General features: G+C 39.5%; 1 protein-coding gene and 1 pseudogene across 1 annotated transcript; both read left to right on the top strand.

Annotated features, from left to right (window-relative positions):
* The first annotated feature begins 35,706 nt into the window (after positions 1-35,706).
* On the top strand, positions 35,707-111,822 carry Otc (ornithine transcarbamylase). Its single transcript, NM_013078.2, has 10 exons — positions 35,707-35,883; positions 49,076-49,214; positions 50,967-51,048; positions 66,282-66,369; positions 93,373-93,526; positions 96,297-96,419; positions 101,566-101,619; positions 101,705-101,854; positions 104,787-104,924; positions 111,408-111,822. The coding sequence occupies exons 1-10, from the start codon at positions 35,807-35,809 to the stop codon at positions 111,465-111,467; spliced, it is 1,065 nt and encodes a 354-aa protein (NP_037210.1). The 5' UTR covers positions 35,707-35,806; the 3' UTR covers positions 111,468-111,822.
* A 2,748-nt stretch (positions 111,823-114,570) lies between these two features.
* On the top strand, positions 114,571-120,898 carry Psip1-ps1 (PC4 and SFRS1 interacting protein 1, pseudogene 1; annotated as a pseudogene).
* Positions 120,899-124,597: the final 3,699 nt, after the last annotated feature.

The raw sequence follows: 124,597 nt of genomic DNA, 5'->3' as shown, positions 1-124,597 counted from the left end.
CCTGTTATGCATGTTCTTAAAGTGATTCTGCCTTTACTGGCTGCTTTTCTGACAGGCAATCTGAGCAGTGAGAGGCAATTCAAAGGCTATTTATGTACAAAAGTGGTCAGGGTGCCTAAGTCCAGTGTTTTGGCACACAGAAAATGGTATCCTGGAAAATGCTGGACTATTAAATAACTTACATCAGCAGAAAGGATCTAAAAAGGTAGCTTAACATATGTGGAGCCGGATTTGATACTCATGTTTAAAGGCTCATAATAATCATGATGAGAAAAATCAGAATATTTAAATATTTTCTTTGCTTATACTGTTATTTCATTGACTTTTAAAAATAAATATCAGAGTTTAAGTAGGTACTCAGCACTTCCACGCCGGTTTCTCACATAAGTAACTAGGAAAGAGTGGTGCCTTTTACAGAGATGAGAAGCGTTATGCAAGGAACAGAGGTTAGAGTTAGGTCAGTGAGGAAATGGAGGAGACAGTGACGTCAGCCCTTGAACACATAAGAAGGTCAGTGGAGTTGCTGAGCAGAGCAAGCAATTGCTGAGCAGAAGTTCCAGATGGATCCAGACATTTCTGGAATGCCTGGATTGACACAATCGCGACAGTCTAGGGAACAAATGAAAGAAGGAAAGGGAAAGACAAAGGAAACTAAGGTGGACCATGAAGAATGCCAAAGTATAATATCCTAGCAAAAGTTATAAGCCTAAAGGTGATGAGAGAGAGAGAGAGAGAGAGAGAGAGAGAGAGAGAGAGAGCGCAAAATACTGCACCAAACAAGAGCGTAGTCAAATTCTCCACAGAATGTGGACAAACTGAGACCTAATTATCTTCTGAAGTCAGAAACATGGCGATTATTCTCTGTGTTAAGAAAAGAACAGTTTGATGGGGGACTGGAAGAAGAAATAATATTGGAGAAGGAAGTTGGAGACACTGAGGGAAAGGAATCCAATAGGGCAACAGCGTTTGAGATAGTAAGTGCAGAGGGACAGAGGAAGAGGGGAAACATCATTTGAGCAGGGAAGAGAGGTAGAAGGAGGGCTTCTGTGAAACTAAGGAAACACGATAGCACTGGGAGGTCAAACTGAATAGATGGGGGAGAATACTTCTTCAGAAAAGTAATAGAATAGAAATTCTGGAAGACACCAAGCCCTTACATCCAGAGACTGTGGTGGAGGAACTAGCATTAGCTCAGAGACACAGCTTTCTAGCAGATAGGAAGAAAGAAAGAAAGAGAGAGAGAGAGAGAGAGAGAGAGAGAGAGAGAGAGAGAGGAAGGAAAAAAGAGAGCTTTCCATTTTAATATAATATTGGTACTTGTGATTCATCTAATATTTATAATCTAGGGGTGCCACACACATATGGCTATGATGGTACCTTAGATCATTCACATTATATAATATCTGTTAATAATGCTCTATCTCAGAAAATTTCTTAGCGATCCGAGGTAAGAATGTCAAACTCCTATCTCAACGCCCAGAATAAAGTAGCATTTAGTACTGTTAGGTATTAGTAACAAGGCAAAGTTGGCTATGGTCACTGTACTGGAAGGCAAACCCGAGGCTGTCTGGGCCACAATGGAAACAACACTCACATCTTGCAATAGCACAAAAGTTTTCTCTTCCTACAACAGGCCTAGCAAGGCTCAATGGCTTCACTGGGTCACATAGCTGCCTGGGTTACTGATGGAGGTGTTTTAGCTGCCTTTTAAGCATGGCTACCTTGGTTACCACAGGAGGGCAAGAGAATGGGGCTAGAAATTCAAGGTTGTAGATCAGAAGAGACAGAGTTTTCCAGTTTTGTGTGCATTCCAAGGGGACTGGAAAACAAGGGAAAGGCCCTGGCCCTTTAGAAACAATAAGGGCCTCTTCCACTATCCCAATAGTAACATTCTTTCAACCCATGACATCGCGTTTCTTATGTAGAAGAGTTAAGTGTGTGAGTCCCAGCTTTTCAAACTGTGCTTTGTACTATCCTACGAGGTCATGAAACTGAATAGAGGGCACAAAATGTTTGCCAATGGTGAAAGGTTTCAGAACTCATAATGACCAAAAGATAAATTTAGAATCAAATGTGTAATGAGCTGAGGGTTGTCGCTCATCAATCACCCGTTATCGTCTGTGACTTTACTACAGTCTCCCTCCGTAACATAAGACCTGTGTGTGCACTTTGAACTGTGTGTGCTCTCCTGCCATGCAGTGCCAACAAACTGCTGCCATTCTTCAGCTTAGAGGTATTGTGATATGATATGATATGATATGATATGATATGATATGTATATTTGTAATACATAAGAAACATGATTCTTTAATTCTTTAAAAAAACTATGTAGTTCCTCATTGTCATTTCTTAGCTAGTAAGCATCAAATTGTTAAATATTTGGATTATGTTGCCTTAGAATATTTTGCTTTTAAAAATCACTCTTTTAGTTGCAAACTAAAATTTCATTTTTAAAAGTCATCAAATGAATTTTGGTGTGGGATTAGGATAGATTTTTCCAAGAATTTTTCAAATGGTCTTAAGATATTTCTACCATTTTGAATTGTACATTTATGCAAAATAGAATTCCTGACATTAGTGATTCTTAAATCAAAATGTTGATTAATTTTGAAAAAAAAATGAAGGTGCCATGTCCTGAAGTATGAACTATTAGGTCAAAAAGGAATTCTTTATGTAAAAGTAAATGAGCATGACTATTTTACTAGGATGGAAATTTGTATGCTTCTTTAATAAATGGTAAGAACAATCTCTACTCTAAGCTATATTCATGTCACTCTCAAATGAATTCATCGTCACATATCTGAAAAAAAGTAGAAGTCTTGGCTGTTTAATGTATTACATCTAGCTGTGAGTAATTTCTGAGGATGTTTGTGTCCACTAAAAATAGAAGCATGTATAACAAGGAAGACATTTGATGGACTGTGTTTTCTTCCTGAATTTCATTTCTTACTTGCCAGCATTGAAGAAAAACTTGCAGGGTTTGCATGTTGAGTTACATTCCAATGCAGCGGCCTTCACTGTTTCTCAGGTTGCAGGTGTGTCCATACTTTGAAAACTCCATTGTGAGATTCCTAAGCAGCCCAACTCACTGAGAGCTTCTCATAATATATTTGACTTCTGAATGTTTTAATAATTAAATATAAACTATTCTAAGATACAACAAAAACAAACACACTGGAATTGGGGAAAACCAAGAAACAAAAGGAAAGGAGCCCAAGAGCAGGCACAAGAAACAGAGACCCAGTTGTTCACACACTCAAGAATCCCATAGAAACACTAACCTGGAAGCCATAATGTATATAAAAAGGTCCTGTGCAGGCCCCGTACATGCTACTTCAACCTCTGTATACTCTTATATGATACCTCCAGCAGTTCTTTTATTATTCGGGATAGTTTTAGTTATCATAGGTTTTCTGTGGTTTTTCTGAAGCTAAAAATTGCTGTTTTAAAATCTGTGAAGAATTGTGGGGATTGCATTGACTCTGTATGTTGGTCATTTTTCCTATATTGGTCCTATCCATCCATGGGCAGGGGAGATCTTTCCATCTTCTGAGATCTTTAATTTTTTTCAATGTCTTAACTTTCTATCAAATACATCTTTCACTTCCTTAGTCAGAGCTACTCCAGGATAGGTTATATCATTTGAGGCTATTTTGAAAGATGTTGTTTGCTGATTTCATTCTCAGTCTGTTTGTCATTTATGTATACGATGGCTACTGAATTTTGTGAATTGATTTTGTTTCCAGCTACTTTGCTGAAAGTGTTTATCAGCCATAGGCATTTTCATGTAGAACATTTAGAGTCACTTATGTAAGCAATCATATCATTTACAAATAAAGGTTGTTTGACTTCATCATTTCCAATTTGTAACTCCTTGATATCTTTCAGGTGCCTTATTGCTTTAAGTAAGACTTCAAGTACTATATTGAATAGGTGTGAAGAGAGAGGACAACCTTGTCTTGTTCCTGATTTTAGTGAATTGCTTTGAGTTTCTCTTCTTTTATGTTGGCTATGGGCTTAATGTAAACCGCCTTTATTGTATTGAAGCATTTCTCTCGTATTCCTAGTCTCTCCAGGACTTTCATCATGAAGTGTTGTTGGATTTTATTAAAGGCCTTTTCTGCATCTAATGAGATGAAAATGTGCTTTTGTCTTTCAGGCTCTTTATATGATGAATTACATTAATAGATTTGCATATGCTGAACCAATCCTCTTCTCCTCCTTGTTAATTCTTGTTATTTTGATGTTAATGGTGTTTTTGTTTTGGCTGTGTGTGTGTGTGTGTGTGTGTGTGTGTGTGTGTACTTGTATCATACTGTGGAAAGCTGCAATAACATTCGCCATCACAAGATGGCGCTGGCTTCCGCTGCGCCCCACGTGAAAAGCCGGGATAGCATTCGCCATTACAAGATGGCGCTGGCTTCCGCTGCACCAGCCCGACTTCCTTTCAGGAAACTAGCTGTGTGCGCATGTGCAAGAGTGTGTTCGCGCCAAGTCTTTGCCCACCCCGGGGCGTGCCAGTGAGATCATGGGTAAGCGACCAATCAGGCGTGGACGTGCCGTGCTAGGGTTTTTTTTATTTATTTATTTATTTATTTATTTATTTACTTTTTTTCGGAGCTGGGGACCGAACCCGGGGCCTTGCGGTTGCTAGGCAAGCGCCCTACCACTGAGCCAAATCCCCAACCCCCGTGCTAGGGTTTTATAAGCAGCGCCTTTCTGGGCCCCGGTCTCTCCTCTTCAAGATGTAATAAACGCTTTGCTGCAGAAGGATCCTGGTGTCCACACGTGTTCTTGCTGGCGAGACGATAGCACGGGACATCATACAAAATCTAAAAATCACTAATGAGATAAGGAATTTCTGCAGAAAACATTTCCAAATTTCGTTGGGCACATACCTTTTTTTTTTTTTTTTAGAAAATTTTTTCCATCTTTATTAACTTGAGTATTTCTTCTTTACATTTTGATTGTTATTCCGCTTCCCGGTTTCCGGGCCAACATCCCCTAACCCCTCCCAATCCCCTTCTGTATGGGTGTTCCCCTCCCCACCCTCCCCCCATTACCACCCTCCCCCCAACAATCAGGTTCACTGGGGGTTCAGTCTTGGCAGGACCAAGGGCTTCCCCTTCCACTGGTGCTCTTACTAGGCTATTCATTGCTACCTATGAGGTTGGAGCCCAGGGTCAGTCCATGTATAGTCTTTGGATAGTAGCTTAGTCCTGGAAACTCTGGTTGGTTGGCACTGTTGTTCATATGCGGTCTCGAGCCCCTTCAAGCTCTTCCAGTCCTTCCTCTGATTCCTCCAACAGGGGTCCCGTTCTTAGTTCAGGGGTTTGCTGCTGGCTTTCGCCTATGTATTTGCTGTATTCTGGCTGTATCTCTCAGGAGATATCTACATCCGGTTCCTGTCAGCCTGCTCTTCTTTGCTTCATCCATCATATCTAGTTTGGTGGCTGTATATGTATGAGCCACATGTGGGGCAGGCTCTGAATGGGTGTTCCTTCTGCTCTGTTCTACACTTTGCCTCCCTATCCCCTCCCAAGGGTATTCTTGTTCCCCTTTTAAAGAAGGAATTTTGGTCATCCTTCTTGAGTTTCATGTGTTCTGTGCATTTAGGGTAATTCGAGCATTTGGGCTAATAGCCACTTATCAATGAGTGCATACCATGTGTGTTTTTCTGTGATTGGGTTACCTCTCTTGGGATGATATTTTCCAGTTCCATCCATTTGCCTATGAATTTCATAAAGTCATTGTTTTTGCTAGCTGAGTAGTATTCCATTGTGTAGATGTACCACATTTTCTGTATCCATTCCTCTGTTGAAGGGCATCTGGGTTCTTTCCAGCTTCTGGCTATTATAAATAAGGCTGCTATGAACATAGTGGAGCACATGTCTTTGTTATATGTTGGGGCATCTTTTGGGTATATGCCCAAGAGAGGTATAGCTGGGTCCTCAGGTAGTTCAATGTCCAATTTTCTGAGGAACCTCCAGATTGGTGCTGGTTCAACTGGAGGTCAGCATGTAGAAGAATGCAGATCAATCTATGCTTATCACCCTGCACAAAGCTTAAGTGCAAATGGATCAAGGACCTCCACATCAAACCAGATACATTCAAACTAATAGAAGAAAAATGGGGAAGAATCTCGAACACATGGGCACTGGAGAAAATTTCCTGAATAAAAGACCAATGGCTTATGCTCTAAGATCAAGAATTTACAAATGGACACAACAAAGAAAGAGAACTTCAGACCAATTTCCCTTATGAATATCGACGCAAAAATACTCAACAAAATTCTGGCAAACCGAATCCAAGAGCACATCAAAACAATCATCCACCATGACCAAGTAGGCTTCATCCCAGGCATGCAGGGATGGTTTAATATACGGAAAACCATCAACGTGATCCATTATATAAACAAACTGAAAGAACAGAACCACATGATCATTTCATTAGATGCTGAGAAAGCATTTGACAAAATTCAACACCCCTTCATGATAAAAGTCCTGGAAAGAATAGGAATTCAAGGCCCATACCTAAACATAGTAAAAGCCATATACAGCAAACCAGTTGCTAACATTAAACTAAATGGAGAGAAACTTGAAGCAATCCCACTAAAATCCGGGACTAGACAAGGCTGCCCACTCTCTCCCTACTTATTCAATATAGTTCTTGAAGTTCTAGCCAGAGCAATCAGACAACAAAAGGAGATCAAGGGGATACAGATCAGAAAAGAAGAGGTCAAAATATCACTATTTGCAGATGACATGATAGTATATTTAAGTGATCCCAAAAGTTCCACCAGAGAACTACTAAAGCTGATAAACAACTTCAGCAAAGTGGCTGGGTATAAAATTAACTCAAATAAATCAGTTGCCTTCCTCTATACAAAAGAGAAACAAGCCGAGAAAGAAATTAGGGAAACGACACCCTTCATAATAGACCCAAATAATATAAAGTACCTCGGTGTGACTTTAACCAAGCAAGTAAAAGATCTGTACAATAAGAACTTCAAGACACTGAGTAAAGAAATTGAAGAAGACCTCAGAAGATGGAAAGATCTCCCATGCTCATGGATTGGCAGGATTAATTTAGTAAAAATGGCCATTTTACCAAAAGCAATCTACAGATTCAATGCAATCCCCATCAAAATACCAATCCAATTCTTCAAAGAGTTAGACAGAACAATTTGCAAATTCATCTGGAATAACAAAAAACCCAGGATAGCTAAAGCTATCCTCAACAATAAAAGGACTTCAGGGGGAATCACTATCCCTGAACTCAAGCAGTATTACAGAGCAATAGTGATAAAAACTGCATGGTATTGGTACAGAGACAGACAGATAGACCAATGGAATAGAATTGAAGACCCAGAAATGAACCCACACACCTATGGTCACTTGATTTTTGACAAAGGAGCCAAAACCATCCAATGGAAAAAAGATAGCATTTTCAGCAAATGGTGCTGGTTCAACTGGAGGGCAACATGTAGAAGAATGCAGATCGATCCATGCTTATCACCCTGTACAAAGCTTAAGTCCAAGTGGATCAAGGACCTCCACATCAAACCAGACACACTCAAACTAATAGAAGAAAAACTAGGGAAGCATCTGGAACACATGGGCACTGGAAAAAATTTCCTGAACAAAACACCAATGGCTTATGCTCTAAGATCAAGAATCGACAAATGGGATCTCATAAAACTGCAAAGCTTCTGTAAGGCAAAGGACACTGTGGTTAGGACAAAACGGCAACCAACAGATTGGGAAAAGATCTTTACCAATCCTACAACAGATAGAGGCCTTATATCCAAAATATACAAAGAACTCAAGAAGTTAGACCGCAGGGAAACAAATAACCCTATTAAAAAATGGGGTTAAGAGCTAAACAAAGAATTCACAGCTGAGGAATGCCGAATGGCTGAGAAGCACCTAAAGAAATGTTCAACATACTTAGTCATCAGGGAGTTGGAAATCAAAACAACCCTGAGATTCCACCTCACACCAGTGAGAATGGCTAAGATCAAAAACTCAGGTGACAGCAAATGCTGGCGAGGATGTGAAGAAAGAGGAACACTCCTCCATTGTTGGTGGGATTGCAGACTGGTACAACCATTCTGGGCGCATACCTTTAGGTCCAGCACTTGGGAAGCAGAGATAGGTGAATCTGTGGGTTTGAGGTCAGCCCGGTCTACATAGTGAATTCCAGGATAACCAGGGCTATGTAGAGACAGAGAGAGAGAGAGAGAGAGAGAGAGAGAGAGAGAGAGAGAGAGAGAGAGAGAGAGAAGAGAGAAGAGAGAGAGAAGAGAGAGAGGGGGGAGAGAGAAAGAGAGAGAGACAGAGAAAGAGGGGGGAGAGAGATGAAAAAAATTCAAGCATGTAAAATCCTATTTACTATTAAAAATGTTACCCAAGCTGCACATCTGCTACATATGAGTGGGGAGGCCTAGGTCCGGCCTATGTTAGTTCTTTGGTTGATGGCTCAGTCTCTTAGAGCCCCAAGGGTCCAGGTTAGTCGACACTGTTGGTCTTCCTGTGGAGTTCCTATCCCCTTCAGAGACTACAATCCTTCCTCCTATTCTTTCATAAGTGTCCCCAGGCTCCATCCACTGTTTGACTTGGTGTACAGAGTGTCATTAATAGTGTCAGGGCTTGGTGCTTGCCCATGGAATGGGTCTCGAGTTGGGTTGGTTATTGGTTGACCGTTCCCTCAGTCTCTGCTCCATACCCCTTGCCTGCATTTCTCATAGAGAGGCTAAAATTTAGGTTGTAAGTGTTGTGGGTGGTTTGGTGTCTCTTTCATTCCACAGTGGTTCCAACCTGGCTACAGGAGGTGGCCATTTCAGGTTCCATATCCCCAATGCTGTGAGTCACAGCTAAGGTCACCCCCATTGATTCTTGGTCATCACCCTTTTCCCAGGTCTCTGTCACATCCTGGAGATGCCCCCCACCTCTCCACCTCAGTCAGTTGTAGGTTCCCATTCATTTTCATGGCCATCTGGGTTTCTCTGCTGTCCCTCCCCACACCTTATCCAGAACCCCCCATTTCCTTTCCCCTCCCTCCCTTTTTCCTCCCTCCATCTGCCTCTTATGATCATTTTATTCCCCCTTCTAAGTAAGATTCAAGCATCCTTGCTTGTGCTCTCCTTCTCGTTTAGCTTCTTTGAGTCTGTGGCGTGTAGCCTCCCTGCTCATATGTAGCAGATGTGCAGCTTGGTCTTCATGTGGGTCCCGAACAACTGGAATGGGAACTATCCCAAAATCTGTTACCTGTACATGGGATATGTTCTTCTAGCTGGACTGCCTTGTGTGGCATCAGTATGAGAGGAAGCGCCTAGCTTCACAAAGACTTGAAGTGCCTGGGTGGAGAGATACCTGAGGGCCCTACCTGCTCAGAGGAGGAGGAGGCATGGGAGGAGGAATGTGGGAGGAGGTGACTGAGAGGGGGGCAGTGAGCAGGATGTGAAATGAATAAGTAAAAAAATAATAATATCTACATAAACAAAAATTATGAACCAGTAAAAAAGTAAAATTTGGATTATTGCAGTTCCTTTTTAAATCATTTTCTTGCAAATTCATATTCCTTTATGATTTACAGAGAAGCCAGACTGATTTTTTTTTCCGAGTTGGGGAACAAACCCAGGGCCTTGCGGTTGCTAGGCAAGCGCTCTACCACTGAGCCAAATCCCCAATCCCCTGATTTTTTAAAATAAAAAGTAAGTCATGTCATTTCCTTGCCTAACAGTCTTTAAGAGCCTCCCATCTCATATTTTAAAATTTCTAAACACTTTTATTTTGTATACCCATACCCACAGCCAGTCTTATCACTAGGGAGGCATCAGCAGGTCGACCTGTGAGGTGGAGGCCAGCCTGAGCTACAGAGAGTTACAGGACAGCCAGGGTTACACAGAGAAACCTTGTCTCAAAAACAAAACAAACATACAAAAAGGTAAACAAAACCAAACGATGAAGTTGATTGTTTGGAGGGGGGTTGTTTGGTTTTGTTTTTGTTTTTTTTGGGGGGGGGTTGATTGTTGTTGTTTTGTGGGGATGCCTGTTAAGTCGGTATGGTGATATTTGCCTTTCAAGGGTAACCTGGTCTATACAATGAGTTACAGGCCAGCCAGGGCTACAACAGTGAGATTCTGTTGTAAAAATCAAAGGAAAAAAAAGATTCTCTGCCTCAGGATTAGGTCTAGTGAATCTAACTTTTTTGACATTTCCAAAACACAATTTGACAATAAAATTATGGTTATTTTTAAATCTATATAATTCTTACTAAGCATAATTATGTCTTTAGTATAACTCCCTCCAAATTGTGTGTGTGTGTGTGTGTGTGTGTGTGTGTGTGTGTGTGTGTGTGTGTGTGTGAAATGAAACTAGTCTAGGTGTGGCTTGACAGTGGAATTTTACTCAATTGTCAAGAAAAACGAAATTATGACATTTTCAGGCAAATTAAACTAATTGTAATGTATTGTATTGTGTGAGGTGACCCAATGTCAAAAGAACAAACGTCTTACATTTTCTCTCAGATGGAGATGCTAACTTTTAATGTGTGCGTGTATTTAAATGAGGAGTGGTGAGAAGGGCATAGAATATAAAAGGAAATAAGAGACCAAGCGGGGGCAAAAAGTATTGAGAATGAGGGGCAAGGTGGCAAAAGGTCACATGAGACAAGAAAGTGGAAAGGAGGCGGCTGGGCACAGGGGACACAAAGAGGAGGATGGGAAAGAAGAGCATGGAGTGGAGAAATAACAATTTTTTTAACAAAATGCCTTTGTTAGCAAATGATGTTTTTAATGATATGTATTTAAAAGTATATCATTGGTACAATAAAATTACAGATGTCTAAAAGAAAACCAAAGCAGTTCAAGTTCTTTTTCTTTTCCCTTTCTTCCTTCCTTCCTTCCTTCCTTCCTTCCTTCCTTCCTTCCTTCCTTCCTTCTTTCCTTCCTTCCTTCCTGTCTTTCTGTCTTTCTTCTTTTTGGAGGAGGATGCTGTGGTCCCCGGAATGAAACCTAGGGCCTGGCACAGACTAGGAGAGCACTCTGTCTCTGAGCTGCTCCACAGCCTTCACTTTCCCTTTCATGTGGGGGGCAAGGTCTAACTAGATCAGCCAAGAAACCTTGCAGTTGCAATCTTTCTTCCTACCTCAGCCTCCCCAGTCACTGAGATTATAGGCTTGCACCACCTGGCGTGACTTAATAAATATGTCCTAGGAACTATTAAATCACTTCCTAGAGGTTAGTGATCTGTAAGTGATTCTATTAGAAAATATTGGCCCATGATTCAGTCCTGGTTTTATTAGACATGGATGGCTGAACTTCTTCCATTACACCATGCTCTAATAAAGCACCGCAATTTTTGCAGTACCTGGAGCATTATTTTCTTACAGGCAGAACTTATGCATCCAAATGAGACATTCGCTGTCTTTTAGTAGGTTGCGCAGCCTAGCATTGCTCCGATTGCTAAGAATTTTTTTGACTCTTTATTTTAAACAGGTGCTAGAACATAAGAAATGTTCTTAAGCAGCATAGGTATATACCAGCGGTTCTCGACCTGTGGGTTGTGACCATCTTAGTGGGAGTGGGAGGTGTCAAATAGCCCTTTCACAGGGGTCACCTAAGACCATTGGAGAACACAATGCAATTCATAACACTAACAGTTAGCAACAAAAATTAACGTGTGGTTGGAGGTCACCACAACATGAGGAACTGTATTAAAGGGTCGCAGCATTAGGAAGGTTGGAAGCACTAAGCTAGGGAACACTTAGTCTGCCCATTTAAACACTATTTTGAAGATGGATTTCTTTTATTTGAAGTTCAGAAAACAAGGTCACACTGAAGAATAATTTGAAGCTGAAGCTGATGGATACTTTAAGATACTGTCAAGAAGAAACAAATAAACAATTGTCGTTGTGCTGCTTAGTCTTTCTTGTCAACTGGACACAAGCTTGGGTCATCCAAGAAGGAGGAATCACAACTGGGAAAATACATCCATCACATTAAACTAGAGGCTAGCTTGTGGGACATTTTTTTTATTAGTAATTGATATGGGAGGCCCTATTCTAGTATGGAGAGCACCACTCCTGGGTACGTAGTCCTGCGTATATAAAAAAGCAAGCTGAGCAAGCTAGGGGAGGCAAGCAGGTAAACATAGGTGCTCTGTGGCCTCTCCTTCAGTTCCTGCCTCCAAGTTCTTGCCATGAGTTCTATCAGTGATGAAATGTTATTAGCATTGGTAAGCCAAATCAACCCTTTCCTCTCCACACAGTTTTTGAGCATGGTATTTATCACAGCAATGGACAGAAAACTAGGACAGGAGGCATAGCTAAAAGTTCCGTCATTTGCTTTTTTCGACTGTAGACTGACTTCAGCACTGCCAGGAGAGTCATCTCTCCCTGCAATGCTCGCATGAGAGAAGAAGCCTGACATAAGCCAGGCTTTACGTTCATGTTTTGTTATTTTCTGCGTTAGTATCCCAGGCAAGTTGTTTTTTTCCCTACCTCTTATTCTTCATCTGTTTAACCAGGATCCAAACTTCTTTTTTTTTTTTTTTTTCGGAGCTGGGGACCGAACCCAGGGCCTTGCGCTTGCTAGGCAAGCGCTCTACCACTGAGCTAAATCCCCAACCAGGATCCAAACTTCTAACGTGCAAGATTGTGTGCTTTCAAATGAGAGGGTGTGACCAAATCGTACAGTGCCTGGCTTTCAGCAAGCTCTTTTACTGTATGCCTTTCATCCCCATTACTTGTGCCTGAGTTTCTAAAATCGAGTGGCTTGTACAAGCTTCCATAATCAAATGGAGGCAGCCCTGCAGTTAAACTTGGTGCATCTAGATGGAGCTAGATTAATAGCTTTCTCATGCTGCTCCATTCCAAATACAGCACAGCTTTTCTTTTTGACAGCAAAGAACACTGGAGAGGAAGCATCTGGAAAAACCTATGTGCATTTTGAGCAGCACCACAGCATCAAGGAGGGGGAACTTAATGACTGTCAGACATTTCAAAATGAATGTCTCAACTGTTGACCAACTGTATGTTTGTGAACACAAACCCCCTCTTGTATAAGCTATTAGTCATTGTCATTTGTGACTGGAAATTAGGCTTTTAAACTTTCAAAGTGTCAATTGAACTCTTTTTTTTCTTAGTATTGAATAGAGTTTATTCAGGGCGTGGAGAGGGGAGTTAAGAGAGTAGTAGAGGCAGAGAAAGACAGAGAGTGAGTAGAGGAGTAAAGAAGTAGAGGCCCACCATGAGCATGTGGAGAGAGAGAGGGGAAGGGAATGGGGAGAGAGTCGGGGGAAGAAGGCAAGAACAAGAGAGGAGCAAGAGAGCAAGAAAGAACAAGAGCAATTGATCTCTTTTCATCTGTGCTTTTGTTTGGGTGACATTTTTATTAGCATATATTCAGTGAAATGATGTTTTCATCCAAGTACATGATATACTTTGAGCATATTCACACCTCATTACTCTTTCTGGTCCCCTTCCTCTCCTATTGGCCATTGACAGCTTTTACCCAACAGCGTCCCTCAGATACATTCAGTTTCATTAATTGTTTTTTCTACTTTTTTCTTTTTTTCCCATCTTTATTAAATTGGATATTTCTTATTTCCATTTCAAATGTTATTCCCTTTCTTGGTTTCCAGACCAACATCCCCCTAACCCCTCTCCCTCCCCTTCTATATGGGTGCTCCCCTCCCCACCCTCCCCCCATTACCACCCTCCCCCCAACAATCAGGTTCACTGGGGGGTTCAGTCTTGGCAGGACCAAGGGCTTCCCCTTCCACTGGTGCTCTTTCTAGGCTATTCATTGCTACCTGTGCAGTTGGAGCTCAGGGTCAGTCCATGTATAGTCTTTGGGTAGTGGCTTAGTCCCTGGAAGCTCTTGTTGGTTGGCATTGTTGTTCATATGGGGTCTCGAGCCCCTTCAAGCTCTTCCAGTCCTTTCTCTGATTCCTCCAACAGGGGTCCCATTCTTAGTTCAGGGGTTTGCTGCTGGCTTTCGCCTATGTATTTGCTGTATTCTGGCTGTATCTCTCAGGAGATATCTACATCCGGTTCCTGTCAGCCTGCTCTTCTTTGCTTCATCCATCATATCTAGTTTGGTGGCTGTATATGTATGGGCCACATGTGGGGCAGGCTCTGAATGGGTATTCCTTCTGCTCTGTTCTACACTTTGCCTCCCTATCCCCTCCCAAGGGTATTCTTGTTCCCCTTTTAAAGAAGGAATGAAGCATCCACATTTTGGTCATCCTTCTTGAGTTTCATGTGTTCTGTGCATTTAAGGTAATTCGAGCATTTGGGCTAATAGCCACTTATCAATGAGTACATACCATGTGTGTTTTTCTGTGATTGGGTTACCTCTCTTGGGATGATATTTTCCAGTTCCATCCATTTGCCTATGAATTTCATAAAGTCATTGTTTTTGCTAGCTGAGTAGTATTCCATTGTGTAGATGTACCACATTTTCTGTATCCATTCCTCTGTTGAAGGGCATCTGGGTTCTTTCCAGCTTCTGGCTATTATAAATAAGGCTGCTATGAACATAGTGGAGCACGTGTCTTTGTTATATGTTGGGGCATCTTTTGGGTATATGCCCAAGAGAGGTATAGCTGGGTCCTCAGGTAGTTCAATGTCCAATTTTCTGAGGAACCTTCAGACTAATTTCCAAAATGGTTGTACCAGTTTGCAATCCCACCAACAATGGAGGAGTGTTCCTCTTTCTCCACATCCTCGCATCCTCGCCAGCATCTGCTGTCACCAGAGTTTTTGATCTTAGCCATTCTGACTGGTGTGAAGGGGAATCTTAGGGTTGTTTTGATTTGCATTTCCCTTATGGCTAAAGATGTTGAACATTTCTTTAGGTGCTTCTCAGCCATTCGGCATTCCTCAGCTGTGAATTCTTTGTTTAGCTCTTAACCCCATTTTAATAGGGTTATTTGTCTCCCTGCAGACTACCTTCGTGAGTTCTTTGTATATTTTGGATATGAGCCCTCTATCAGATGTAGGATTGGTAAAGATCTTTTCCCAATCTGTTGGTTGCCGTTTTGTCCCAACAACCGTGTCCTTTGCCTTACAGAAGCTTTGCAGTTTTATGAGATTCCATTTGTCGATTCTTGATCTTAGAGCAAAAGCCATTGGTGTTTTGTTCAGGAAATTTTCTCTAGTGCCCATGTGTTCGAGATGCTTCCCCACTTTTTCTTCTATTAGTTTGAGTGTATCTGGTTTGATGTGGAGGTCCTTGATTCACTTGGACTTAAGCTTTGTACAAGGTGATAAGCAAGGATCGATCTGCATTCTTCTACATATTGACCTCCAGTTGAACCAACACCATTTGCTGAAAAAGCTATCTTTTTTCCATTGGATGGTTTTGGATCCTTTCTCAAAAATCAAGTGACCATAGGTGTGTGGGTTCATTTCTCGGTCTTCAATTCTATTCCACTGGTCTATCTGCCTGTCTCTGTACCAATAACATACAGTTTTTATCACTATTGTTCTGTAATACTGCTTGAGTTCAGGGATAGTGATTCCCCCAGAAGTCCTTTTATTGTTGAGGATAGTTTTAGCTATCCTGGGTTTTTTGTTATTCCAGATGAATTTGCAAATTGTTCTGTCTAACTCTCTGAAGAATTGGATTGGAATTTTGATGGGGATTGTACTGATTCTATAGATTGCTTTTGGTAAAATGGCCATTTTTACTATATTAATCCTGCCAATCCATGAGCATGGGACATCTTTCCATCTTCTGAGGTCTTCAATTTCTTTCTTCAGAGGCTTGAAGTTCTTATCATACAGATCTTTTACTTGCTTGGTTAAAGTCACACCAAGGTATTTTATATTATTTGGGACTATTATGAAGGGTGTCGTTTCCCTAATTTCTTTCTCAGCTTGTTTCTCTTTTGTGTAGAGGAAGGCTACTGATTTATTTGAGTTAATTTTATACCCAGTCACTTTGCTGAAGGTGTTTGTCAGGTTTAGTAGTTCTCTGGTGGAACTTTTGGGATCACTTAAATATACTATCATATCATCTGCAAATAGTGATATTTTGACTCCTTTCCAATCTGCATCCCTTTGATCTCCTTTTGTTGTCTGATTGCTCTGGCTAGGACTTCAAGAGCTATATTGAATAAGTAGGGAGAGAGTGGGCAGCCTTGTCTAGTCCCTGATTTTAGTGGTATTGCTTCAAGTTTCTCTCCATTTAGTTTAATATTAGCTACTGGTTTGCTGTATATGGCTTTTACTATGTTTAGGTATGGGCCTTGAATTCCTATTCTTTCCAGGACTTTTATCATGAAGGGGTGTTGAATTTTGTCAAATGCTTTCTCAGCATCTAATGAAATGACCATGTGGTTTTGTTCTTTCAGTTTGTTTATATAATGGATCACGTTAATGGTTTTCCGTATATTAAACCATCCCTGCGTGCCTGGGATGAAGCCTACTTGGTCATGGTGGATGATTGTTTTGATGTGCTCTTGAATTCGGTTTGCCAGAATTTTATTGAGTATTTTTGCGTCGATATTCATAAGGGAAATTGGTCTGAAGTTCTCTTTCTTTGTTGGGTCTTTGTGTGGTTTAGGTATAAGAGTAATTGTGGCTTCATAGAAGGAATTCGGTAGTGATCCATCTGTTTCAATTTTGTGGAATAGTTTGGATAGTATTGGTATGAAGTCTTCTATGAAGGTCTGATAGAATTCTGCACTAAACCCATGTGGACCTGGGATCTTTTTGGTTGGGAGACTTTTAATGACTGCTTCTATTTCCTTAGGAGTTATGGGGTTGTTTAACTGGTTTATCTGTTCCTATTTTAACTTCGGTGCCTGGTATCTGTCTAGGAAATTGTCCATTTCTTCCAGACTTTCAAGTTTTGTTGAATATAGGCTTTTGTAATAGAATGTGATGATTTTTTGAATTTCCTCTGATTCTGTTGTTATGTCTCCATTTTCATTTCTGATTTTGTTAATTTGGACACACTCTCTGTGTCCTCTGGTTAGTCTGGCTAAGGGTTTATCTCTCTTGTTGTCAGTTTCATTTATAATGATTTACTTGAAATTTCACCTTTCATGTGAATTCTAAGATTTTGTTCCTTCTTGTTCTTCTTCTTAGGATGCTAAGTCTGTTGTATTTCTTTATGATAGTACTAGTGAGAAAAGGATGCACTTCCACGAATAATTTTAGAAAAATTACTTAGAAGTAATTCATTTTGAAGGTGGTTAAAACAAATAGAAGGCAATGGTGCTTAGACTCAGAGCCTACATCAGTAGGTCTGTTACTGCTGCATGGCCCAAAGCAATAAGGAAGAAAGCATTTGTTAGAACCCAAATGGAGAGAGCCAGGGTGGGGCAACCTTGAGGAAAACAGTGCAATTGTATTAAGACTAGGCCAAACCAATGTGTCAACATGAGAGTGGAAGAACCTGAATGTATAGCTCAACTTCACTCTTTCAATGTACTGCTAATGTCTCTGTACCTTTATATTTTGCTCAAGAGCAAAGTCCTAAGTGAATACATCCACTTGGGTGAGGTCATTACCCCTGCCTCTATGTTTGTTGAGAAATAGAGAGACAATATCAATCACTATAGACTGCTCTAGTGGGAACCCATTTAAATATTCATATTTTTAATAAAAAGCCCATATAACTGATTTTTTCTAGATATTAAAAAATGAGTTCAGGGATAGGGCTACAACTTAGTATGTTTAGTATGGGTGCCAGGTTCAATCCTCAGTACATGTAAATAAATGAAATTCAGAAAGAAGGTTCTGTTCCTTCTTTAAAAAGTTGCGTCACTACTAAATGACCTCTGAAGTTTTTATTAATCTATGGTAGCAAAACAATTGAGAATGCAGTGGGCTGGGGTTTGTATTTGCAGTTTCATATCGTCTCTCTCATTTCCTTCCTTCCTTCATTTCCTGTGCTCAAGAATGCCCCTTCTACTTTTATCGTTCTAGATCTTTATACAATAAGGCAGGGAGGGCTAAGTTACACATCTAGGTTAAGAGTTCAAACAGTGGGCAGTTGAAATACATATACAAGCCTACTTAGAACCCTTGGGACTGCTGATTTCTAATGGTCAATGATCATGGCATTCAATATAATGTTAAGGCTCTTATTTTTTTAACCATCCTTTATACATGAGACATTTATAAAATGTTTACATAGTTAAAATGCAGTGTGACATTTGTAAATGTCAGAGTGGTTTATTTCAGAAGTATTGAGGAGTAATAGATAAGACCGAATTGAGATTCCTCCACATGGTGTGTCTTCCAGTGTACCTCCACAGGACCATCAACAGTCTTAACTTAGGAAAAGTCTATATACATTCTTCTCAAAAGCTTCTTGCAACCAGCCCTAAAACTTTTTTATTGGGTATTTTTTATTTACATTTCAAATGTTATCCCAGTTTCCCCTTCATAAACCCCCTATTCCATCCCCTTCCCCCATCTTCTATGAGGGTGTTCCCTCACCCATCCACCCACCCCTTTCTGCCTTCCTGCCCTGACATTCTCCTACACTAGGGGGTCCAGCCTTCACAGGACCAAGGGCTTCTCCTCCCATTGGTACCCAACAAGGCCATCCTCTACATATGCAGCTAGAGCCATGGGTCTGTCCATGTGTAGTCTTTGGATGGTGGTTTAGTCCCTCGGAGTTCTGTATGGTTGGTATTGTTCTTATGGGGTTGCAAGCCCCTTCAGTTCCTTCAGTCCTTTCTCTAACTCCTCCAATGCGGACCCCATTCTCAGTCAATGGGTGGCTGCAAGCATCTCCATCTGTATTTGTCATGCTCTGGCAGAGCCTCTCAGGAGACAGCCATATCAGGCTTCTGTCAGCATGCACTTCTTGGCATCAGCAATATTGTCTGGGTGTGGTGGCTGTATGTATATGGGATGGATCCCCAGGTAGGGCAGGCTCTGAATGGCCATTCCTTCAGTCTCTGCTCCAAACTTTATCTCCATATCTCCTCCTCTGAATATTTTTGTTCCCCCTTCTGAGAAGAACTGAAGCATCTGCACTTTGGTCATCCTTCTTCTTGAGCTTCGTGTGGTCTGTGGATTGTATCTTGGGTAATCCAAGCTTTTGGGATAATATCCACTTATCAGTGAGTGCATACCATGTGTGTTTTTCTGTGATTGGGTTACCTCACTCAGGATGATATTTTCCAGTTCCATCCATTTGCCTATGAATTTCATGAAGTCATTGTTTTAATAGCTGAGTAGTATTCCATTGTGTAGATGTACCACATTTTCTGTATCCATTCCTCTGTTGAAGGGCATCTGGGTTCTTTCCAGCTTCTGGCTAGTATAAATAAGGCTGCTATGAACATAGTGGAGCACGTGTCTTTGTTATATGTTGGGGCATCTTTTGGGTATATGCCCAAGAGAGGTATAGCTGGGTCCTCAGGTAGTGCAATGTCCAATTATCAGAGGAACCTCCAGACTGATTTCCAGAATGGTTGTACCAGTCTGCAATCCCACCAACAATGGAGGAGTGTTTCTCTTTCTCCGCATCCTTGCCAGCATCTGCTGTCACCTGAGTTTTTGATCTTAGTCATAGTGCAACCCTTAAACTTATTCCCCTTTTCACACTTCTCTGGAACCATTAGCCACTACACATGACAAAGCATGGATAAGTGCCTCAGTTCTTCTCTCCAGCTAAGAAGAATGCCCCATTGGAAGCTTTGCTCACCAGATTCCTTGCCTTATGTACACCTGGATTTGGGATAGCTGCCCAACCTACAAGGAATTTCAAGGTGTTAGCTCCACACTGCTCTAAAATTGCATTTCTCAGTCTTGACTAAGCCTCCTTATATTCTCCGTGTACACTTATCACCGTGCACACTTCTGTGCACACATACTTTCCCGCATACAGTTCCTAAGGTTTCTTTTCTTTTTCAAAATAAAGTAGAAATCTAGAAATGTGTTGGCTTTCCCTGGCTTTTGACTTTGTTAGTACCACTTCCTCTCCGGATCATGTTAAATCTGACAACTGATAGGGAGGTGAGGTGGAGAGAAAGAAATAGCTTCATATTGCAGGGCAACTCCTCCAGTGAAAGACTAGCTCCAGGCAAGGTAACAACAGTTTCATCAGGCAAGATAGGAGAGATTTCTTAATTTGCCAAGGGAGATTGAATGAGAATTAAGGATTCAGCCTTCACAGGGCCTACTAAAATCCTCTCATATATTTCTGTGTCAATTTCTCAGCTTTGAAATTAAATCAGATAATATCACAAAATGCACCTCTAAAACCTGTCAGGGCTGTAATGTCACCAATATTATAGTTCATCAGCACACTGATCAAAGTCTGAATTATGTCTGACCATCTCGGTTCTACTGAGGCAAATGTCTTTTTTTACACTATAAAGCTATTTATTATAAAGAGCAGCTACCTTATTACCTATCAGTGAACTCGTCAGGCCCTTCATACCATTCTCTAAATCGGATACGGGTGGGCATGGCAGGTGATATTGGCAATTGATAAGTTAGTTTGTTGCTGTGTTTCTGAAGAGGGCTGTTAGTGTCTGTCATCCAATTCTGATTTTTATCAAGGTTTTCTGCAGCTTAGTTTATGATAGCAATTTCTGAATCAGAGCTCTTGGAAGAAAACAAGATTTAGTAAGAAAACATAAGGTAAGGCAGAGTATCAGAAATTCTGAAGAGAAGTGCCTGAGTGAGAGTAATAAACTGGGAAGGAAGGCAGCAACAGAAGAGCAGGTCCGAATACAATTGATGCCTTTAGCACAGTCTTTAGTGTTAGCATTTTGTCTAGGCTCCACCCCACAGTCACCTGGCAACATCCAGGTGTGCTGACTCACTATAAAAAAAGAGCTTGCTTGGCCCCTCCTCTCTCTTGCCTTCCTGCTCTGTCCTCCCGTCCCTCCTGTCCTGCTCCCCATCTCTCCCCATTCCCCTCCCCCTCTCTCTCCTTGTTCTTCTGGCCAGCCTCTACTCCTCTACCCTCTCCCTCTCCCTCCCCACTCCCCTCCCCCTTCCCCTCCCTCTTCCTCTCTACTACCCTCTCAACTGCCCTTCCTATGCCCCGAATAAACTCTATTCTATACTATACCTTGTGGCTGGACCCTCCTGGAGGAGGGATGCCTCAACATGGACCCACAGAGGCAACCCCTTTCCACACACCTTACCACATCTCCACCAAACATATTCCTTCTCTCCATATCTTTTTATAAAACACAACAACAGGTACCATTGGTCTTGACTGCCAAGGCAAGATCAGGCTGAGAACATGACAAAATCAGCACAGCTCATTGTTTACAGTACTTCTCATCTCAACAGATCAGTTTCAGTGATCCAAGTTTCAGAGCCCTAAGTGGGAGCATCCACTGGGTCCGCTGTATGTAACTTGGCTGTTTTTCCTTTCGGGATATAGAGAAGCACTAAGATTATACAGTAAGACCCATGAGGGGACCTGGGTGTGAGAGTCTGCTGCTATAAAGGAGAGGGGTTAGGGGGATGTTGGCCCAGAAACCCGGAAGGGGAATAGCAATCAAAATGTAAATAAGAAATACTCAAGTTAATAAAGATGGAAAAAAATTTTTAAAAAAAGACAACTATCTGTGGTTCTGAGTGAAAAAAAAAACCCTCCTTTCTCAGTCCATGGTGGAAGAGCTTTTATTAGGAACCCCAGAGTTATTTTTGATTTCTCAATTTCTCCTCACCTTTTCTACTTTGGAGAATGTCACTGTGCTTTTCTAGTGTTCCTGGAGACCAGAATTGGATAAAGATATTCAGAATCCATCTGTCTAAAACACTATGATTGCAGAAATTCCCTGACTGCACTTTGGAAGGTACTATGCTCATATGAAGAATATAAGACATACACCAAGTAAGAGTCCCCCCTTTTTATACAATAGATTGTTTTAAAGGATCATGTTAAGCCAACTCCTCTTTAAATATGAGACTTTTATATATACTAGATTCTATGTATTTACTGAATCTATAATATTAAGAAGCATTTTCCTTACTTGCTTCTTGACACTTTCTTATTGATTTTAGTAGTTTCCTTAATAACCTCCCTCCTTTCTATGTATATAAAACGCATATAAAAATCAAGATGAATCTAACGGAGGTCAATGATAAAAGAAGTTGGCATTTCACGAGGCCTTAAGGTCTTATCAAGGTTGAGCAATCAGTTTTACTTTAAATCTCTTATCTATCTAATTATTTCACCGCTTTGATTAACTAAAGGCAAAATTGGTATTGACGAAAAGAGAGAGCACAATCAGACAAGCAGATAAGCAAATAATTGAACACAAATAACTTTTAATTATACTTACTTAATAGAGTTAAGGAACAATGGCAGATGCCAGCTTTACTTTAGTATAACACAAGGCATTGGCAGGATGAACAGCCGAGTGTTTAGAAGATTTTTGGTTAGTTTCAAATTTGTGAAATACTTTTATTTCAATTTGGTTCCTGAGTAGCCTTAAAATATGAATGAAGGACATGTTCAAGCCCTTCAGTGAAAACACAGGGTTCTTTTCTTTTTTTTTATCCTTTCATACTGTGATCATTTGTAGACTCATATGAAAGTCCCCAGGTTCCTTCAAACCCAGAACTAGATGGGCTTCCAGGCAGTTTCATCTGGCAAGATAAAAGTGCTGTTACACTTCAAATGAGAGCAGGACAACTAGCAGATAGCTTTCATTTACCTATATCATATGGTTTCCTCTAAACTAAATAATGTACTTACCCTTTTGTCCCTTTTTTAAACCAAGATTTCCTGGATTAGTTATCTTATCTGTCCAGGGTACATATAAGGAAAAAAATACATGGTAGTGAGATATGCCTTAGCTTATGATTTATAACTTTACGGTGATATGAAACAATACACATTTCACAGAAAATGAACATGCAATCTAATTTGAAAACCTTTTTCATTTTAATATCACAAGTCTGATAAGCCCTGTGTTAGACATTAAGATCAAGCTACCATGCCCACTCAATGGTGTGATCTCATAGGGAAACAACTAGCAGTTTACTGTGTGCTATGTTGCTAAGCTATGACTTCCCTTAGAGTAGGCATATTGAATGCATGCGTTTTTATGGACACAGCCCCATTACAGTGGAGGAACATTTGAAAGCTAACATGCAAAATACATGCAAAAGAGATGTGCACAACACATTCATTGATTACAGAAAGGGACTCTGGGTTAGGTGATTTGGTGACATTATCAGAAATTAAAGGTGATCTTAATAAATTACTGTCCTCTGATCTTGATTGGGGGACACCTATTTTAGAAAATGACTGAAATGCCTTCATGTTCTTATTGCTTTGAATAAACAGGATTTAATTGCAAATTTTAAGTGGAAAAATAGTGTTATGGGCACAGTAGTGAAGCAATTTTGTGATCCATGTTTAATATACTTCTACTTTGCACTGGAGGGCAAGAAAACAATGCTCTAGGCATTATAGAGTCCTTTGTATTTTTGAAGCACTTCACAATCATTAATTACATTATCTCCTTCCTATCTCATTTGAGATAGGTTGATTAGCATGGCAGGGCTACTATGGAAGAACAATAAGATTAGAAACTTGCAATGTTAGGCAGTTGATGGACTAAGTGGGAACAAAGGTCTTTGTTTTCATATCATTTATGGAAAAAAAGGATTGCTGAGAACACACCACTTCTCACTGAGAAATGTTGAATTTGTATCTTTTTCATTTTTAATTACTTTATAGGATGGAAATTTGATTTAAAAGTGACCTTTTTAGGGAAGCAACTGAGACTTTAGAGAGACTGAATGATTCATGCATAATGAGACTCTCTCCAACCTATAACTGGCTCTAAAATTTTTGGGTCAATTCTCTTTATAGTGATTCCCATGTGACCTGATCTTAATATTACTTTATGCAGTACACTTGGTAACAATCCAGGGTGACTAAATATCCATGAACTGTTTGATTCCCTAGAAGAATATTTCCAGCGGAGCGCCACTGAATAACTGTGAATGATTAAAATCAATGACGGTGAATATCTAAATCCAATAAGCAAACCTTGACAAAGTTTATGCAAACTTTGATATTGGATATAAAAAGGTGTTCATAAAATTTATCTTCAAGTTATGTCTAGGTCCCATTTTACATACAGCAGAGTTAATAGTGGAACCACCTTAAAAAAAGATGGCTGCACCAAACCAATAGCTTAAGGCAAGGCAATACCTTTGTTTGTTTAGCAAATATTGACCCAAGACAACCAGAGCAGAGGAAGAAGAGTTCACAAGTAGGCTTTAGTATCAAGTAGAAAGGTGACTACAGGATTATCAAGAACTAGAATTGGGAAAGGGGGCACTCACCAAGCAAGGCCCTTGAGGGTATTCAAAGACGTGTGACCGGCTAGCTCTCCAAGAGTGAATATTGTCATGGAAATTATTACCCTCCCCCCCCCCCAGTGCTTTTATACTAAGCACTTGTCAACAGGAAGCAACACCAGAGTTCTCACAGGACCTCCATTAGCCTGGCCCTGAAAGTGTCCGTTAGTCACTTAGCTGTTAGATGAACTTTAAACCTTTGTGATTTCCTTGTTTGCTTAAAGCCTGATAGCCTTTGGTGTGCTAATAAAGCTCCTTTATGCACAGCTTAACCTCTGAACTTCTAAGGGGTGGGATAGGAATCAGCCTATGGGAAAAGAGATGGCTCTAGAATTCTCAGTGGGATCATGAGCAAACAAAAGATATCCTTGGAAGAGAATTGGCCCTTTTCATCTCGTCTGCCTCAGATACAAATTTGGATCACTGACATACTTATCTGCCTTTTTCCAATCTCATTAATTGTGCTGTGCATTTCATAATCTTGTTTGCTTTACCAGCTCATAAAATAAAAAGGCATCCAGAAATAGTTGAGACTTTTTTCTATTGCTATCTAAATGCAGAAAAATTCATAGCTCTGCTCAAAATCAAGAACTGCCAGGGTAAGTGGTAAAGAGAGATTGACTTCAGTGGTTAATGTGCTCTAGTAGAAATATTAGAACTAAATTCCTTGATCAGCATTTCACATTGTTGAGAACTTTGGTGTTCCAATGTCTCAGTTGAAAGTGTATAGTGAGGAAGAGGGGTGGAGAAAATCTTTACTGATTTCACAGTTTTCCCTAAGGCCTGCCTATTTGAACAAATATTTAGCAATGACGCAGAAAGAAAACATCTCTGAGTCAATATTTTTTGTCAAAGTCCCATTACCATCTGTTAATTGAGCAGTAATTTTCAGATTTTCTATAAATCCTGAGCTTCTTGGATGGCATATTTATACTTGAGAAGAAAAATATAGCCAGATGATAGGTAATTTGGTTTTTCACTATCTTGATTCAATTTCATTTCCTATTGCCAGTTCTCATGCACATCCAAACTATACACAGTTTATGAAGCACCGCCAAGATACTAAGAATTACTGGATTCTCCAGTATGTGGTTATAACTTAGGACACAGAACTTGAACAAATTTTATTTAGTCTTTTATTTATTTATGATTGAGTGATTGATGAGCTCTCCTGAGAATTTCGAAAAGCTATATCTAATAAAGGTCTTGTTCCAAGAACATTCACGCACACATACACACACACACACACACACACACACACACACACATGCACGCATGTGCACAAAATGATGAAAGTGTATACATGTACACAAGCATTAGGTGTGCATGCTAAGAGAACAAACAAGTCAATTTTCTTAGCAGGCAAAAGATTTAACCTATATTTCACGAATGGAGATATAACAAATGACAACTAATCACAGAAAAACCTTCTTGACATTATGAGTTTTTAGAGAAATGCAAAATATTACCATTTAGAATGACAACCATGAAAAACTAATACAATACCACATCCTGACAAGACTGTATAGCAACTAGACCTTTGCTATATTCCTTATGATGCTACAAAATCATACAGTTATCTTAGAAATCACTGACAGTTTCTTCAAAAGATAAGTCTATATCTACTGTGTAGTGAAGGCATTATTTGTTAAGTGTTTACTTTAGACAAAAATATTTATATTCTTTGCAAAATCTATATATAGATGCTTGCAAAATAGCTATCGATAAGCTCCTTAAACAAGAGATAAATGAAATGTTCCTTAATGGAAGAAACTGGAGAATAAATTGATATATCTACACAATGAGATACTACTTAACAATATAAAGAAGCACGGTAGTGACAATACAATAATATAGAAAAATGATAAATCTCTAAGATGTTACGCTGCGTGAAAGAAGCCAGTCTCAAAAGATTATATAGTGTACAGTTCTGTTTGCATTATGTCAAGGAAAACAGCCAAACTGTAGGGAAGAGAGAAAAGCTTAGTATGTCATGTCTTATGAGGAAGAGAATATGATGGTATTCTGTTGCATATGATTACATGTTCATTTTAAAAGGTAGTTTTCTCCTTTTAGAACTGTTCTGTGCCCAATTGTAGTGGTGATTACCCAATCTGTACTATTCACACAATAATAGTGGGGTGCTTCAATAGTCTGCTGTCAAATTTAGATAGGTCTTAAAACACTGAACACAGTTAAGTTTGTTATAACTTAATTTATAACTTTAAACAATAAAACTCACTAAGCTGAAGAGATGGTTCAGTGGTTAAGAGTACATGCTGCTCTTAAAAGGGACCCAAATTTGGTTCCCAGAACCCAACCCAGTAGGTTTGCAGTCTGCATCTCCAGCTCCAGAAGATCTAAGGCTACCACCTTCTACCCTTCATGGGTACCTGCATTCCTACACACACACACACACACACACACACACACACACACACACACACACACACATTAGTGGCAGATATTAAGTTCCATAGAAGGGAGAAGGGAGGGTGAATGAATGAACGAACAAATGCTTAAAGATATTTAAAAGGTCTTGCAAGGGCAAATTTTTGGGATTTTTGAATGTGGTCTACATGGGATTTCTGGCATTGTGAGCCTGGTATGACAGAAATTAGAGCCTAGAAATAGGTTTATACAATAAGTAGAAGGGAATTTAATTAAAGTTAATTACATAGATTATAAAATATTGAGGCATTTGATCTTCAATTATAGGTTGAAAAACAGGAGGTGGTGAAGAAGCACTGTCTCAATGGTTAATATTTGTTGAGATTGATTTAGTTGCTTTGAATTGTTTTAATTATCAAAATGCATGTGTTTATGAGTTTGGTGGTTATATTAAAATTCCTCTGGGTGAGAGGTCAAGATATACCTTTAATGATTTCTGGTTATTGGACCAAGGACATTCTATTTTGGAAGAAAGATTCTGTATTTGTGTTGACAGCAAAGGAAAAAGGGCTCTGGACCCTTTCAGAATGATATGGATCTGATATGACAGGGGAAGACCTCCTGAGGATCTTGAAAACATTGAGAAAAATCTAACAAGACAGGTAAAGTGATCTGCTGATTCCTAGACATGGGAACAGCCCAGTAACTGGCTTAGACAAAATGTCTCTAGCCAAAACTTCAGCTAAAATGAGACAATAAATCTTGTTGGTTATGGAATCCTTAAGATTCTTCATGCCCCCTTCATATGGCATTAATGAAGATTTATTACAATTGGTTATTGATCAAGTTAACTCATAAAAAGACAGTTGTCTTCACCTGCTCCAACAAGGAGCAAAATTTTATCCTTAAGTGATCTGTGTACCCTGCACAATCCGTAAAAATATCTTTTTTTAATTTGTGCAGCTTTTTTTATTGGATATTTTTTCTTTACATTTCAAATGTTACTCCCTTTCCTGGTTTCCATCCATAAGCCCCCCTCCCCCTCCCCCTCTTCTATGAGGATCCATATGAATATCTTAATGGTACTAAAATTTTGGTTGTGAGATTCATATATGACAGAATGTACATCTTTGTTCAGAGATGCTGAATGACTGATCTGCTGTTACAGCCCCCTGCTTCCTGATGCTGTCCAGAGACATGCTTCCAGAACAGTTTCAGGAATTGTCACTGATGACAAATGATATTGCCTCGTGCAGTTTTTCAGACAGATCCAGTCAGAACTTCAGTCAAGCCCTGAGCCTTGAAAGCATATAGAGACTGGATAACAGATGCTAAAGCTAGCTTTCTTAGTCTAAACAATTTTCCAATTTACCTACCCCTCCACATCCTTTTAAATAATTTTTCATTGCCCCTATTTAGCAGGAAGAAGCCATGGAGAGGCATCAGCCCAATTGTTTGGGTTTGGGTGCCTGGTTATGGTTATTTTACAAATCATAGATATGTTGTCATTTTAAGGGACAATTTGGACATGGTCATAGTTTTTAATAGCTAGGAAATAGATGGGGGGATTACTAAATTTATTCTTGAACAAAAGCATTGTGTAGCCATAATCTTACATTAGTAGAAATCTTTGTAATTGATTTAACATTGAAGTTATAATGTCTTACACTGGTACAGAATTTATATATTTATATAGAATTAAGGTTTTAATTGGTATAAATCTATATGTTGATACATTATTTGAAATTAATATTGTTACTTTTAGATAGGCATTGTGGCTACGCAACTCATTTAGGAACACAAAACTTTGACACAGTTGTAATAGTTGCTATTACAAACTGTTTAAGAATTATTAAGTGGGGTTGGGGATTTAGCTCAGTGGTAGAGCACTTGCCTAGGAAGCGCAAGGCCCTGGGTTCAGTCCCCAGCTCCGAAAAAAAGAACCAAAAAAAAAAAAAGAATTATAAAGTAACACAAGTTAAGGGTCAGAGAGTAAAGTCATGGTTAGGTTAGACTGTAGTTTAATTATAATAAAGTGGTTCCAGTTTACTCAAATAGAAATGGTTAAGAATGGCTAAGGTTTAAAAGTTCAAATATATTTTACACAGTCTTCAAAAATATCAGAAGTCCACAGAATCTGACATGTAATCATTTTATTATGATTAGACATTTTGGACCAGAGACATGTTGCTCCTGAGAGGACCCCTTTACAGTTCAGAGAAGATATTGAGTGTCTTTACTTTCAGGCAAGGTAGTCATGGGGCAGAAATTGCCTATTTCATCTGCAAACAAAATATTGTCCAAAAGGACAAACAGATGTGGGAGAGTTGATTACTAATCTTTGTCTAGCTAGGGTAAGCTAGTCGTTTATATTCCTACTTCGTTGCTGGCTCAGCGAGATGGCTCTGGGCCCAAAAGCTGAAGACAGATGCCCCAAAGTTATAAGAAATTAGGGGACTGTCCAGGTAGTCATCTGTTTCTATAATTGTTTAAGTTTTAGAAGCTATGTTTTGTGCATTCTACATACTCAGGTAATATTTAATTCATTCTCAGATTTCTGATGGGGTTGAAGACTAATTATAGTCCCATAAGCAAACTTAAGTTGTTTAACAGTAAAAGATGTGATATGGAATTAAAAACATGGTTTTCAGATGAAATTACAGGCTAAAAGCAAAACATAATTCAGGCATAGAATTGAAAACTCTTTTAAGTTAGGAATAATAGTAGAATACTTTATCTAAATTGACAAAATTGATGGACTGGACACTTTTAGTGTATATCATGGCTCATAGTTTACATGACTGTTATATTTATGTTCAATATATATTGAAAAGTATCTTAATTTGGGTTTTACTGCTGTGAACAGACACCATGACCAAGGCAAGTCTTATAAAGGACAACATTTAATTGGGGCTGGCTTACAGGTTCAGAGGTTCAGTCCATTATCATCAAGGCAGGAACATGGCAGCATCCAGGCAGGCATGGTGCAGGAGGAGCTGAGTTCTACATCTTCATCTGAAGGCGGCTAGTGGAAGACTGACTTCCAGGCAGCTAGGATGAGAGTCTTAAAGCCCACGCCCACAGTGACACACCTACTGCAACAAGGCCACACCTCCAACTAGTGCCTCTCCCTGGGCCAAGAATATACAAACCACCACAGAAAGAAAGGACATTTTTAGTGGACAAAAAGGAGGGAAATGGTGTTCTCTTGCTAATTGTGTTATCCAAAACCCTGCTCGCAGTGTCCTGCACGCAGGCTAAAGGAAACCTGCCCTCAGCTGGATTTGATTGGAAATAATGAATTGCCATACAGCCAATGGCTGGGCAAAGGAAGACAGGGCGGGACCCTTAGGGTTTCAAGGACTAAGACACAGGAGGAGGAAGGGAGACAATCGCCATGACATAGGAGAGACAGACTGGACAGATTTCGGAGCTGCAGAGGGGAGATCATCTGAAATGTAAGACGAAAGGGAAAATAGCCCCTGGAAGGGCTGCCCAAAATCATCTTGGACAGAAAAGACCAATGGGCTTCACAGAAGGTTCCAGGGCATCAAAGTTCAAATTAGATTTAGAAGGTGTTGAGCCAGGAGTACCAGTGGGAAGGGTATGCTAGCAGCGGGAGTCTTAGAAGTGCCCAGTTACTGAGCTAGTAAGGTATGTTCAAAATAAGCTAATGTTTGTGTCTTTCATTCGCGGATCCAAAAACAGCTCCTGGGTGGGTGCATGTGTGTGATCCGCCAGGAGTCAAAGTGATGTAGCAAAAACTTACCACTATAATCGTCGTCCTTTTTAGCTATACCAGCTTATTAGATATTGTCTCATGCATGGCTACCATGCTACACCTTCCTAAAGCATTATAAGTGCGTTCTCTCTCTCTCTCTCTCTCTCTCTCTCTCTCTCTCACACACACACACACACACACACACACACACAGAGAGAGAGAGAGAGAGAGAGAGAGAGAGAGAGAGAGAGAGAGAGGAGTGAGAGAGACTTTAGAAACTTTAGAGACTTTAGATTGGGATTCTGAGAGTTTCATGTGACTAGGCCAAACTCCTCTTCCCCAATAACTCAGACAGAGGTCACATTCTATTTTCAACATCATTCTCTTCATATGTTTTTTATCACATTGGTTCTCTTTTCAGTGCCTGGATTAAACTAGGAAACACAATGACAATTTCACATAAATACTTCAGGTTCATACCTAAGGCTCATAAGCTGAAAATGCCAGCAAAGTGAGATGCTTGACATTATTATCTGGGTGTCTGGAACTTGAGACTCAAACATCATAGTACAAATTTGAAAACTTGGCATCTTACAAACTTCTCAATATGCCTACACTTAATAGCTGATAGATTTTCCTCAAAGATGAGTTCTATTCTCGAAATCTATGTTTCACCAATCCTCTTGTTTTCTATTTTTTTAACAGCCTCTCCATATGTTCAGCTCCTTCTTATCCCACAATATCCTCTTTAATTTTTGCCTCCACTTTTCTCCTTACTGCATGTCTCAAAGGACAGTACCAGACTCAAGACACAATGAAGATGATATATGTCCCCTTGTATACCCAGCTTTAAAATCTTTACCATCATTTCTTAACTACATTCAATCCTAAACTCCCTCACGTGGTTTTCGAGGCCTTTGAAAATGTGGCTTTAGTAATATCTTCCAAGCCCTGAGGCAAAGGACAGGGATTGGATGTAGGCAGCAGTGGGCCACTGATGCCTGATCAAAACAGCTTGCAGGAACAATTTTTTTTTTGCTTCATTTTCCCAAACTCTGTAATTATTGAAGTCACACCCATAGCTTCCAGTTGACTGTTTTAGGAATATCCATAGGACTCATATTAAAGAACTAGTTATTAAGCATTTCTCAGTGGTTTCAAGTCAACTTGTATTAAATATAAGAAAGAGTACAGTAGGTCCAGGAGTCGAAGATGGTGTCACTGACAGCCTCAAAGTCAACGATAGGATAGTCTAAACTCTGAACTTTAATGGAAGGCAATAGAATCAGGGTGCTGAAATGTTGGGATTATTGGACTTGGGATAAAGTTGAATTGCCCAAAAAGCAGACATCAAGAAAGAGATTTGCCTCGGTTTGGGTTTCTATTCCTATGATGAAACACCATGACCAAAAGCAAATTGCAGGGGTGGGAGTGGGGATTTTTTTTTTTTTGGTTCTTTTTTTTTTTTCCGGAGCTGGGGACCGAACCCAGGGCCTTGCGCTTCCTAGGCAAGCGCTCTACCACTGAGCTAAATCCCCAACCCCGGGAGTGGGGATTATTTAGTTTATATTATCACATCACTGCTCATCATTGAAGAAGTCAGGACAGGAACTCAAGCAGGGCAGGCATCTGGACATTGGAGGTGATACAGAAGCTAATGAGAGGTGCTGCTTACTGGCTTGCTCAGACTTCTTTCTTATAGAACACATAACCACCAGGCCAAGGATTGTACGTCCACAATAGTCTGCGTTCTCCCCCCTCAAAACCTAATTAAGAATTACTCTACCAGTGTTTGTAAACACTCCTAATGCTGTTGTCCTTTAATAGAGTTCCTCAGGTTGTGATGACCCCCCCCAACCATAAAATTATTTTCATGGCAACTTCGTAATGATAAGTTTACTACTGTTAGGAATTGTAATTTGGAGTTAGAGGCTTGTAAAGGAGTTGCAATGCACAGGCGAAGAACCACTGCTCTACAAGCTTGCCTACAGTCTGATCTTATGGAGGTAATTTTTAAATCGAGGTTTCTACCTCTTGGCTGGCTTTAGTGTGGGTTGAGTTGCCATAAGTTTAGCCAGCACATGATCTTAGAAAGCAGAAGCAGGATAGAAAGTTAAATGAGACAGGAAAGCCACTGACACTGGGTATACTGATAGACAACTTACTAGGCACTATGAAGGAAATTAGATGAATTCCAGTGGAGGCTGTTAAGAAGCCTGTGGTGGGGATCCTTTATAGCTGTTCATACGAGGAGCAGGGAGGTAAAAGTGGGAAATTGAATCTCAAGCAGAAAATTTGAATTATAAAGCGGGGCATATTTGTGAGTGTGGTGAATGGGACACCAGGGAAAACAGGATCCACACATCATGGTTTGGTATGCTTAGTATTGGTAGAGCTCCATTTACACAGTCAGTGTGTAGAGTATGTCCACCCTTCCTGATGTGGCTGGGATTACATTTCATGTGCTAACTATTTCTTCCTTTGAGTCTTCACTGGGATCTCTTGATTTGCAGTAAGATCTTCTCTAGTTCTCTGAAGTTTTGGGAAGCCACCAGTTCTTGTTATTCACCAAAGATCAATAACAGCTCCTTTAGGAAACCCAGCTATTACCACACCGTAGTCAGGCCAAGCTAGAGAAATGGGCATCTTATGTGCCCTGAAGTGAAAGGATAAGTGACAAGCCACCTAGACTCAGTTAGAATATATGTCCATAGACAGAAGCTGGTGTTCTTAGGTCATTTCAAATCATGAAGATTACATAGACAGTGACTCATTTACACTATATTTCTCAAAGCCCACCCAGAACAGGGATTTAGCATGATTGTTTCTCTCTCTCTCTCTCTCTCTCTCTCTCTCTCTCTCTCTCTCTCTCTCTCTCTGTGTGTGTGTGTGTGTGTGTGTGTGTGTATGTGTGCATGCACGAGTAGTAGTGGTGGTGGTGGTGGTGGTGGTGGTGGCAGTGGTGACAAATGAATGAGTGTCAGAAAACCAAGGGTAGAGAGCCAACGAAGGCAGCTGATGCTAAATCCGAGACGTGGAGGGATTGATCAGTGCACATGGATGAGTTCTGAGGATGAACTCTGCGATGATAAATCTTGATTATCAACTTGATGTGACTCTGAACCACCATGGGAACAAATGTCTGGGTCTGTCAGTTGCCCTGTCTAAATTAGGTTATCTGAGGCAGAAAGTCCATCCTGCATATGAGCAATACAATGTCAAGGACTTGAGACCTCACCTAAATGAAAAGGAGAAGATCAACTAAGCACTGCCTTCATCTCTCGCTCTGCTTCCCCACCTTGGATACAATGGGGCCAGCTACTTCAGGCTCTCCTTGGTACATTCACCCTCTATCTTCTTGGGGCTTTTACAAACAATTGCTTCAGCCTGGACTGCTCTTTCCAGACAATATGTTATTTTCACCATAATGAAGGTTTCTCTATTGAATTGTAAGAGAAAGTAACCTTTTTATTCCTTAAATTGCCCTTTTTTTGGTGTTTCCTGGCAACAGGGAGACAAGTAACTAATACAAACACAAAAAATCCTGCAAGGTAAAGAACTCCATGTATGGTTGTATCAGCAGAAGTGGGCTACTTGAGATGTACTTCGCCATTCCACTGAAATAGCTTACCTTTTGAGATTCAGTGAAATAGCCATGTGCACCCTCCCAAGTGCAGCTCTTCTCTCCCAGTCTTTGTGCTAGCTTCAGTTTCTCTTAGCCCCTCTGATGTTGATCTTCTACTTCCTCAGTATTAGAAGGGCTGGCAAGTTCCTTTCTAAAATGCTGCCCACATTTTCTAGCATAAAACGACAGACAAACCTTGCCCTTTTGCCCAAACATTGCTTCTATGCATTGTTTGGTAAGCACAGCTTACTAGCAATATGGTGGTGAACCTGGGAGCTTTCTCTTAGTGTGTGCTCTTCAGACTCCATAAAAGCAAATGCTTTCCCTCCTTATAGTATGAGAATAGTTTCAATCCCTGAGACCTTACAGCTGGCCGACCTCTCCACTTCAAAGGAGCTTTACTATCCTTTCCAACAAGCAGCTATCTATTCTCCTACTTGGCACGTTCACCCTCTACCTCCTTTCTTGTGGATTTCACAAACATTGCTTCTGCCTGGAGTGCTCTCTCCAGAACATATATATGATTTAGGAGAAGTTTGGAAATTCGATTTTCTTTCTGTTCATCCAAAATCATTCTCCACAAGTAGAAGGCAAGTGTGTCGAGATTTATTTCCCTGGCCATATCAATGATGATCTCATAACCATTTCTGCTCCTGACTTTCAAATGACATTTACTGGTGGTAGTCTATAAACTTCTAGCAAGTACACATCAGGGTTTGCTAAGACATATGAATTGACAGTAGGAGGCGCCTGCCTCCCCTCTCCCTCCTCCCCTGTCTTCCACCCTTCTTGTTTTAAAGGTTTCCCTCTTCTGTGTTCTGCAGGACAACGTTATCTGGATCTTTCATATGGTCTTGGACTAGGACTATTGTTTACAAATGCAATCACTTTTGTTGAAATCTTAAGCTCTACAAAGATGAGATCATATCCTCTTTAGAAATTCTAGTCTCCCTGATGTCTGACAAAGATGAGAATTTAAAGCCAGCTCATTTCAAGCTGTAGCTAAATGAATGAATGTGAAACATTGGCCCTTGATGACCTGAGGAGTTGCTGAGGTGCTTGGGGGCGGGGGGGGGGGTTCACTGGTACTTGGAAACTCACACCGGAATCAGTAAGTGCCCACCTACTTACTAAACACCTATTATGTGGAAGACATAAAGGGGCCCCCTGGACTGAGTTCTTTTTATTATACCTCTACACCTCTTGAACTTGCTGCCATGGAAACCCAACTTTGAGTCTATCCCTTTCTATTTGTTGTGGAACGGATGGGAGTGCTAGGTAGGAAAGTGAAATCAACAGGAATACACAGGGCTGTCATAGCTCCATCTGGGGTTTTGTACTGTCAATTTACATTTTCTGAATGAGTTATTTCAGTGTACCTTCAGAGCAGCCCCAGCACGGCAGTGCCTTGCATATATTACACGCTCAATGGGTACTTGTCAACTGATTTTTATCCAAGCAAGTGACAGCATAAATACATTATGAAAAATGAAGGGTCTGGGCTCTGAAAGCATTAGGACTCTTTCTTTAAACAACAACCCCAGAGTTAGGCTTAAAGTTCAAGTGCCCCTGCACCCTGCCCTGCTCTATCTCTAACCAGGTTGATCTGATAAGGTTGTGGAAAGGTGGTAGGACCTTTGATCCCCTCTGCAACTGAAAGCATTCTTAGCTTGCCAGTGGCCCCCACTGCCTGCCTGCCTGCGGAACTCTCTAGACCATAGATTCCTCCTCCACTCTAGCAAGAGAAGATGCTGTCTAATTTGAGGATCCTGCTCAACAAGGCAGCTCTTAGAAAGGCTCACACTTCCATGGTTCGAAATTTTCGGTAAGTGACAGAAACTGGGATCTGGTCAACGGTGAAAATTGGAATTATGTTCTGCAAGGGAATGCCTCTTTCAGCAAAGTAAGTGAAGTGCTACAGTTAGCAATTACATGAGAACAGTTGTCTCTGATCCTAGCGAGGTTCGTATCTCTCACTCATTCTGCAGTTGAATTTTACCACGCTAACCAAGGCAGCTACAACAGACTAAATGCTCTTGACATCTTTCATTTGTGTGCATTCTAAATGAGCTACTGGTGAAACCAACCTGCAAAACCACCTCCCTGGATTACTAAGGGAAGGTTCTCACTTTGAAGAAATGTATCTGTGATGGTGGTCCTGGGCTTACTTGTTCTCAACGACTGATAGACCTAAGTTCCCTGGACCTAGATGGAGTCTTTATCACCCCTACTTTGGTGAGTATAAGGCTCTCAGAGGCAAGCATAATTCATGATATTGTAATTTAATAACCCACGTTATCAGGCGTAGCTGAGAGCTCGTCATCTAATCATGCATCCTCTTGTTTTATAGGTAGGATAGCCAGAGCCCAGAGAGACTGCAGGGTCTATCCATTAGCAGCAGTCACAACATACAAATAAACTTAAAAGAACGCCTGAAAAAACCTCAGGCTTAACAGACAATAGAAATGATTCTTACGGTATAGTCTCACCCTGAGGTTTTCCAATCTACAAACATGGGCTCTAGTTATCCTACCTATAAAACAAGAGAATGCATGAGTATTTGTTGAGTACCTATCTTCTTTCATTCACTATGCATTATGTTAAAATGCAATGGTAGATAAGGCACACTGGCTAGTTTTATATCAACTTGAGAAAAGGTAGAGTCCTTGGAGAGGAGAGAGTCTCAATTGAGAAAATGCCTCCAGAAAATTGGGCTATAGGCAAGCCTGGAGGGTGTTTTCTTAATTAGTGATTGATGAGAAGGCCCCACCCCATTGTGGTGGTGCCACCCTTGGGCTTGTTGTCCTGGGTATTATAACAAAACAGGTTGAACAAGCCATTGGGAACAAGCCAAGTAAGTAGCACTCTTCCATGGTCTTTACATCAACTCCTGCCTCCAGGTTCCTGCCATGTTTGAGTTCTAGTCCTGACTTCCTTCAATGATGAAAAACAGTGTGGAAGCATGATCCAAATAAAGCCTATCTCATCCATGTTGCTTTGGCCATAGTGTTTTATTACAGCAATAGAAGCCATAACTAGGACATAAGATACTCCAGCCACATGAAGTCACACTCCAGTGATAATCAATGAGATAATTTGTGCAAAACCTGGAAAATAACAGATTTTTCTCTGGTTTTCATTCCAGCTCACTGAGTAACATGGAATAAAAGGGTGACTCCAATGTAACCCACAGTTTTTAATAAAGAAAAACCATTGAATTGAAGATACTATGGTGAATCAATGACCAATTTTAAAGCTTAGCCATATATCCCTTTAGAATACACACATGCATACACACACACACACACACACACACACACACACACACACAAAAATCTGTTTTATTTTTTGTAATCATAATATATTAAATTTTATGAGTAAAACCTCTGTCAAATAGTTGCTACCTTTGATCAGTACTAATAATATTCTCTTGGTGTGTACACAACCTCAGCACTGATATTCTCTTCTTGATAGCTGCTACCCGGATTGCATTTCTAAAAGCCCAGTTAGACATTTCTAAAACGAAATAGGATCTGGAGAAAAATCCAGCTAAACTAACTCAAATCTGTATCTAACTTTTTGAAAATATGAAATCGTCCTAGACTTTTGAGAAACTCAATAATATTTGTCCAATTACAGCTGACATTATAGCATGCAATGGTCCAATCTCTTTAACTTGAGGGAGTTGAGCACCAGCTAGAAGGATGTTACTAAAGCACAGCTTGAAATGTGTCAGAATTGTCACATTAGGAACCCTTGCCAGCTCTCTCTGCTTTCTGGCCACCATGATGTGAGCTATTCTTGTTTGATACATCTTTTCCAACAGAATGAACTGAAATTTGTGAAAGTCTGAAGAAAACGATTTTCTCTCTTAAGTTGCTTACATTGTTTATTTCATTGCAATGATGTAGAAGCTATGAATAGACACTGAAATAGTTTCTGTAAGGTATTCTCATATAGTGTGTGTATTTGACATCCCTACTGCATTATTTAGGCATATTGTCTGCCATATAGATTTACTCCAAAATGCTGGTCCCGATCATGACCTTCAGACTTTGACAGGGCTCCTTCATAACAGAGCAAAGCTCCTTGTCAACACTGCCACACTTTTGCTTTACTCAAATTGGACTTTTCTCTCCTTTCCATCTCTGGAGGAAAGTGGAGGATCCCTGTCACACAGCAAACCATCTGAATTTACCATTAGAGCTGAACAAGAAATGTGTGGTCAGGACTTGGCAGTGCCACAAAAGCTGAGATTGAAGAGTTTTGAAGTGAATAGTTATGTATCATAATGTGTATAAGTAACAGCTGAAATGAGGCCGAAGCCATCCACACAGACACTTGGATCAATCCGTTTTAGTCAATTATTTTTTCTTTCTCCTCTTTTTCTTTTTCTGCAAAATCAATAAGATCAGAGATCAGGGATGGTGAAAAGAGCGAATCAGCAAGCACACCATCTCAGGCGTGCGGGTGTGGAGCCCAGCTGGGTTGGGATAGTAGCGTTCTATGATTTGTTGCCTGTTAGGAAAACCACTTATAGCTTTTAAAGAAACCACTAAAAATCTCTTTCTTTGTCAGAGAAGACCAATTTATAAGTTCACTTCAATTTCATCTTCCAAATAGAAATTTCTTCAGAGAATATTGAACTAAGCCAGCCAATTCTGTGGAGGTTATAGATTGGAGCCGGAGGTGACTGGTTTTCAGGTATTTCATTCCAGACCTCCATAAAGGCTCACATAACTCATTATGCTTCCTTCGTCCCCAACTCTCCACATCCACCCCCAAACATGGACACTTAGGTGAAATGATTGCAGACTGTGCAGAGAGACAAGACTCAATGATCTTTGTGTTTTAATGTCAAAATTAAAATGCCTAAAATGTTTTTCTTATTCTGACCTTAGAAAACCATACAAGGCATGGGGAAAAACTGGAATGGAGTTACAGGATCTCCTTTAGCAAACTGTTTTTTTTTTTGTTGTTGTTGTTTGTTTGTTTGTTTCTAGCCTACCATTTAGCAATTATCTAAAATAATGGACACTATATATTTTCAGCACTCTTGTGTTTTAGTTAAGAGAAGTCATCAGGCTTTTAATAATAGGTCCCCCGAAGCTAGTCCTGGTCTACATTCTGCAGTTCTCAAAGACTTTTCACAACCTGGCAACAATAGATGTTCTAAAATGTTTCAGAAATAGTCATTGAGTTATTAACAATAATTTATAGTACATGTGGGTATAAAGCACCAATAAGGAAGGTTTCAAATAATTTTTGTTAAAAATTAATACAGCTGCTAGTAAAAAAAAGTTTATAAATTCAAAATAGGACTTGTGGATTTCTGTTCACACCAATGGAATCCATTCGAGGGTTTTGTGAAAATAAAGTCTCTAGACTTCTTTCTAATGTGCCTTTTAAAGGAAGTGAATGGGATTTAAAGTAGATACTGCAAACTCATGTTTATTAGCTTCATGGCTGTTTTGGAAGACAAAAGCATAAAAAAAAATTGACTTAGTTCCCTGGTCCAGCTTTTCATTTAAGCAAGTGAGGTCAGACCTGGCAAATGACTTTCTCAAGGTCATAGTTTACTGCTGTGTCTGGGCTAAACTGCAACTGCGACTCAAACACTTAAAGAAGTCGTTCTTCCTACTTTGGCCCTTTGATCCCTCCAAATTGATGAGAGTGGCCAACTTACAAAGGTCTGATATCCATTTGTAGATAGAGCCAAAATATGTAAATGTAAACAAAAGAGGGAAATACACCCTAACTTTCACATTAGTGCAACAGAAGGAAGCATCAGGATCTTAGCCATGAGACACGCTGGCTCTCTTTAAGGTCTGCGGAAGCTAAAGTCTTTATTGCCAATTCTCTGTGGGGACCAGGGGACCACTTACCACTCAAGTTTTTCCTGCTCTGGAAAAGTCAGTTTCTAAGTGCACACATTTTACTCAAATCATGCAGTTCCTCTTCCAGTGAAATACAACGATACCATTGAACACATCCAAATGTTCCCCACCTCCTAAATAACTTGTCGGAAGTGGGGAATGCAGATTGTAGTGAAAGGCTTTATTGTGCCAGCAGTCCATGCTCTTCCACTTCTGGTTAGAGATCTAGGTAAAACTAACCCGCAATCTTCGCTCAGCATCTTAGTACTTAGGGATGTGAGGGGTAAGAAGCCTCTGCATTTGTTTTTTCAGATGGTGCAACGTAAGGAAGTAATTGTGCTTTTCTCAAAGGCGGTGGCTCTAATTAGACTGCAAATTGGCTTTTAAATCTTATTTGATTTTTCACTTTGTATTTGGCACATACTATTTGTATATATTTACAAGGTATAATATATTTAGATTCATGTATATATCGAGTAAATCCCAACTATAGGTAATTAGTACACACATCACCTTGATATGATTGATGGGAGAGCGGTACGTGATTCTCATTGGCCCCAGGATTGTATTGTTTCTGTTATGTGTAAACACAATGTTAGTATGTTACTGTAGAAGTAACTCACCAGTAGGGACTTTTCCAGCATACAAAAAGCCATGGGCTCCCCAGTACTTCAACAAGAGAAAATAAAATAAGATAAAATGTATTTCTAAGAAAGACAGAATGATAAGGTAGCTCGGATCTGATTTGAGAGGTGACCTTCTTGTTTAATTTTAGTTTCTCTCTTATATAATTTAGAACAAGAAAGGTAAATACTTCATAGGAAAAATAAAAAATGGTTTGTGTGAGGCTGGAGGATGACTCAATAGTTAAGTGCCTATACTGCTCTTGCAGAAGATCTGGAGTTTGGATCCTAGCACCCACATCTGGCAGTGTTCAAACTTCTGTAACTCCAGCTCCAGGGCGTTCCAGGGCCCCAAGCCCAATCAGGCACCTGCACTTCCATGGACATATTCCTCTCACACAAACAAAAATAAAAGAAATCTCCTTTTTAAAAATGTGATTTTGCCTTGGTTTTGTTTTCATGAACTAAAGTAGGCTGGGTCTGATTGGAAATGGGACTTAGTAACTTTGTGCCAATGTCTTTAACTGGCTAATTTGAATGGGGCTTTATTTTCCCCAAACAGGCCAATGTTTAATAAGGACCACGAGAAAAGGGTTTGTGTCATAGATATCTTAGTATGGCCCAGTCGTGGAGCTCTTGTGCTTCTCTGTAATTCTTATGAGCTTAGGAAAGAGGCGTGGCAGTTTCATTTTGTAGCCAAGGCAAGTTCTATGAGTTGATAATGAACATGATAGGCGTTAAACTGAAGCCATTGTGTTTGCTTTCCTTCCAATGATACATTTTCCTGGTTAGTTCTTGATATCTATGAAAAACAACATTTTCCCAAGCTACCATTTCCTGCCCTACCTCCTGGATAGAATTCAGAAATGTAATGACTACTCTAATGAATTTTGAATGGTATAAACAGTAGACCTCTTTATCAGTTGACAACATTTAATCTTTTTCTAATCAGTAAGTCAAGCCCTCATATAATGGTGTCTTAAAGTATAACATATCTACTTATCTACCCTTTTGGCACTGAGAACTATGGCAACTTACTCTGTCGAAAAGGGGCTTGTGGGCCTCTATAACCATGCTAAAAATCAGCCATCTTGGCGCTGTGGCCATACATAGATCCCATCTGTTTCTCCCATCGGGTTTTCCTAGGTCTAGGCACTTAAAGAGATATGCGTAGGATGTACAATTATAGTGCTCTCATTTCTGAATCCATGCCCATTCATTGTTCTCAGTAGAACAAATGCTGTCCCAGAGTAGCAGAGTCCTAGGAGGGTTTTAGCTTTAGCAATATTCTAGGCCACAATTAATTATTCTGCATGCCTCAAGACTTTGAGTTGAATCTACCTGAAACTGTAGAACAAAAAATTGGCAACGGGATTGGTGATTGAGCCTCTGTGTGAAAGACACTAATTATACAGCCAGAGAGCAGCTCAGGGAAGAATAATGTATTGCTATAAACGCAGAAAACAGTTGAAAGCAAAGTACAAACGACTATGAGGAAGTGGTCCTGACTACGTACTTGATTTTAAGGGAATTCTGAGAGATAATATACAACCTTGAATGTACCAAGGACAAACCATTAGAAGTTAACCGTCTTTAAAAGGAACATGAGACAGGAACCGGATGTAGATCTCTCCTGAGAGACACAGCCAGAATACAGCAAATACAGAGGCGAATGCCAGCAGCAAACCACTGAACTGAGAATAGGACCCCCGTTGAAGGAATCAGAGAAAGAACTGGAAGAGCTTGAAGGGGCTCGAGACCCCATATGTACAACAATGCCAAGCAACCAGAGCTTCCAGGGACTAAGCCACTACCTAAAGACTATACATGGACTGACCCTGGACTCTGACCTCATAGATAGCAGTGAGTATCCTAGTAAGAGCACCAGTGGAAGGGGAAGCCCTGGGTCCTGCTAAGACTGAACCCCCAGTGAACTAGATTGTTGAGGGGAGGGCAGCAATGGGGGGAGGATGGGGAGGGGAACACCCATAAAGTAGGGGAGGGGGAGGGATTAGGGGGATGTTTGCCCGGAAACCGGGAAAGGGAATAACACTCGAAATGTAAATAAGAAATACCCAAGTTAATAAAAAAAATGAATCAAAAAAAGGAACATGAGAATTCACCAAGTAATAGAAAACATACTTGCTCTGCTTCGAAAGACGAATGAACAAAACACCAAGCACAGTGTAAACTACCCCTCTTTGTAGATGTTACAAAGAAATGAAGCAGACAAAGTATTGCAAGTTTCGATATATATTTAATCCCAGTATACTAAAGATACAGCTGCTGTGCTGCTTGTGGGATTCTCCACACATCTATAGTGGAAAACAAAAGCCTATCTAATGCTGCTTTGGCAATGATTTTTTTAGGACTCAGAGCACAATGCTGATTTTTCCACTAATTATTAAGGTTAGTTTTGTCTTGTTTCAGACTTAACGGTTACTTGTTATCTAACACTACCATGCTGAGGCAGAAAATGCCTTTCATGTTTTAGAAAGCTCTGGAGGATCTTATGCTGAGTTAAATCAGCCAGCCACAGGAGATCAGGTACTACATAATTTCACACACACATTACATTTGAAATAGTCCCTGCTTGGTGAATCAGAGACTGCTGCCATGGTTATGAGAGGCTGAAGAATGCGGCATATGAACATAAAGTTTTAGTTATTGTGATGATTTGTATATGCTTGACACTATTAGAAGGTTTGGGCTTGTTGGAGTAGGTGTGCCACTGTGAGTGTGGGCTTAAGACCCTCACCCTAGCAGCCTGAAATTCGGTCTTCCACTATCATCCTTCAGATGAAGATGTAGAACTCAGCTCCTCCTGCACCATGCCTGCCTGGATGCTGCCATGCTTCCCTCCTTGATGATAATGGACTGAACCTCTGAACCCTTAAGCCAGCCCCAATTAAATGCTGTCCTTTATAAGACTTGCCTTGGTCATGGTGTCTGTTCACAGCAGCAAAACCCTAACTAAGACAGTTAAGCTACACAAACAAATTCTGAAGGTTCTTTATGGTGCAGTAGTTGTAATTACTAAGATGGTATTTCCCACTGCAACATTTGTGGAGACTTGATTTTCTTACTGCAAAACAAAGCTAAAAAATGACACAAAGAGCCTTCAGTGGGGAAAGCGTATCAGCTCCTGTTCTTGCTAGTACATTCTCTGGGCAATGAGTCAGGGCAACATTATCAACCGCCGCTGTTGAGAATCTAGCATGTGTTGTAGAGAGAATCTTTTTCCTTCACACTCCATGGGAAGAACTAATACTTTCTGTCATACATAAATTAAACATTAAAGGTTTTGACCAAAAGAGAGTCAAACATGATGTTTGTCTGCCACTTGTACTTTTGTACTTGTACTTTTCATATTGATGCTGAGAAACATCCATATCAGCATCTTACAAGGAAGCTCAGTGGCAGGACCCTGACCCTAAGCCATAACATGAGATTTTGACTTTTGGCATATATGGGAATAAATATGAGGAAGATCTGGAGGATCTGCAAACTCTCTCTCTCTCTCTCTCTCTCTCTCTCTCTCTCTCTTAAAAAGGAGGAATAAGATCTAGAAGTTAGAAGTTTTTAACTCCTAAAAAGCATTGGTCCTTAGGGTTTTGTTTTATTGTTTTTGTTATTTTGTCACAGAAATTAGGAATAAAATTTAAGGTCTTTGAAAAGATTATCTTTTTCATATCATGAAACTCAACCAGAACAATACAATTCAATGGTATGTTGTTGTTGTTGTTGTTGTTGTTGTTGTTGTTGTTGTTGTTGTTGATGATGATGATGATGCTGATGATGATGATGATGCTGATGTTCCTGGAGGCTAGAAGAGGGTGCCAGATGCCCTGGAAGTGGGGTTACAGATGTTTGTGAGGTACCATGTTGGTGCTAGGAATTGAATCTGGGTCTTCTGGAAGATCATCCAGCTGAGCCACCACTGCAGCCCTGCTCTATGGCTTTGGTGTTGTTTGTTTTAGTGAAACTATAAATTCAGTGAATGCTCAGAGGTTGGAGAATCCTTCAGAGGATGGTAGGAAGAGCAAGGGTAGTGAATCCTTTAAGGACACAGGTTTGAAAACCCAGCTTCTGCAGATTCCAAAAATAACCAGAATCCTGATCTTGAACGCCAGGCCAAAACTGAGGCCTTGAATGAACCCCCGAAGTTACGTTTCCTGTTGTTGATGGATGTGATTCCAGCAGCTATAGTGTTCTTTCCTACACTCCCTGAGACACAGGGCGTGCAGTTTTCCAACCCAACATTTCTTCCTTTAAAAATAATGTGGGAGGAAGTCTCAGGCCATATGACAGTAATGTGTTGTCACAACACACGGAGTCTAAGGAGTTTATCACCTGCAATCATACATTGTTTAGACTATATTCCAGGAGAAAATGCATTTTCAAAATTTCCCTAACTGTGAAGTGGTAAAGATTAAGCTGCCACGCCTCTATTCAAAGACAGATTTAGAAAACTTATTTTACAAAGCCCCATAAGAAAGCTTGACCTTGGAAATACACAATTAGTCCGACTTACTTTTCAACAGCAGCGGTGCATATATATGCCAAGTGTTTCTCAATGTGACCGTTAATTAGTATTATCAGAGCCAAACTGGCCATCCACTGTAACTAAACAGGGCCTCAAGTGGAGGGACTGGGACACCAACCCAGCCACGAATCCTCTGACCTACACTTTGTCCAGCCAGCAGAGTATACTGGTACTGGAGCCTAATATAAGCCGTCATCAGAGAGACTTTATCCAGAAACTGATGGGAATAGGTGCAGAGTCCCACAGCCATATAATAGGCAGGCCTTGTGGAGTCCTGCAGAGGAAAGGGAGGAAGGATTAGGAGCCAGAGAGGTCAGGGACACCACAAGAACATGGCCCACAGAATCAACTGACAGGACTGGAGTAGGCTCACAGAGATCAGGGAGCCTGCCCTAGGTATTTGCAGAATATTTGCCTGATCTTATTGTAGTTTGTTATGCCATATTTGGTTGATGCCTGGGAGGGAGTTGATGCCTCTTTTTTGAGGGCAGGGACAAGAAGCATGGATCTGAAGGGAAGGGGAGGTGGGGAGAGAAAATGGGGGAGGGCAGAAAGAGGGAAATTGGATTTGGAATGTAATATATGAAAGAAGGAGACCCATGGCTCCAGCCTCATATATATCAGAGGACGGCCTTATTGGGCATCAGTGGGAGGAGAAGCCCTTGGTCCTGTGAAGGCTCGATGTCCCAGTGTAGGGGAATGCCAGGGTGGAGAGGTGGGAGGGAGTAGGTAGGTGAGGGGAGCACCCTCATGGAGACAGGGGGTGCGAGGATGGGATGGGAGCTTTCTGGAGGGGAAACTGGGAAAGGAGATAACATTTGAAATGCAAATAAGTAAAATATTCAATACAAGAAAAGAAAAAAGGAAAAATACAAAAAATTATCAGAACCAAATGTATAACCCAATTTATTATGTGAAGTCCAATTTTCTCCATAAATGTTAAAACTCAAAGTTATCTGGTATATGATTTACAAACATGGAGGTATTGTACAGAGTTTTATATGCTTTTAACTAGGGTTCTTGTAGAAGAAAGGAACAGCAGTTTGTTCTAGAAACTTCTTATAATGTTTTGCATATTTAAAATTATTTTTAAGTATTTTGTTATTCTTTGTCTAAATATTTTACTTTTCATTTTGTTATGCTTTGTAATATACATAATATGTCACTGTGCTAACTCTTGAATGCTTACAGAAAATACTAAGCCCAATCAAAGCCATGACAAAATAGTTCTGTTATATAAATGAGAGTATGTTATAGTTTTATGTTCAAAGTTTTTATAAATATTTTTATAATTTCAGTGTATATGTATGTGTACCAATACATTTAGAAGCCTGTGAGAGTCAAGACACCAGATTCCTTGGAACTGGAGTTACAGGCAGTGTGAGCTACCATATATGCTAGGAACCCTGAGTCCTCTCCAAGAACAGTGAACACAAATAGTTACCTCTCCAGCCCCACACTGAAAATTTGAAGATGACTGCTTTAAAGAAATTCCCTCATGTAGAATGTATTATTTATTTATTTTGTGAAGTTGAAGACAGTCTTACGTCTCTGAAATAGGAGTGTTGACCAAATTTTTTCCACACAAAAACTGAACAGATGAATTTCTTTCTATATGTGTAAAATACACCATTAGTATCTCATATTAATACAGTCAACTAATTAGCCAACTCACCCACAAGTTCTCAATCCAACTCGAAATTCTGAAAGGTATAGTCCTACCATGTGTTCTGAAAAAATATATACTCACTTATTGAACTTAGACCGAAAAAAGCCAAATCTGCTAGACAGTAAAATTTAATGAAATTTGTCCAAATTATTATAGATTATGAAGTGGAATTAACAACTTGAGTGAATTTGTGATTTTCATACCTATGACCATGTCATATTGCAAAACTGTATACATAAATCTCAATGGAATATATACCCAAATTGTACTCTTATGATTGAAATCAAGTATGATCATTTTGTAGCAGTTAGTATGCTCCTTGTGAAATTTAATGTTTAATAGATATGTTAAATCAATTTTCCCATAGTTTCTCAGTCTTTTTAATTAGTATTCAGCCCCCTCTAGTGTGATTCGCATCAGTTATTAAGTACAGATAACACCATGACACTGGGAACAATTTAATAAAAGCTGCTCATTTCATACAGTGATTACCTCTAATAAAAGGTACCACAATACGATAGAATGCTAAGGTCTATTTCTGTCTTAGCTTGTACACAGGCCAAGCCAGTACTGACATTGCTCTCAGTGAGTCAAACTAGAAGTCAGAATCCCCAAAACAGACTTGCAAGACAGAGAGACAAGAATCAGTTATTATAAAAATATCAGTTAATATATACATTATCACTTACATATTATAAAGTGGGCTACAGAAACCAATCCAAGGCAGTGGAGATTAACAGGGAATTTTTTTAAAATATGAGATTCCAGCCATCTTGCGAGACAGTCACAAAAGCCAAGATAAGGAAACAACCTAAGTGTTCATCAACAGATGGGTGTAATGCGATGTGCAGCATATATACACACACTGAAATACTATTCTTCCTCTGAATAGCCAAGAAATTCTTGCACTGGGGACAGCAAAGACTAGAATACTATATAGTAAGTGAAATAAGCCATGAACAGGAGAGACATATATCTCAGGATCTGACTTGTATATGAAATGTGAAAAAGCTGAACTTAGAAATCAAGAGTAGAGCAGTGGTGATAAGGGTGAAGTGGAAGAATGAGACATTAGTGAAAGAGCACTAAGTTAGTTAGGCAGGAAGAATAAAATAATAGGTACTAACTAGTTCACTGTTTTGATGACAGATTAAAAGAGGAATCTGTAATAAAATGGACCTTACTCTTGTCAGGCGAAGCAATATGAAGCATTTCCCATGGCAGGGGCCAGGGTGGAATATGACAAAGAATGGGTAGCATGGCATTGTTTCTGATCATGGCAAGTAATGTCCTGGGTAGGAAAAAAGACCTCATGGGGGTGATGGTGGCTAGATAAACATAAAACCTTTAGTATCCTTGGAAATGGTTTTATTTCCATCAAAAACTGTTCTGGGAGAGACTCTCGAGAGGACTGCCATAAATACAACGTAAACAGTCACCCTCAAACACCTACACCAGTACTAGAAAGCTAGAAAACAATTACATTTGCTCTCGAATTGGCCTCACCTTGAGGAAGTGAAGGAAGGCTCACAGAGCAAACAGCTCCTGGCTTGTCTTCCCCCAACAAAGGAGGTCACTCTGAATCAGGTATGAGCTGAAGGCGAAAAGTGTCATCTTGCAAGGAATTTACCAAGCTTAGCAAATCATCACCATTGTTATATTATTGTTGTTTATTGTTTTGCTCTCATTGGACTAAAAAAATAGTCATAGAACTTTAAAACATCTTTCTGCATGAATCAAGAAAATCTCCAGGGCTGGCTGTGGTTTCACCCAGTGAGAAAAGGAGGACAAGTCTTCAGAGAGAGATGTGACAAGAATAGGGGTAAACGGCCCACTTTTCCATTGTGCATTATAAACTTGCTTGCACTGGTTTCAATAACAGTAGGTATGCTCTACATAATGCCTATTACGCTGAGCACTGGTTCGCATGATATAAATAACTGTATTTTCACAATCACACTACAAAACTACTACACTCTTTTTGTTGATGAGAAACAGCTACAGAGAGAGGTTGGGTAACATGCTTGAAGCAGCGTGATTTAATAAGCCACAAAGCCAGCTAATCCAAGTGTGTCCGAATTCGATTTCGTTCCGCAAAGTCTTTTTTTTTCTCTCAAACATAACAAATACTGCATATATAACATGGAAACCAGAGCCACATTAGTTTTATTAATGCTTTGCTGTACCATATGATTTACTATGTTTGATTCCAAAGATTGGCCAATGGACCACCCCACGGCATTTCTCTCTCTCTCTCTCTCTAATACATACTGTCCTCTTCTGACTTCTCCCTTCTTTTGTAGGTATGGGAAGCCAGTCCAGAGTCAAGTACAGCTGAAAGGCCGTGACCTCCTCACCCTGAAGAACTTCACAGGAGAGGAGATTCAGTACATGCTATGGCTCTCTGCAGATCTGAAATTCAGGATCAAACAGAAAGGAGAAGTATGCAATATTTGCCTTTTCTTCTCTTCCATTAAAAACCAATGTTTGACGCAGCTTTCGTAAAGCAGAGAAAAAGAGAGTAGATTAAAATTCCTGAATGGTAGCTAAGTAATGAAACCTCACAGGCAAGGTAATTGCTTATCACTGAGTGTCCAGGCATATAAGCAAGCATGAAAAGCAGTTATTCTATGACAAGTCCTTGCAATTTTTCTTTCAGCTGAATGCTTAAATTCATTAGTAACTGGATCTGAAATGGAGATATCATTTGTCTAGAAAGATTTTATTCTCACATGTCCCTTTTCCTCTCTGTGTTTTCTGTCAGCTAAAACTTAAAGATAATGTGTTGTTGTTTTAGCAATACACTTTTGTTCTGTGGTCTGGATATATATATATATATATATATATATATATATATATATATATATCAAATATGTTCATCATTAGGATGATATGCCTAATGATGAAATAATGTTTAGGAAACATTCCAATTATAAAGAGACAAATAAATTCTAGTCAAATAGGGGAAGAAATTGAATGTGGTACTTAACCATGGGCATTGTTCTGCATTTTGAACAATTTATGTTTCAAAATGCTACAGCAGTGACTTCATTTAGAATGCTTAATTGTGAAAGCAGATTTGTATTCCAAATTTGTTCAAATGTTGTTTGTTTCTGTTTGTTTATGAGAATGGGGCTCTGTAGTGTTGACTGACCTGAAACTCGATATGTACACCAGGCTGGCCCCAAACTCACAAAGAGCCATCTGCCTCTGCCTCCCCAGTGCTGAGATGTGTCACTTTGCCTGGCTCAAAGTGTTTGTTTGTTTGTTTGTTTGTTTTTAAGACTTGATGACAGGCTGAGGAAGTTTGGTACGACTCTGACTTTCTTATCTAGTTGGTTAGCTCTCCAAGCTCCAAAGAGACTAGGAGATGCTCCACTTTCTATGGACTTATGTTCTTGTAGAATACTTGAAATGGGGGGAAAGGCATCCTTAGGTCACAGTCCATTGCCCTTTAATGCGTTGCTGACTGGAGACCAGAAGATGATAATACATCCTAGGCGGAAGTGTAACAATACACGAGGACAGAGGAAGAGCTCCACCCAAAGCTCAAGCTTCCAGAATGATTTCAAATGACTTCCAGGAACAAAGCCTTTATGTTCTCTCATAAGGGAGACTAAGGAACATGAAACTGAAAACTGAGGTTCATCAGTGTCCTAAGTAGGACCCTTCGTGTACCATGTTGGACAGAGTAGGGTCTTACTAATTGAGAAAGTCCTTCTGAATCAAAGCTTTTTCTCACTGAAAATTTAATGAGGATTTTGACAGAGTTCAGTAAGATAATGGCTCCAGCATGAAATATTATGCTTTTAAACAAGCTCCCAAATTGAACCCACTAACCAGAAATACTGTATCTCAAGCATAGAGACACTCATCTGGAACCCTAGGCCTTCAGAGGTGGAGATAAGATGGTCAGGAGGTCAAAGCCTCTGTTATACAGGAAGTTCAAGGCTAGCCTGGGCTACATGAGAAACCTGTATCAAAAACTAAATTAATTTCTAATTCCATGCTAATAATCAGTGTATAGCAAATATGAAACACCTTTAAATTCAATTTCAAACAATATCGTGACCACTTCCTCAGAAGTAGTAGTTAGTTGATTTCTATTTTTATTAGCAGTTTGAAACATAATCCTTGATGTCAGACAGTAAGTATACTTTGCGTTTTAATCATAGTTTTGTCTTTGGTTTTCAGTACTTGCCTTTATTGCAAGGGAAATCCTTAGGGATGATTTTTGAGAAAAGAAGTACTCGAACAAGACTGTCCACAGAAACAGGTGAGTCTACTGACTAGCTCACACTTGTGTTGAAGAGCTAGCCAGAGGATGGAGACTTAGAGGGCTTAACGTGCTGGGGAGTTTTGTGTGTCTCTTTAGCAACCACGGAGAGCAAGTGTTTTACTGGAAGCAGCAATACAGAGGTGTCTTTCAATTCATGGAAAAAACAATTTGCAGAAAGATCAGCTTCATCTGGAAGAAGCCTGTGAAAAATTGACTAGACATTTCAGACCTTGCTGTACATTGATGGCAAAATGTAAGTGGACACAAACCCTGAGGCCATAGACACATGGGAGAAATGTGTCTACTTTTACTCATGAACTTTTTCCTGAATAGTGCCAATGCTATTAGATGGGGAGAATGGAGTGTCCTCTGCATTAGGCAGCCCTTATGTGTCTCGGAGTTTATGTTGTAGATATCGGGTCTCCTCTCCCTCTCTCCAGTTACACCTAAGCCCTGTCAGATATTAGACTGTCTCAATAGCTAGGGATCAACTGGTGTGCTTTGTCATCAGGGCACCGCCACTGAATGTTTACCCTTGGGCCTCCTGGGACATCTGCATTTCTACAGGCTCTGCAGTTTGTTGAAAGCTTTGTGGCACTCTAATTGCAAGACCTTGTTAAGATTCTCTTGTTTTAGCTCCTGATAGCACTCTTCACTTCACTGGAATGGAGATACCAGAAGGTCAGCTTTAGCTAAGTGTTCCTTTCTCAAGGACAGTGCAAGGGAACTCTAGAACATTATTGCCTATCAGAGTTCTGTCTTAAAAGCAGAAAAGAGATGTTCTCAGTACTGGAGTTCCTCAAACTCCTATGAGGGTTCCATGTTCCCCATCCCTTGGAAGTTTTTCTGGGGTGCACAGAGCATGCACAGTGACAATGGTCCACCTAGTTCTACTGCTGTTACCTCTTTTCTTGGGCTCTCTTTGTTTCCATTCCAAGCATTAGAGATCGTGTGAGGAAAAGACTACCTGGAAGCAAACCTGCTATCACTTCCAAATCCATTACTACAGTTGGCACCCAGACTCCAGGCAGGCAAAACGCAAGTGGTTGTCATTTTCTAAAGCAATTAACTCCACAATGAGTTTCAAAGAGTTGATTTTGAAACTTACAAGCCATGAATTACCCCTTTTCTTTTTCCCTGTATTTATCCTCCACCAGACCTCCATTGAATCAACAGTGTGACCCAAATGAGCAGAGTTGAGAAAGAAGTGCCATCAAAACATTGGCAGATTCTTCAGTCCTTGGATGACTTACCCTGCCTTAAAAGCATCAGAGGGCACTTTCTCAGACTGAGATGTTAACTACTGCTCTATTACGATTTGGTCTGATAGTAACTAAAAATGAAGCTCATCAAACAGATAGCCAAAAAGAAAACAAAACAGTGAATTTCACAAGGATTAAGTGACCTCTGAGTTCACTCAGTAAAAACAGCACCAAGATTTGGAGCTCAAGACCACTTTTCTTATACTTCCTTTGCTCCTTGAAAGAAGGAAACAGGAAGAGGGGAAATATGTAAATGTCACCTGATCTTAGAAATTCTAGGAAGGAAACAGATGGCTCTATTTTTCGCTTTAAATCTGCTTCCTATAAGACATGATTTTGGCAGCTGAGCGATAGTGGGGAAGAAATGAAGAAACCTGTCAGTAATTCTTAAACTCTTCCAACATTGATCTTCCATGAATCTAGCAGAATTTTACCTTTTAAAAATGTAACCATTGTTACTTTAAGAGAGATAGTCTTGACTCAAGCTGCAGGAGACCTGCAGTCCAGACTGCGCCCAGATCTGAAAGGACCTGGTCAAACAGCTCCCTGTACCCAAATCCCATGGGAGGGAGAGCTAGAACTTCAGAGGGGCAAACACACCTGGGAAACCAGAGAAGACAACTCTCTGCCCACATTTCTGAATCTAGAGGAAAACACCTAGCGCCATCTGGGCCCCCTGTGCACAGGGACCATCACGGGAGAAGGCGGGGCAGGCCCTTCTGGTTGCTGCCCTCAAGGAGAGCTGAAACCCAGCCCTGAGGGGCAACTTCAGGCCCGAGACCAGAGGTAAGACTAACTTCTCTGGTCCAAATGACCTGCCTGGTGGACTCAGGACACATGCCCACAGGAACAGCTGAAGACCAGTAAACAGGAACGACTACACGCCTGAAAGCAGAACACTCTGTTCCCATAACTGGTGGAAAGAGAACAGGAGAACAGGTCTACAACACTCCTGACACACAGGCCTATAGGACAGTCTAGCCACTGTCAGAATTAGCAGAACAAGGTAACACCAGAGATAACCTGATGGCAAGAGGCAAGTGCAGGAACCCAAGCAACAGAAACCAAGACTACATGGCGTCATCGGAACCCAATTCTCCCACTGAATATCCAAACACACAAGAAAAGCAAGATCTAGATTTAAAATCTCATTTGATCATAATGATGGAGGACTTCAAAGAAGACATAAAGAACTCCCTTTGAGAAATACAGGAAAACACAAATAAACACGTAGAAGCCTACAGAGAGGAATCACAAAAATCCCTGAAAGAATTCCAGGAAAACACAATCAAACAGGTGAAGGAATTAAAAATGGAAATAGAAGCAATAAAGAAAGCCAGTGGGAGACAACCCTGGATATAGAAAACCAAAGGAAGAGACAAGGAACCGTAGATACAAGCATCACCAATAGAATACAAGAGATAGAAGAGAGAATCTCAGGAGCAGAAGATTCCATTGAAAGCATCTACACAATGGTCAAAGATAATGTAAAATGGAAAAAGCTACTGGCCCAAACATACAGGAAATCCGGGACACAATGAGAAGATCAAAAATAAGGATAATAGGTATAGAAGAGAGTGAAGACTCCCAACTCAAAGGACCAGTAAATATCTTCAACAAAATCATATAAGAAAACTTCCCTAACCTAAAGAAAGATATGCCCATAAACATAAAAGAAGCCTACAGAACTCCAAATAGATTGAACCAGAAAAGAAACTCCTCCTGTCACATAATAGTCAAAACACCAAGTGCACAAAGCAAAGAAAAAATATTAAAAGCAGTAAGGGAAAATGGTCAAGTAACATATAAAGGCAGACCTATCAGAATTACACCAGACTTCTCACCAGAGACTATGAAACTCAGAAGATCCTGGACAGATGTCTACAGACACTATGAAAACACAAATGCCAGTCCAGGTTACTGTATCTAGCAAAACTCTCAATTAACATAGAGGGAGAAACCAAGATATTCCATGACAAAACCAAATTTACACAATATCTTTCTACAAATCCAGTTCTATGAAGGATAATAAATGGTTAAGCCCAACACAAGGAGGCCAGCTACACCCTAGACAAAGCAAGAAAGTAATCATTTTGCAACAAACCAAAGAGAAGACAAGCACACAAACATAATCTTACATCCAAATATAATAGGAAGAAACAATCACTATTCCTTAATATGTCTCAACATGAATGGACTCAATTCCCCAATAAAAAGACACAGATTAACAAACTGGATACATAATGAGGACCCACCATTTTGCTGCCTACAGGAAACACACCTCAGAGACAAAGACTGACACTACCTCAGAGTGAAAGGCTGGAAAACAACTTTCCAAGCAAATGGTCAGAAGAAGCAAGCTGGAGTAGCCATTCTAATATCAAATAAAATCAATTTCCAACTAAAAGTCATCAAAAAAGATAAGGAAGGACACTTCATATTCATCAAAGAAAAATCCACCAAGATGAACTCTCAATCCTAAATATCTATGCTCCAAATACAAGGGCACCTACATACATAAAAGAAACATTACTAAAGCTCAAAGCACACATTGAACCTCACACAATAATAGTAGAAAATTTCAACACCCCACTCTCATCAATGGGCAGATCAAGGAAACAGAAATTAAAGAGAGACATAGACAGACTATGAGAAGTCATGAGCCAAATGGACTTAACAGATATTTATAGAACATTCTATCCTAAAACAAAATGATATACTTTCTTCTCACCACCTCAGGGTACTTTCTCCAAAATTGACCATATAATCAGTTGTAAAAGAGGCCTCAACAGATACACAAAGATAGAAATAATCCCATGCGTGCTATCGGACCACCACGGGCTAAAGCTGGTCTTCAATAACAAAAGGACAGAACACCTACATGGAAGTTGAACAATGCTCTACTCACAAGGAAGAAATAAAGAAAGAAATTAAAGACTTCTTAGAATTTAATGAAAATGAAGATACAACATACCCAAACTTATGGGACACAATGAAAGCTGTGCTAAGAGGAAAACTCATAGCTCTGAGTGCCTGCAGAAAAAAACAGGAGAGAGAATGTATCAGCAGCTTGACAGCACACCTAAAAGCTCTAGCACAAAAAGAAACAAATACACCCAGGAGGAGTAGAAGGCAGGAAATAATCAAACTCAGAGCTGAAATCAACCAAGTAGAAACAAAAAGGACTATACAAAGAATCAACAGAACCAAAAGATGGTTCTTTAAGAAAATCAAGAAGATAGATAAACAATTAGCCAGACTAACCAGAGGGCACAGAGAGTCTATCCAAAGAGATCTGTATGATAAGAACTTCAAGCCTCTGAAGAAAGAAATTGAAGATCTCGGAAGATGGAAAAATTTCCCATGCTCATGGATTGGCAGGATTAATAAAGTAAAAATGGACATTTTACCAAAAGCGATCTACAGATTCAATGCAATCTCCATCAAAATTCCAATCCAATTATTCATAGAGTTAGACAGAACAATTTACAAATTCATCTTGAATAACAAAAAACCCAGGATAGCTAAAACTATTCTCAACAATAAAAGGACTTCCAGGGGAAACACTATCCCTGAACTCAAGCAATATTACAGAGCAATAGTGATAAAAACTGTATGTTATTGGTACAGAGACAGACAGATAGACCAGTGGAATAGAATTGAAGACCCAGAAATGGACCTACACACCTATGGTCCCTTGATTTTTGACAAAGGATCCAAAACCACCCAATGTAAGAAAGATAGAATTTTCAGCAAATGGTGCTGGTTCAACTCGAGGTCAACATGTAGAAGAATGCAGATCGACCCAAGCTTATCACCCTGTACAAAGCTTAAGTCCAAGTGAATCAAGGACCTCCACATCAAACCAGATACACTCAAACTAATAGAAGAAAAAGTGGGGAAGAATCTCGAACACATGGGCACTGGAAAAAATTTCCTGAACAAAACACCAATGGCTTATGCTCTAAGATCAAAAATCGACAAATGGGATCTCATAAAACTACAAAACTTCTGTAAGGCAAAGGACACTGTGGTTAGGACAAAACGGCAACAAACAGATTGGGAAAAGATCTTTACCAATCCTACAACAGATAGAGGCCTTATATCCAAAATATACAAAGAACTCACAAAGTTAGGCTGCAGGGAGACAAATAATCCTATTAAAAAGTGGGGTTTAGAGCTAAACAAAGAATTCACAGCTGAGGAATGCTGAATGGCTGAGAAACACCTAAAGAGATGTTCAACATCTTTAGTCATAAGGGAAATGCAAATCAAAACAACCCTGAGATTTCACCTCACACTAGTGAGAATGGCTAAGATCAAAAAACTCAGGTGACAGCAAATGCTGGTGAGGATGTGGAGAAAGAGGAACACTCCTACATTGTTGGTGGGATTGCAGACTGGTACAACCATTCTGGAAATCAGTCTGGATGTTCCTCAGAAATTTGGATGTTGCACTACCTGAGGACCCAGCTATACCTCTCTTGGGCATATACCCAGAAGATGCCCCAACATACAACCAAGACACATGCTCCACTATGTTCATAGCAGTCTTATTTATAATAGCCAGAAGCTTGAAAGAACCCAGATGCCCTTCAACAGAGAAATGGATACAGAAAATGTGGTACATCTACACAATGGAATACTACTCAGCTAGCAAAAACAATGACTTTATGAAATTCATAGGCAAATGGATGGAACTGGAAAATATCATCCTGAGTGAGGTAACCCAATCACAGAAAAACACACACTCATTGATAACTGGATATTAGCCCAAATGCTTGATTACCGTAGATGCACAGAACACATGAAACTCAAGATGATCAAAATGCGAATGCTTTACTTCTTCTTTAAAAAGGGAACAAGAATACCCTTGAGAGGGAATAGGGAGGCAAAGTTTAGAACAGAGACTGAAGGAACACCCATTCAGAGCCTGCCCCACATGTGGCTCATACATATACAGCCACCAAACTAGATAAGATGGATGAAGCAAAGAAGTGCAGGCTGACAGGAACCGGATGTAGATCTCTCCTGTGAGACACAGCCAGAATATGGCAAATACATAGGCGAATGCCAGCAGCAAACCACTGAACTGAGAATAGCACCCCCATTGGAGGAATCAGAGAAAGGACTGAAAGAGCTTGAAGGGGCTCGAGACCCCATATGAACAACAATGCCAAGCAACCAGAGCTTCCAGGGACTAAGCCACTACCCAGAGACTATATACATGGACTGACCCTGGACTCTGACCTCATAGGTAGCAATGAATATCCTAGTAAGAGCACCAGTTGAAGGGGAAGCCCTTGGTCCTGCCAAGACTGAACTCCCAGTGAACGTGATGTTGGGGGGAGGGTGGTAATGGGGGGAGGATGGGGAGGGGAACACCCATAGAGAAGGGGAGAGGTAAGTTGGCCTGGAAACCGGGAAAGGGAATAACAAATGAAATGTAAATAAGAAATACCCAATTTAATAAAGATGGAGAAAAAAAAGAGAGACAGTCTTTTTCCAAGCTACCAAAAGAATTAATATATGGGAACTTTTCAATTTTTAATTTTTAAATGAATATGTTTTGGTTGTTCTACAATTGTTCTACAATTATTTCTGTTTAAATATTATGCTTGATATTGAAATATCCTTGAATAATTTCTTCCATAACTGTGTATTAAATCTGTCAGTAATGGTAAGAATGAGTCTACAATGTAATTTTTGATAAAGACTCTGTGACAAGTGCTACATTTAATTATATGGTTCATCTTACTCCATCCTCACTACAATGCTGTGGAAGGAAGAGAGAGGTAAGCATTTTGAACAAGGTTTTGGAAATGACCCACGTATAAAGAGCTAGCATATGGTAGACATGTGAATGGATGCTATCATTAAGTGCAGTTTTAAAAATAGCTAGTTCAGTTGAAGCATGAGATAGTCCCAGTTTATTCTAGTGAAACTGGTGCCCCAAATGGTACTAAGCATTTTGTTAGATGACAGTTGTCTGTAAAGAAGCACTGTAAAACAAATTGCAAACTCTATCAACAAATGCACAGGGGCGGGACTATTTGGCCTTTAAAATTTATGCTTCATACAGTAGTGGACATTATCTTCAGTAAATCCCTAAGGATCTAATTGGACATGGAATGCTGCCAACCAGACTCAGTAACAGACCAATGAGAGGGAGAGGCTGCCTTACATGTTTACAAAAATGACAAGGCCCAGTGGAAGGCACGACAAAACTGTTCTGCTGTTTAAATGTGCATCACTGGGGCATAGGCATGGGGATCCTGCTCATGCATCTTTTCACAGCATTGCACTCCCACTTTCCTATGTGCATAGGACTTTCTCAACAGATACAACATATGTTCTTGGCATTTAGAACAAAAATACATTGTACCTAATCGTCTATTACTAGGACAGAATTGTACCATTCCCTGGGATGGGCCGATTCTTCATTTAGTACTTGAGGATTCCATCTTAAGCCTGAGATCCAGGGATCCAGGAACGTTATCCACTCCCATTAATAACTTTTGAAACATGTATTTTAAAGTCTAACAAACTTACAGAGAAATGTGCATGGCAATAAGTATATGATAGTTCAGTGGATTCTTATAATAAATACAGTAATGTTACAAATACCCCAAAAGCAGAACATTAATGGTACTCAGAAGCCCTTTGCATCAAACCTGCTTTTTCTTCAAGCCGCTGTACATCCAAGGGTAACCATTATCTAGGTTTCTACTACTACAGATGAGTGCTGCCTGATTTCAACCTTTATATTGAAAGAACCATTCAGCATGTGCTCTTTTGTGTCTGCTTCTTTGCTCTGCATTACATTGGTACGATAATGTCTCTGTCTCTGTGTGTAGTTTTCGATCATTCATTCCACATCCCTCAGTATCTGCCTCCCTGGCAAACTAGGCAATTCTCCTGTGTATCTACTGGCAATTGGATTCTTTTCTTGTAAATTAATTGGGCTGATAGAATGATCCTTTTTTTATAATCACAGTAAATGCAGTAGCTGATAGAAAAATGCACGGGGAATTCCAAGCAATGGTTCTTCCCATTATTCAACGTGGCCATGTCACTTTCAAGGTGAAATTGAAGGTACTGCAGCAGCTGTTCAAATTCATCAATTTTACATAGACACAAATACAGAAAACGGGATGCTATTCGGAAGCTATGATGGCAAACCATAGAGAGGTTAATGATGGCCTCAGTTCTACTGGCAAGAGACATCAGATCCCTCCTATTTATAATACTGAATGAATTCTTACTTACATCCCGTGTTCCCAAGCCCATGTGAATATACAAAGAAAACAAGGAGCAACCCAAGATCTACTGCATTTTCTCAAACCAAAAGTGAGAAATTAACAGGAGAAAAAACATCGAACAAAAATAGCTGCTATGGAAGCTGGAGCAAATGTAAGAAGTAGAAAGATTAGTCTGAAGGAAGAGTGGTGAGCCATCCATCTGTCCTCTCCTCTGTCATAGCTGCTCATGTGGTTCTCAAATCCTTTAACCCCCTTTGAATTGTCATGACCCAGGCCTGATAAATTAGTTGACTTATGCCTTTGGATAGGGGTCCGAGTTTCGGGATTGCTATCCAACCCATTTTACATCAAGTTTGACACAGAGTCATTTGGAATGAAGGGATTCTTAATTGAGAAAATGCTCCCATAATATTTTCCTGTAGGCTATGCTGTAGGGCATTTTCTTGATTAGTGATTGATGTGAGAGGGCTCAACCCAGTGGGATTGGTGCCATCCCTGGGCTGGTTGGTGGTCCAGGGTGCTATAAGAAAGCAGACTGAGTAAGCCATGAGGAGCAAGCCAGTAAGCAGCACTCCTCCTCTGGTGTCTGCATGTGCCCTGTTTGAGTATTTTCCCTGACTTCCCTCAGCAATGGAAAATGATGTGACAGGTCCAAGATGAAACAAACTCTTCTTTCCCCAAGTTGTTTATGGTCATTGGTTTTATCACAGCAATAGAAACATTAAGACAGGCCCTACACCTTTGGCCTTTCTCATGAGCTAAAACCTTCTTAAAATGCTTTCTGTGACCTGCTCTTCCGACTTCTGTCACTCATGTTCATACCAGATATGAAGTCTACATTATAACACAAAAAAGAAAGTGTAAAGATATCAAATTAGTTCCAAGTTGCTGCAACAGAATGACTTCTACCTGATAGGCTACAGTGTGAGTCAGACATGACAAGCAGTCTTGAACTTTCCTTTGTATGTATATGTGTATATTTCCCATGTGCTTGGATGTTTGTGTGTGAATGAGTACATGAATGTATATACATGCGCAAGGCACAGTACAACCTATGGTATTGTTCCTCACTCACTATCCACCTTTTTATTTGTTTCTTCTTATGAGGCCAATCATCTCACTGGACTGGACTTTGCAAGATAGGCTAGGCTGATTGGCCATTAAGCCTTGAGGATCTACATGTCTAACCTGCCCAGCACTGGGATGATAAACACATGCCACCATGTCCAGTTGTATTTTACATGGGTTCTAGGCCTGATATTAAGGTCTTCATGCTCACATAAGCAAGCAGTTTACCAAATGAGCTCTCTTTTCAGAGTCCTTCGACTTCCTTTACCCTCTTCCTTCACAGTCTCAACCCTCAGTAGTGCTTACCATTTGGCCTGGCATATGGTTGAGGTGCACAGTAAAGATTTTCTTGATGAGTATTCAGTATTCAACTCTGTTTAGGTTAACTTCGCATGTTTATATGCAAATGTAGAGCTCAGAAACGATCATCATTTACGGCCATCACCGACTTCACAGAAGTAGTTGACTTAACAGATTTGAAATTTCTGTTCCTTCCGTCAACACCATGGAGATGTTTGATGGAGATGAAAAGAGCAAGAGCTCTCAGTTTCAGAATGGGCCCTATCTCCAGAGTCAATGCCCTTCCTTTATCCATCAATGCATTCAACAAACATTCCTGATACACTTAGCATTTGACATCTTTATATTAAATGTTTGTGAGTCGATTAACAGTAAACAAAGCATGGGAAACACCCTGTCCTCATGCAACTTACTTTCTAGTAGGTAGAGAGACAACAAATAAAAGACATAATAAATATGCAAACAATAGAATATGTTGAATAAATATAGATACTTTCAGCACAAAGAATTAATAGGTCTCATGATGAAGCAGAAAGGTTTGCACCATTAATAGTATTGGTGCTTTTACCCTGGATGAAATAGAAAATTCACCTGAGATTACTGGGGAAAGGAGGACCCCAGTCTAAGTTGCCTTTTATAAGTTACCACTCTACTGAAAATAGACTGTGTGTGTAAGGGGTATGAAAACAAGACAAATACAGTGAAGTGCATCAGTGGTAAGACATGGAGACGGGGCAGGGAAGTCTAGAATCAGTGTATTAATAATGAGAAACCTAGGAGGGACTGTTGTTGTAAAAATATAAAAATAAAAAAGTAAAGTTGTCTTTTACCCCACTAGCTCTGGCACCGTAGTGTCCCAAGGTATCTGCTAGATATCTTAGTGGAAACACATCCCCACTCCTCGCGGCCCAGTGTCTCTTGCTGCCACACACTTTCCTACACTCAAACCCTCACATAAAAGACCACACAACACAATAATCTTTGACCCAATTGATAAGATATAATTGCCCACTTAAACATACAAAGCCCGGTACCATCCATCCCTTAGGAACATTGATAACAACCTGTAAATACACAGAGCAGAATCTTAAGGTCACCTGCCATGGCTTCTCACTCTCTCCTCTTTCTGTCTCTCCTTTTTCCTCTAGTCTCCTCCTCTTCCTTCAAACTTCTCTCCCGCCCATCCTTCCTTCTCCTCCAATGACAGGCCTCCTTCTATCCTGTACCTGCCCCTCACCTGTACTTTACAAATTCAATGGGGAGAAGGTTCTGCTGAAGTCACCTGAGTTCTGAGTAGAGACTAGGCAGCTGTCCTTGGGGCAGTGGAATTAGCATTAAAATACAGATAACTTCAGCGCAAACCACAACAAGGGACAGGTTTTTAATACACTTTGAAAGGAGATCCAAAGAGATTAAATTTGCTTGCCAAAATATAGAGGCTAAGAGTGACTTCAAGATGTCTCTCTGCCTGAGCAATGATGAAAGCTGCAGGTGGAATGTGCTGAAAGGGAACGAACAGCCCTTCATTACTGCTGGGATTGAGATTGCGATCTCTGTTAGACGTACAAGGAAAGATACGTAAAAGAACTTCAGTGTAAGCCTGGAGTTTCCATATAAGACCGAGAATACATATGTTTAAGGGTCATCATTATAGAGATAGCATTCGGAGACATGGAACTTGATATAGTGACTGTAGATTGAGAGAAGAGGACCAAGAATTGAGCCTGGGATGCTCCAATATTTACAAGTCATGGAAAATAGGAGAAACCAGAAATCAAGGGTGTTTCAATAAGGTACTACATTCACTTTCAAGTAACAAGACCAACAAGGAAAATTACCAGTGTGAATATGAAACCAAGAAGGTGTGATATCCTGGGGCTTTTAGAATGAATTTTTATCCAGAAGAGACTGGTGCATAGCTTTTTTGAAGAGACTGAGAAAAAAGAAGGGTAAAATGATGAAAGAATGGTCATGGTAATGTTGATGAGAGGAGTTTTGTTTCCATGGTGACTAGCAAAGTTTTATAGAGCTGAGTTTGATGGAAAGGAGAAGACGAGAAAAAGGGGGCTGATTGGAGAGGAGCAAAGAATTAAGTTATTCTTGAATGTGAATGTGGTGCCAAGGAAAAGTGTTTTCATTAACTATTGAATATGGTTCTTGGAGGTTAAGGCCTAAGAGATAAAGAATCGATAATGTTCATGAATGCTCAAAAGGGTTGACCTCAAATATGTGAATGGAAGCATGAGACAAAGATGACGCAGAGATTGTTAAGCATTTCTGGTAAAGATTCTAAAGAATGCGGGTGAATTGGACATGTCAATAAGACAGTAGGAAGAGAGGGAAACACAAGAGGTGAGAAGTTCATCTATGCTTAGTGATAAATAAGTGAAGCAGAATACATGGATACAAATGTTGGCAACTGGAAGGTTTCTGATAGCTGTAATATTCTCATTGAGGTAGGAAATAGGGCCAACAGTTGAATACTGGGGCTACTTTCAAAATACTTATATATCAGTCATACAACCGCTTTCTTACTACTTCAGCTGCAGTCATTCTAGTCTGAGTTCTGAATTTTCATCCAAATTTTACAAATGTCTCTCCTAACTGTTCTCCTTGATGTTGACCATTTATTTATATATCCCACTAAAACCAAATCCTAGTTGTGCCATTCATCTGTTCCAACCTTCCATAGATTTCCATTTTCCTCAGGCAAAAATCAGTTTTTGCCTTTTCTTCCCATCTTCTACTTGTCACACACCCTTTATTTTTCAGCCCACTTTCTTGCTATCTCTTATATCAGCCATTTGTGACCACTGCGCAAGACAGGTCTTCCCCCATCTTATGTTTCTCGGGTTCACACTCACGAATTCCTCAACCTTCATGCAAATGTCCCTCACTCAGTGTGGCTTCAGTGACCTTGGCACTTAAAATGGCAATTGCACTCTTACATTCCCTGTCATCCTTTCTTACTCAGACTTTATAATCCTTATCAGTATATAATCTATAATATATTCTGCTTACTTACTCCCTTTATAGTCAGTCTTTCACCACTAGAATATGTTACAGGAACGCAAAGAGTTATATTTTATAAAATTCTTTCAATAGCATCTACTGGACTATTTCTCAGGGGAAAATCAATGGAGATAGGTGTACAAAGTGGCAGCAAGTGCTCTTGATTTGTATTTTAAAATTCAGGGCACACTGACTTCTCGTACAATGACAGACATAGCAACATAAAGGATGGTTATTGTAGCTTTTAATGCTTTTGTTTTTATAATAGACGTTCTCAAGTAAATACAAATGTAGAAAGATTAGCATAAAAACACAAAATACTGCTTATATCAATCTTAACAATTGTTAGCATATTGTTTGCCTTAGTTTATCTACTTCCTCTCACTGATGAAGTGTTTTTAGTGAAATTAAAACTATGACATTTTATCCCCAAAATATTCCTTAATATTGTTAAAGCCTATTTTCCTCAGCTGCAATCATTAACAAAATGATTCCTTAATATTTAATAACACTTTGTCCTGGTTTGGGTTTTTATTGTTGTAAAAATAACTGTGTAAACTGTGTTGTAAAAATAACTTCTTGGGGAAGAAATGGCTTATTTCATAATAATTAGAACTGCCAGGTCAAAATTCATCGTGAAATGAATTCAGGGCAGGCATGCAAGGCAGGAATCTAGAAACAGAAGTTGATGCAGAGGCATGAAGTGGACCTGCTTACTGACTTCCTCCTTCTGGCTTGCCCAGCCTGCTTTCTTATAGAACTTAGGATCACTACCCCGGGAATGACACTACCCGTAATGGGCTGGGTCCTTTTGCACCAATCACTAATAAAAAATGCCCTACAGGCCTGCCTAAAACCCAATCTTATGGAGGCATTTTCTCAATTGAAGTTTCTTGTTCACAGATGACCCTGGCTTGTGTCAAATTGATTAAAAAAAAAACTCATCCAGCCAGGAAATATTCCATATTGAAACATTATTATTCAAATTGTGTTAATACAACAGTGAACAGTGTCATGAAACTTTGAGTCAAACTTCCATTTTTAGCCAAACTTCCATTTGTAAGTCTAGAATTCCTCGCCCAATTCAATGGGTGGTTAATGATTTCCTTCTCACAAAATAAATCCCCCCAATAGATGGGACTAACAAGTTATAACAGTTATGTGTTTTCCAGGACATAAATTTGACACATTATGGCATAAAGGGCAAAGTATATTTGCAAAATACTTCAGACAAGTATTAACCTTGAAATTAAGCTTCTTGGCCTCTCATTTCTATATTGGAGCACTTCTGCACACGGACTCTATCTCAGATGGCACAGTAAAGTTCTGGCCAGCTGCCACCATCTCTCGCACATTTCCCTCAGATCCTATAGCAAAAGGCTCTGCTGGTTGTCCTCAGAGTTTGCTGTGGCTTGAGGCAGACTCCTGTGGGTCTAGTCCTCTTCACCCAAGCAGTGGAATGTGTTTTGAGAAGAGGGTAGGAGCCAGGCTCCTGTACGCAGGCATCTGTAATACACTAGATGTGCAAAGACAGTGGGAATGCAGGGAGGTAATGACCTAGTTGGTGCTTAGCTTTTTCTTTAGTAGAAGACTAAGAGGGCCAGTAACACGTTATCTCTCAGTGACTTTAAAGCACCATCTCAGCACTCGCTTTATTTTTTTTTTTTTGGATACTTTAAAAACTTAAAGTATTATTTATGTGTAGAAAATGAAGATATTAAATATGCCCTTCAATGTTGACAAATGTGCATGTCTGTGTAACCTGGAAGCTCTATGAAAATGTAAAATATTCTATCGTCCCATGCTGTGGCAACAGCTATGTGTAATCCTTCTATTCTCAATACTTACTCCTAGACATTTTCCAACGCTAAATGTTTACTCTTTCATTTAGCATAGTGTTCTGAAGGTTTATTTTTTTTATTATTGATTAATACCCCACTATAGTCCAGGGTATCCCATATAGCTTCAGCTTATTTCTTTGTACTCCTAGAAGGAGATATTTTTGTAATTTGAAGAATTTAAAAGTAGGCATAGTTCCCCAAAGACAGCAATGCCCCATTATTGCTACCTCTTGAAAAAATAGAAGAGAGATATAAGCATGAACTCAAAATAAGTTAAGTACATTTTGGCACAAAATTCCATATTCATCCACCAATTTATCATTTTGTTATGCTTGGGAATTTCCTATCAGAGAGGTTGAAGAGATTTGAGGTGAAGATTTTTTGATTGAGATAGATGGTGCTAGTGCCAGTGCCTCAGAATTTTGTTTTGCCTCTTAGTTCTTTTACTTTCCTTCAAAAATTTACTGTCTTTTTCTTACTTTTAGGCTTCGCTCTTCTGGGAGGACATCCTTCTTTTCTTACCACACAAGACATTCACTTGGGCGTGAATGAAAGTCTCACAGACACAGCTCGGTTTGTAAAACTTTTCTTCTTTCCAAAGTTTATTTCAAACTCTGATGTGTTAGTTTAAAAATGAAGATGATGCTTCTCCTTAAATAATGCTTTCCCCTCTCAGTGTCTTTTGCACCTTCTCCCCTTTACCAGACTATGTATTGTTCAAAATGCCTCTCATTCTGTAGCCCCTTTCTATGAGTCCCTTAGTTTGCCCCCATTGCTATAATAAAGACCAAGGTAAAGCAATTTGGGCAGAAAAGGGTTATTTCATCTTAAAGTCCATGCAAATGCATTTTAAGATGAAATAAACCTTTTCCTAACCAAATGAAAAAAAAATAAACAGGGCAGGAACTGAAGACAAACTAGGATGCAGGAAGTGAGGTAGAGGCCATAGAAGAATGCTGTTTAATGGCTTGCTCAAGCTGCTTTCTTAAACCATCCAGGAGCACCCGCCCAGGAGTAGCATCACTCACACTGCGTGGAGCCCTCTTCTATTGATTGACAATCAAGAAAATTCCCCTACACCCAAGCTGATGGAAGCATTTTCTCTACTGAGGTTCTGCTTCCCATTAGTCTCTAGCTTCTATCAAGTTGATTAAAACAAAATTAACAAGGACAATGTTTAAGTTCTTATTTCTTAGCAATTTATTTTTTATTTTATGTGTATGGATGACTTTGTTTGTATTTCTGTTCACAATACAATGCCTGGTGCCCTCTGAGACCAGAAGTAAGCATTAAATACCTCAATACTAGTAGGCCACACTCAGCTAGAGGAAAGCTGGGGCAAAAGGACTCTAGCTCCTATATAATGTTGACACTTTAAAACACAGCTCTTCTGATTTTCTGACTTCCTGTGTAATAATCTTATGACTGTTTCTCCTTTAGCTCATACATCCAAAGAAAATGTCTTTGTTAAGTGTTTTATAACAGTAGAGAAGCCTAACTTTCCCCCTAAACAACTTATGATGCAAAGTAACTCTTTCCAGATAATGTCTGCTTTTTTTTTCTATGTATGCTAGAGAAATTTGCCTTGGTTGACTTGCTCAAGAGATTTCAACAACTCATCTTCAAGCCTTTTATGTTTGAAGATGTTACGTTATTTTATATAAAGCAATGAGAGTACTAAAACATGGACAGTAGGGACATGGGGACTAACTGAACACATATTAGAACATATTTTCAAGTATGATGCTACTAACTGAGATTATATTTGCCTAGTAATTCTGATTCCACAAACGTAATACAGACTTAATTCATAAGCAAACAACCAGAGCAAATGAAAGGAAAAAGACAAAGCTACGCTTAGGAGAACAGTTTTCATGGAGGGGCTCCAGAAAGCACCAGGCAAGCAGCAGTGAATAAATCTTGTATGAAGTAATGGTTGCCACAGTAGCCAGCTGAGTGAGCGTCCAAGCAAAGCTAAAGCAGTGCAGACTGGCAGCTAGAACAAGACTAGGGCCCAGGAATAAATGGACACTTAAGGGTGCTCAAAGCAAGAGCCAAACAACTAACCATAATTGTGAGCTGGGAATGAATATCAACATGTGTTTTTCTTTGCCTCCTCTCCAAGCAGTCCCCACAGCCCATGAGGCATTAGAGAAACTCTACATATATCCTGAGCAAAGCAATCTATTCACAAGCTTCAACAGAACTGTGACCTTTTGAGTTCTTACGATCACTTCTATTACTGTGTATGGTAGAATAAGGATAAAATTGGATCCATATAATTCTGTCTGATCACTAAACCCAACCTAAAAGGTTAAATAGAACTAATAGTTACTTCTTCAACAATATGTCTTCAATATGTCACAGACCTCTTGTGGTGAACTTCTGTGAAATAAATGTTATTGGCCCAGTTTTTTAGACAAAGAAGCCATGGCACACAGAACTAATGACACCTGGCTGCTTAATGACCCATGGATGCTGCTTCAATCCATGGAAAAACTCCTGGCTTGTTGGAGTTCACCAAGACACTCCTGAGGTTTGGTCTTTGCTGACTTGCTATATTAACCCTCACAGGACTCAACACAGACATACCTGTGATTATGATTGATTTTTAACAATGAAATACCAAATACTATCAGCAATGAAACTGATACATGCAGTAGAGTTCAGGAGAAATCAGGTGTAAGCTTCCAAACCTGTTCTTGTGGAACCATACAGGATATACTTAATTCCTTGAGCAAGGCCACGTGACACAATATTTGAAATAGTAACAAAAAGAGGCCCATAGTAGACTCACCTCTCACTTTTTGCTGAAGACTTGTCATATTAGCACACCCTACCTGGCATGTAATCAAATTCCTGCCCCATCCCCCCAACAGAAAGCATGTGTTTACTTCAAGTCATAGTGTTTATAAGAACATTTTAGGCACAGTGTTCTCAGTTCCTGGCGATAGTGGAAACTCCCCCAAAGTAAGTTCCCAGATGTTATTTCAAGAACCAGCCTTAGTTTAGATCGTTGCTTTGCTTTGTTAACTAAAAGTTTTACAACATTGTTTCCTGTATTAAATGAAGGACTTCCAATGCTTAAGGTTCACTTTTGGGGGATGGAGATGATGTTATCTCTTCCTTTTATTTGTGTGTGTGTGTGGGGAGAGAGAGAGAGAGAGAGAGAGAGAGAGAGAGAGAGAGAGAGAGAGAGAGAGAGAGAGAGGGAGAGAGAGAGAACAGCATGTGGAGATCAGAGAACAACCTGTGGGAGTTGGTTTTCTCATTCCATACTGTAGATTCTTAAGATTAAAATCAGGTCATCAGACTTGGCAGCCAAGTGCCTTTTCCCATGGAGACTTCCCACCAACCCTAAAATTCACCAACATGTATATAATGTATAATACATATAAAGTAATTATCCCTAACCAGAAGTGTGGTCCAAAGTAAACATCTGCACATATTAAAATAACTGGTTTCATCATAAGACACCCCAAGACCAAATTCTCAGTACACAGGAGACTTATTTGTCCCAGAGGGCAGAGAATAAGAGACAAAGACAGGAGATATAAGTTGAGGGAAAAGGGGAAGGGAACAAGAGAGAAGGAACAGGAGTATTTGTCCCAGAAGAGGAGGAGAGATAAAGGAAGGACTGCCTCTGGATAATGAGGGGACAGACAGTAACCCATAGGCGTATACACACACACAACAACAACAACACACACACACACACACACACACACAGGAAAATATGCATTTATCACATACACAGGAGAGAGAGTGGGTGTTATGAAGAGGTGTGGGGAATCTAGGCTGTTGTGCTGTGAATTGGACTAATAAAACTGTGTAAATAAAGAGAGGGATAATAAGAGAGTCACATAATGTCATGACAACTGCTGATTGTAAAAGGTGAAATGTAATGGTGGTTAAATTATTCCAGATTGTGTGTGTGCATGCGAGACTGTGAGTCTGAGCAGATGTCTCTCTCTGTCTCTGTCTCTCTGTCTCTGTCTCTCTGTCTCTCTGTCTCTCTGTCTCTCTGTCTCTCTGTTTCCCTCTCCCTGTGTGTGTGTGTGTGTGTGTGTGTGTGTGTGTGTGTGTGTGTGCATGTATTTCTGCTCTTGGGAAATGAATAGGTTAGCTATTAGGCAAATTGCATTAAAAGTCGATCCAAGTACACATATTTACATGCCAGTGAACATAAGAACCTTGGGTGACATTGAGAGCTGGAGAAGTATGCATTCACTCAGTGGTTTAAAAAAGAAACTCCACAGGCTCCCTGTGAGAGAATTGTGGAAGGCCGTATCTCAAGGGCAGATGCAATTAGAGTAAAAAGAGAATACATGTATTCCAAATATAAGAAGCAGGGCTGGGAGATGGGGCTGCCAGAAAAGAGTAGCAGTTATTGTAGAAATGTGACTTTCTTCTGTGTATCTCATGACTGCTTAATCTGCCAAACTATCTGACAAACAAGGTATTCTGAGATTCAGAAATTCAATAAACTAAAATTGAAAAAGACAAAAGAAATCCACTGCCTTCCAGTGAAGCAATTGGAAGGGTGGAGGAGGGAAGTGAATCTTAATGGCATCAACTCTGCAATGTGCACTGAGCAAACCTTAGCAATTGGATCCTTTGCCTTTTGTGGAAGTTAACTTTGGAAGATGCAATGGCATTGTGTGGTGTTTGAATGACAGTACTCGCCCTTTCTAGTCAAGAGAACAGTGCACGGCTGACACTGATTGATGGCAACTGGTTTTCCAATCTACCTGTCTGGCTGCTTTGGGGGCCTGGGACAATAAAAAGTGCCTGTGTGTTGCTGGAAGATGAAACCAGGGAGGGGATTCGAGGTGTAGCCACTGAAAGCAAAACTGGCCGTTCATATGGGGTCTCGAGCCCCTTCAAGCTCTTCCAGTTCTTTCTCTGGTTCCTTCAACGGGGGTCCTATTCTCAGTTCAGTGGTTTGCTGCTGGCATTCGCCTCTGTGTTTGCTGTATTCTGGCTGTGTCTCTGAGGAGAGATCTACATGCGGTTACTGTCTGCCTGCACTTCTTTCCTTCATCCATCTTGTCTAATTGGATGGCTGTATATGTATGGGCCACATGTGGGGCAGGCTCTGAATGGGTGTTCCTTCTGTGTCTGTTTTAATCTTTGCCTCTCTCTTCCCTGCCAAGGGTATTCTTGTTCCCCTTTTAAAGAAGGAGTGAAGCATTCGCATTTTGATCATTCGTCTTGAGTTTCATTTGTTCTAACCCCCAGTGAACTAGATTGTTGGGGGGAGGGCGGCAATGGGGGGAGGGTTGGGAGGGGAACACCCATAAAGAAGGGGAGGGGGGAGGGGGATGTTTGCCCGGAAACCGGGAAAGGGAATAACACTCGAAATGTATATAAGAAATACTCAAGTTAAAAAAAAACAAAAAACTGGCCTTTCTCTTGTATCTGTTAAACGCAGTTTCCAGAATATCACTCATTCTTTTAAATGATTTAATTTTTTCAAAACGGTTGCTACATGCCAGTTTCTTTTTTAAAGCAATCATTTTTTTAGCATTGAGAATCAAATGTTGATTATGTCGAACAAGATCTTTTATGGGGTGGGAATATATGCTATTACTTTGTTAAATAACTAAGAGTCGATTGGAAGATATGCTAGGACGAAGAGAAGGCAGGGTGACCTGCCATTGGTGCCGTTGCTACCTTACCTGGCTGGTCAAGTCTGCATGTGACAGTCAAGCTGAGAGCTCGATTAAGACAGAGCCAGATAGAAAGAACGATAGGAAGAGCATCACATAAAGAATGAGCTAATGGAGAAAAATGCCTGTGACAGCAGCAGTAGGGAAACCTGAAATGTCCTCAAGTTAGCAGATAGATATATTTTTAAGTCTAAAAAATGCATATGTACAAATGATGTGTATATAAATATGTGTATCTTCAATCTTACTAAGGGGAGGAAAATTAAATAAAGCCATGTACACCATGTGACTATAGTCTCAGCACTTGGATGTTTGAGGACTGTCTGGGCTACCTAGAAAGACTGCTTCAGAAAATCAAAACAAAAGAAGAATCAATGAGGGAATGGGAAAACTGAACAATAACTATCTAAACATTACAAGAGACATCCTATGGCACGTCCCTGAAATGTATTCATCCGTTTGGCACATCCTCAGGCTGTCTAGGCCTATGCACCAGCAACTCTGATTTTCTTCCACGCCATTATTTCCTCAACTCCCTAAAAAGCACCTTTCTACTCGGTGCTGCTGTGAGTTTGCCTCTTCCAAATGCATCCTCTGAGTGGGAATTGCACCATGTGGTCTTCTGTGGCTGGCCTCACTCATTGGGCATAATGTCTTCCAGGCGTAGGTATGCTTCTGCAAATGGCGGGATCTCGCGCTGAAGGCTGACTGATACTTCATTGCGTTCATCTACCACATTTTCATTGTCCACTCATGTGTTGCTCTGGTGGTGGCTTCCCTGTCTCAATTCTTATGGCTAATGCTGCCATGAAAATACAAATGTCTTTTCAGTCCTAATTTCAGTTATTTTCAATAAGTAGCCAGAATTGTCAGCATCACAGGCTATGATAAGCACCATTTTTAATATTCTAAGAGCATGCCTTCTTCCTCGCCCTAATTCCTACACCTATTTACATTCCCACCCAGTACACAAGACTTTTTGGCAGTTCCCACCTTCGCTTCCACTTATCTTTTGTCTTTTTGATGCCATCCATTCTAACAGGTGTGACATTATAGCGCAGGGTAGTTTTGATTTGCATTTCCCTTAGGATCACTGTTGGACATGCTTGTGGGACATACGTGTTGACTAGCATATAGCTTCTTTGCAGAAATGTTCACTCAAGTGTCCATTTTGAAAATTAGAATTTGTTTCATTATTGAGTTGTAAAAGTTCCCTAAATAGTTGGCATTTTGACCCCCATACTCGGATATGTGCTTTCTAAACACCTTTATTCGATTTTTTTGCAGATTGCCTTTTTGTTCTTCTGAATGGTTTTCACATTTAGCTCTCCTGTTACACATGTTTCCTACATTAAAAATCATATTTAGGGTCAAGTGAGATCTTAAAGATTAGTCCACAATAGAAAAGTGCCCCAAGGAAGATTTTGCAATCAATGAAAAATATTCTACTTCTTTTCTTCTTGATTTATAATGATATAAACCTGTTTATATTATACAAGATAATGTTGTATTATTACACACGATATTGAGGCTAAATCCCCTCTTAACGAAGCCTTAGTTGTATACTGTCTAGTCTGAAGGTGGGTCAATGAAAACAATGGGACTAAGCCGCCCAGTGGCATTTGGGGGAAGCTGGTATGCTGACAATTTTCAATGTCACATACATGTTTGGTGACTATTTAGGAGGTGAACGCTTCATGGCCAAGATTTCTGGCAGCTAAAACCTCTAAGTGAAGATTACAAAAGGAGGGTTGAGGGTACAACTCGGTGACCAAGCATTTGCCTATTATGTGCAGGCCCTTGAGTTTCATTCTAAATACTGTAGGCGAGGTGGGGAAGGGAGATGTGGATTACAAAGGGAAAAGACATAAGGGACAAAATGTGGACCAAACTAGGCCTAAGCTTCTCTAAATTTTCACTAGTTGAAGTCACACAGGATGTACTTAAATCATTCAGCAAAACAGTCACAAGGTTTCTATTGGAGGCTGTAACATAAGCATACTTAATTACTCCTCAAGAAAAAGAGATCCCAGGGTTTTTATTGGGGACTGGCCACTTCAGCACCTTGCCAAGCACAAATCTACATTCCAGCATCCTAGAAGGAAGGAGGGGCACGTGTATACTTAGTTCAGGAAAATTCTCCTAGACTCCATTTTCAGATAGTAGCCCAAGGCCTCCAGAGGATAGCCATTTCAAGACATTAGCTCTTTCCCACACAACCAAGCCTTTCTTTTTTATTGGATAGTTTATTTATTTACACTTCAAACGCTATCTCCTTTCCTGGTTTCCCTCCGAAAAACCCCTATCCTATCCCCAACCTCCTGCTTCTATGAGGGTGCTCCCCACTCACCCCCCCAACCCCTGCCACCTCCCCGCCCTGGCATTCCCCTACACTGGGGTATCAAGCCTTCCCAGGACCAAGGGATTCTCCTCCCATTGGTGCTTAACAAGGCCATCCTCTGCTACATATGCTGCTGGCACCATGGGTCCCTTCATGGGTATTCTTTGGTGGTTTAGTCCCTGGGAACTCTGGGGGGGGGGGCGTCTGGTTGGTTGATACTGTTGGTCTTCTTATGGGGTTGCAAACCCCTTCAGCTCCTTCAGTCCTTTCTACAAGTCCTCGATTGGGGTCCCCATGTTCAGTCCGATGGTTAGGTGCAAACATTCTTATCTGTATCAGTAAGGCTCTGGCAGAGCCTCTCAGGAAACATCCATATCAGGCCTCTGTCAGCAAGCTCTTCTTGGCATCAGCAGCAACATCAAACTTTTCAGCCATGCTGTCAGGAAACAATAAGAGGAAGTTTGGTTGTACACCTGTAGCGCCATTGAGAGCTTTGTAATCCTTGTAAACAAATGCTCTGTATTTTAATTTTTGTTCAAAGCAGGCTAATGCCCTAGAGGATATACAAGCTCTCTCTATAGTGTTTACTGATAAAGGGGTGGGTTCTCAGTGACAAAGTGAAACCCAATTTAAAACCTGGCCAGAGAACTTGAATTTATCCTATACCTTGCAAAGGCAGCCTTAAACTTTTAGTTGTTTTCTTAATAAAGCATGGACCATTGAAATACTGAATAAGATCAGCTCTGCTGCACGTTTCTGTTTCTTTAAAATCTTTCTTAGCAAATCTCTCCCAACCCCTAATGTATCAGAAAATACAAAGCACGCCCATGTACGTCCTCTGAAATGTGCTTCAGATTTGAAGGTATTTTCAGATTCTCCAGTGTCCTACTGGCCTTAAGAATTGGATAGTCTATTTTTTCCTTCCTCTGAAATTGTACTTTTAGGTGTCATACCGGCAGTGACACCCCACTCGGACTCAAATCATCAAGTGACTCTTCGGAATTTTAAAGTCAGGTGGAACTGAGCAACAGTGAGCAACAGTGGAGGGCATTATCTCTCCACTTCTAGGCTTTGTGTTTCTTCCATAATGACAGCTGCTCAGACCTAATGTGCTGAGTGCAGGATTGAAAGGTGCATAATGGCTTCACAGTCATTTTCACTTTAATACAGTACTTAGTAATATGGCTTCGGAAGCCATATGTATGAGGGGCTCTGTATAAAACCCAAATAGTGTGACGGTGTTCAACTCTAATTAGTTTCACTCCAGATGTAATTTACTCATGGTGGTGATTGTTAGAGTGCTCTGCTGTTGAGACACGAAGAAGGGCAGCAGAAACCCTCTGTATTTGTTTTCTGGAGCCACCATAAGGAATTGCCATACACTCAGACAGGGATGCTCTTTACTCTCTCACAATTCTAGAGGATACAATATCCAGATCCACATGTCACCAGCATCCTGCTCCCATTTCCGGTGTCTCCCAGCAGTTCTTCCTACTTCTTGACTTGTAGCTGCTCACTTCAAAGTTAGCTTCCATTTCCACCTGTTTTTTTTTTTTTGTCTCTCTGTGTGTCTATGTATCTCATCCCCTCAAGAGGAGCAGCAGCCCTTGGCTTTAGTTCTCCTACTTTAGTAATATTACCTAAGCAATATAGTCTCTAAAGATCCTACTTTCTTTCTGTTTTGTTTTTCCCATTATTTATTCACTTTACCCCCTCCTGCTAATTCCCCTTCACACAGCTCCTTGCCCCATGTTCCCTCTCCTTTTCTTCTAAGAAGGAGGCAGCTCCCCCTCGGTATGAATTCACCCTGGCATTCCAAGTCTCTGCAGGACTAGAGACACACTCTCACACTGAGCAAAGACTCTGCTTTCAAGCAAGGTCACATTTTGGGTTACTGAATGACCGTGTGTATTCAGGGAACACCAGTCAAGCCACTCCAATCGTGTACACACTTATCCTTGCAGCATCATGGAAGAATTTCTTATCCATGCCATGCTGACATTTCAAACAGTGAACTTTGGGGAAGGATTTGAGCATGGGAAACAATTAAGAGAGGAGTCAATCATCTTATTGAAAAGAATGCTGCAAAAAGATGGAATGTTATTATAAAAGTATTTATGTTAATGACATTAACATTACAAAGGTAAAATGTTTAGCCCTTTTGTAAAACATTTTTAACATTGCACTTAAGAAGAAATATGTGCTTAACCAGACACTAACAAATTGCATTGACTACTGTGATGTTGTTGAATGGTCACAGAAAGGAGGTTCTTTAAGTCTGAATCATGCTATGTTCTCTTAAAGGAACCACAGTGTAGGGTAAGGAGCAAGGACTTTGAAGCAGGGCCAGTTTTGAGTTCAATTTACAGCTTTCCCACATAGTAGCCCTTGTGGTTTGGGTCAATTATTTCTGATTAGCAGGTTCCCGAGTTGTAAAATAGAGACAAAAATGTTTCATGAGTTTCATTAAAGGAAATAAATTCATGTTGTAACAGACATGGGTACAAAAGGAATTCATGTAATGTTGATTGAAGTGAGTAATAGTTGAATTCAATCTCAGGACACTCTCATGACTCAACTTCTGTGGTTCCCTAGACAGGTTTCACAGACTCCAACTCTGTAATTACTAAAGAACCTTATGAGGAGGTCATTCTAAATACCATTATACCATAAAGGGGTTTCTCTGGGATCCTCAACCTCAGAATCTAACATCTAAGCCAAAACATGCTGGTCATTGAAGGTAATTTCATAATGAGATGAATATGGCAATTGAATCCACTCCTAAGTCTTCAACACCAACCCATTCAAGAAGATTACATTTCGTTTTTTGAAGTTATACTTTCTGTTCTTTTATCCATTTTTATTATTAATACAGTGCAAGTAGGCCAAGGTTATTTTGATCTGGTTAGAGATGCTAGAGGGATTAAGATATTTTCTTTCCTGGAGCATACTCAGAAAGTATTGATAAATTTATACAAGAAAGAGTGCCTGTGTGTCTTGTAGGGCCTAGGACTATTTTGGAAAAACATAAGAAAGAAAGAAAGAAAGAAAGAAAGAAAGAAAGAAAGAAAGAAAGAAAGGAAGAAAGAAAGAAAGAAAGGAAGGAAGGAAGGAAGGAAGGAAGAAAGAAAATATTTACCTCAAAAATATTCTCCCCGTTGTTATTATGTACAACCAAACTTCCTTCCACTGTTTCCTAGTCAACTATTCAAGTACTATGTGTCACTGATAGCAGAATGGGGCCCAGAAGGACCAGTCAGGATGAGGGTAGGATAGGAGTAATGGGAGAAATGAATTGCAGGATCCTATTAGAATAAGCCTACAGTTGCCTTTGGCTTTTATAACCTTGTAGGAAATCTATCTTGACCTCATTGTGAACATTATAATTTGTGGCGATCGTGAATGTCCCCTAAACCATTTCTGACTCTTGATAAATACACAAAAAAGACCCATGAGGACAGTATTATGAACCTTTCCAACAAATCCTGACATCATAGGTGTTGGAATGTGGCTGATGTTCTTAAAGTTAAATTGTGTCAGTGTATGATCAGGTACATTTCAGCCTGATGGCTAGCCACCTTTGTCGGGGTCACAGTGAAAAACAAATCCCCTGCTACTCAAGTCTTGCTTCTTCACTTGACCATCAAAAAATCCCCAATAAATTGTACCCTGTGTAGTCTTTGATCTATACATGCCTTGTTGTATGCTCAGGGCATCTTGTGACTGGTTTTCATATACCAATGTCAGTTATCCCTCACCCAGTTCTTGAAGGCATGAAAACTGCCATGTAATTGTCTATCTCATCAACACCTACATTGGCTCTTAAGATATGTCTCAGACCATGACCTGTGTTTAAAAAACAACAACAAAAAGTTGTTCACTTAATCCCACAGACTCTGCGCCAGACCTCCCAGGGTTCGTGTGAGACTTGAGTATTTGGCTTGATTTGTTTTTAAGGGTGTTTAATTCACAAATCAGTTTCCAGTTTTGTGTGGAAGTAAAACCTATCAAAGAACAACACAAACTGTGTGCTGTTAGATCAACTGCCCTTGGCAAGTTTTTTCCATTCCACCCTTTCAAGATTGTCAGAGTTCTGCATGGATATACCAATCATTAGGATACTTTTTTTTGTTTACAGACGTATTTGTTTATATATTTTATGTATAGGGTACTTTGTATGTAGTTCTGAAAATAAGATAAAGTTATCTGATCCCATTATAAATGGTTGTTAGGCACATTATGAGTGCTGGGGAACAAACCCAGATTCTCTGAAATAGCAAGAGTTTTTAACCCCTGAACATCTTTTCCAGCCCCAAGGCACTCTACATATACTAAACAGCCTTCTTCCATTTTCTAATTTCATCTGGCTTTTTTGACCAAGAACTTATACAGATTAAGAGCTATCTTTCAAATTGACTGGAAATTGGTCCTACTAATATTAATAATATTGATATTAATAATAACCATCTTTGCCCTGGTCACATTGAAGAACACATTTCCTGTTGTTCAAGTCTTACTTCACTTGACCATCAGAAAATCTTAATATTCTTCGATTTTAACATATTTATAAAATTCATGGATTTTAAAATATTTGAAAGTTTTAATGCACATAGTTGTTATCTGTATGGATGCACATATCTTCCCTTACTTGGCAAATGTGCTATGTGTTCCAGTTGGCTCAGTTTGAAACAAACTCCATCTGTCTTTAAGATAAGACATTCCAGAATCATCTCATTGCTTTAACAGGACCAAGATTTCGCTATTATTGTAAAAAGCTCTATGGTCTCAAGAAACAAGCTGGAGTAGCCATTCTAGTATCAAATAAAATCTATTTTCAACCAAAAGTCATCAAAAAAGATAAGGAAGGACACTTCATATTCATCAAAGAAAAAAATCCAGCAAGATGAATTCTCAATCCTGAATATCTATGCTCCAAATGCACCTACATTCATAAAAGAAACCTTACTAAAGCTCACAGCATACATTGCACCGCACACAATAATAGTCAGAGACTTCAACCTTCCATTCTCATCAATGGACAGATCATGGAAACAGAAACTAAATGGAGACACAGTGAAACTAACAGAAGTTATGAACCAAATGGATTTAACAGATATCTATAGAACATTTGAGCCTAAAAGAAAAGAATATACCTTCTTCTCAGCACCTCATGGTAACTTTCTTAATGCCTTTCACTGGGCTGTATCCTTAGCCTGCCCTGCTCCCAGTTCCATTTGTAATTGTTTCGGTCTGTATTGCTTGGTCGCCTTGAAATCACTGTGCAAACTAGGTTGACCTTGATCTTTCAGCCAACTTCGTGCCTGAGTGTATTTTGTGCTGGTGTTACAGGCATGAACCACCACCAGAAGCAGAAATGTTTCTTTCGTTGGGTGACGTAGTTGTTTTCTGATTATTACAATAAAACTCCCTTAGACAATAACCACTGTAAAGAAGTTATTACAAATGAGAGCACCACCATCAAGAAAAGAGTCCGAGTTAACATTCGTTGTCCTATAGCATCTTCACATTGAAAGAATTCAACCATTCTTCCCTTTTAGTGTGCAAAAAAGAACACATGATGTTTGACATGTTAATCATCCACACAAAATAGGATGGATAAATATTTTAAGCTGTTGAAAAATCCCAACATTAGCTATTAAATACCTACGGCACACCGTTGTTTGCTTGCAGGACATTTTAAATACAGGAAATAGAGATTGTGCCAATGTTGTTTTGCTATAATTGTTGGCAGAGGCCTGAGAGCATCTGAGAACTTGCAGGGATATACTGGAAACAAAGCAGAACTCCATTTCTATTCAATAGAAATGAAAAGAGACCAAAAGGACATATCTTTCCCGAGCCAGGAAGTATTTTTAACTTGTCAGCCTTCCCTTTGTAACAAGTATAATCAAGCTCTTAAGACGTTTAGAACTGGGGCTTTAAATGATGAGCTGCACAAAGCCTCCAGCTCTAGCTGCAAGTTTGTCATTGTTTTCATTGGCTTGTTCATATTTTAAAATGATCTCTGTTAGCCTAAAAGCATAAAATGAGTGAATTCTCTGTTTCAAGAAACTTTAAGCATGAAGGAACCAATGCTGCAGAAAATAATATGCATAAATCACGCAAAGCATCTTTAATATCTTTGTCCCCCAAGTCTTCCTAATGCAAAAAGCACTCTGGGAACTGCTTCTCCCAGTTGGCCCACATCATAGCCATATCATTGGATGCCATGGCTAAAGGAGGGCCGAGTGGTGCTTTTGATAAAGGTTGACATGCTTCCTTTTTATGGTACATGAATGTTCAAGGAACTACTTGTGAATACAGCACTATTCCTTACACTGTCATTTGCTTACAGTTCAATCTATTAATCATATTAATGCATCAAACATTTACAATTCCTTTAAATATAATTCAGATAATTCAGAGTGCATTCTTCTATGTCACTTAGTCTCAAAATGTGGTTACCATAGCAAAACATAAGCAACCCTTGGGTGCTTGTTAGAAAAGAGACCTTCTGAATGAAACATTCAGCTGCTGATGCTTTGGAAGCCCTCCTAGTGACTCTACTATGCATTCAGAATTTGCATTTCTTTAACAATTTGAATGTAAAGGCTGACTGTATAGCTCAGAGGTAGTGCACTTGTAGCATGCATGAGGCCCTGGGTTCTATACCCAGGACTACAGAAAGCAAAAAGACCCATATTGCTTATTCAGTCAAATGTGTAAGAAGTGAAGAAGGCCCAACTCAAACATTTCCATATTGATTGCAAACTTAATCAGATGCTTTCAATATGTAGTCACAAAAGAAAATGTACACATATCATATTGATTGCAGACTCAATTGATATTTTGATGATAAAACAGGTATAATGTTCTTTTTTAAATTTTATTTTTCTTGGATATTTTATGTATTTACATTTCAAATTTTATTTCCTTTCCCTCCTCTCCCATAACCCATCCCCCCTCCCTCTGCTTCTATGAGTGTGCTCCTACTCCCACCCACCCACTTCCAACTCAACACCCTGGCATTACCCTACATTGGGGAAACAAGCTTTCACAGGACCAAGGGCTTTTCCTCCTATTGATGCTGAACTATGCCATCCTCTGCTACATATGTGGCTGGAGTCCTGGGTCCCTCCATATGTACTTATTGGTTGGTGGTTAAGTCCCTGGGAGCTCTGGTGGGGACTGGTTGGTTGATACTATTGTTCTTCCCATAGTGCTGCAAAACCCTTGAGTTCCTTCAGTCTTTTCTCTAACTCCTCCATTGGAGCCTCCTTGATCAGTCCAATGGTTAACTACAAGCACCCTCATCTGTATCAGTGGGGCTCTAGCATAGCCTCTCAGGGGACAGCCATATCTGGCTTCTGGCAACAAGCACTTCTTGGCACGAGTGCAAACTCACTCACACAATAGTGACTGAGTTTGGTGGCTGCATATGGGATAGATTCCCAGGTTGAGCAGTTTCTGGTTGACCTTTTCTTCAGTCCTTGCTCTACTCTTTGCCCCTGTATTTCCTCCCATGAGTATTTTGTTCTCCTTTCTAAGAAGCAATAAAGCATCCACGTTTTGATTTTCCTTCTTCTATGACCTCTGAATTTATTCTTAGGTATTTCAAGCTTTTGGGCTAATATCCACTTATCTTTGAGTACATATTATGTGTATTCTTTTGTGACTGGGTTACCTCATTCAGGATGATTTTTCTTTTTTGGGGGGGGGGGTTCTTTTTTTCGGAGCTGGGGACCGAACCCAGGGCCTTGCGCTTCCTAGGTAAGCGCTCTACCACTGAGCTAAATCCCCAGCCCCAGGAAGATTTTTCTAGTTCCATCCATTTGCCTAAAAATTCCATGTAGTCATTGATTTTAATTGCTGAGTAGTACTCCATTGTGTAAATGTACTGCATTTTCTGTATCCATTATTCTGTGGAACGACATCTCCGTTCTTTCCAGCTTCTGGCTATTATGAATAAGGCTGCTATGAAAATAGTGGATCATATGTCCTTGTTATATGTTGGAGAGTCTTTTGGGTGTATGCCCAGGAGTCGTATGGCTGGGTTCTCAGTTAGTACTATGTCCAATTTTATGAGGAAACTCCAGACTGATATCCAGAGTGGTTGTACCAGCTTGCAATCTCACCAACAATCACGGAGTGTTCCTCTTTCTCCATATCCTCACCAGCATCTGCTGTTACCTGAGTTTATGATCTTTGCCATTCTGACTGGTGTGAGGTGGAATCTCAGGGTTGTTTTGATTTGCATTTCCCTGATGACTAAGGATATTGAACATTTCTTTAGGTATTTCTCAGCCATTCGCTATTCCTCAGCTGAGAATTCTTTGTTTAGCTCCATACCCCATTTTTAATATGATTATTTAATTCCCTGGAGTCAAACTTCTTGAGTTCTTTGTATAAATTAGATATTGGCCCTCTATTGGATGTGGGACTGGTAAAGATCTTTTCCCAACCTGCTGTTTGCCATTTTGTTCCAGTAACAGTGTCCTTTGTCTTACAGAAGCTTTGCAATTTTATGAGGTCCCATTTGTCGATTCTTGATCTTAGAGCATAAGCCATTGGTGTTCTTTTCAGGAAAATTTCCCCTGTTCTTTTGTGTTCAAGGCTCTTCACTTTCTTTTCTATTAGTTTCCATGTATCTGGTTATATGCGGAGGTCTGCCATCCACTTGGACTTGAGCTTTGTACAAGGAAGTAAGTGTGGGTCAATTTGCACTCTTCTACATGATGACCTCCAGTTGAACAGCACTATTTGTTGAAAATGCTGTCTTTTTCCATTGGACAGTTTTCACTCCTTTGTCAAAGATCAAGTGACCATAGGCATGTGGGTTCATTTTCGGGTCTTCAACTCTATTCCACTGATCTGCCGGTCTGTCTCTGTACGAATACCATGCAATTTTTATCATGATTGCTCTGTAATACAGCTTGAGGTCAGGGATGGTGATTCCCACAGAAGTTCTTTATTGTTGAGTATAGTTGTAGCTATCCTGGGCTTTTTTGCTTTTAAAATAAATTTACAAATTGCTCTTACTAATTCTATGAAGAATCAAGTTGGAATTTTATTGGGGATTGCATTGAATCTGTAGATTGCTTTCAGCAAGATTGCCATTTTTACTATATTAATCCTGCAAATCAACGAGCATGGGAGATCTTTCCATCTTCTGAAATCTTCTTCAATTTCTTTCTTCGGAGACTTGAAATTCTTGTCATACAGATCTTTCACTTGCTTGGTTAGAGTCACACCAAGACATTTTATATTATTTGTGGCTATTTCAAAGGGTGTCATTTCCCTAATTTCGTTATCAGCCTGTTTATCTTTTGAATAGAGGAAGACTACTGGTTTGTTTGAGTTAGTTTTATACACAGCCACTTTTCTGAAGTTGTTCATCAGGTTTAGGAGTTCTCTGGTGGAATTTTTGGGGTCACTTAAATATACGATTATATCATCTGCAAATGTTGATATTTTGACTTCTTCCTTTCCAATTTGTATCCCTTTGACCTCCTTTCACTGTCTGGTTGCTCTGGCTAGGATTTCCAGTACTATATTGAGTAAGTAGGGAGAGAGTGGGCAGCCTTGTCTAGTCCCTGATTTTAGTGGGATTGCTTCAAGTTTCTCTCCATTTAGTTTGATGTTGGCTACTGGTTTGCTGTATATGGCTTTTACTATGTTTAGGTATGGGCCTTGAATTTCTGATCTTTTCAGGACTTTTATCATGAAGGGGTGTTGAATTTGGTCAAATGCTTTCTCCTCATCTAATGAAATGATTATGTGGTTTTTTCCCTTGAGTTTATTTATATAGTGAATTACATTGGTGGATTTCCTTATATTGAAACATTCTTGCATTCCTGGGATGAAGCCAACTTGAAAATGGTGAATTATCATTTTGATGTGTTCTTGGATTTGGTTTTTGAGGATTTTATTGAGTATTTTTGCATAGATATTCATGAGGGCAACTGGTCTGAGGTTCTTTTTCTTTGTAGGGTTTGTGTGGTCTTTGTGTAGGTATAAGCATAATTGTGGCTTCAAATAATGAATTGGGTAGTGTTCCTTTTGTTTCTATTTTGTAGAAAAGTTTGAATAATATTGGTGTGAGGTCTTCTTTGAAGGTCTGATAGAATTCTACACTAAACCCATCTGGTCCTGGGCATTTTTTTGGTTGGGAGACTTTTAATGGCTGTTTCTATTTCTTTAGGTATCCAGTGTCTGTTTAGAAAATTTTCCACTTCCTGGAGATTTTCCAGTTTTGTTGAGTATAGGCTTTGGTAGCAGGATCTGAGAATTGTTTGAATTTCCTCAGTCTCTGTCATTATGGCTCCCTTTTCATTTCTGATTTTGTTAATTTGGATACTGTCTTTCTGCGCTCTGGTTTGATTTTCCTCAAAGAACCAGCTCCTGGGTTTTTTATTCTTTGTATAGTCCTTTTTGTTTCTACTTGTTTGATTTCAGCCCCGAGTTTGCTTATTTCCTGCCTTCTACTCCTCTTGGGTGAATTTATTTCTTTTTGTTCTAGAGCTTTTAGGTGTGCTGTCAAGCTGCTGACATATGCTCTGTCCTGTTTCTTTCTGCAGGCACTCGGAGCTATGAGTTTTCCTCTTAGCACAGCTTTCATTGTATCCCATAAGTTTGGGTATGCTGTGCCTTCATTTTCATTAAATTCTAAGTTTTAATTTCTTTATTTCTAACTTGGCCAAGTTGTCATTGAGTATAGAGTGTTGTTCAGCTTCCATGTTTATGTAGGCTTTCTGTTGTTTTTGTTGTCATTGAAGACCAGCCTTAGTCCATGGTGATCTAATAGGATGCGTGGGATTATTTCAATCACCTTGGATTTAATGAGGCCTGTTTTGTGATCAATTATATGGTCAGATTTTGAGAATGTACCATAAGGTGCTGAGAAGAAGGTATACTCTTTCATTTTATAATGAAATGTTCTATAGATATCTGTTAAATCTATTTGGTTAATAAGTTCTGTAATTTTCACCATGTCTCTCTTTACTTTCTGTTTTCACGATCTGTCCATCAATGAGAGTGGGGGGTTGAAGTCTCCTACTATTATTTTGTATGGTGCAATGTATGCTTTGGGCTTAATAAAGTTTCTTTTATGAATGTTTGTGCCCTTGCATTTGGAGCACAGATGTTCAGAATTGAGAGTTCATCTTGGTAGATGTTTCCTTTGAAAATATGACGTGTCCTTTCTTATCATTTGTGATAACTTTTGGTTGAAAGTCAATTTTATTTGATATTAGAATGGCTACTCCAATTTGTTTCTTTGGACCATTTGCTTGGGAAAAAATTTCCCAGCCTTTTACACTTAGGTAGTATCTGTTTTTGTCACTGAGGTGCATTTTCTGTATCCAGCAAAATGCTGGGTCCTGTTTACATATCCAGTCTGTCAGCCTATGTCTTTTTATTGGGGAATTGAGTCTATTGATATTAGGAACCAATGATTGTTGTTTATTGTCATTTTTATTGTTAGAGGTGGACTTATGTTTAAGTGGGTATTTCTTTCAGGTTCATTGCTTTTTCGAGGGTGTAGTTTCCTTCCTTGTGTTGGAGTTTTCCATCTATTATCCTTAGTAGGCCTGGATTTGTGGAAAGATATTGTGTAAATTTGATTTTGTCATGGAATATCATGGTTTCTCCATCTGTGGTAATTGAGAATTTTGCTGGATATAGTAGCCTGGTTGGCATTTGTGTTCTCTTGGAGTCTGTATTACATCTGCCCAGGATCTTCTATATTTCATAGTCTCTGGTGAGAAATCTGGTGTAATTTTGATAGGTCTACCTTTCTATGCTACTTGACCCTTTTCCTTTACTGATTTTAATATTCTCTCTTTGTTTCTTTACTTGGTGTTTTGACAATTATGCGATGGGAGGAATTTCTCTTCTGGTCCAATCTGTTTGTAGTTCTATAGGCTTCTTGTATGTTCCTGGGCATCTCTTGTTTTAGGTTAGGGAAGTTTTCTTCTATAATTTTGTTGAAGATATTTTCTGGTCCTTTAAACTGGAATTGTCGTTCTCTTCTATACCTATTATCTGTAGGTTTGATCTTCTCATTGTGTCCTGGATTTCCTGGATGTTTTGGGTTAGGAGCTTCCTGCTTTTTGCATTTTTTGACTACTTTGACCATGTTTTCTATGGTATCTTCTGCCCCTGAGATTCTCTCTTCTATCTCTTATATTCCGTTGGTGATGCTTGTGTCTATGTCTCCTGATCTCTTCCCTAGGTTTTCTATCCCCAAGGTTTTCTCCATTTGTACTTTCTTTATTGTTTCTATTTCCATTTTTATATCCTGGATTGTTTTGTTCAATTCCTTCACCTATTTGGTTGTGTTTTCCTGAAATTCTTGAAGGGATTTTTGTATTTCCTCTTTAAGGGCTTCTACTTGTTAACCTGTGTTGTCATGTATTTCTTTAAATTAGTTATTTATGTTCTTAAAGTCCTCTAACATCATCCTGAGATGTAATTTTAAATCCAAATCTTGCTTTTCTGGTATATTGTGATATCCAGTATTTGCTTTGGTGTGGGAACTGGGCTCTGATGTTGCTAAGTATTCTTGATTTCTGTTGCTTAGGTTCCTGCTCTTGCCTCTTGGCATCTGGTTATCTCGGATGTTAGTTGGTCTTGCCATCTCAGACTGGAGCTTGTCCCTCCTGTGGGCCTGTGAGCCAGTGATCTTAGGAGCGAAAGGGCTCTTGGGAGACCAGTGCTCTCGGTGCCGGTTTTGGGTCCGAGAGCTGTGGCCAGGCCATAATGCTCTGACTACTTTCATTGATATTATTTTATTCTTATACCTCATCTTTTATTTGTTCCCAGTCCTGGAATTAAAACATCACTGGGCTGTGGATGCTTTTACATACTTTCAATTTTTTGTAATTCGACCAGGATGGAAAGAAAAAAGAATAATCTTAGGAAGGCAGGAATAAAATTTCAATGGTTACTCAAAAGATGCTCCAACATACAACAAAGACACATACTCCACTATGTTCATAGCAGCCTTATTTATAATAGCCAGAAGCTGGAAAGAACCCAGATGCCCTTCAACAGAGGAATGGATTCAAAAAGTGTGTTACGTCTACACAATGGAGTACTACTCAGCTATCAAAAACAATGACTTCATGAAATTCATAGTCAAATGGAATGAACTAGAAAATATCATCCTGACTGAGGTAACCCAAAAAATCACACTTGGTATGCACTCATTGATAAGTGGATATTAGCCCAAAAGCTGGAACTACCCAAGGTGCAATCCACAGACCACAGGAAGCTCAAGAAGAAGGATGACCAAAATGCGGATGCTCCCACTCCTTCTTAAAAGGGGGAAAATATCCATAGGAGGGAATATGGAAGCAAAGTTTAGAGCAGTGACTAAAGGAATGGTCATTAAGAGCCTGCCCCACATGTGGACCACATATATACAGCCACCAAAACTAGATAAGATTGATGAAGTTAGAAAATGCATGCTGAAAGGGACCAGATATAGATCTCTCCTGAGAGAGACATCCAGAGCATGTCCAATACAGAGGTCAATGCTAACAGCAAACCACTGAACTGAGAAGAGGAAGTCCTTGGGGGAAATTAGAGGAAGTATTGAAAGAGTTGAAGGAGCTTGCAACCCCATAAGAACAACAATGCCAACCAACCAGAGCTTCCAGGAACTAAACCACTATCGAAAGACTATACGTGGATTGACCCAGGGTTCCAACTGCTTATGTAGCAGAGAATAGCCTTGTTGGGGCACCAGTGGAAGGGGGAAGCCCTTGGTCCTGCCAAGGTTGCACCCCAGGGCAGGGGAATATGGGGGGACAGTATGGGGGATGGATGAAATACTCGTATGGGAGAGGGGGAGAGGATGGGGATTTATGGACAGGAAATCAGGAAAGGAACAACATTTGAAATGTAAGTAAAGAAATATATCTAATTAAAAACAAGATATAGAGAACTAAGACTCTTACATTTAAAAAAAATTAAATTGTTGTTAAGCACTTGATTCTGATTGGTTAGTGAGAACTGGTAGTTAAGGTCAAGGCAAGCTGAATTCCAGCTGTTGTAACTTACCAAAATAGTTTTCAGTTTTGTTGTTTCTTTAACATGCTATCCCAAATGTCATGGCTTATGCAATTAAAAAGTGAACTTTCTGTGTTGGGTGTCTGAAATTTAGAAGAGGTGCCTCCTTCTGATGATTCTGGGGAAGATTTGGATCCTTCATCTTGCCAGATGGCAGAGGTAGCCCACATCTTTCAGCTCACCCCCAAACCTCTCACCACTGCATCATTTCCCATTTCTCGTCTCTTTCTTTCTTTTATAGGGGGATACAGATTACATGGAATCCAACTCAGGGAAATCATTCTCTCTCAAATCATTGCTTTGAGATTATCCACGCATTCAATTTGTGAAAATTCGGGGATTAGAACATGGGCATCTTTGTGAACCATTATTCTGTTTACTACAGGAACCTCATTGTTATCTTTCATGCCCATTCTTGGCTTTTAAGAAACTTTTTAAGATGAGGTGTTACTTTGGTTCCATTCGTTTTCCTTTAATTTATGACTGTACATGACCCATTACCACAGCTTTGTAATAAAAGACACTTGTCCTCTCTCAATGTGTTAAAGGATGGACCTTGTTTCTTGGCATTGAGTTAATATTAGTTAAGTCATGAAAAGACTTCCCTTTCAGAGAAACAAGAAAATGAATTTGGAACTTTAGACTGACAGTTTAAGTCTTTATTTTGGAATAACAGTTCAATCGCATTGGAAATCACATGACAACTGGTGCTAGTTAAATGCTGGAGTCCCCGCTGCTTCCCCTTTCTAGAAACCACAAATGCTGAGAGAGCCTATATTTGAAACAGTTTCTACTGTCTCAAGAGCCAGTTGGCTGATAAATCTGTATTAAGCAGATTGAAAATAATATACATGTATAAATATGTATATATGTATACATGCTTAACATTCAAAAATACATTTAATGAAAATACCCATAAAGTATCTATTTGAATCTATTTGAAAATATACACACATATGTGTGTGAGTGTGTGTGTGTGTGTGTGTGTGTGTGAGTTTGTGTGTGTGTGTGTATGCATGGGCATATGTATGTATGTGTTCCCACTTGTTTAAATAAATTTAAATGTAGAGGTACCTCATTTTTTAATATTTCTCTTTTATTCTTTTTATATTAATTCATTTCTTACAAGTATCAAGGCTTTTTACAACAAATAGAACTTGTTTCATGAAAAATAAATTTTACCACTCTAAATAATTATAAGCTTGAAAATGGAAGCTTCTTTAAGATGACTCCCTCCTCAGTAGCAGTGCCCTTGCCATTTAAAGGCCTCTCTTTCTTCCTGGCAATAATGTAATGTTGCAGACTCATTCTGGTTTTATCCTGCCAAGGACGCTGAATTGAATATCCTCTAATAGTTCCCTTTCCATATATATTGCAATAGAATATTGTTAAAGACCAAATTCTTCGTCCTAAGGATTCTTGCAGGAATCTCGGGGATTGAAAACAATAGCTTCTGTACTGTCATTCTTGGTAATTGACTGAGATGAAAGGAAAATACATAACGTGTGTATAAAATCTTAATCCACCCAGTAAATAACACACCAAGTTGTTATTCCATTCTCTCTCTCTCTCTCTCTCTCTCTCTCTCTCTTTCTCCTCTCGTCCCCAGAGGAGCTTTATTGGAATGTGAGGATTCTCAGGGATTTGAATAGCTGTAGCAGATCAGTAGTGAGAAGTGCTCATTCCTAAAGGATGCTATACCATCTTGTCATTACAAACTTCTATTCTGACTATGCGATCTGCGTGATCATAAAAGAGATTATCCCAAATGATAGTTTCCTTTATAACCTGCATAAGGAGAATGCAGATTCATTTCTACTTTGTGTACACGTGTGTGGTGTGTGGGTGAGAAGGTGTCTTACTAAGAAACCAAGGCTGGCCTTGAACGATAGTGATCCTCCCACCTCAACCTTCAGAATACTGTAAATACAGGTATGCACTACCATGCCTGACTTTTTCATTTGGTGCTGGTGGTTGAACTACAGTCCTATTCATGTTAGCTAAGGACTTACCTTATACCCGCAGTCCTGTCTGCTGGCTTTTTACCTTTCCATTCCTTTATGGTGACGTCAAACTTGCAGAGCATATGTTAACAGACATTTCATGAGTTCATTCATAGCTCTCCAAAATGGCCCGGCAGCTGGAGTACTGCATATGTTGATTTTGCTTTCTGAAGGCTGGTGTGTAGTTACACTACAAACCACTTCCAAACTCTTTGTGCTAGTACGCTCTAGAGAATTTTCTAGAGTATAATCCTCCCATGATACATTACACGGTACCTGTCTGCTTCAAATCTAGGACCATGTCCAGGGTTATCTTCCTCTTACCTTCAAGTACATGAGACTCCAAATCTTTTATGCTTTCTCCCTGTGCCTGGGTCCTCTTCCAGTTCAGACTGGACATCCATGTGTGATAAATGCTTAGTTCAGCAGAAATATTCAGAGGCAGGGCTTCTGGGAAGGGATTGGGTCATTTGTGCTCTGGCTTCATCAATGGATTAACAGATTAATCCTAAGTTCCTGGGATATTGGGAGGTGCTGAAAGTATAAAAGGTGAGACCAAGGCAAAGCCACTGGGTTAGGAGGCGTCTGGATACACTGTAAGAAGTTTAAAGTATGCCATATAAAGTGAACCATACTTCTGCACCTCTTATGAGATTGTACGTATCACCAAATTGATTCTCCCTAAATATGGATTTACTAGTTGATTATGGTTTAGACCTTACTAAGTTGTCCAGTTTCATTGAGTAACTTTTCTACAGTAGAGATAGAAACTTGCATGCTTCTACGACGAAGATTCTTGGAAGTCCTAGCAGATATGAAATTCTTTAAACTGTTATTGATGCCTTAGAGGAGTGTTCTTAATCTTTGGAAGGTTATCTGGAACACTCTGGAATTCAGAAGTCATCCTCTATATTTGAGATCCAGGCTTCTGTGTAGTAACAGAAGACTCAACAAAGTTCCATTGTCCCCAGGTCATCAGATAAATGGGGTAGCTCATTGTTCTAATGTAGGAGGCTTTACTGGGGAATATCAGTGGCTGTATCATTCTATGGCTCAGAGGATTTGAGATCTTTTTTTTTCTTTTAAGTAACCCAGAAAGAAGTATTCCTTGGCATCCATTATAGACTACTATCTCAGAAGCAGAGTATTCTTGAATTTTTTCCTACATTGCTAAGATTCTAGGAAAAGAATCTGGAATTTTTTTTAAACACAGTAGCTTTCACTCCCTCTTTAGTAAGAACTTCAATATGCAAGTTTGCCACTTGGAGATCCAGTCACAATAGAGATCATGTCATGGCAGTAAATCTGGGTAGAATTTGAGATACTGAGCACCTGCTTAGATTCCAGGTTCTGGCAATATTGATCTAAAAAGCAATGTGCTATTTTTGGGTTTTCAGCCTTAGCTGGATATTAGCATCTCTTTGGAAATTAAAAAACAAAACAAAACAAAGCAAAACAAACAAACAAACAAATCTGCCAATCCTTAAGTACTACTCCTTAGAGATTCGGGTTTTCTTCATATATACTATATGGAGTAAACATCAAAGATTTTGAAAATATTCCAAATGATTTTCCTGTGGAGCAGGGTTTGAAAACCCTTGTTTTTGGTGTTGCTTGAGACACCACCAAAAGATCACTGATACAGTGTATTTTTTTAAAAAAATATTTTGTTAATTCTTAAAGAATTTAATATACTATGTTTTGATCATATTCTCCCCATTATTCCATGTAATCCTCCCCAATCCACCCTCCCTCTCCACTTTTGACTTCCTTTTTGTTTTAAATAACCCACGGAATCAATTTTATACTGCCCATATACCCCTCAGTATAAGGCTATCCACTATCCTGGTTTTACTACCAGGAGCCACACTCCTAACACAAACAAACCCTTTATCCCCCAGAAGCCATCAACGGTCCATAGTTCCTCAGTTAGTGGTAAGGGCTGATAACCCACTTCCTACTCCTTGCTAGAATGTTGACTGCCTTGATTATGGGTGTGTCTTGTACAGGCTACTGTGAGTTCCTGCCTGATATGGTCCTGGCATGTCCAGAAGACACTGTTTCACTGTGAGTCTTGAACTTTTGACTCTTGTAATCTTTCCAACCTTTTTTCTGCAATGTTCTCTGAGCCTTGGGAGAAGTGATATCACTTAACCTACAAAGTGGCCTTTTTATTCACCTATCTCATGCTACAAAACACAATGTACTTAAAACACTTTATAGCTACAAATTATCCGGATTCCTCTACTGCTGCCATCAGTTACAAAATAAAAAAGAACTAAAACAATAAAGTAAGTTTCAGGCATCCCAGTTTCCAAATTTTAAGCATCACTCTCCATACCATTTTTGTGTTAAAATTTTCTCTGCTTTACTAGAAAAGAGTAAGTAAGTTACTACTCAGAGATATTGTGTAGATATCCAGATATTTTGGGGAACTTTGCCAATTCAAAAAATCTGGAAATATAAGAATCTACAAACATTTGAAAGAATCAGAATATCTAGGAAATTTTTAATATATGAATATTTTTTTCAATCCTTGATTCTGCAAGTGGTGAGTCTTTGGGGGAGAATTTTATAAGCACCGGAGTTCATTTTGAGCTGTTAGTACAGGTCCACTGTGAATCAGACATCAAGATAGAATTAGTCATGTAAGACATTTATTAAGGGAAACGCCCACGGAAAACAAAAGAGGTAGAAAACATGAATCAAGGGTTGAGATAAAGCCTTCATATCAGCATGCAGGACTGGCCCATGCACGTGAGAAAGTAAAGAAGATATGGGTAGGACAGACCTAGGTGGCATTGTTGCTTAAAAAACAAAAGCTTGCAGAAGCTGTGGGGTGCTCCAGAGGAAAGACTTAATGGTCCAGCTCCATTCTCCTCTGCTGAGCCTAGTTACTGGGTGGGAACAGTGTGAGGAGAAGGTGCCCTTGGCCTTGAAGCTACAGATGTAGATGGTGACATTCAGAGCCTGTCAGTGGATGGTTTTTTGTGCAGAAGGTTCTCTCCTGTAGGGTTTGTATGTGTGCTTCCATAGTTGCTACATGGATGCTTTATATACTATGAAAACAAATAAAAAAATTTCCCCCTGTTGGGTAATATAAAGAAAAATTATCCACATACCAAGTCATGAATGCTTTTTTTTTAATGTCTTGCTGTTTGTTCTTGTCCCTTTAAACCTAGGTAAATGGAAAAAAGTTTCGTGTATCAGTCATACTTTATCATCATGTCTGCCAGATTCACAATTGATTTCTTAGCTCCACAAAAATGTAACATGGTCACTGAATAAGATATGGGTGGAGGAACAATGTCTGTCCTCTATAATGACTATATATTTAGTGTTAGCTTTTCAAACTGTCGCACTCCTAGGTGTATTGCAATACACACATTTTCATATATTTGTACTTACTCATATCTTTAAGGAGCTTGTATTAAAGAAGGAGTTGTTGAGAACAATTGTAAGAATGTCTCTTCTTGGTTTGCCCCAGTGTGTTATCTAGCATGACAGATGCAGTGTTAGCTCGAGTGTATAAACAATCAGATCTGGACATCCTGGCTAAGGAAGCAACCATCCCAATTGTCAACGGACTGTCAGACCTGTATCATCCTATCCAGATCCTGGCTGATTACCTTACACTCCAGGTTGGTGTATTTCTTTGCTTTACAACAACAAATCATTCCTAACTCTCAAGTGGAACCATTTATTTACATGATGTTTAGCAGTTATTATGAGTAACTTTGATCTTAAAAAGTATGCACATGTGTGAATACTAGAGATCTAGAAAACAGAACATTGCTCTAAAGAGACTGTATGACCTTTTCTTCTAAATCCTACCTCCAAACCCCCTTTAGCCCCTCTCATATCTTCTGTTCTTTCAATCGTTTTGCTTTCTGTTGCTCAATTTAGCAATGGATGATTAAGGAATGAAATTGCGTGTGGAATGAATACGACTTATGCGACTGTGCGGTTAACATTGTTAACCTTTTGAGATCTAGAATCACCTAAATGACAAGCCTCTGAATACATCTTTGAGTCACTGCCTACAAGAGGTGGGAAGAGTGACGTTAATTGTGGGTAGCGTGACCTGGGGTTCTAATGTGAAGGGAAAGGAGGAAGTGAGCTAAGTGCTAGGACTCCCCTTTCTCTCCGCTTCCTGACTGGGTGCAATGTGACCAGCTATCTCAAAGTCTAGCGGCCCAGACTCCCCTACAATGATGAACCATATCCTTGAACCTGTGAGCTCCACATAGCCCGTTCATTCCTACCTTAAGGTGCCTTTGTCAGGTATTTCATCCCAGCACCATGGAAAGAAACTTATACAGTCATCCTACAGACACTACACTCCGTAACTTGGAGATGAGGAGTAGAGGAGTTTACTTTAAATGCACAAGATGCTCTGTTACCGTTTAATAATAGAAAAGGGCACTTCCTGCCATTTTATAAATTCATTAGAAATAGAATAAAGAACATGTAGACTTTATAGTATTAAGGATCTAAGTCAGCTATTATACCCAAATCAGACACTTGAATGACTTTTAAGACCTACATTATTCATTTGGATTGACACATCCAAACTACATGATCTTGTCACTCAGAATCTTAACAATCAGGGTTTCCATGTCTCTGGATGATTTTGAAGAGAAAAGGCAAACTGGATATAGGTTGACCTTCCTTTGAATTTGATGCTTGTAATGAGCTGTGAGCATTTAAATGAGAAGTCAAACACAAAGAAATGCTGTTTGGAGGTGAGGACAAGATCCACACAGAGAAGAAGAAACAATGTCAGACAGAAAGTTTCTGGTTTTGAGGGAAATCTTATGTAGACACTAGATGACTTCATGTTTCCCTCTGGAACTTTATCATTACTAAGTCATGAACTCACTAAGGGGACATGAGCTGTTCTGTTTATCATAGGGTCTCCTGCTGGCCCTTGTGCAACACTTGACCAAGGCAACACCAAGATATGATTTCAGTGACTGAAGAACAGGTTATGAAGATCACAAGGTTTAAGTGAGGTGAACCTGCCTTCACATACTAGCCTCGCCACCTACTAGTTCCGTGATCTCCAAATGACTCATTCTTTCTCCTTCTTTGATATTTATGAGGATTTAACTTTAAATGTATTAACCCTGCAGACATTTTTCTGTTTTTTTAAAAGGATGATTTATTTTACGTATATGAGTACACTGTAGCTATTTTCGGACACACTAGAAAAGCGTCTCAGATCCCGTGACAGATGGTTGTGAGCCACCATGTGGTTGTTGGGATTTGAACTCAGGACCTCTGGAAGAGCAGTCAGTGCTCCTAACCGCTGAGCCAGCTCTCCAGCCTCCCTTCCCCCTTCTATAAATTTTTGTTCCGTTTTTTCTTGTCTCTTTTTTTGATTTTTTTAAATTTTCATTTCAAAACAAATAAAAACAGGATGCTAGGGCAGCTCAGTGAATAAAGTCACTTGACATCGGTTCTGGGAAACCACAAGATGGAAGGGTGGAAGGGTGGAAGGGTGGAAGGGTGGAAGGGTGGAAGGGTGGAAGGGTGGAAGGGTGGAAGGGTGGAAGGGTGGAAGGGTGGAAGGATGGTGCCTGGAAGTTGTCCTATGACTTCCACATATATGTCGTAGCATGTTCTTGCCATCCCTCCATAAAATGAATACTTTTTAAACTTAAAAAATAAAAACAAATTCTTACCCATACGTAATACTGCTTTATCAAATTTTTTCTTTTGTGGTGCTGGGGATGGAACCCTGGGCCTCATGCATAATTGAGAGATTCTTTCCTAGTGAGCCCCACGTTTAGAGCAGTTTTGTCCATTTCTAAAGCAATGAATCAAGTAATTTAGATTCATTATTGTTTTAAAATGAAATAATTGAGTTGGAACATACTATGTCCATTCCTTTACTCCCACCCTACAAAGAAGTTGTTACCATGATATTTGTATTTGTAATCTGAGGAGTGCCTTTATACTTTACACATAACTGTATCCATAAACAGAGTAATAGTGGACATGTTTTTTGACCATTGATGGTGGCTATGCTATACTGTATTTTTTGCATGATAATACTTCTTTAGAATAACAAATGTGAGTTACATAGAAGTAATGGCTTTCTGCCCCTTTTCTTTGTTTCATCTTCAGTACAAGGCTGCTATCTGGACATTGACATTGCTAATTCTTTAAATTCATGACGATGTAAGCCTCACAACCACGTCTTGGCTTAAAATATTAGAACCTTTTAGCTCTACAGTTCTGTGATTGTATGTTCAGGTTACTGAATATAATTCCAAATATAGTCTCTTCCTTCCGATAAGGCATTTATTTCGAGGGAAAAGTTTTTCTTTATCTTAACTCTAGTAACTGTTCCACGAAAGTGGGTTTTCCTCCCCATATCCAATGCCGTTACCTCTTGTTTTGTAGGAACACTATGGCTCTCTCAAAGGTCTCACCCTCAGCTGGATAGGAGATGGGAACAATATCCTGCACTCCATCATGATGAGTGCTGCAAAATTCGGGATGCACCTTCAAGCAGCTACTCCAAAGGTAGGAATGCTGTCTGGCCTGAAAAAGCTTCTCTGGTGGTCAGAAGCTATTACCCAGTGGAAACAAGGCTTCTGATCAGAGCGAGCATAGTTGAAGTCAGGTAATTTAAGCTATATTACCAACTCTTCTGTTAAATAACTAGCTTCTTAAGAGCCCAATTTTACATATCTATCATGGAAACTAGTCTTGGTTGATGCCTTTTATTCTGTGATTCTGTGATAAAAGCACATCTGAATTATGCTTTTGGGTATTCTGATACTGGTCATTATGATGACTGGCATCTTTGTGCGTTATCACTACACAGGCAGAAGAGTACAGTGAAAACCAGACCATGTAAAATATTCAGGGCATGGGAATGGTGTTGTAGTCTCTCCAGTGCAGCAATGTGATTTAGAAAGAAAGAAAGAAAGAAAGAAAGAAAGAAAGAAAGAAAGAAAGAAAGATGTCTATCCTATGTCAAGGATCCAGTTTTAGATTTCAAACCCCATCACCAGGGTCTCTTCAAAGTTTTAAATCTAGTCTACCGCTACATGTTTTTCTATCCTGATTATACATTTCCATAGAATGTATGGGAAGCACACTCTGTTATTTAAGGAAATGGTAATAGCTGTTGCCTCTATATAAAACTAGAAAGTTCAAGGATAGAGGTAGAAGAGAGTTTTCTTCTTCTCCTCCTCCTCCTCCTTCTTCAAGGGATGTCCTTTTATATGGTCTAAATTTCTTAACACATAGATGTTTGATCTGTATAATAACATACATGCATAAATAAATTCACTAAAATAAAAACATGTGCACCCCCCCTGGAAGTCATCTTGCATTATGATATCCTTATTCTGTGCAGAATGAACAGGACTTCGGAAAGGTAGGAATTAGCCCTATAAGGAACAAGCCAACCCTAAAAGCCCTACTAAGAATGTTTTAAACAGCCCAGATCTACTATTCCCTTCTCTCCATTATGTTTCTTGTTTAGCTTCTGATGTGCTTTCAAGAGTCTTGTAAAAAGGAAAGTTCCCTGAGTAGAAACGATTTCGGAAACTGAGTGTTGATTTGCAGTCAGAGAATTGGCCTTCATATGAGGACACACCTGGTCACCACAATCACGTGTCCTGTCAGTGTATTTGAAGGATCAAATATAGATAGATAAATATAGAGGGACTTGAAATTTTTTCTTCACGCTTCTGCTTCTTGAATTTGAGATGTTTCTTTACCAACTACTAGGAACATAGCAGTAACGATCACCCAGTCTTGAGTATCTCATGCACATTTTACCCTCCATCTCTGTGCAGTGTCTTCAGTTGAGTTTCCTACTCACATATCCATGCCTGAGAGATTTACAGGAAAGCAGTAGGAAGAAAACAGGGAAAGGGAAAATCAAGGAAGGATCCTTTAGATAGGGACCAAACATCTTGGTTTCCCTAGACCTGGGGTATTTCCAGAGAAGAGAAACATTCAGTGCTAATTTTTCAAGATTATTTGGAAAACCAGGATGATTTGGTCACCCTAGTGCCATGACATGTTCAATCTAACAGAAAGAACTTCACTTGGTATAACAACTGAGCTCAGGGTGTTAGGCGTGCTTCAGAATTGTCCCATCCTAGAGTCAGGAGAGCAGCATTTCATCCTTCTGAACAGTTACTGAACAGGCAAAGTGGAGTGGCAAGTCTCTGGCACTTACAATGAGAGGAGCAGTCTGGTAGCCAGAAAGTGGCCTTCTGAAAAAGAAAAAAAAAAAAAAAAAACAGCTGTAAGTTCTGTGTTGATCACAACCTTGTGTGGCCTGTTGTATTCCAAATAAGTAAATAAAATCAGTTTCTCTCATGTTTCAGCTGAGTTGGTTTGAGTCAATGCATCCTTCTCTCTTAGTTTCCTAGGTCGGAACAAATTAGGACCAACTGGGTGGTTCAGAAAGCAAAGTGACATGTTGCCTGAGCTCTAGGTGCTGGCACAGCCTAGCCATGTTCCATTTGTTAATTGGCTTCTTCCTTAATTACTCCAAGCGTTTCTTCTACCCCCTTCATTCTGTGTCCATAGATCTCTATGTGCAAAAGCCCCTGGTCTTCAAAATGATAGCCGATTAAATTTAGGTCACTACCGCTCACCGTGGCCGCAGCTGAAGTGCTTATATATGCAAAGACCCTATTTCCGATTAAAGTTACATCCTGAGGGGTTCCCATTGGGCTGTGTGTGTGTGTGTGTGTGTGTGTGTGTGTGTGTGTGTGTGTGTGTGTGTGTGTTGCCGTGGCATCAAAGCCAGGGCCTCATATATTCTACCTAAGTACTTTACCACTGAGTTATGCCCTACCTCTAGGGCGTGACTTTCCCAAGGACATTATTTGTCCCGATGCACCTGCCATGCTGAAGAACAAATGGCAAGTACTTGCAATAATAGCATGCTCTGGAGGCTCATCTATTGCAACAAATTTTCTTGACTCAGAAAGATGGCCCTTCCAACAAATTCTCCTTTCATTTAGCATGCACTGGGTAAAAAAGCTCGACTGTGCCGTGTTTGAGCACACTCTCACTAGAACTCCAAGTCTGCAGAAAGGGTCTGTATGAAAACAAAATGTGAGTGTGTTTGCTTTCATAGAGAAAATGTGCATTGAAAATAATTATTCCCCGCTATAAGGAGATTCTGGAATGGCTCCATTCTGTTGAAAAAATACACTGTTTAAATGCTGTATTACTTGTCAAAAATGTTTTATTAACATTAAAAGAAAATTTCCAATATTACAGAGTAATTTCAGTAATGTTCATATATGGAAACTCATTTAAATGATAAAGTGTAGCAAAGTCCACTCAAATCTTGGTGAGAGCAAGGTTTTTGTTTTTGTTTTTTAAAAAAATACTGCTGCAAAGTCTGATAGTGCAGAAGTTGGTCCATCAATTTGTAGGTCTTCTTTTGTTAGTAGAACTATTTGCCTTAAAGATAAAGCTGGATTTATTATAAATTTAAGAAACACTGAAGTTTCCAAAATCATATGTAATCCATTTCCTCATGCCTCAACCAAGAATAACTTACACGTTCCCAAGAATATTATTCTGACCATGATTTGCAACAGTGTTCCATAAGCCATGGATGGTGATGATTTTAACATTGTTCTAAGTGAATATCTAGACTGGTTTATTAATCACCTTCTTCATCTGGCTTTAAGATTTATGTAAAGGCCAATGGGCTATTTAGTATTGAAAACGGAGATGTGAGTGAAGAAGTTCTCTATGCCTTGTAAATCACAGTTCAGGGTGGGCAAGGTTGGCTGATTTTCTAATTTCCAAGCCTCTCTCTTGGGTCTCTAAGTACCTATTGATTCTTTCTCTAAGAGTGATTATGCTTAGAGAGCCCAATACCTCCTCCCTGAAGGCAAGACTACACTGCCAGAGCAGTAGGTGCCTGGTGTAATAGCCCTGGCTCTTTATGTATGTTTACCTTTATGTGTGTTCAAAGCATTGATTTCCAAATTCACAAACCTTTATTAATTACGCCCCCTCCAAACTCCATAAACCACACTCCGAAAGCTCATGGCATCTTGAACATAACAAACCTTGCTTTAAAATGGCTGCAGCTATCATAATCAATATCTTGGCAGTTTCTTTCTTCCAGAATTTGGTGAGGAGAAAAGGATTATGGTAGACAAGTATGTGTAAAGAAGCCAGATTTCAGGTGAACAGACCAGGCATAAGCTGAGCTTCTCAGAAAGCAGAATCTGAGAGACTAGTGTGTAGAATGTATAACATGCCCATGACAGTATAACCCTGAACTCAGTGGCTGTGGAAAAGGGCAAGGTAAGGAATCAGGAGTGGTCAGAGGGAGAAGTTGAGCATGATGTGAGCTTAACCCACAGTCTTAGATGACCTATTGAGCATTTTGTATGTGGAATGCTCATTTGGATCTTCTGGTCTTGGGCGAAGGGGTCTGGTTTCCTATTAATCACTGACCTTCTGTAAACGAGCGAGGCAGTGTCTGAAGGGGTCAGACAGATAAAAGCCACCTTCTGGCAGCACCGTTGCAACTTAAAGAAGTAAGTTTTCTTTACTATCATGATTACTCATAGTGGTGGAGTGTAAAAGGGATATCCCAACACTCAATAGAAATCCATATATAAAATGCACAGAATTGATTCATAATAGGTGCTATGAATTAAAAACATGAGAAAGATGGAGGAGGGTGAGTATAACTGTGGGGTTTGAACTGACACGAATTCCCTATGAGCTCATGAGCTGCCATGTTCTGATGAAGACACCTTCAAGGATGAAAGGCTGGCATTGTAGGAAAGGACACTAGTGTAAAGGGCCGAGGGGATGGTTGGCTCTCCCGGGGCAGTATATCGAGAAGAATTGCAGGACATGGAAGCAAGGGAGGTAGGCAGAGAGGCTTGAGGCTCTGCATCAGCTTTGCCATAAGATGCTGGTACTGAACAATTTACGCAGACAGGAGGGTGGGGAGAGACTGTTCATGGCCGTGTGCCACTAACTCTAGCTACTTTAGCTGCCTGCAGATTGTCCACTAGAGCTGGGACTAGGGTGAGTAAACAAGACTCCCAGGATGCCATATCACTGAATCCTAAGAATGTGCACCTCTTACAGTCACCTGCTTACCTCTCCAAACTACTCCAAATATATGAATACATGATATTTAAAGCAAGTCCCACTCTTTGGGAAAAGAGTAAGGCAGGAGCCCATTAGTCTTTAGTTGGAGTGGCTACGGTGGGCTTTTCTGTGGAGTAGTCATTAAAGCTGAGATTTCAAAACTTGTCCGTGGAAAGAGTGAGGAGAAGCATGTTAGACAAAAAAAAGAGAGTCCTTTGTACAAAGGCATAGATAAAAATGCGTTAGGCTATGTAATTATGTATATAGTTTTCTCATGCCATTAAAAGATCAAGGAGAGGTTTGTTCTGAGGTAGGATATGCCATGCTCTGACCGTCTTTATGACTGAGGAAGACAGAGATAGTCCAAAGGACACCATGAAAGCTTCAATGTGCTCTACCTAATGCGAATAAGCTACATCTTTTAAAAGAGAAGAGAGCGCCAATTCTTAGGCTTTATTTTGTTTTGTTTTAAGACATACTAGATATGTTGTTAAATATAAGAGCTATTAAATAGTGTCATGGATAATTAAACTAACTAATCAGCTAATGTTTTTTCTTGCAGGGTTATGAGCCAGATCCTAATATAGTCAAGCTAGCAGAGCAGTATGCCAAGGAGGTAGGTTTTAATTTGTAAATTTCTAATTGTTTTTCTTGGTCCCAAGAAGTTTTTGTTTTTTAACCAGCAGACTTCTCTGTCCTAGAATGGTACCAGGTTGTCAATGACAAATGATCCACTGGAAGCAGCACGTGGAGGCAATGTATTAATTACAGATACTTGGATAAGCATGGGACAAGAGGATGAGAAGAAAAAGCGTCTTCAAGCTTTCCAAGGTTACCAGGTTACAATGAAGGTACAAATTGAAGCTTCTCTGAAGGTTCATTCATTACATTCATAAAAACTTAAACCATCTCATCGCTCATTCACTTCAGGGACCTTTCATACCCTGTTAAGGACTCACTGCAACCCAACAAGATCTCTTTCCTCCCAAAGACTAGCAATATTCTATAGAAAAAAAACATTTATGGTAGACAAATCTGAAACCTGACCTGTAGAGGAGCAAGCTTTTCCCTCTCTAACAACAACAGAGGTTCCAAAATGCTTTATTCTGCATAAGTTCAAAGAAATTGGGTTACTTCAGCTGCATACGATTTAAGTTTTCTTCCATAAGAAAAGCCCCAGTAACTGCGTGCAGTATTAGGTCTTGCTTTTATGTTTATTTTCTAATGTTTCTTAAATCCGTGGTAGTTTTTCCAACTGTCCCCAGAGATCCCTAAGGGACACCCTTTCAATCTAATGCCTTACTGGAAGATCAAAAAAGCTGGATATCAATCTTTCCTTCCTGCTTGCCTCCCTCTCTTCTCTTACCTTTTTCATTGGTTGTCTGCAGCGCTGGGCATCTGCGTGGAGCCCAGGGCCTAGAGCAAGTTAGGCAAAGAACTCTAACACTGAATGATGCCTTCCTCTGCACGCACTATGCTCAATCTTGAGCAATCATCTGAATGACCAGTGTGTGTAGTTTTCCTCAGCTGGCTGTCCCAACTCCAGGGTCTCTGATTCAGTGGGTCATGCATGTAAAACTTTGCATTCTATTTGATTTCCAGGTAATACATTTCTGCTAGTTTGGCCACACTTTGAGAACTTCTATTGAAAGCATACCCTGAATGACAGGAGAACATTGAGCTCAAGACAGTGATTATAGAAAAACACAAAGAAATAAGAACAAAGTAACACAATAATTTTCTTTCTATTACTTATCAAAATTTGAAAAAGTGGTTCCCCCTTTTAACAAGTTATAAAACCAACATGTTTATTTTCTGTCTCTCTCTGCCCTCTCAACTGTTTCCACAGATGGCTACTGTTTAAAAGTATAACGTGGTTCTTTTCAGAATTATTTGCCCATTTACATATGTTTGCCCATTTACATACAAGTATTGGTTTAATATTTGTTACATGGTACTTCAAACATATTATTCTCACTTTTTTTTCCACTTGACAAAACTGAGATTTTCGTATTAATTCATTGACATATTTGCAGGTTGTAAAAATGTTTTTACTTTCATTTTTATTTTTGGTCTATGGGTGTTTTGCCTTCATGTGTGTCTGTGCACTGCTTGGCTGCTCTGCCCATCGAAGCCAGAAGAGTGCTGTGACTCCTCCAGCTGGAGTTACAGACAGCTGTGAGCCACCATGTGGGCGCTGGAAAGCAAACCTAACGCCCCTGGCAGAGCAGCCGGTGTTAACTGCTGACCCATCTCTCCAGCTCCCGGTTACTTTCAAAATAAGTTTTAAATAATTTCATTAAGTAATGGTGTGCATGTAAACGAAAAGTACAGATCACAATGATCCCAATTCCACAGAGTGAACTTAATTTCAGCCTCTAGCATCCCTGACACCTGCTTCCAGTCACAGCTCAATCCCAGAGGTGAACTCTATTGGTTCATTCTTCACCTTGCACCTTGAATTGCAAAGTACAAGTGGGTTTGCCAACACAGTTCTTATTGATATAAGTAAAAATCTTAATTTCAAATAATTCTACAAAGAACAACCTTATTAATATTTCTTCGTGAACTAGACAATAAGCTTCTGAAGGAAGAATTTTTCTTTGTTGTCCTATATACATAAAAAAAAGCACCAGTGCTGTTCATCCAAACAGGATGAATAGTTTAACTTCTAGTTGTAAATTACAGGTCTATCTCCACATACCCCGTTCTTTGTCATTTACATTTTACATCTTGTAAGTTGAAGAGAAAATGGCATCTCGTGATTTCTTAAAGTTGCCTTATTTCTGATTAGGTTAAGCATTCTTCATATTGATTGGTCATTCCGTTTCTATGTCTTTGTATCTCTGTCATATCTTTAATTGATTTCTATCTGTTCCCTTTATCACTGGTTGTATGAGATTCTTTTATATAGCATGGTTAATCCTTTGTCATATGTTTCAAATATTTGGTGGAGCAATTTTAACTTACCAATACTTTGCCTCATGCTCAACTTGGGCAATTTTCTGGTGCCGGCACTATAAGCTGGAAGAATAATAATTTTCCTGACATGTGACAGGTATAAATGCTACTTCTTTTCCATCTCATTTGCCAGTACTTTAGAAGCTCAATTATTCTCAACTTAGAAGCGAAATAAAATTTCAGTACAAAGGCAGTAATTTTGAGGTAAGAATGTATGAGGCAATGTAGTTTTAAATGTGTAAGTGAAACATGGAAATGGATGGAGGGTGTTACTTTGGGGAATTAACTGCGGGTGAAAATGGAGAGTGCTAGCGCGTTTGCATTTGGAAAAAAGTAAGCAGTGCTCAGAATCCTCCTTAATGCACTCCTACCTCACTGCTCTCTTCAAAACCATTTTAATTTGTGACAAGGTATACTTCAAATGCCCAAACTCATAACTTTGAAAAAATGGCTCAAAGTATAATACCAATGCATTGAAGTAACTTCTTGGTGTACTGGCAACTTCCGCTACCCACTGCATATCAGCCAGGTTCCTTCCTAAAACGTCCACTGCCTTGCAAGGCAGAACATCAGAAAAGGAAATGGACTGCTTGAACTTGGAGTGACGATCTCCCAAATTGAAGAGTGACTACAAAATGCCATAAGTCAGAGGGGCTAATGCGTTATCCTGGGTGCCTTCTGCTAAAAACTTCACTCTGCCCCTTTGCTTTGCAGTGATATATCATGCCAGGACAAATGTGCTACTGCATACTGAAAAGCTGTATATGACTGCCACATGTAAGACTTCATACTCAAAATGTGATCTTACCCCCATCTCTTTAGACTGCTAAAGTGGCTGCGTCTGACTGGACGTTTTTACACTGCTTGCCTAGAAAGCCAGAAGAAGTAGATGATGAAGTGTTTTATTCTCCGCGGTCATTAGTGTTCCCAGAGGCAGAAAATAGAAAGTGGACAATCATGGTAAGGAAGAAGCGGGCAATGGAAGGGTAAGAAATTGTAGCCGCCGTGCTTTCAACTTGGCGATTCATGCTTTGGGGTAAAAAAAAGAAGCATCCAGGTTTCTCCAACTATACCGATTGCTCTTCTGGCATCTATTTTCCATGTTTAAATTGTAGTCTATGTAAGTCTTTTTGAGTGTGCATGGGGTGGCACACACTTAACAAAGAGCATAATTGGAGGTTAAGAAGAGTCTCTTGCAGGAGTCAGTTCTTTGCTATTACTGTGTGCGTCCTGGGGCTCAAACCCACGTCTTCAGATTTGGCAGCATGTTGTCTTTACCTGCTGAGCCATTCGCCATCCTGGTCTATGTTTTTTTGCTGTTGTTGTTCGGGAAGATCACAAGCCAGTATTTCTTATTAGCATGCACAGCATAGCTGAATGAAGTAAAATAGATTCCCTCCCAAATTCATCAATTTTAATCAAAACTCTTACTGTCATGAGTTACAATTATAGCAATCTGTGCTTGTTGAAGCTGCTAATTGAATGCCTAGTATGAAAAAGCCATTCAAAAATATCATTTCTTTCTTTGACTCTTCTCCTCTTTTACTCTTTTCTTGATATATTAACCAAGGAACTGTAGTTCTCTGAGTTTGGTCATGGAGGTTAATTTGTTTATAAGTATGGAACATTTCTAAAATTTATGGTAAATTTATGCCAGACATCCTTCATCCCTATCAGATGAAGCTGTTGGTCATCTTTACCACTGGTATGTGAAGAAGTACTAACATGATATTGCTTTGCAATATGCACGGGGAAATGTCTATGGAAAACTCCATATGCATATGCTCTAAGTTAGCTCCTCCATTTTAAAGGTATTTAGCTGATCTCAAGTACTCTACAGCAGAGGCTTCATTGCAAGCAACACACTCCACCCTAGGTGGGTACGGGAAAGAGGTTAATAGACACGAAAAACCCCATCGGGTGAGGGAATACAGTGAATCATGACAGAGCACCACATAGGCAAGACATCACAAGCCGAAAAATATACACCAACTCATTGTAGATGTTTTCTAGCCAGAAAAACTACAACTACAACAACCCATAGCCTGGTATCGAGGGCCACTGAAGTCAGATGCACTAGCTGAAGCAGATACTTTAACCTGCACATGGAAACGAGGATTAAATCTTTCAGACAGTGACTTCTAGTGCATGCCGTTTGCTTGTATATCCAAGTGTTCACTAGATGTAGTTTATTACCATTCTTTTACTGAAGCTTCAAGGAAGTCTGGAAAAATATAGTATTAGCATCTAATCACCGTGGTATGGTAGAGTAAGTTGGGAAGGACTGTTAATTCTTTATCAGTGAGAATAAGATCATTATGGTCATTAAATAATTCAAGAGAATTTTAGAAGTGCCTAATGCAGTATGAATATTATCCTAATTAGCATCATAATTATTTTCTTCAGGGTTGATCTGATGCAGGACCCATAATTTTAGCTACTGCTTCAATTGCTTTTCTTCTAAGCTAGTCTCTGAAGATTTACTAGTCATTTCTCTAATTTGTTAAGAGAAACTTTGGAGTTACTACTCCTGAGATGGGGCTTGAGAGTTGATATTTATGAGACCCTAGATAATTCAAATGTCATTGTCTTATGGACCACATTGTGAGTATTAAAAATCTCGATGATGTAAAATAGAAAATGAAAGTTCTCCAACATTCACCTTAGGAAAAGACATAATTTCCCTTCAAACTCTGTTTTTAGAGGACAATTGAAGTCTCAAAGATGATCTAAATAAATCTGCTAAGGGAGATGGCGTAAATACTAGGGGAGATGCTCAAATCTCAACTGTGGAGATAGTCTGTGTTTCTGAAAATTTAAAGCATATAACATGTTTAAGTTAGGTTTACTTCCAAAGTTAAATCTACAATGTGTCATTGTGGTTAACATGTTTACAAGAACATAATTCACACAGTGAACTTTCATAGCCCACTTTATCCACCTAGGTCTCACTGTGCTCTCACTCTATCTGTTGTCTTGGACTACTCTTATTATGGAAAGATTTAGCTTAATGAAATTCTGAAGGGAAGGCTATGCTAAAGTGAATACAGAGAGTCTAAGACTGCTGCGCTGGCTGTCAAGAAACGCCTTCTATCACCCAGCTTCAAAACAAACCATCTGTGTCATCTTGGATAAACTGTCTCAACCTTCAGTGAGCACACCCATAAAATGAGCCCACTGACTCACCGAGAACACAAAGAGAGGCATAACTGATTATTTAACATTCTTAACATGAATGCTGAGAAGGTGGCAGTCGACAGCTCTGTCCTTGTGCCCTTGCTGGAGGATTTGGAGGTCCCTTGGAGTTCATTTCAGCCACGTGATTTGAGCTTCTAAACTTTGCCAGATTCTCTGCCAGGCACTGTAGGGTTTAAAGTGAAATCGCAAAAGAATAATATTCAGCCCTCCCACAGCCTGTTACAATCTCTAAGTGCAGAGCATTTTCAAGCAGGATGGGACCTTGGAGGTCATCTGGACTGCATTCCTGTTTTAAAGGGCAATAAAATTATTCTCTGCTTGTTCAGAATGGCCTTTAGATTCAGCACTGCTGGGATAATTTGTTTTTCAGGATGCTCTAAATGGACAATATCCTACAATTGTTCTATCAATCAGGGAGCCACCGGGTACACACAGCTATTTACATTTATATTAAATTTTAAAAAATTAAAGATTTAATTCCTTGGTCAAACTAAGCTCAAACCACACCTTGGGTGTTCAGTATTGGGCAGCACAGGCTGGTCATTTTCACCAATGCTGACAGATCTGCTGAAGAGCACTCCTCTAGGGAATGGTTTTCTACTATAGAACTTCATTTCAAATAAGGGTGGAAGCAAGAAGAAAAGATCCTACCTGGCTTCCACATCTGAGATGCATACAACGACTATTGTAAGGTACATCACTCCAAGAACGTAGAGAAAGCCTGTTCCTATCTTATGTAAGATCATTAAAGTGAAAATGTGCTGTTAGGGCTCCTTTACAAGGCCTCCACATTAAGTACTTTCCAACAAGTCTACTCCCAACACAATATTCGCTCCATAGTGCACATGCCTTCTTTAAAAACAGAAACAAAAAGCACATTTTCCTCCCCAGAAATTGTTTTTGTGTTTTTCTGTGATTAGTGAGAAAGCAATACATATAAAACTACTGGTATATTTCCCCCTCTGTATACATGTTTTTAACCCATAGTACTAAAGTAACCTAAAGAGACTCTTTTGAAAATGCTCCACTTAAAATCACTTTTATCGGGATGATCCTTAAGTATCTAACACCTTTGCAAATACAATTCGTGTTACTCGAAATTATTCACTCCTCTCCGAGCTAAGACTGCTATATGAAATACAGTGTGCTCAGTTAAATTGCAATTTCAGATAAACTATTAATTTTTTTAATAGGAGTATGTTCCACACACTATTTAGAACACGCTTAGAGCAAAAAAGAGCATGGTTTAGATAAATTTTGACTGTTTGGCAACACCACCCATTCCTAGGTTTGTTTGTTTGTTTTGATTTTGTGAAGATGAGCTATGACTGTGACACATGAAGGAAAACGTCAGATGCAGATCTGTAAACCCTTAAAAGAGCTTGAACAGGTAAAACTGTTCCATGTCTTTCCCCTCCTGAAATGCCCTCCCACGGTCCTTTTTAACAGTGTCCTGCGTTACCAAGGTCTCCCTGGACTCTCCATTCTCCTGCATCCTTTTAACCACTTTAAAATTTTATTGTCTACAAGTAAAACCTTGTCATTTTGTTTCTTTGTCTATTCATTGTTCTCCGACTGAGAGGAAATAAAACGATCACGCCTAAGAAGGAGCATCTCAGTGATGCTCTGCCTTATGGCTGGAAGAGTGCGGGCAACATAGCCTGGCCCTGTAGTCAGTGCATTCGTTTTCACTCTGAAGGTGCATATGATAGTGGTTTGAGAATGTAGGCTTTGAAAAAACGGGTTTAAATTTGGTTCCCTGATCTTGGAAAAAAATACTATAATTATAATTTCATTTAACCAAATCTACTCCCGTTGGGGAAAAAACTGAGGCTAAAACAGAAACAAGTTCAAAATGATCTTGAGGATTTAAGGAAGTAAGAGTCAGCTGAACACAGAGGTCAGTTTCCCTGTTTACCATCATGCAGTCAGAAGAATTGCACATCATCTTTACTGTTTACAGTTCATATTGCTTACCCCTCCATACCATATACAATGTTCTTTTTCCATCTTTATTAACTTGAGTATTTCTTATTTACATTTCGATTATTATTCCCCTTCCCAGTTTCTGGGCCAACATCCCCCTAACCCCTCCCCCTCTCCTTGTATATGGGTGTTCCCCTCCCCATCCTCCCCCTATTACCGCCCTCCCCCTAACAATCATGTTCACTGGGGGTTCAATCTTGGCAGGACCAAGGGCTTCCCCTTCCACTGGTGCTCTTACTAGGCTATTCATTGCTACCTATGAGGTTGGAGCCCAGGGTCAGTCCATGTAAAGTCTTTGGGTAGTGGCTTAGTCCCTGGAAGCTCTGGTTGGTTGGCATTGTTGTTCATATGGGGTCTCGAGCCCCTTCAAGCTCTTCCAGTCCTTTCTCTGATTCCTTCAAGGGGGGCCCGTTCTCAGTTCAGTGGTTTGCTGCTGGCATTCGCCTAATATACAATGTTTTAAAGTGGTCTGATGCACAGAAACACTCAGCACAGGCTAGCTGTTTAAAAGTGCATTCATAGGGCTGGAGAGAGAATGCCTCAATTAGGAATGCACTTACTGATAAGTGGATATTAGCCTAAAAGCTCGAATTGCCCAAGATACAATTCACAGACCACAGGAAGCTCAAGAAGGATGACCAAAGTGTGGATGCTTCAGTTCTTCTTAAAAAGGGGAACAAAAGTATTCACAGGAGGGGATATGGAGACAAAATTTGGAGTAGAGACTGAAGAAATGGCCATTCAGAGCCTGCCCAACTGGGGATCCAGCTCATACATATACAGCCACCAAAATTAGACGATATCTATGAAGCCAAGAAGTACATGATGACAAGAGCCTGATATAGCTGTCTCCTGAGAGGCTTAGCCAGAGCATGACAAATACAGAGGCGAATGCTAGTAGCGAACCATTGAACTGAGAACGGGGTCCCCATTGGAGAAGTTAGAGAAAGGACCGAGGGAGCTGAAGGAGCTTGCAACCCCATAAGAACAACAATACCAACCAACCAGAGCTCCCAGGGACTAAACCACCATCCAAAGTGTACACATGGACTGACCCATGGCTCCAGCTTCATATGTAGCAGAGGATGGCCTTGTTGGGCACCAGTGGAAGGAGAAACCCTTGGTCCTGCCAAGACTGAACCCCCCAGTGCATGGGAATGTCACGGAGGTGGGAATAGGGACTGGTTGGGGAGGGGGAACACACTTATAGAAGAAGGAGAGGGGGATGGGATAGGGAGCTTATGGCCAAGAAACCAGGAAAGGGAATAACATTTGAAATGTAGATAAAAAAATCCAATAATTTTTTAAAAGGCATGAATACTGTTTTGCAAAGAGGACTTGAGAGGGGATCCAGAGCTTTTCTCTGGTCTCTATGGACAATGGCACATAACTACAATCACATGCACATACCTACACCCTGATGCACACAGATATTCAGTGAATGTCTTTGAAATGCAACACTGCATTTCTGCTGAAGCCTGTGGATACTTAGAGAATTACCTCAGAGGCAATAATACTGCTTCTTAAGAGTAGAATCAGAGAATTTGGATTTAGATCCATTTCTGCCTTTTGATTTCTAAGCAATAATGAAGGAAGCCACCTTAACAGGTCATTTCATTAAGTAAGAAAATGCATGGAAGTTCATTTTTAACTCATCCAATTATTTAGCCTAGTGGTGGGCAAATATATTTGACTGACACATAATATGGTGTTTAGTGAGCTTCATTTTGACATATATGTGTGTGTGTGTGTGTGTGTGTGTGTGTGTGTGTGTGTGTGTGTGTGTGTGTATTCTTGGGTTGACAGCCCAAGAAAGGAGGCATAGATTTGCTTGAGTAATTTATTACTTATTATTAGTAGCAATTATTTATTACATTTATTACTTCCACGCGGCTTCTTTCAAATGTCTCTAGGTTTCAAATGGCATCACCACAGAGTAAACAAGGGGAACTGGGTCAGGGGGCATCATATTGCCCCACTCATTGCAAGCATCGTGACATCACACTTTAAGTCTCTGACCATAATGTGTCTTCAGTAAGAACGGTGTTGATGAAAATACTTGGGTCTGGCTAACCCCTGTGGACCTTCCTTCATCTGAACAAAAATAAGTATTAGTTAAGACCTGTTCCCTTGTCCTTTCCTTGGGAAAACATATTTTAAATTCTAAGCCTGCAAAACTGAAGTCTAATTCTCTTAGTTTAGGTCCCAAGGCAGACTGGTGCTAATGTTTATCCGTTTGTTTCTCTTTTGTCATCCCAGGCTGTCATGGTATCCCTGCTGACAGACTACTCACCTGTGCTCCAGAAGCCAAAGTTCTGATGCCTGTCAAGAGGACGAAAAACCCAAAAGACAAAAAAATCTGTTCTTTAGCAGCAGAATAAGTCAGTTTATGTAGAAAAGAGAAGAATTGAAATTGTAAACACATCCCTAGTGCGTGATATAATTATGTAATTGCTTTGCTATTGTGAGAATTGCTTAAAGCTTTTAGTTTAAGTGCTGGGCATTTTATTATCCTGCTTGACTTGACTTAAGCACTCTCTTCAATTCACAACTTCTGAATGATATTTGGGTTTCATATTAATTATCATACACATTTCCTTCCACTAAGCATTAAACACTATGCTTACAATGCATACCATCTAAGTCATTAAATGTAATCCATGCTTATTACCTTAATAAATGATCACTCGTGCTCATTTCTGAATAAACATTTGCCAGGCAGTCAACTGCTATCAAGTTCATGGGCCTTCAGACCAATGAGAGAGTTGAATGACCTACATCCTGCAAATGAGTACAATTCTCAGGGCAACAAGCAAAGTCAGACAGCCACAGAGACATCATGGAATTCTTTAAAAATGACAATTTACCCATACCGAAGTATTTTTCTAATAATTTATGGGAAGATCGGAGTCTGTCAAATGCATACATCTCTCTATGTACTGACTACTTCATGTTGCATATGGGTACCTGTCCAGGATCATGGGTTCATTACAGACTCACATAGCCCATAATTACAATTTCTCCAGTAGGAACAATTTATTTTTTTTATATCTGGGCTTATCATAAATCTACTCATACCACATATTGACTATTTCCATAAATCTACTATTTGCCAAATTTTCCCTTGCCTTTTTCTCCCTAGGTGTGATCATCACAATTTGAATAGATCTCCTTTGTGGGTGATCAAATTAGTCAAATGACTATGAAATGATTACAAATATTTTAGTCGATAATTTAAATAACATAGGAGGTTGTTCTTAAAATAACACAGTTTACTATAGGACAAAATAATGTAATTGACTTCATGTTCCACCCCTATTTAAAAAAAAAATGTTTTCAGTCTGGTTGACTTATATTCATTAACAGACATTTATGACTTAAATGAATAAGCAAGAGATGAATAAAAATTAGATATACAATGAAGATACAATAAAACATTATTCTGTAATATCATGAAAAATATCAAACTTTCTAGTAAATGTCAAAAGTGGCCTTCACATCGATTGAAGCTTATTGGAAGCACTTAAGAGACAAAGAGAACAAGGCTTACTGGAATACCTTCCTTTGGCAAAGAATATTGGGGCAGTTCAACCAGCAGGTGCTATATGGACTGCGAAGGCTCACCTTCAAACTACTATTTTAAAAGTAGCAGGGCCAAGGTAATGGCTAAGTTGGTAAAGTGCCTCTCACACAAACATGAGGATCTGAATTCTGATCCCATAATTCCATGTTTAAAAAGCTAGATGTAATTTGTGTACCTGTAAGCCTAACATGGCATGGGGCATGGGAACAATCTGCTACCCCAGAGTTCATTGGACAGTCAATCTAGCCAGTGGGGGAGCACCAGGTTTAGTATGTCCACCCATCCTAAAAGATAACATCGAGAGTAGTTGAGGAAGAAATGAGATGTTGACATTTGGATTTCATACCCACACATGGGCAAATATATGTACACATATACAAAGTCATATTCCTCCAAGTACCACATGATCTCCAATGGTGATAGAATATCGTACTTTTCCTGAACCAAATTTATGGTCTAGGGTTGTTTCCAAACCAGAAATAACTTGTAATCTTTTTTCTTTTTTGCTTAAAAATATAGTCAGTTTTTCCTCGAAATTCTCCAAGCTTTCTGTTCCATATGATTTAATTTCTTTTTCAAAGAAACCTGGAAGGAAACTGTAAGATCTAAAAATCTTTAAAGAAAAAGATTACTTCATAAAAAAAAAACAGTGATGGAAGAAAGTTCAACTTTAAATTTTATCAATTCTATTTTTAATCTTCTTTTTTTACTTTCCTCCTCGTCTCCCCATTTACATAAGTGCTACAACTCGAAAAATTAACACAACTCTAACAGTGACCCTTGGGTCCCTGACATATATAAGAAATCCTATTTATTTAATTAATAAAACTAGCCAAAGAATTATTTCTTCCAGACTCTCTCCACTATGACATCAGGAATAGAAAGCCACACATAATTGTGCCGCAATGATTTCTACATTGAGAAAGAATCATCAGTAGGGTTGTGGATTTTTTTGGTGATTAATTTTTAATAACTCCCAGAGAAACAATTTAATGTCAGATAGTTCATATACATATGTTATCTCATACATTACATCCTGACCACAGTTTACTCTCCCTCCACTCCATTCAGTCTTCTCTCCTCTTCTTTTCTCTTATCTTCTGTTTCTCTTCAGAAAAGAGCAAGCCTCCCAGGGGTCTCCACTGAACATGTCATAACAAGTTACAATAAGATAAAGAATATATATCAAGGTTGAACGTGGTTACCCACTAGAAGTAAAAGGGTTCCAAAAGCAAGCAAAAGAGTCAGCTTCTTTTGGAGACTCGCACTGTTAGGACTACTAGAACACCAAGCTACAAAACCATAGCATATATGCAGAGGACCTAGCACAGACCCATGCGGGCTCTGTGATTGTCACTTCAGTCACTGTAAGCCCCCATAAGCCCTGCTTTAGTTCATTCTGTGGGCTGTGTTCTTGTTGTGTCCTCAACCCCTCTGGCTCCTACATCCCTTCTTCTACGTGGTTCCCTGAGCTCTGCCTAATGTTTACTGTGAGTCTCTGCATCTGTTCCTATTGGTTGCTGGATGAAGTCTCTTTGATGACCATTGGGCTAGGCTCCAACCTATGAGGATAGCAGAATACTGTGGTGCTTTTAATATGTTTGGCCCTGGGAGTGGCACTATTAGGAAGCGTGGCCTTGTTGGAGTAGATGTAATCTTGTTGGAAGAAGTGTGTCACTGTGGGGGTGGGCAAGGAGCCAGTCTTCTGTTTGCCTTCAGAATAAGATGTAGAACTCTTAGCTCCTTTTGCACCATGTCTGCCTGGACACTGCCATGTTCCCACCTTGATGATAATGGACTGAACCTCTGAACCTGTAAGTCAGCCCCAATTAAATGTTGTCCTTATAAGAGTTGCCTTGGTCATGGTGTCTGTTCACAGCAGGAGAACCCTAAGACAAATATCATTAGTAATCATTGACTTTTTGGCCCATTATGTTTGGTTCTAGCTGAGGTTTCCAGGCTATCAAACCTCTTCTAATGATTTGGCTATTATAAAATCCTGAGGTAGAAAGAGTTTCCAAGAAGATCACAAGTGAGACCATGTTCTACTTCGTGTTCTACTTGCATGTGGATTAGTTCCTTCCTGCATCACTGTGACAAAAAATGACTTAGAAGGGTTTATTTTGCCCCTCCCCCCTTTTTACTTTGGTCTTCATCAATAACCATGTCACTTTCTGATGGACAGGGCTGTTTTACCACCTTAGGTCTGCCTCTTGGTTTTGGAACCTTGACGTCAATAGGCGCAGGTCATCCTCTGTTAGGACTTGCTTTCACCTTAGAAATGGTTGCTATAGTCACCGTTCCTGCCTCTTCAGTGTCCACTTGTTTTTCAGCCTTTCTCTTTCTTCCTCCCCTGGCAGCTTTTGGAGTGGTTATGTCAGCTGCTTTAGTCACATCTTCATTGCTGGCTTTTTCTTCCTGATCAGTATTTTCCTTTGAAGCACGAGTTCCTTTTTCTTCCACTTCAACATCACATGATGCATTTGACTCTGTGGTTGATACCTGTTGACTTGAAAATTTCACTTTTGCATTGTTATCTATCTCCAACAATCCTTCATTAAAACCTCTTCATTTATTTGGTTTGCTATAATTTTTCTTATTTTCTGAATAAGGAAATATGTCCTTTGGTCAAAAGGAAGAAGAGAAGCCAAGAAAAGAACCAGGTAAGAAAGAGGGGAAGAACGAAGTTGAATCTAACCAGAAAAGTTTAGCTAAACCAGGGGTTACATCAACCTCTGATTCAGAAAATGAAGATGATAAGAAGGTGAAAAGAAGAGAAAGGGTGAAAGAAACTTTCGGGTTTCTCACAGGAGGAACATGCTAAAAGGCCAACATGAGAAAGAGGCCACGGATTGGAAACACAAACAAGAGGAAGAAATGGAAACTGAGTAGCAGAATAAAGATGAAGGAAAGAAGCCAGAAGTTAAGAAAGTGGAGAAGAAGCGAGAAACATTAATGGATTCTCAACTTCAAAGGATATATGCTGAGATTGAAAATTCACTCAAATTTGATAATCTCCATGTGAACAGATGCATTGAGGCACTGGATGAATTTGCTTCACTTCAGGGAACAGTGCAACAAGCACAGAAGCACACAGAGATCACAACCCTGAAGAAAATACGGTGCTTCAAAGTCAGTCAAGTTATCACAGAAAAGTCTACAATGTTATATAACAAGTTTAAGAATATGTTTTTGGTTGGTGAAGGAGATACAATCACCACTCAAGTGCTGAACAAAGACAGCATGAGGAAGCAAATAAAGCCAAAGACTGAGGGAAGAAAGAGCCAAACAAAAAGCTAGAAAAGGAACAAACAAGTACAAAGCCTAAATGCTCAAGAGATGCTCAACAGAGTAGTCATCCACAACACAATGGTGATGGTACCCAAGAAAGCAAAGGCAGCTGCGAGGCCAGCTGTAAGACAAAGACACCTGGAGAAGAGAGAGGCCGAAGCGCTCTGAAGGAGTCTGCACTAGATAACTAGGTCTGCAGACTTCAAAGAGTAGGTGAGAAGTCTGTTGTGAGTGGCTTTGTTTGAAATACTTAGGCTGCTGAAAGGTTTTAAGTTTTATAAGCCTGGGTTTTGAAGTCTAAGTAATTGGGGAAAAGAAAAACCCTTTATATTTGTGTAAAAGTCAATTATTGCTAATTTTCCATGTGCAGTATTAACAGCTCCACCATCTAGTTTAGGAGTAAGGGAAACCAAATTAGAAAGGTTAACCTGCTTTATAGACATGACTGTAGTATATTTTCGGTTAATGTGTATGTTAGTGTGTAATTGGTAATAGGGCAGTTACATTTTGGAACTGCTACTTATATAAATCTTTCCTCTTTTCCCAAATACCATGGGTTGTATGCGTAGTTTTCATAAATATTGGATTTACCAGACTGTCTTTTTCACTGTTTGTGGGTTTTTTAGAAGTTGAACATTTTTATGGATGATAAAATGAATGTCACTTCTAAGTACTCCCTTTTATCAACAGTTACCACCTCAGTCCATTGTGCTACATTAGCGTGCCTCTTTGTAATAATGTGTAGTCTGTATGATAACTAGATGTTCACCATGTTGTTATAGAAGGTACAAATTTGTTTACTTTTAAAAGTAATTTCGTTTTAGAACAGGGATTTCAGTGGCGTTAGAACTAGAGAGAACAGACTGGTTATAGATACATATAGGGAGTCCATCTACAATCCTTGATAGGTACTAATCACACAAACCAAAACTACTTTGTTTTTAATCTTACACTCATTAAGAAGGTCACATTCATTAAGGTGTGTTTTCTTTGCCCCTTTTAAATTAGAATCAATCCATGATGCTTCTAAGTGATAAATATGGAAACGAACCTAACATGGCCATATCAGAATGGTTTTTGATTTTGTTTTTGTTTTTTTCAGAGCTGGGGACTGAACCCAGGGTCTTGTGCTTGCTAGGCAAGCGCTCTACCACTGAGCTAAATCCCCAACCCCCAGAATGGGGTTTTTAGTTTCTCTATCAAACACAGCAGAGGATTAGAGAAGAAACAAACATCAGTTGTTCCAAGATACTAACCAGATAGTCCATACACACAGACAGGGACTATGACTCTGTTAAATTAAGGGATTACATTTCAAAGATATTCAGGTCAGTTATTGGTTTCTATTACTTAGAAAAGTTCATCCTCATGCTTTGAAGTTCTGTAGGAAAGTGACTTAATACCAGTGTTTGTGTGCGATACGATTAAATATTTTCTTGATTTCTCAGCTAATTATTTTTGCCTATGTAAAACTTTTTAAATACTCCAATAACTGGACTTTGCTTTGATAGCTCTTACCATTCAACTACTGTTTTGAGCAAGTGTACATTACATTTACACCAGTCTTCTGCTTTGTCTTTAGTACATTTTTAACTTGGACAAAAATTATTCTAGTTAAGCCATAAGTGTCAATGTGTTAATTGTTTTAATTAAAAAGTTTTTTTTCTACCACAAAAAGCAGGGTTTATTTTGACTCAGTTCCTGGAGGTGCAGGTGGAAAGGCATGGTAGAGCACTAAGTCACTGTGACGGGAGCTTGAAGTTTGTTCATCTCTTGACAGTTTAGGAAGCAGGAGCTCAGAGAGCATAGAAACAGGCTATAATCCTCAAAGACCTATCACCAGTGACCCCTCCTTTATCTGTGAAACCTCCCATCCTATAAGTTTCACAGAATCCCAAAACATGGCATATATTAGGTACCAACTGATCAAATACATGAGGTCATGAGGGACAATTCATTTTTTACTCATAATGACCCATAACCCTTGAACTTTAATTAAACATGCCAGGGATTCCTTGATTCATTGCTAAAATTCCATGGCATGTCTTGTCACATGGTAAATAAGAGTGAATGAATATTGCAAAGCAATCCAGGCCATATTCCTTCAGGATCCTTTTATTATAGAAGTAGTCATTGATCACTTCTTTAAGCCATATCTTGAGACAGGGCCTGACTCAGCAGTCCTTTAGGACTAGTATCTTTTGACGAATATGAAGGGTCATCCATCAGGTGACAGTGATCAGGATTCTACAAATGGAAATTTCACATGGGGCTGTGCAAGCTATACTCTGTGCAAAAATGACAAGTAAAAAAATTCAAGTTAACATTGAGACCTGATCAGCACGTCAATGAGCAAATCCTTCAGTGTTGCCTTTCCAGGTCTTTTCTCCAAAAGTGGTTTTGTTGTTGTTGCTGTTAGAATGTCTCCCCTAAGTGGGGACATTGTTCAGTATTCCATATGCCTGGAGAGGTGCCTTGTTTTGAATCACACAAACATCTGGTATCCCCTGGAAAGTAGATCAGGCATCGACAATTTACATCAGGAAGTTTTTTCAATACCACCTTGCACCTGAAGAAAAGACCCACAGACACAGTGCAGTAATCATTTCAATGTCTTCTCTCATTTTCTGTTGTCATGGGCTCAAATGTTTTCAGCTTATTAATACTTGATTTTTGTCAATAACACCAGATTTAGTTTCTAATCCATGCTTCTATGTAGCAACTGTTTTCTGAACAAAACCATTAGGCAAATGGATTTTAAAAATGGAACAGGATTTAACATAATTCAGACTCTAGCTTCATTTTACAGGAAAAAAAACATAATGAATAATGACAGTGTTTCTAAAATTAATATATCTCCAACTGAGAAGTGTAATTATTGGACTAAGTACTTCTTTATAAACTATTTAGGATATAGCCCCTTGGTTTGATTTATCCATAGATGTGGGTGAGAATAAGAAACCGGCGGGTCCATAGTTATGGCTCTATGGGATCAGAGGCTAGATAGGAGGAGAGTCCCACATGAGGCAACAATAGTTAGTTACCAGTAGCTAAAACTATGAAGAGTCACAGAAATGTTCATGTAATGAACTGCTGCTGGTGGGGTTCTAACTGCATCTCTTTGACTGGATTTATCCACTTACCTTGCCCACCTCCAGTTTTATTATGGTTTCCTGATAATGATGCTCTGCTGCCCATTTCTCTAAAATATTGCTATGAGTTTCATAGAACACTCTTAGCCAGGAAGTCAAATTCACTGCCACCCTGGAATCAATATATTTTGCTTCCCCTCACTGCTCTAATCTGTTTCCTTTCTTCTGAGAATGCTTCCTCAGTACATCACTTACATCATAATTTCCATCCTAGACTCTGCTTCCAGGAACTTGGATCAAAGATGTCTTTGATTAAGATATTTTGGGAAGTGGAAGGTACCATATTATTCATCCTTCTGGCATCAAAGAAGTAGCAAGAGACCCTTAAACGAATAGTGACCATAGAAAAAGTAAGAAAAAATTTCCTTGCAAAGAATCCAAAAGAAGAGAGCCACACAAACCTAATTTCAACTCTAACAACAAAATTAACACGAAACAAAAAGCACTATTACTTTATATCTGTTAACGTCAATGGACTCAAAATACCCAATAAAAAGACATAGACTAACAGACTGGATACATAAAGAGGAGCCAGCATTTTGCTGCATTCAAGAAACACACCTCAGTGACAAAGACAGAGTAAAAGGCTAGAAAACAATTTTCCAAACAAATGGTCCCAAGAAACAAGCTGGAGCATCCATAGCAAATAAAATTGACTTTTAACCAAATGTTATTAAAAAAAAAGAAGGAAACTTTATATTCATCAAAGGAAAAATCCAAGATGAACTCTCAATCCTAAATGTCTATGCTCCAAATGTAAGGGCAATCATTCATAAAGGAAACCTTACTAAATCTCAAAGCACACATTACACCTCACACAATAGTAGTGGGGGATTTCAACACCCCACTCTCATCAATGGACAGAAAATGGAAACAGAAAATAAACAGAGACATAGAGAAATTAACAGAAGTTATGAAGCAAATGGATTTAATAGGTATTTATAGAACACTCCATCCTAAACCAAAAGAATGGACCTTCTTCTCAGCACCTCATGGTACTTTTTCCAAAATTGACCACATAGTACATCACGAAACACGTACTAAGAAATACAAGAGTGAAATAACCCCACGCATCCTTTCAGATCACCATGGTCTAGAACTGGTCTTCAATAACAACAAAAACAACAGAAAGCCCACATACATATGGAAGTTGAATGTTGTTCAACTCAATGATAACTTGGTCAAGGAGGAAATAAAGAAAGAAATTAAAGACTTCGTAGAATTTAATGAAAATGAAGGTATAACATACCCAAACTTATGGGACATAAAAAAAAGCAGTGCTGAGCACTAAGTGCTTCCAAAAGAAACTGGAGAGAGTATACATGAGCAGCTTGACAGCACACCTAAAAGCCCTAGTACAAAAAGAAGCAAATACACCCAAGAGAAGTAGACAGTAGGTAATAATCAAACTCAGGGCTGAAATCAATCAAGTAGAAACAAAAAGGACTGTACAAAGAATCAACAAAACTAGGAGCTGGTTCTTTGAGAAAATCAACAAGATAGATAATCTTTTAGCCAGTATCCAAATAAAATCAGAAATGAAAAGAGAGACATAACAACAGAAACTGAGGAAATTCAAAAAAGTCATCAGATCCTACTAAAAAGCCTATATCCAACAAAACTGGAAAATCTGAATGAAATGGACAATTTTCTACACAGATATCAGGTACCAAAGTTAAATCAGGATGAAATAAACCATCTAAACAGTCCCATAAATCCAAAAGAAATAGAAGAAGTTATTAAAAGTTTCCCAACCAAAAAAAGCCAGTTGGGTTTAGTGCAGAATTCTATCAGACCTTCATAGTAGACCTCATACCAATACTGTCCAAACTATTCTACAAAATAGAAATGGAAGGAGCACTATCCAATTCCTTCTATGAAGCCACAGTTACACTTATACCTAAAACTATACAAAGACCCAACAACTTAAGATCAATTTCCCTTATGAATATAGATGCAAAAATACTTGATAAAGTTCTCGCAAACTGAATCCAAGAACACATCAAAAAGATCATCCATTATGATCAAGTAGGCTTTATCCCTGGGATGGTTCAATATATGGAAATCCATCAACATCATCCACAATGTAAACAAACTCAAAGGAAAAAAATCACATAATCATCTCATTAGATGCTGAGAATGCATTTGACAAAATTCAATACCCCTTCATGATAAAAGTCCTGGAAAAATCAGGACTTCAAGGCCCATACCTAAACAGAGTAAAAGTCATACACAACAAACCAGTAGCCATCACTAAACTAAATGAAGAGAAGCTTGAAGCAATCCCACTAAAATCAGGGACTACACAAGGCTGCCTATTCTCTCCCTACTTATTCAATATAGTTAGTACTTGAAGTCCTAGCCACAGAATCAGACAACAAAAAGGAGGTTAAAGGGAAACAAATTGGAAAGGAAGAAGTCAAAATATCGCTATTTGCAGATGATATGATAGTATATTTAAGTGATCCCAAAAGGTCCACCAGAGAACTACTAAACTTGATGAACACCTTCAGCAAAGTGGTTGGGTATAAAATTAACTCAAGTAAATCAGTAGCCTTCCTCTATACAAAAGAGAAACAAGCTGAGAAAGAAACTAGGGAAACGACACCCTTAGTAATAGTCCCAAATAATATAAAATACCTCAGTGTGACTTTAACCAAACAAGTGAAAGATTTGTATGGTAAGAACTTCAAGCCTCTGAAGAAAGAAAGTGAAGAAGATCTCGGAAGATGGAAAGACCTCCCATGCTCATGGATTGGCAGGATTAGTAGAGTAAAAATGGCCATTTTGCCTACAAAGCAATCTACAGATTCATTGCAATTCCCATCAAAATTCCAACTCAATTCTTCATAGAGTTAGACAGAACAATTTGTAAATTCATTTGGAATAACAAAAAACTCAGGATAGCAAAAACTATCCTCAACAGTAAAAGGACTTCTGGGGGAATCACCATTCCTGACCTCAAGCAGTATTACAGAGCAATAGTCATAAAAACTATATGGTATTGGTACAGAGAAAGGCAGATAGATCAGTAGAACAGAATTTAAGACCCAGAAATGAACCCAAACACCTATGGTCACTTGATTTTTGACAAAGGAGCTTAAACCGTCCAATGGAAAAAAGATAGCTTTTTCAACAAATGGTGCTGGTTCAACTGGAGGTCAAAATGTAGAAGAATGCAGATCGATCCATGCTTATCACCATGTATAAAGCTTAAGTCCAAGTGGATCAAGGACCTCCACATCAAACCAGATACACTCAAACTAATCGAAGAAAATGTGGGGAAGAATCTTGAACACATGGACACTCGAGAAAATTTCCTGAACAAAACACCAATGGCTTATGCTCTAAGATCAAGAATCGACAAATGGGACCTCATAAAACTGCAAAGCTTCTTTCTCTAACTCACTGTCTCTAGGACAAAACATCAACCAACAGATTGGGAAAAGATTTTTTACCAATCCTACATCTCATAGAGAGCTAATATCCAAAATATACAAAGAACTGAAGTAGTTAGACTCCAGAGAGCCAAATAACCCTATTAATAATGGGTTACAGAGCTAAACAAAGAATTCTCAGCTGAGGAATATTGAATGCCTGAAAAATACCTAAAAAAGTATTCAACATCTTTAGTCAGGGAAATGAGAATCAAAACAACCCTGAGATTTCATCTCACACCAGTCAGAATAGCTAAAATAAAAAACTCAGGTGACAATTGATGCTGGCGAGGATGTGGAGAAAAAGGAACACTCCTCCATTGTTGGTGGGATTGCAGACTGGTACAACCATTCTGGAAATCAGTCTGGAGGTTCCTCAGAAAATTGGACATTGAACTACCTGAGGACCCAGCTATACCTCTCTTGGGCATATACCCAAAAGATGCCCCAACATATAACAAAGACACACACTCTGCTATGCTCATAAGCAGCCTTATTTATAATAACCAGAACCTGGAAAGAACCCAGATGGCCTTCAACAGAGGAATGGATACAGAAAATGTGGTACATCTACACACTGGAGTACTACTCAGCTATCAAAAACAATGACTTCCTGGAATTCATAGGCAAATGGATGGAACTAGAAATTATCTTCGTGACTGAGGTAATCGAATTTTAAAAAACACATATGGTATGAAATAACTGATAAGTGTATATTAGCCCAAAAGCTTGAATTACCCAAGATATAATTCACAGACCACATGAAGCTCAAGAAAGATCACCAAAGTGCAGATGCTTCAGTCCTTCTTAAAAGGGGGAACAAAATTTTCATAGGAGGAGATATAGAAGTTTGGAGCAGAGACTGAAGGAATGGACGTTCAGAGCCTGGCCCACCTGTGGATCCCGCCTATATATATAATATATACAGCCATCAAACCTAGACAATATTTATGCAGCAAAGAAGTATATGCTGACAGGAGCCTGATATAGCTGACTCCTGAGAGGCACTGCTAGAGCATGAAAAATACAGAGGAGAATGCTCATAGCAAACCATTGAACTGAAAACAGGGTCCCCATTGGAGGAGTTAGACAAAGGATTGGTGGAGCTGAATGGGCTTGCAACCCCTTAAGAACAATAATACCAACCAAGCAGAGCTCCCATGTATTAAACCACTACCCAAAGTGTACACATGGACAGACCCATGATTCCAACTGCATATGTAGTAGAGGATGGCCTTGCTGGGCACCAATGGGAGGAGAAGTCCTTGGTCCTGCCAAGACTGGACTCCCTAGTGTAGAGGAATGTCAGTGCTGGGAGGCAGGAGTGGGGTGGTGGTTTGGGAGGTGGTACACCCTTATAGAAGAAGGGGGAGGAGCGATGGGATAGGGGGCTTACGGCGGGAAAACCAGGAAAGTGAAAACATTTTAAATGTAAATATAAAAACATTTGATAAAAATAAGTAAATAACTAAAAGCTCAAGTTTTGTCTTTGACAGTAATCGAATTCTTAGGAGTAGTATCCTTCCCTCTTTGTTTTAACAGGAAAATTTCTTGCAAACTTCAGAATATGAATAATCATAGTTAGTCATTTTTCAATAAAATGAGTATCCCAATTTTTAAAAATAATGGGTTGCTTAGTGCATAACTCAAAGAGCTGTACAAATGTCCTTTTTAATATAATTTTACCATTATATTTTATTACGCAGTATGAGGTCTAATGCTCACTCTAAATTTCAAAACAGAGAATACAAAAAAGATACGTTTTCACAGGTTGAAATTTGATATTAATACTTTTTACCACTTAATCAAAGACCTTTTAAAGTGAACCTCGTTTTTTGTCAAAGTGCCTTTGTGTGATTAGAAAGAATACAATAGGTCTTGGTTGTCCAGCTTCAATTTTTGCTTTAGGTGTCAAGAATTTTACCCACCATTCCATTCTTATCATTCCGGTTCCAGAAATTACTTTTTGTGAATCATGGTTTTATA

This window comes from Rattus norvegicus, chromosome X (genome assembly GCF_036323735.1).
Source record: "Rattus norvegicus strain BN/NHsdMcwi chromosome X, GRCr8, whole genome shotgun sequence".
In the NCBI taxonomy this organism is placed as follows: Eukaryota; Metazoa; Chordata; class Mammalia; order Rodentia; family Muridae; genus Rattus; species Rattus norvegicus.
Note: the sequence above shows the minus strand (reverse complement) of the source record. Positions and strands in the feature narration are given on the sequence as shown.

Bases quoted from the DNA above. Each gene is read 5' to 3' on its own strand.
- Otc (NM_013078.2), top strand. From the start codon at position 35,807: ATGCTGTCTAATTTGAGGATCCTGCTCAACAAGGCAGCTCTTAGAAAG. The intron at 35,884-49,075 runs GTAAGTGACAGA...CTTCTTTTGTAG, and splicing joins TCCATGGTTCGAAATTTTCG to GTATGGGAAGCCAGTCCAGA. The intron at 96,420-101,565 runs GTAGGAATGCTG...TTTTTCTTGCAG, and splicing joins TTCAAGCAGCTACTCCAAAG to GGTTATGAGCCAGATCCTAA.